Source organism: Ixodes scapularis, unplaced genomic scaffold (assembly GCF_016920785.2).
Source record: "Ixodes scapularis isolate PalLabHiFi unplaced genomic scaffold, ASM1692078v2 PGA_scaffold0__279_contigs__length_252992795, whole genome shotgun sequence".
Classification (NCBI taxonomy): domain Eukaryota; kingdom Metazoa; phylum Arthropoda; class Arachnida; order Ixodida; family Ixodidae; genus Ixodes; species Ixodes scapularis.
Window position 1 is genome coordinate 29254137 of NW_024609835.1, and position 116707 is coordinate 29370843.

The window sequence follows — 116707 nt, forward strand, 5'->3', positions numbered from 1 at the left end:
ACAGCCCGTGCTCTGAGTCTCTGACCTTTCGTTCCTCACCTGTGGGGTTGTATTTATATTTATTTATTTATTTATTTACTCTCAGGGCCGTTAGCCGTTACAGGGAGGAGTGGTGGGAGACAAAAACATGTAGAGCGAAGAATACTTATGATGTCAAGTGATGAAACACGGCAGACTTGAAGGTAATGTGGTCGCTGATGGAGACGACGGAGGCAGGAAGGTGGTTCCAGTCCACGCTTGTCTTGAGCACAAAGGAGTTGAAGTACAGGTTAGTCCTACAACTGGGTACGCCAACTTTAAATCAATGATCGGAATGGGATGACACATAAAAGGGGGCTAACATAATTAGCGGTACGTCTTGGCTAGGCGTACTGATAATTTTCAGGCTAAGAAAGTTAAATGCACACAACACGCTCCTAATTGTGACTTCTTTATTCATATGGTAGTGCCGCGCGCCAAGTAGGCAGCGCGGCCGTAGCCTAACGGTTATCGCGCTTGCCTCCCACGCGAAGGGCTAGGGTTCGATTCCTGGCCGCGGCTACGCATTTTGTTGACACTGTAATATGATGTTCTGGTGAATTCGAGAACCGTCTATACTCGGCGACAACTTTTCTTGGCAATACAGTGGAAGGTAGTCCCGCGTCCCCTCTCCCATTTGGAGTGTACGCAGGCTCTCCTCCTCCCCCATTTCCGGAGAGAGGAGGAGAGCCCGCGCACACTCAGGATGGGAGAGGGGACGCGGGACGTACCTTCCACTGCATTGCCAAGAAAAGTTGTCGCGGAGTATAGTTGATTCGAGTTGAGAATGTTCTACGCGTCGAACCTTCTACGTCGAATGCTCCAGAAGCCAACGCGTGTACAAAAGCTTCTCCGCGTGGCAAGCCGGAGTCAGTTTCGCCCCAGCGTTCGACTCTGCTGGTATACGCCGACCTCGGCGCCCGCGACGCTCTGTTATTATCTTTTGTACCCTTTTATTTTGGCACAAGTTCGCCACATTAAACGTTTATTTCTTCCTGTTCCTTTCTTGTTTATTGGTCACCACCCGTGACAATACCATAAAAAGTTTACCCAGTAGAAACAAATAATAATCTGAAACTGATTTCCACATTGTCCGGCAGCGTTTTCTTGCCGCTGTTCTAGCGCTGCAGATGCTGAAGTGTCAATACTATTTCAGCTGAAATACGAGTGACGCCTATTTTGCTTTATCACTAAGGTGTTATAACCTCGCTCTTTTCATTGGGTTTGACGGAACGAGAGAGAGAAAGAGAGACAAATATTTATCAGGATTACGACAACAACAAATCTGTAAATTTGAAGTTCAACAAACATAATCAGGAATGATAAAGTTTTCATCAGGTTGACGAAAAGTTGACGAAACTCCAAACCCTCCATCCTATTAAAAATCTTGCTTAGAACCTACGAGATGTAGTGCTCCATGGTTTAACAGTAGTTTTACAAACGCCGACAAATATACTCGAAGTCGAGCTTTCTCTTCCTCTTTAAAGATGTTTCAATTTGCTTCAGTATAAATCTTCATCATTACTCCAGCTAAATAAGGATCAGTCATAAACACACGGAAATATCATTTTAAGATGCGAAGGTGGTCACATCGCAGTTTAATTAAGAAAAAAAAAAAAAAGAAAGTCCAGCGTAACCCTTAATATTTTCCGATGAAACATGGGATCTTTGAAAACGCCATACATACTGATGAAGCTGGGTTTCGCCAATTTCTTCGGTTTTTGGACCGATTCAACGATTACTACAACCACACCTTGGGCAGTGTAAGTAAGATATAAAAACAGCAGATGCCTGTATTTTGTCTAAACAAAATTAGCTTGGCGTGTAACAAGCTTACAACTAGGGCTGGGCGTCATTTAAAAAATTTTACCCGATGAAGTGCCACCATTTAATTGATTAATTAATTAATTAATCGGTTTTGTTCAGTCTAATTTATAATAGATTAACAAATTAAAAATTGCATGCGTTTTATGAATATAAAATAAACAGCACAATGTATGTAAAATTTTGGATTTTAAATCATCCTTAAAATGTACTTGAGAAAAGCCAAAAGACACCCACACTCATAAATCCTTACTTAAGCCAGAAAAGCATACAGGTTCGTTGATATTCTACGGCAATAACGAACTTCCTTGATATTCGCAATATTTGCTGCTGCACTAAACGGACATTCGCATGGCGTTAAAATGACTGGAAAGCGAATAACCTTACCAACGTATTTGTAGTTACAAATTTCGCCCCTAAGTTCGCTTTAGGTCAAAAATTCACCCAAAGTTTACCTTCGTAGAGGTGTACTCGTCAACGTTTCTATTGTTAAAGAGTTGAACATAAGCTGTTCGTTTGTTAGCTAAGGTTTATCCGATTAACCGGTAAAACATACATCGCGGTACAATTAATCCATTATATCCACAGCCCTTCTTTCAAAGGGAAAAAACGGTATACCTCAAAGTGACCGCAAACGTTTAGCTAAGTCACCTTCAGTGTTCAATTGAATACCTTGGGGAAAGGTCAGCTATCGCCCTGGGGACCTAAGAAAAATCTTTTTTTTATATTCTCTCCCCCAACTGCGACATCATTTTTGCTTTGTTTGAAAGAACTAACATGAACGGTGTCCACTGATTTTGTAAATAATTTTTCTTGTACTTTCAGGACAACATTGGACTCTACTTCAGAGACAACGAGTCGCCAGTACCTATTAAATGAGACCAGACATTCTAGCACAAACCTCTTAACCAACAGATTCATTCCTCTCGTTGAAAACCGGAACAAATGGAAGGTATTCTTTACAATAAACGGTAGAAGTCAAAGCCTTTATACTCAAAAGCATCTGTATGCACTGCACTGCAAGGCACTCGGTACTTCGTACCTTGATCATAATTAATTCGTGTTAACTAATGAGGACGAGGTGCACGGTACCACACCTAATTGCGCAACGATCTCAGTGGCAAAGGCACATAATCATTTTGCCTCTGAGACCACATGGTCGTTAAAGCATGATACCAACCTCTCTTCTCACCAAATAAACGGATTAATGGAAGTTCCATAACTGATTCTTCGAATGAATTCTGAAACATTCGGTCAATTTGAAGAGTTTTCAAACTGCATTGCTGGATGGAGCGCACGGCTCAGGGTCGATATCCGTGACATTTCGGGCTAGTTGCCCATTCTTCCCAAGTAGAGTGCAATTCTTAAACGTAAATTTTCTAAATGCTAGAAGACGTGCTCGAGAACCAAACCGAAAGTTGCAGAAAATTTGGAGCGTGAAAAAATTTATTACAGCTGTTTCCAAATAAAGACGTCTGAAAAGGCGAATGATATTAATATCATCTGCGTTTTCGAATCCCCAGCCTTGTGCCTGCTGCAAGAGTGGAAACTTTTGTAAACCATTATGCTTGACGCCTGATATAAGTCTCCCCGAAAATTGACTGATATCGGACTTTTCAATAATGCTTAGTGCGAGTTTCCACTGGGATAATAAATGTTTATTCTTGGCTAATTTTAAAACGTGAAGAATATTAGTTATATTTATCAGCTGATTCACATGCAATGTTTTCAATCCCTGATGTCCGCCGTGGCTGGCACGTTGTTCCAGAAAACATTTTTTTTTAGAGCTCAGCACTTAGGCTTTCGTTTCCGGTCGCCGTCGGTGTAACCGCGCGTTGCATTATGGGACGTTCCCGATAATGACGTCACACGTGACGTCAGCGGCGTAGACTTTCCATTTTCCCGGGGGAGGGGGGGGGGGGGTGCTGCTCGTTATTTTTTCGACAGAACTGGAGATTGAAGCTAACAAAAACACTCTGGTATTCCATTTCCCACGTATTTTGTCAATAAAGGCAACGTGGGCGTTATTTTGTTTACATGCCGCTACTAGAAGCTCGTTACGTGGCACGTAAACAGCGTCTTGGGAAGGATCATGGCCCGGGCCCAGGGGGGGCACGAGCCCCGATGCCCTCCCATAGTGTACGCCCATGCATGACCTCATGTTTGACGTCACATGCAGGGTCACGAGTGACGTCGCGAGAGTACCGCGCGTTGCATTATGGAAAACGTCCAATAATGCATCACGCCGGTCACACTTGTGACCCGCGCGTTGCATTATAGAACATTTTCGATAATGACCCGTAACGTCTTGTGTGACGTCACGAGTGACGTCACGAGGGTCCCGCGCGTTGCATTATGAGAAACGTCCCGTGATGCAACGCGCGGGTTACTCGTGACCGGCCCGTTGCATGATGGAACGTTTTCCATAATGGCGTCACATGTGACATCACGAGGGTCCTAAGTGACTTCACGACGGTCACAAGGGTTACGAGTGATGTCACCGAAGACACTCGTGAAGGTCACGACAAGGTCACGACCTTCACTCGTGACGTCACGAGGGTCAGAAGGGTCACGAGTGACGTCATGAGGGGACAATGAGTGAGGGAAAGGAGAAGAGGAAGGAGAAGGGGAGGAGAATGAGAGGAAAAGAGGGAGGAGGAGGATGGAGGATGAGGGGCAGGAGGAGGACGAGGAGGAGGAGGGCAAAAGGAGAGGCTACGGAAGAGGAGGGGCATACACTCCTCTCCGTACCCTCCGCTCCTCCTCCTCCTCAAGGTCTGCGCTCTAATTCGACATTACAGGGAGTTGTAAACGTCTTTTATTCTTCTTCTTAATAACCCTATTTGTAGAAATGTTTGAAAGACTTCGCTGAAACACCCGGTATTTCAGCTTGTCAAGGGGGCACTGGAGGAACTGAACTTTACCTTCCTACTTCCAACTGGAAGGTACGCCGAGAAACCTTGGCAGGTTGTTCGTTTTATAGCCACTTACAGCAAAAAAGAAACGGAGGGCGTGGCTAGTTCCAAAGATATCATTAACGCTCCGTAGACAATGATATAGCACTATGAGCCGGTAATATTGCTCCGTAAAACGAGGCGAGAAGCACGACCGTATTAGGACACGCCCTGCGTTTCTTGGGCCTATTAGCGACTATAGAATTCTATTTTCCAACTGCATTATGTCACCACCAGAAAAAAAAAATTAACTCAATCATTTTAGCTATTGAGCTACAGGATTAAAATATTGCAAACGTTTTAGTGATGTCATGACCACCGACCTAGCAACAGGTTTAAGTTAACTCTAACGCAAGTTTCCTTCATTTTAATTTTAAGTCCTGGTCCTTCTAAACTCTGTACAGAATTCACTACGCACTTTTTTTGCACGTGCTTCCGAAATGTTTCAGATTACATTTTTTTTTTATATTTAAGCAAATATTATCAGAATGTGTGCTGAATCGGGCAAACTTCTGCCTGCCATTACGCACGTAAGCGTAAGGAAGGGCGACTGATTAAGTGCAACAGTACATTGCTTCGTCTTGCACAGATCACATCGTTGAAAACATAGCAAGCAAGACCACGCGATAAGGTTCGCAATTTTGTTGAAACGTTGAAGGGCAACAAAAAATAAATTGAAAGACGACGGGGTTCCAACTTCGTGTCTCTGTGTTGCAGCCGGACGCTCCGCCAACTCGAACACTCGCGGTGTAATTCGGTCAATATTCTAAACTATACTCATGGCTGCGTAATAATAGGTAAATAAAGAAAGGAACCATTGGTGGATTCTTAGGAAATGCGACAACATGACTCTTGGGAACGTCACACTCATCCCCCTTAGAAAAGCGCTAACACTGGCCCCTTAGCTTTTCTCTTTTGGCTTTTTCATGTGGTTTGATCTTTTGATTTCTCTATTTTTACGGCCTCTTTTTCGTCTCATTACAGGGTCAGTGTTAGCGTTTCCCAAAGGGGTGCGTGGGTGACGTTTCCCGTGGGTCATGCTAACGAATTCCCTAAAAATCCACCAATGGATCTCCCTGTGATTTTTTTCACATTTTTTATGTACTCCGCTCGTCAGAGCACGTGAACGCCTTTGGATGCGTTCATCCATATCACTCGTGAAAAGAGCCACATCCGTACCACTCCTGGAAGGAACCGCGTCCATGTAACTCGTGGAAGGAACGGCACCCATCATTTTAACTACGCACACATCCCAGCCCACGCACCGTGGGTGGTCCATAAGGCTGAGGGTCTGTCTTATCTCTTATCTAGAAAAATTTATGGTCTGATGTTTTAATAGTGTGATGGTTTGATCGTTTAATGGAGTAATGATTTGATGGTTTGATGATTAGTCGTATTTTAGGACATATGAGGGCCTAATGGTTTGATGTTATGCTGGTCTAATGGTCGGTACAAATTTCATTTGCACGCATATGTACCGGCAGAAGAAAAAATTGCAGTGGCTTAGCCCGGCTATGCCAGGATATGCGTAGCGTGAGCTTATGCGCACAAAATGAGAGGCGCTATCAAGCGGCTCCGGTGCAGCGTCAGACTTGGCTACTGCGCAACGGAGGCGCACAGGTGGGCACGCGGCGCCGCCAGTGCGTCTGCCGAGGCTATGACGTCACTCCTCTGGAATGCGCAGACCGGCGAGGCGGGCGCGGCGGCGGCGGCGGCTCCGGCGCGCCAGCTCTGCGCCATGTGACGTCACTGCTCCTCGTGGATGCGCAGCACGGAGCACGGCTCATTATGCGAGCCAGGCGAAACTGCTCAACCTCGGCCAGTGTAGCTCACGCTACAAAAGATTGCATTACAGACAAATATGAACTTTACTTTGTGCCCATCTTTATTACAAAAAGAAACATCCGAAGGGTTAGAATACGTTTCGAGATCCCTGTGTAAACCTGAAATCCAAGTTTGTATATTGGTCATGGCGTGTTATTATTTTTATTTATAAATTATTTTACGTTGAAATATTAAACTGCAAAAAAATGGAAGAGAAAATTCGCTTAATCCACTCGCTACTTTCAAGACTGCACAACATGCAACTCTAGCGGTGTTTGTTGCTTGGAATTCTACACTCTGTCCCCATCGTGAATGCTGGGAATGACGGTGTCGTGCGACAGCGTGCCATACACTAAGCCTCGTCGGGCCGAGAATGCGGTAAACCTTCAATTATCGCATTCGCGGCTTTGTAAACGTTTTTTTCTCTGAAACATTTAGTTCACTATAGACTTCCACTTAGTAAATTAGTTTCTGAACAAGCAAAGTGCGTTTTTCGGCACATTTTCTGCCACTAAGATCGTGAACATGGTGTACTGGACACACAAAGCCGATCAACAAATTGCTGATCCGCTTGGTATGTAACACAGATTAAAACAAAACTACGCTTGCCAAAACATACTTGGGTGTATAAGAATGTATCTTTGCGACCTTTCGAGTATCCTAGGGCAATTATTAAGGCAAATATTACGGATCGAACACTCCGTTATCTAGTCACGCCGTTGTCAACCTTCTACGCAAAAATGTATTCATGCATGCCAGGCGACGTGAGTACCTTGACGACCCCTCTTGACCACTGCTGGAACGTCTCGAAGATGGTCAGGTTCTTCGCACCACGGCAAGATGCGATGAGAAGCACCATAAGTCTTTTTGACGTGCTGATGATCTACCTAGATATTCTGATGGTCTCAACCGGGAAACATGAAAACGTTTCGACGGTCCGTCAGCCACCACCAGAAACGTTTTGACGGTCTATGAGCTACAAACAGATGCATTTAATGGTCCATCAGCCACAATAATGAAATGTGTGATGCTCCACCATACACCATCAAGTAAGCCTGTCTGACAATCACAAAAGTGGGATGGGCCATTAAGAAGGTTGGTTGGGTCATCAGGAAGGGCCTGTTGGACTGTCAAAAAGGTGTGATGGTTCGTCAACAAGGTTTGATGGGCCGACAAGATGATGTGATGTGCCAACAAGGACTTGTGGGCCATCAAAGCAATTTTATCGACCGTCAAAAATTTTCAATGGCCTTTGTGATATCGAATGCTTTCTAGAAATACGTTTTCTGGTAAATAAAAGCTTAAAGGTGTTGATCTAAAGTTAGTGCTTGCTTGAGTTAACCTTTCTCAGGAAAACCGTTCTATATAGTGCCCGTCAGTGCACCTAAAACATTGCCAAGCGGTTTTATTTTAAGCACCTGCGCCAGAGCGCGGTGGAAGGCAACGAGCCCGTGATGGAGGCCTGGCGACCCTGCTTCAAGATTTGTCAAATCTACAAAGACTACATTCTCACATGATGTCACAATTCTTCCGCCAAATCGAGCGGTAAAATTGTGACAATATGTAACAGTGTAATGTTACGTGAGACCGTGGCGTCACATAACATCACAATTTCTCCGTTAAATATGGCGGGGAAATTGTGTAAAGACAAGGTTGCCGTTCAGCAAGTTTTGTAAAGAATGAATGCCGTTTGTTGTTGTTTATTCAAAAAGGTACAATATTACTTTTTCCGGTTTGTTATAACTAACACTACTGTAATTTCTGGTAAACAAAAAATAGAAAGCAGCGGGGAGAAGTGAAGGCACTGCTTACAAACCTTTACGCACATTTCTGATAAAGCCTCGTCTACGAAGATCATTGACATATTTTCAGCTTTTTTATTTAGCAACGAACTAAAAGGTGTATTAGTTTGTCAAATGAGTAGGTTGAAATTAATGTCAGTGAAAAAAAGGTTATACGCGCGCTGGATGTAGAACAGGAAGATATTGATTTTATATAGTGGTACAGTACCTGGAACGTGTTTCCGAGTCTTGTGTACAGCGTTCTATTCTGCCCATGCATCGAAAGCGGTCAAGAAAGGGCGACAAATGACGTCATAAAAGCCGCAGTGTAACGCTGTCGGATGTCACGATCCTGGCGGTGGGTCGGTGAAATGCTGGCGGAAAGCACGAGCGAACGCGAGTGTCGCTGTCGTCACGGCGTCCCAAATTCTCTCTGCCGAAGCTTCCGTGCACTGTCAAGCTGGAGAGCGATTGCAGCAGAACAGGCGTCTGCCACACGCACCACCGCTGGATCGCGGCCGGAGACATCATAAGATTTTCTATGACGTCATTGGGTGGAAATCGAGAGAGCCCTCTTTTGGACGCGGTAAACACACAAGTCAAAGACGCGTTCCAGGCACCTTAATTTGTACTGAAGAAGGGGGGGGGGGGGGGGGGGGACAAAGGGCAAATATAAATCTTCAGAAACAGCTAGGTGACGGGTGCGTGACTGAAAGAAATCCGCGTAATCCTGGTATTGAACCAGGGACCTCTCCGTTTCGAGCGGAGAGGAGTACCAGTCACCTAGATGTGTTTGGAGATTTCTGTTTGTACTTTGTCCCCCTTCCCCAGGGATCATTATCGTTATTCTTGTCCAGCTTGTTTGCACCTTTGCATTACTTGATTTTTCATCATAACCATAACTGTGCTGCAGCGGAAACGCAACGGGCGTTTCGGGGCAACACAGGTTACGGCTGGAACACACGTGCGCAGAACCTTCCATAAACAGGACGGGAGTAGTGACATACAAAACTCGTTCAACAGTATTTACAGGAAACGGTTCTGACTTCACGTGAAATGCAAGTAAGGGTTCGAGTAAAACCGCACTTTTGATTTTTGCAAGTTAAATACTCACGTGTGGTTAATTTCGCTTTTTTTTTTCGTTTCCATTTACATAGTATTTGTGATTTTCTTTTGGTTTATTTCACAACTATGTTCCAGCCTCTGCAGTTCTTCTCGAGATAAAAAAATAAAATAAAAATAACATATTTTGTAATTTGTCTTTTACCGACTACGTACCAAAAGCAATGCTTTGTTTCAGTATAAGTCCAGACGCTGACGAAGCTACGAGGTAAAGGGATCCATCAAGCAGCGTCAAAAGCGCAAGCCACTATCCCGAACACCCGTGGACCCAACAGAAGACGCTATTGGTGGCGGGCAAGGGTCATCTTACCGTTCATTCCCAGTGGAAGCGGATCCGCGTTCAAAAAGCGGTTGCGAACGCGGTTGTATAAAGGTCCAGTACAATAGACTACTTCCATAAAGCCCTACATGCAACACGGCGCGCGTTGCACTCTGGGAACTAGTTGGCCAGCCAGGGAGGAGGGTGGCTTGGTTTCGGTTTCGATTGACACGTCGACAAAAGATTATACGCAGAGCGTGGACTATTAACGGCCGTTATCTCATGTTTTCTGGTCCCGAGAGCGTCATTTGTGGTCTCTAAACTAACCTAAATGGCCAGACCTTGAAGCTTTAGACAAGCCCGCGACGTATAGTTTGTCTTAACTCATGCTTGTTGTATTTTTGTACTTGAGCCTTTCTGTTAGCGTTCCAATCGAGGTATGTGGACGAGCCAGTGCAGGGAATCTCGACGCTGCGAAGCTCGGGGATCTTGCCTATGTACGAACCAACAAGCTGTAGCAACCAATAAGTATGCATACATCGAGCTCGCGCCTTTACATTAGTGTTGTTGATCAGGAAGTTTGTTTGTTTCGTGCGTCCATAGACGAAAAATCACTTTTTGCAATTACTGTTTTTCTTAATACGCCTGAGTACGCGAGGTAAAACTCGGAGGCGCCATTGAAAAGCTCAATATTAACACACTTCTAATCTCTTATCTGTACTGACCCGCAGCACTGCACGAAGTGAGGTCCCCACCCGCTTGCATTCCACTAATTGTTCAACATGGCGTATGCGCATAAAGTTATCCTGCAATCATATAGGCACAATCGCACATACAGACCATTTTTAGAAAGCAAAGGTCGAGCACTTGTGTGAAGAATGTCGCACCGTTCGCCGGGAGTGCGCCGGACGGGCAAGCGAAATTATTCAAAGCGTGTTTGACAGTTGCTAATGGCCATAATATTTGTTATGTGTTTGCTTTCTTCCTGCCTGAGTATGTCGAGATAATTTCAGACACACCGTTCAGGCAGAGATCTTGGGCGTCAGTAAAAGCTCGTCCAAAAAGGCTTAGCGAGGAGTAGGGGACGCTTGTTACGGCCTCCGTCGTAGCTAGCCGATCTCAGCGTTTGCAAAAACTTAATCTTCTATCAGCATAAAATTTGAGTGGGAGATATATGATGACACGAGGAAGACACCATAGTAACTTTTGTGCAGTGGCGAGGTCGAATATATTGCGTTTCCTTAAAAGTTCATGCGTCAACGCTGGGCTCAACTTTGATACTCCTGTGAGAATGCGGCTTGCTTTTTGCCCAATGAAGTAACAAGAAGCGGACGTTTGGCAAACAAAATAGGTGAAAGGCTCCAGGTGAACAAATTTCAGTTCTAGTTCACTGGTACTAGACGGGATTATTGAAATTGAACTCAAAGATGCACTCGTTGGGTGAGGTGACTAAGCCACGTCTTACTACGTTTGCATACGCACTCATAATATCCGCTGTTTCGGGAACCAAGAAACGTGCCCCGGTCTTCGTTTTGTATCGCTCGAGAATGATGTATTGTACGTTCGTGAAAAGTCAGATAATCGAAAACGCAAGCAGCGCGTTTGGTAGCGGCGTGATAGCATGAGATGAAGCTGCTCAATCGAAACCGAAATTGAGCGGCCAACTAGTTCCTAGAGTGCACTGCGTGGTATTTCGCCGCGATGGGGCGCGTCGGTTTTGGAAGAAGTCCATTGCAAGCGCATTTGATGTCATCGAGTGCGGGTGCAATTGATTGATTTATTTATTTATTTCAATACCCTCAGGGCCCATAGGGCATTACAGAGGGGGTGGGGCATATAAGAATTCACTCAAAAGAAAATACAAACGTAAAAGGCAGTGATTAAAACACAATCAATTCGACAAAATATTAACAAAAGTGATTAGTAAGCGCTTCTTTAAATAAATCAAGTGATGGGATAGCTGCTAAAGATGCTTGAACGTGGTTCCACTCAGACGACGTTCTTGGTATGAAGGAGTGATTGTATGCTGATGTCTCACAGTGAGGAATGCCGACCTTGAAACGATGATCAATGCGTGAAGAGATATATGCGGGGTTAAGGAATAACTTATCCTTTAGCGAAGCGTTGAAGTGATACATTTTGTAGAAAAGGCATAGACGAGATATTTTTCTCCGCAAGGAAAGAAGAGGCAGGGGCAATGAGGTTTTCATAGATGATACACTAGCGGTGCGATGATAGAATAGATAAAACTTACTCCACGATTTTGAACAGCTTCAACGTTAGTCACAAGCATTGTGTGACCGGGGTCCCAGATTGATGAGGCGTACTCTAATTTTGAACGAACTAGAGTTCTGTACAGAAGCAATTTTAATGATATTGGGGCTAAAGAGAAGTTTCTTTTCAGATATCCAAGCATAGAGTTAGCGTTAGCGATAATATGATCAGTATGTAATTTCCATGAAACGTTAGAAGTAATGTGAACACCGAGATATTTGTAAGACGTTACGGATTCCAGTGCGTTGTTAGAAATTGAGTATGGTGATGGGGACGTGTTCCGACGGGAAACCCTCATGGATTTGCATTTGTTAGTGTTAAGAGTCATTTTCCATAAGTTACACCATTCGGATACAGCACACACGTCACATTGAAGTAGTGTTGCGTCAGAATCGTTAGTTATTTCACGATAAATTACACAGTCATCGGCAAATAAACTTATTGAGGATGATACACACAGTGGTAAGTCATTTATATAAATAAGGAGCAAAAGACGTCCTAAAACGGAACCTTGTAAGACACCAGAGGTTACAGGACTAAGGAAAGAATTAGTTTCATTCGCACAAACATATTGAGATCGATTAGTTAGGAAACATGTGATCCACGACAAAACATTAGGATCAATATTAAGTTTGCTAAGTTTAAAAAGTAATAATTTATGAGAAACTTTATCAAAAGCTTTGGCGAAATCAAGAAACACAAGTCAACCTGGGACCCACTGTCAAGAATGGAAAGTAGGTCATTAGTGAAGGACAAAAGCTGAGTCTCACAAGAAAGAGATTTGCGAAAACCATGTTGTGAGGGTGAAAAGAAATTGCACTGGATCTTTATACAACCGCGTTCGCAACCGCTTTGCGAACGCGGATCCGCTTCCAGTGTGAAGGAGCGGTTATTCCACCGATGACGTCACTTTTCCTGTCTTTCTCTCCGCTCTCGCTCTCTCTTGCGATGAACGCGCCGCATAAGGCTGCGTCTACGTCGACATTTTAATTTGCCATTGCGACGCTGCTACTATAATAAGACCGAAATAAATCTTTTGGCCTATAATTTCTAAGGTGCGTACATTACTTTCACATTTCTGTATAATTCAAGGGCCTCTTCAACTACCCTTTAAAGGTATATAAAACACACAAACCCACATGCTCATTATATGAAAAATAAAAAAAAATTACTCTCGACGGGAAATGGACTTGGCACCAAGTGATTACCATCCAAATACTATACCGACTGAGCTAAGTAGAGCAGGTACGTGGATGTGGGGGCTAAGAGTTGGTTTATAAAGCGAAGCACTTACACTAGTTTGATCATGCTCACGAAGACCAGGGGGCACATATTGTGTTGAGCTACCATACACAAGACGTGTGCAGTTGCGCTAGCTCCGCACACATCAACGTTTTGAGGCTGTTAGAAAAGCTTTTGAAACATTTGGAGTTATAAAATTTCAGAGTGAGTGAGGCGTGAATTATATTTTTTGTTAGAATTGTTACGCTTCTATCTGAGCTCCACCTATGCTGTTTTTAAAGGGGTGAAGCTCGTACAGAAGATGTGTATGTGTATTGGGTCGAGCGTGGCGCCCATGCTGAGCGACTTGTTTTCAGCAAAGTGTGACAGGGATATTGAAATCCAATCCATGAAGGATTCATTCGTGTTTTGAGGTGTGCAGACGATTACTTGGTGTTGTTTCGTTCGCATAAAAGTTCTGAAAGAGAAGGCATTATTTAAAGAATGTTAGAAATGTTTAGGGACGGTGCTTCAAGTCTCAATTTCACCAATGAAATTCCCGCAGGTGGTACTTTACAGCTCTTAAAAATATTTTACTTCGGCATTCACATGTGTGGGTTTTATTCGCCTAGAGAGCACGAAGACTTACCGAAGTCTTACTCACATAGAAAAAAGGGCAGCTTTAGGTTACAGGCAGTAAAACTGGAAGGAGGTTACCCACCTACGCGTCTTGGGGGGGGGGGGGGGGGGGGTGGAACAAGGCCTGCTGAGGAAACATCGGGGAGGGTGTAGTGGTGTGAGAAGCCAATGCGCAGACCTGTGGTGATACCTTATTTCATTTCATTTCATTTATTAATCCTTAAGGGTCCTCTGTCGAGGACATTACATAAGGAGGGGGCAACACAAGAAATTATACAAGAAATGAAAAAAACAACAACATAAAAATTACATAACAACGCACACTCATGCAACGTAGCTAAAATTGCATATCAACGCACTCTCATGCAACGTAGCTAAAATTGCATATCAACGCACTCTCATGCAACGTAGCTAAAAAAAAAAAAAAAACTTAACTTGGTGTGGAAAAATACGACATGATTGAGCTTTTGAAAACCACAGGGTCAGTTATTGTAATGAGCGATTCTGGAAGACTGTTCCAGTCCACAATTGTTAGTGGGAGAAATGATTTGTTAAAGGCATTACTGGAACCCGATATACGTTGAAAATTGTAAGAGTTATTGAGCCGACGAGATGACCGTGCGGGAGTGCGCAGGAATGAGCTTCGAACAGTGGGATGGTAGTGGTAAAGTTTATGGAGTAAGCAAAGACGTGCAACCTTGCGGCGTACCTCCAGAGTTAGTAAATTTCGGCTCGTTTTCATGGCAGAGACACTGTTTTTATAGTCATAGTTTGATAAAATGTAGCGAGTTGCTCGGTTTTGAATTGCTTCCAGTCGGGTGATTAAGTAATTTTGGTGCGGATTCCATATTGTAGATGCATATTCCAATTTTGGTCGAATGAAGGTTTCGTATGCAAGTTTCCTAAGCTTTGGAGGAGCAGCATTCAAGCAACGCCGGATGTAACCAAGGGTCCTTGCTGTGTCCGAAGAAATTGTGTTAATGTGATTAATCCATGTCATATCGGAAGTTAGTACGACACCGAGATATTTATACCTATCGACTTCTTCAATGATCTCGTCGCCCAGCACATATCGGAAGGAGGAAGGAACTATTTTACGAGAAAAGTGGATTAATTTGCATTTAGATTTATTTAGTGGCATCAACCAGGTGTTACACCACTGAGATATATTATCTAGGTCCTTTTGGATGTGTTTGCGGTCATTAGGTGAAGTGATCTCGCGATATAGAACACAGTCGTCTGCAAAAATACGTATGTGAGAAGAAATAGAATTTGGAAGGTCATTAATAAATATTAGAAAAAGAAGAGGCCCAAGGACTGTGCCCTGGGGCACGCCAGATGTGACATTAATTAAATCAGATTCGTACCCATTTAAGACTGTGTACTGCATTCGCGAGTCAAGAAAATTACGTATCCACATTAAGACGTGGGGATCTAGATGAAGGCGAGAAAGTTTAGAGATTAAACGAATATGTGGGACACGATCAAATGCCTTGGAGAAGTCTAAAAATATTGCGTCTGTTTCGTTGCGAGATTGAAGGCTGCAATGAAGGTCATGTGTAAATTCAAAGAGTTGCGTCTCACAAGAGTAACCTTTGCGAAAGCCATGTTGGTGATGGTAGAAGAAGTCATTGTAATCTAAATGCGACATTATATGCGAATAAATGATATGTTCAAGTAGTTTACATGGAACGAAAGTTAGTGAAATGGGACGATAGTTAGAAGGCAAGGAACGATCATCACTTTTGTGGACTGGAACAATCCTACCTACTTTCCAATCGGATGGGAGGCAACCTTCGGATAGTGACTGATTAAATATCAGTTGCAAAATAGCACTAGATACAATCTTAGTATTTTTCAGAATCTTCGATGATATGTTATCTGACCCTGAGGATGATGAAAGCTTGAGCCCATCGATAAGAGTGGCAATACCGGCCGATGAAACGTTGATAGGGGCCATGGGATCGTAGTGAACAGTGGGTAGCTCAGGCACATTTAAAGGACACTCGTCCGTGAAGATGGATGAGAAAAAGGTATTCATTACCTCTGAGCACATTTTTTCCTCAACTGGGTTGCCACCCTCATCGACAAGTTGAATGATATCATTGTTGTTTTTTGACGTGATTATATTCCAAAACTTTTTGGGGTTGTCCTTAAGGATAGTTGGAAGGTCCTGATTGAAATATTTTCTCTTTGAAGCTTTTATTAGATGAATATAATCCTTAAGGCAATTATAATACTTGTCCCAAATATTTGAACAGCTGGTCAGTCTTGCTTCGCGAAAGAGGCGTTTTTTCTTATTGCCAAGTGATTTAAGTCTTTTGTTATACCAGGGCTGGCAACCATCACTTCGGATCCGCAGAGTAGGTACAAATGCCTGAATAAGGTCATTCAATTCATTTTTATATAAAATCCAGTTGTCATTCACACTCCTTAGATTAAAATGGATTTGGTACGACTGCAAAAAAGTGGTCAAATTTCTGTTCATTGACACGAAATCTGCTCTACCGTAGTCCCGTATCACCTTTTTGACAGGCATCTTCACCAAAATGGGAAGGGACAGCGAGATGTGCAAAAGTTTATGGTCACTGAATCCATTGCTGTAGGTAACGGATCGAACAAGATCAGGGGAGGACGTGAGTACAAGGTCAAGGATGTTATCCCCACGGGTTGGGCTCAAAACGACCTGGGTTAGATTAAAAAGCAAACATAGTTCCAGAAACTCGCGAGAATCACGTGATGCATCGGCTGTTAGACTTGACCAGCTTATGTGTGGAAAGTTTAAATCTCCGAATAACAGAAGGTTCGCTTTTGGAAAACGTTCAGTTATCTCCAATAGGCCTTTATGCAATTCACTTGTGAATGCAGAGTCACTTTTCGGGGGTCTGTAGCAGACAACAAGCACAGTTTTAATTATAGCCGAACAAAGACTGACACAATTAATTTCCAAACTGCATTGTAACTGAATGCAAAACGAAGTGATATGCCTTTTGACTCCGATAAGAACACCACCACCGCGTTGGAGTGGCCTGTCCTTTCGGTAGATACAGAGATTAAGGTGATCGGGAAATAGCTCGTCATCGCGAACATCTGGCTTCAACCATGTCTCGGTCAGCACAGCAATATCAGAATTACTATCTTCCAAAACACTGCACAGTTCCTCTCTTTTATGCATGAGGCTGCAAATATTAGTGAAAGAAACGTGATATGACAAACTTTTTGTTACCGTACGTGTTAATGAACTGGGAGCATTACGAGATGGGCTTATTACAGAGCGTAGTTATGCAGAAAATTCTTTTACACGGTCTGATGCAGCGTCATATACAAAGCATTTGTTTAGCATACGGAGTTTATCGAAACGAATTTTGAATGGGACGTTTTGTGGCGTTGCGAATTGAAACAGCTTACTCCGTGCTAATCGAACAGAGGGTGATAAGTCTTCTCGGACAGCAAATTGGGAGCCCTTCAGTTTAGATCCCGATGCCAAGACTGCGGTTTTATCTTTGAACCTCAGAAACTTTACAATAATCGGTCTGTTTTTCTCAGGGCAAAAACGACCTAAACGATGAGATCGTTCAAGATTGTTGGCATCTAGCGTTAGTCCAAGCCTCTCCCTACAGAACTCGAGTATCTTCTCTTCTGATTGAAACCAAGATTCAGAATGCGAATCTGGGATGCCAAGAAACAAAAGATTTGACCGCCGAAGCCTGTTCTCTGCGTCGTCACACCTGGTCCTAATTTCCAAGAGCTCAGAGTTTACTGTGTTATCGTTGTCAATGGGGGGGTTCTGGGGTGCTTGTAACGGGACCGCCGCGAGATTGCGTTCGACCGCAGCGACCCTCTCCAACAGTTCATTGACCAGTGTGTCGGTCGTTTTTTGATTGTTTTGAAGCGACGTGATTGACGCTAGCATTGCGGACTGTCTAGCCTCTATTCGCTGCACAGCTGCTAGAATAGACTCTAGTTTATCGGTTTCTATGGGGCCGGGGTTTAGTTCTACATCACCCGATAGAATGAGAAGCTGCGATAGAAACGCCACGTAACTATAGTTCAGAACGAGACACAGTAGCTTTTTTTTACACAAATCAACCAGGTCGTTGGGGCACGACATCGCAAGCAGGCAAGGGTCATCATCGTGAAAACATGCGGTATTTTTAAAGTAACTAACCTGCACCAAAAACAAGGTCATCGTAGTTTCCGTGACGATGCCGCGCCCCGACTGGTAGAGCTGCGTTGAGTGCTTTTGAAGACATGCATCGGATATGGTTCCAGGTTGCCAGGCGAAGAAGTTTTCGTCGTTCAGTTTTGGCGGGATGTAAGCCGGGTCGTCGGGCGTATCCACCATGCAGAAGGTGCTCGCGTCCAAGAAGAAAGGGGCGTTGACGGTGAGTGTGCATCCAGGAGGGGCAGTTGGCTGCGCCGCTGACAGGGCAGCGGATAGCAGCATCTGCACCAAAAACAAGGTCATCGTAGTTTCCGTGACGATGCCGCGCCCCTCCTTATGTCTATAAGGTAAGCTACAAAATAAAAAAGTGGGGCAAAAACATGGGGTTCCTGTACTACTCTTAGCTCCTCAGAAATTGGACAGACTATCTGGAAAAGTAGGATGAGGGGCGCTAAGCGTCGGAGTATGTCAGCTAGAAGAAACATAAGACCAGTTAGGTGGAGTGCAGCGTAGGTGTGGTATACAAGATTCATTTATCATGTGACAGAGTATACATAGGCCAATCGGGTCATTGTATAAATGACAGGCTCAGGGAACATGCACTGTAAGTAAGACCGACACCCTCGGGAAATCTGGCAGTACACAGTGACACATGTGCGCGTACCCTGAAGTGTGACAACACCATTACCTTAGCCAGAAACATAAGCGAAGCTACAAGGAAGATATCTTAAGCTTTCTTCATAACGAAGTGCACTCTAGACACCTTAGTCGGCGCTCTTTGGCTCTCTTTGGCTCTGAGGTGGTGTTCTTTTTTTTTATATTTCGAAAAGTAAATAGTAGATAAATAAGCGCTGGTGTGATGATGTTGCATCTCTTTGATTTCATGTCTTGATTTCACGGTGTGTATATATGTTTTCGTGAGTAAACTTCAGTTGCAAGTAGTACTCTCTTGTATTGGTCTCTTTCACTTGTATGTTGTATTTTTAGCGCTTTTACACTCTAAACAAAAGCTACCCACTTTACTTTCTTAAAAAGATCAGCGTGTTATAATACTGAGATTGTATTTTCTCGCGAAAACGCCGTCGTCGCTGTGACGCAGTGCAAGAGGTTTCCTTTCTGCAGAAGCCAATACAGACTGAATATTTTGAGGGGATGTCACGTACTTCGGGCCTGATCATCTGCTAGATTAAATTTATAGATAGCAGCGATTGCACGCGTGCCTCAGTAAATGCGCTAACTTCATTCCAATAACTGCTACATCCAGAAGGTCTTCGATCAAGAATACCGCACTTAATTGCCCGACAGCCTTCGTATCCGCCGAAGGCATAGTAAGTGATCCGCCAATGTCGAATGCAGAATCTAGAGAACGAAAAAGTGTATAGTACATCTTTGTTGCTATCTTATTTGCTAGGGTAACTCTAAAGGGTGTTGATTGGCTTGTTGCACGAGCGTCCCACAATGTTTCATGTTCTGAGTGCATTTAGAAGCGCGGAATGAACTCAACGTCTTAATACTCTTGGTAACTTAAACGCAGACACTTCGTTTCCTGATGAAGAAGTTGGATGCCTACAACGCCACCACGGTTCCATCACTATTCCAGCCCGAGGACCCCAGGGCATACCCCGAGTACCACGGCTAGATTGATTATTTCTATTACTCGATTACTCCGTGGCTAGATTGATTATTTCTATTACTCGAAATCTATAACTAGCTGACTAGCGAACTAATAACATAGTGATCATTATCTGAGTAGTATAGATAAAAAGACATAATTCACACGTGTTATCTATACAGGGTGCTTTTTACAACAGGGACCATATTTTTTTCTTTTTTTTCAAAAGGAACTTGCCTGAGGGTTTCTGATTTCTCTGGGGTCACGTTGGAGGCCCTGAGAACCGGTAGAGAGGGGTGAACGGGTTATTAAGTTGGCTAACTAAGTAATATTTTTTTTCAAATAAATTATCTGGATTATGACAGTTAGAGAATTGACTTTCAACCTTCCCAGCTACTAGCCTTGACGTGAAATTTTTAATAAAACTTTTATAGTGAGCGCTACTGCGTGAAAATATTTAATGCTTGCACACGGCACCAATCCGAGACTAACCGGTGAAGCCCGCCCCTGGCGTCACCCCTTCTTCCTAACGTCACCTGCGCCGCGGACACGTGGCAGACTGAACGGCCGCTCGATGGAGAGATTAACATAACGGGTGTGCATTGCCGGTTGATTTCGCTATGGGACCGTGTTGACATTTTGTCACCCCACGGCTACCCCTACGAATCTTCTAGCCGAAAATATAAATTATGGCTAGAATATAATAAGGTCGAGCGTCTATTCTCTAACTAAATTATATGCCCCAACCCCCCCCCCCCCCAAAAAAAAAAGTTATTTAAATCGTCTTAGCTAATGAGCTACCTAAGTAATCAATATTGCCTCCTTTTTAATGATATTATGGTCACCTACCTAGCCGCAGGTTTAAATGAACCTTAACGCAGGTTTACTTCCTTTTAATTTTAAGTCCTGGTCCTTCTAAAAAACACTACGAAATTCACCATGCACCATTTTGCACGTGGTTCCAAAATGTTCCAGATCGCTTTTTTTATATTTAGACAATTATTATCGACAATATGCGCTGAATCAGGCAAACTTCTAACTGAAATTAAAACAAAATGGGCGTAGTGGATTCTGCTAGGGAAGGGCGACTAATTCTGTGCTGCGGTTTATGGTTTTTTTTGCACAGATTACACTCTTGAGAACATAGCAAGCATGACCACTCGATAAGATTCGCCATTTTGTTTAAACGTTGAAGGGCTACAAAAGGTAAATTGAAAGACGACGGGGTTCCAACCTCGTATCTCCGTGTTGCAGCCGGATAGACGCCAACTCGAACGCTCATGGTGTAATTTGCTCGATATTCAAGAAATATACGCAGAGGAGATTATGGCTAAGCAATAATTGGGTAAATAAAGATGGTACATTGGTCGACTTTTGAAAAAATTCGTAAGCATAACCCTTGGAGACGCCACGCACGTTCCTCTTCAAGAAACGCTAACACTGGCCCCTTGGCTTTTCTCTTTTGCTTCCTCTATTTTGATGTCTCTTTTCGGCCTTATTACAAGGTCAGTGTTAGCGTTTCTCAAACGGGGACGTGTGTGGCGTTTCCCAAGGCTCTTGCTAACGGATTCCCTAAGAAAACGCCAGTGAATCTTCCTGTAATTCGTTTCACCTCCTTTCTGCCAGAACACGTGAACGCCTCTGGATACGGTCATCCCTATCACCCGTGGAAAGAGCCACATCCGTGCCACTCGTGGAAGGAACCACATCCATATCACTAGTGGAGGGAACGGCATCCATCGTTTTAACTATGCACACACATCCCAGACCACGCACCGCTACTACAAAAGCCAAGAGCGAAGAACAACCGGTGACGGCAGAGCGGCAACTGAGCACGCCCGCATTCCACCGCACCGCGGCGCAAAATCTATTAGCTAACAAAGCCGCCACTGCTGAAAGAGATGGCTTCAATAGAATAGGCCAACGCCCGACACAGATTGGACGCGACGACTGCGTCGACATTTGGCTCAAACTTGACTGGAAGCCGCGCGTCGGCGCAGCACTTGTTTCCAATTTGTGCCCAGCGTTGGCCCTTTCTGATGACGCCATCCCATTCAGCACTGCGGCTTTGTTATCTATAGGAGGAGTTGCGCGGCGCGGCTTCTTCTCTGGCTCCGTGCTGGCTGTGTGCGTGGCTGAGGAAAACGGAAGGGCTCCTTTTGGTGAAAACCCGGCGGTGTCTGTCAGTTTGTCAGCACCGGAGACAGACGGAGAGGTTGACGCGTGTTGACGTCAGCACTTTGAATCAGTGGGAGCGTCGCACGCGTCACGCTCTCCCCCTGCTTGTCCCTCTCTCCTCGGCGATGACAAACGAAACACACCGCCGTATTTTCGTCAAAACGAGCGCTCTAATGCAAACGCATTAAAACCGGATATCTTTCATACTGGTACTACTAGCTGAAACTTCCATATTATATAATATAAAAGTTTCCATATGCGTGTTTTTATTAGTACTTAAAATTATAGGTTGTATTTTTTTTTGTTTTTTATGACTTTGTACGCGTTTTCTGTTTCTTATGCATGGTTGGTTTGCTTCAACTGTTGAAGACCCCTCCCCCCTTTTCATCTCCGTCATTTGACGTGTTTCTGAGGTACGAATAAATAAAATGAAATAGACTATATGTAGGTAAAATAAACTAAACGCATTTTGAAAACCTATCTGAAAAAAAAAGGGCACAGCGAAAAAAAAAATGTTTCAGTCTTATTTTAGTGTGTTTCTAAAAAGAGTATGTGATTTCCCTTTCACCGCGTAATACGGAGACAGGTGATCACGGCGAAGAATAGAAAAATTGCCGGCAAAAAACAAAACTAAAGATATGATTATATTTAAAAAAAAAATACTTTTTCGGGCTGAAACGATGAGCATGATTTTTCACTTGTTGCGAACCTTCCATTGTTCCCGGTGATTGGCTGCCTCCGTGTTCTGTCCGAAATTAAACATACAACCTATCTTTACGTGTGAAGCGCATATTGGGAAGATCGGAACTTCCTTTTGCTCAACGCAATCAAGTGCCCTTATGTGTTTAGTTTATTGGTAGTTACGTTACCCGGAAGGCCGCATTGTGAGGAAACCAACTGAAGCACAAGGTTGTAATTCACGTATATCGGTCGAGCTTATAATGTCCTAAAAGATACGGTACACAAAAGTGGCGTTAATGCCAGGTGAGGGGTCCATATCACACGAGCGAATCACGTTTTAACGGAAAGCGGTCATTGGAACGAATCGACGTTTAAGGAAATGACGAGGGCGCAAATTGACCCCCCCCCCCCCCCGGCTGTGTTCAGGCCGCCACGCGGCGGCAGTCTAGGGCGGCTCATTCTGAAAATGTTAACCCACCCGTAAATGCTGCTTCTCGGAGGCCGACAATTTGCTAAAAAATTATGTGATATTTCCTTTTGGTGATTCCTGGGTGTCCCTCATGCAGGAGATCCAGCACACTTCTTGTTAGAATTTTCGGAACTACTACTCTCGTACCCCATAGCACGCAATTGTCTTGCACGCTGAGCTCCTGCGTTTTGGTAGCGTAGGGTTGCCACTCTGGTGTAGCGGGAAAAGTTGAACCGGCCCATAGCACCTCACGTATTTTCGACAACACCGGATCCCGTTCCGTAGCTGTCGGAATAACTTCTGGGGAGAGAATTTTGTAGTCACGTTCCAACATGAAAACATCTGCGGGCTTTGGCACTGTGAATTTCCTAGTCACCAGTGGTAGGCGACTCAGCGCATCAGCATGACCAAGAGTTTTTCCAGGACGATAGACCAAGGCGTAGCTGTAGCTAGCTAGTTTCAAGGCCCACCTTTGGATTCTTGGTGAACACTGTGGGGGAAGGGTCCATATCACAAGAGCGAATGACATTTTAGCGAACGGCGACATTTGAGCGAATGGTCGTTTTAGCGAATAACGGGGGCGCGCGTTAACCCATCCGTCGCGCTGCGCTTTACGCCGCTTCGCGGCGACAGTCTGCGGCAACTCATTACAAAAATATGAACTCATTTGGCCCACCCGAAAACGCCGCTTCGCGGCGTCCGACTATTCGCTAAAGTGTCGTTCGATGAAACGTGGGCGTTCGCTAAAACGTCGTTCGATCAAGTGAGTGCCTCCCGTGGGGGAATGCCTTTGCCAGTGCCTAATAGTCCCAGTAGGGGCTTGTGGTCAGTGATTGCCTGAAAAGGACGACCCCAGAGGTATTGGTGAAATTTTGTTATTCCAAACATAAGTGCAAGAGCCTCTTTGTCCAGGTGGCTGTAGTTCTGTTCTGCTGCCATCAGACGACGTGATGCGAACGCAATAGGCTTCTCCTCGCCCATGGAACTCCTGTGCGCCAGTACAGCTGCAATTCCGTAGGGTGAAGCGTCGCAGCTTAGCACAAGGTTCTTCGTGGGGTCGTAATGTGCAAGGACACCAGCAGAAGTTACCAGCTCTTTGCTTCGCTCGAACGCGCATTCTTGCTCTCCTGACCACTCCCAGCGTGCTCCTTTTCCCAGCAGCCGATGTAACGGCTCCAGGACACTTGACAAAGTGGGTAGAAATCTTCTGTAAAAATTTAGCAGGCCCCAAAAACTTTGTAGTTGATTTGTGTCTTTTGGAGTTGGTGCCTTTACAATTGCTTCCACTTTACTTGGCGAAGGGTGAAGACCTGTGTGGTCGATCAGGTGTCCCAAATACTCCACCTTTGATGCAATAAACTCGCACTTCTCAAACTTCAGCTTCAATCCCGCATTTGTTAGCCGCTGAAGTGCTTTTTCCAGATTTCTCATGTGATCCGAGTCATCCATTCCAGTTACTAAGATGCCATCAAAGTAGACGACAACGTGCCTGAGGTCACCAAGCAGGTTTTCTATTTCTCGCTGGAAAATTGCTGGCGCTAATGAAACACCAAAAGGTAGCCTTGTGTACTCAAACAATCCTTTGTGGGTATTTATAGTGACGTACTTCCTTGAGGCCGGAGAGAGTACCACCTGCTGGTAAGCATCTTTGAGGTCCAACTTGGAGAACTTGATGCCTCCGGAGAGCTTTGTCCAAAGCTCTTCGACTCTCGGTATCGGGTACGTTTCCACCTGGGCTGCTGCGTTTATGGTGACCTTAAAGTCTTCACATATTCGCACTCGACCATCTCTTTTTAGTACCGGGACAATCGGTGCTGCCCAGTCAGAAGTCCTGACTTGCTTCAATATTCCTTCCCGCTCTAGTCGTTGACGTTCTTGAGTGACCAGATCTTGCAATGAAAAGGGGACTGGTCGTGGCTTGAAAAACCGGGGTCTTGATCCATCTGGCACGTAAATCTTGGCTTCTACGTTCTTCAGCGGACCCGGCCCACCAAAAAACACCTCTGGAAATTTGCTGAAAAGACCCTCTGTTGATGCATTATGTAAATTTACGACGTCAGCAACAGGTAGACCCAGAGCTTGTATCCAGTTTCTTCCCAGCAGAGTTGGGGAAGTTCCGCCAACGACGAGCAGAGGAAGAAGAACTTCTCGATCGTTGTACTTCACCAGGATCTCAGCGTAACCTTAAACCGGTGTCAACTCTCCTGAGTACCCTCTAAGAACGACATTGGAGAAACAACCTTCACATCCGGCAACAATTCTCGTAAACGTCTCTCTTCCGTTAAGGTGCAACCCCACCCTGCAGGACGTTTTGGTTCTTTTTTGACGGCTTATAACTTTCGTTCTATGTAACATACAGTTATAAAGTTAATGTCGATGCCAGGCGCTCCAAGTATATTCGCCTGGTTCTTTCGGAGCGCTCTCGAAGCTCCGACTCTCGCCGGCCTCCGAATCGGAGCAGTTTGAGGCGCTCTGACTTGGAAGTGGGAGCGCGCGAGAGATCTGGCTGCCGACCGGTCACGTGACTCCAGCCATTCCGCCATTTTGCTTTTGTGTCGGAAGTGGACGGCGAGAACGCAGCTACTCCGCAAAACGAGGGCTGCGAAAAACAGCCGTCAGTCTCGGCGCCGTCACCGTTGTGTTGTGCTCCCCGAATTGAGGTGAAATGTCGTTGAAACGAAGACGTTTAATGTTAGTGGTGGCACCGCCAGTGCCTCTGGCGAAGCTAGCAGACAGCGACAACACCAGCAGCTCGGACTACGACGACGAGGACCGTGTTTGCGAAGCGAAGTTAGCCGAGTTGTTTGACGCACCTTGTACCTAACGTTGCCTTGTACCAACGTTGCCTTGTACGGTGCCCAAGGTCAAGACCTATCTTTTTATAGTGCGAACCTACTCGGACAAAGCGGTAAGTACAAAAGTACGAGAGTTTTCAAGCTGTAATGTTGTCTTTTTTTTATAGTTTCGCAGGAACTTCCGCTTGGCACGGCTGGCTTGCGATGGCCTTATCAGCGTCCGCGTTGACGGTTGCCAGTTTTCAAGGATTTACGGATGGATGGATCACTGAATACTGCTGAACCCTTTGAATCCAAAGAGCAAAAGTTCCGCTAGAGGGCGGCTCGCGCCGTCCTCTAGTGGCGCACGCCACCCTTTATCCGCTCGGCTTGCCGCTCTGAAAAGTTGACGAGCGTTCGGCTGGGCGCGCCGATCCTCTCGCTCCGATGCGGAGGCGCTCCGGGATCTGGTAGCTACGACTCGGATGATTGGAGTGCTCGAAAGTGACCGCCGAATATACCATAAACAATGTAGGGACATAGTCCGGGTGTGTCTTGTCTAACTCCGGCTTCCCTGCAATCGAAGAGATGTGATCATCGCCGCACTTCGCATACCTGTAATAAAATGGGCGCTACATAGTCTGGACAGCTGACTCGGCTTCCAGTTCTTTGAGGGGTCGGACTTGTCAACTCACCTGACGGCACGAATCCAGGCTGCCCGCTTAACGGGTTGAAGCTTAGCACACGGGAAGCGAAAAAAGCTAGTTCCACAACCCGGACGATAATAGTTCCGACAGCCGAAGGCTACACAGTTCACCGGCATGAATGCGGTGCACGTCGTAATCTAGAACGGGCGTCGTCAGTACGATGACTCGTGTTCACCTTGTTCGCAACATCAAAACTTGAGTCTCGATGGTCTCCAAGGCGCGCAAAGGCGAGAAAAGCAAGATGGCGGATTGTTTAGAACTAGATACTCTCGAACCCAGGCGCATCAAATACTCCGCGCATGCGCACCGCGTATTTCTACAAAAGGTCCATTAAGAGACCGAACGCGAAGTGATGTATGGCTGGCTATCAGCCTCGGCTCGGACTGCCCGAGCGCTGTCGTCGTCGTCTTTATTCACACCGTTCTCAGCACCTCGGTACGTGACATATTTGACATATTTCAAAAAAATTGACGTTCGGTAAAACGTCGTTCGACCAGCGGAGTGCCACCGGTTGCTTGGTTAGTACTTAGAAAACAGATGGCGGTGCTCTGCTGTTGCGCCTGTGCGCGTGCGTTGCTAGGTGTCGATGCCCAGCCTGGTCTCTCGGGTAGCATGGCCATCTCGCTGGCGTCCAACCTTTCTCATGAGCAACAAACGAGCCAGTTATTCGAGGAAACAGTTCGGGCAAACCGGTTTATTTCATAGCAAAATATGATATATCTGATCGAAGACGACCGTCCCTCGAACGGTCGAGGTTTTTGTGGATACCTGAGGGAGAGGAGGATTCCGTGAGCGGTGCTTATCCTGAAGCGATCGACGGCAATCGGACCAGCGGAGCTCTCCCCCAAGGGGAGCTTAACGTTTGGGAATGGCAAGACGACGATTATTTCCACACTCGAATCATATTATGGGATGGGGAACAGTTCCAAAGTCTGCAAATTGACTGCTGGACGATACCTGGATTATTTCCGAGCATACAGCCGGCGCCATTCAATCCACCTCCCGCCACCGTGACGGATAAACACCCGGAAGGCCAGAAACACAGATTGTCACGTTCCGCCGCCACGGCCCCAGCCGCAGGTAGAGGTTAGAAGGTTGAGACGTGAGGGAGAGGAGTCATTGGGTGACGCATCCCTGAAGCGACTGACGCCAGAAGACTGGCCAGGTCCCGAGCGTTCGGTGTCCCCGAAATGGCCCTAACGACTGGGAAAATGGTTCAACGAACTTCCCAAGCACTCACAAACACAGGGAGATGGGGACGGGTCATAACAGCGTGCATGTGTGGCTGGTCCTCAATGTCCAAGTTGGGTTTATTAAAGGGGCCCAGCAGTCCTATTTAAGCGTCTACCTTTTTAGCGGTTTCCACATCTCTTGTGGTTTGGGTAACCCAGTGGGCGTGGGGAGATTCACTAAATATCAGTGCGCCTGATTCTAACCGGACTATGCGAAAACCTCCTCTCTTATGGGGACGCCGCGTGGTGCCGAACGCGCGCGGCATGTGACGAATTCGTGACGTCGTCGGTCCCGGTGATCTCCTGCCTTACTACTGGTCAGAGCAGCTAAACGTTTCTTTTAGTCGAAATACAAAATATAATTGGCGCGAATGGTTTGAATTATTTATGAAAGTAGCTTGTGTTTAGTATTTTAGATCAAAAAACAAATAAACGCCGATTAGAAGGTAGGGAAACAAGAAACAACGCGCGGTGACCCGTCGATGTAACCGTCACCAAGCCGTGCAAGAAGCGGCACAGGCGCCCCGGCGCATGATTCCGAAGCGCACTCGCTTCGGGATCGCGGAGCCCATGCCTCACGGATCCTAGCAGACGGCGCACCACGCCAGCGGCACATTTTCGAAGGAGCGAAAGTACGAATTTGACTCCTCGCGAAACCACAAGTGACCCGCCCGAGCTTGCTCGCAACTTGAGCGTCGTCGAGTTGGGGCCGAGAGGCTTCACCAGCGCGATCCGGATGCTCAGTGTCCTCGTACGGTGCTACGCCAAGCTCCCACTTTTATCGAGGATTCGGAGCTCCAACTCTGACAAACTCGGCAAATTCGTGCCGGCAAGCGCGGTGGAGGGCTGAAGCAAGCAACGAGCAGTTGACGCGCATGCGGCTGCGTGGGATATGGCCATCAACGTAAGCCGCAGCTGACTGGCCAGTCGCTTCGCTCTTACAATCGGCCACTCAAGCCGGGACCAGGGACATCATGAAAGAGGTTATATTTTGCTTGTGTTTCTCATTTTACTTAGTCTATAGCTATAAAATGACGTGACTTTTGAGAAAATAAAATGTTCACTGCATTACTACATTAAGTGCGCTCAGGCTCGGTGCAAATTAAAAACCAGTCAAAAAGTCGCTGCAGGGCCCCTTTAAAGGAGCTGTGCAACGATATTCAATTGGAATGTATCTCTCTATACACGAGCTTACTGGCACACCTGGGACTCAAGGATACTCACACGCAACGCCATTGGCCAAGAAACTCCTTTGTTGCGGTGTAATTTCAAGGACAAAAGCGATCCTTTTCATTCAATCTCTCCTTTGCAAAATTTGATGACGTAACTCGGGGGTCCCAGTACACCCAAGTGACGATATTTGAATGCGGTTCATAGATTGGACCCGAGCATTGCGTGGGCACTCGACTTGGGCTCGTGACAATTGCTAGCTCGAGAAGCATTCGGGTTTTGACCCGTGTCCAATCGCTGCAACGACGACAACAGCCGAGCCATAACAATGCCTGGAACTCAGCGCGTGTCCTGCGCTTTGCCAACCCCAGCGCGTGGCTATGATCAACACTGGCGGCATATAATCGGCTCCAGATCACGTGGCCGCTTGTTCTGGCTGCGAGTTGAGGGGGTGAACGCTGCTCGTTTTTCTTAAATTTTTTTCTGGAACTTCTATTGCGTGGGGTTGTTTCATAGGTCATTAACGTTAGGGATCCGTTTTAAGCGGTATTTGCGCAAAATACAAATATTGTTGCATTGGTCCTTTAAAGGGATACTGAACCAAGAAATTTAGTGTCCATAATAAGTGGCGCACGTTTTTTCCACGAGCCAGCATGTCGCCGGTGTGCGCGAGCACACGCAAAAAAAATGACGTCAAAGGCCTTCATTCGCGGTTAAGATGACAGTGAAATTTATGGGCTTCGGGCCAAAGGAGAATAAAGACAAGTTTTAGAGCGCAGCTCTTAGGGGCCCGTTCCCGGCTTGAGCGGCGTCGGCGTCGGCGTAACCAAGGTCATCCCAAGGTCACGTGACCCCCAAGGTCACGTGACCCCTCCCAAGGTCATCTCAAGGTCACGTGACCCCCTGAAGGTCACGTGACCTTGGGGGTCACGTGGGGTCATCTTGGGATCACGTGACCCCTCCCAAGGTCATCTCAAGGTCACGTGACCCTAAGATGACCCCACGTGACCCTTTGAAGGTCACGTGACCCCAAGACGACCCCACGTGACCCTTTGAAGGTCACGTGACCCCTCTGAGGTCACGTGACCCCCGAGGTCACGTGGTCTCCTCCCCAAGGTCACGTGACCCCCGAGGTCACGTGACCCCCAAGGTCACGTGACCCCTCCCAAGGTCATCTCGTCACGTGACCCCCAGGTGACCCCCCAGGTCACGCGACCCCACTGAGGTCACGTGACCCCCTGAGGTCACGTGGGGGTCACCTTGGGGGTCACGTGACCTTGAGGTGACCCCCATGTGACACCCAAGGTCACGTGACTCCCAGGTCACGCCTCCCCGAGGTCACGTGACCCCCCCCTCCCCGAAGTCACGTGACACCCCCCCCCCCCCGAGGTCACGTGACCCCCCCCCCGGAGCGTATTAAAGAATGAGGGGAGGAGGAGGAGGAGGGGTCTACCCTCCCCTCAGTACCCTTCACTCCTCCTCCTCAAGAGCTGCGCTCCAATTCGGCGTTACAGGGATTTGTAAACGGCTTTCATTTTTCATCTACACAGTCGTCTCGGGTGTAAAAGGTAAGCGATTAATTGGTCTAACAAGCACGTAGCTTTCACTTGTAGAGATGAAAAGCCTGCCTTTATTCTCCTTTGGCCCGAAGCCCATGCATTTCACTGTGCTCTTAAAGGCCGCTGTACAAACGGGACGTTCTGCAGGGAAGAACCTTCTCTCCCGAAGCTGGAGACGGGGAGGGAAAGGGCCAGCGTTGGGTGGAAAGGGCGTCTAGAGAATGGGATTAGCCTCGGGGCGAGGCCATCCTCTCTAGAGGGAGTGGGGACGGAACATAGCTGCCGTGGGGGTTCTGGCTACCAGGCGGAAGATAAGCTTGTCAAACGGTGACCTCGGATGCGAGGACGGGCAAGTCAGAGAATTTGAAAAAAGCTGCTTGATTAGCCGGACGACCCAGTGCGGTCTACTGGCTCTAGAAGGTGACTCGGATGAAGAAAACTCGTTTTGCTCCAAAACTCTGAAAGCATTCTGGAACGTGAACTCTTCCACAAATAAAAAATAACACATACATGAAAAACTACGAAGGCACCCAAGCTTTCTCCGATGATGTGAGAATGCGTGAGCATTACAGGCGGAGTTATGTTGGCGCAACTTGCAATAAAGAAAGAAAAAAAAAAAGTTATGTTGGCGCAACTAGGCGCAACGAATAGCGCGCTAGTTTCACGATCAAGAGGGCCTAGCTTCGAAACCGGGCAGGGGATGCATGGTTTTCTTTTCGTGTTCTTTTTTTATTTCGTTTATTTTTTTTTGTTCGGTCACGTGACAATAAAAGTCACATGAACAGAATTTTTTTTTGGCCACGTCACCAGACATTTTTTTTTTATTATTATTTCTCCTTTTCTTCTGTCCTTTTTCCCCCTTTTTTCGGTTTGCGCTTCCTTTTGAAAAACTCTCTGCACTTATTTCGCGTTACTTTGGCGTTAGCCAAATCATTTTATTTATGGCAGGGAATTTTGCCGTACGTATCTTATGTTACTATTACCAATCCTGGCTTGGAATACGCATACAGAATTTCGTCCGGCAACCAGTTTGGGAATGACGAGGCCAAATTTGTGTTATATTTTTTTTGAGGTATAAGCATAATTTCGGCCTCGTTATCCGTCGGTCTCTATGATTGGCTCTTCAAGTATCTTTTGGGAAGGCAGACGACTGGCATTTTTAGAGTGCACGTGTGTCGACCAGAGTGAACATTGCTGAAGCGCCTCCAGTGTGATTTTGGCCGTAAATAACTGGAGGCCACGGGCAAACCCACTAAATGTAGAAAAGAATCTACCTTTCTGGTTTCATAGAAAGCTATGAAAGGGACGAATCCCAGTCGAGTCAAACTACCGGCTTGCAAACGCAATCGTGTTGAAAATAGCTCCAAGGAGTTTGTATGACTCTCTCTGGCGGTGTGCAGAGGGTAAAGGCACGGAGGTAATATATGTAGCGTTCGGAGTTTTCGGTTTAAACCGATAAAAACCGATAAAAGTACGCCGAATACATTTTCAAAAATTCGGTTTTAACCGAAAAAGGTCGGTTTTTAGGTTCGGCACTTCCGATTTAAACCAATAAAAACCGATGAAAGTATGTCGATTCCATTCTCCGGTTTCGAAAAGGTCAAAGTGACCTTTTCGAACCGGAAAAGGTCACTTTGACCTTCATTCGTACCGCAGAGCCGTGGCGAAAAAGTGGAACGAGAGTGTCTATCGAAACGAGTCCGAATGTATGGGATACACGGATGCCATCACTACGTTTTGGTTTAATGCACGCATCATCAATCGAACCGCGATGTGCGAAATGCCCCATGACTCCGCCATGGATGCAGGAATTTCCTGAAGGGAAGGGGGGGGGGGGGGGGGGGGGGGTCAGGTGTTGGTCAGCGTAGCATATGTTTAGGAACCCCCCCCCCCCTCTTCTTCGTTTTACGCCCTAAATTTTACACATGCAGATATCTAGAGGGGGGTCAGGACATCCGGACCCCCCCCCCCCCCCCTCCAAATCCGCACCTGTGTACGAGCATGTTTTCAAACTCGTTTTAAGGAAGACTGCCTTGATGCAAGCTCTAGCTGCATGTGGTGTTTTGCTTTAAAACGTCGCACCGTGTCTCTTTTGGTGGTCACAATTGGTTGATTAATCGGCCGATCTTGGCTCAGGCAGCGCTCCATCTCATCAGCCTGCCCGTGTCCAGTGTTAGCGTTGAGAGAGCATTTTCGAAGCTCAGGGTCATATTAACAGTAAATAAAGAGTGCGAATCAACGAGAACATGCGAAAGTACGTGTGTGTGTACTATAATAAGATCACGTAATACGGATGTGCAGAAGGTAAAGTTCCATGTTTTTTGGGCATAGGCTTCATATATAACTTGTCCCTACTTCTGTGTTTTGTTTGTTTCTTTTACAGTTGCACACATTTGCCAAAGAAAGTGTCAATTTCTTTTTCAATGCATCTGTGCCGCTATTCTTTGAGTGATCACAAATATCAGAGCTACAAGGATCATCATATCCGGTGTACGTTGGTGTTTATTTCATATTCACCAAAAAAAGCCGATGAAGCTTTGTGGAAATAAATATACGCCGAAAAAAAACGAAAATATGATTTTAAAATAAACACCGAAAAAAGTACGCCGAATTTTGAAAGAATAGAAACCGAAAACGCGGAACCCTAAATATATGCTTTCGCCTAGTCACCTCGCAAACGGTTGGGTATTGGCTGCAGAGATCTATTTCGCTTTGTTTTTTTTTTACCGGGATTATATCTTGATTTCTGTGTTCCTAACTTCACAGACAGAACGAAATCGCTTTTCTCGTGTGGCGTCACGGCGGTGAGACAGAAATCAATCAGTGTACCGGAATTCGACGCTTGTGCTCGTTCTAGAGCGCTTCTAAAAACTGTGCCATCACGGCTGTGCAACGTCAACAATGCATAAATTGCAGTTACTTGTACTCGTATAGCATCGTGAGGGAACGACTATAACTGGGTAAACAGGAATAGGGAGAATGCGTGCGCGTGATTTGTTGAAGTTCGAATCAACAAATCAAGCTTCAACGAATGCGATAGTATTACATTCACTGAACCAGCTATATGAGTTTTCAGACGGTATATACCTTCCAACTATGCGATTCGTGTTCTGCCAGTGGTACCTCAGCTAAATTAAAAAGCAAAATCCACGTTGAAAAAAAAAAAAAAAAAAACGTTTACGGTGACTCTAGCCGTTCCCGCGCCGAATCATGTTTCACGTAAGCGTAATCTTGGGGTCGATGCACGACGAGTTGTCTTCAATCATAAAAATAGTTTGATTACGATTATTGGCAACGCTAAAAATTTGAAAGCCAAGCAGTGAAGGCAACGGTGTTCTTATAAATATTATATACATTTTATTTTACACTGTTTGAATACGCTGCCGTCGTTATGTTCTTGAATTATTGGCTAGCTTGTGGCGGACAGGGAAGTCTTGCAGGACCATATGATAGGACCTACACTAAACCTGCCGCGCTTCGAAAAATGTTAGTCCAATGCATGCAAGCTTGTTCAAAGCGGACGGAGCTTTGCGCATCCGGCAAAGCGCATTCAATCGCTGCCCGCGGCGTTTTTTTTTTTTTTTTTTTTTTTCCTTTTTTTTTTTTTTAGCAGCAAAATAATTTTTAGTCAAGCTGCAGGCCCCCCTTCAGCGGGTTAGGCCGGATTAACAGAGGCGTCTCCTAATCCATTCTCCGTGTTGTCCCCTCGGGGGAGGGCGGTAAACAGGTGGGGGAGGGCGGTGAAGGAAGGAAAGGAGGGCAGGAGAGGAGGAAACGCAGAAAAAGTGGAAAGCGCGAACTGTACGGCGGCCGCGCCAATGGAGGTCTGTGACGTCATTTTCGTTGCGTGTGCGCGCGCACACCGGCGGCTGCTGGCTCGTGGAAAGAACGTGCGCCACTTATTATGGGCACTAAATTCTTTGGTTCAGTATCCCTTTAAGCCTAGTCTTTTCTTTCACCTATGAGGCATATTACATCTCCCATTGAGAGACGTAGTAGCTCTTCGACCACGCCCAGAAGCTTATTGTACGAGTTGTGTCCAATAATTTATCTACCTTGTTATTAGAGAAAGTAGCGAGCATCTTGACACAAGTCTGGGCATGACGAGACATGTCTCCAGGCTACTCATGCACCGTTGCGGTTTAGTACGAGTAAATCAGTCCAAGAGATAGTATGTCAGGAGAGTCGTTGGTCAAGTAGAAAAATGCTATATTCGGATCAACCTTGGGTAAAAACATAAAAAGTACACAAAGCAAAAGAAGGCTTATGAATGCATGACGGCAGTTTTGCCGGAGTCTGCCCCATCGTCCTACGAAGTAAAATGTTGCAGCAAGCATTTTAAGTGTGGTAGATTGTTCATTTAAGATGACCCTAACACTGGATAGCCTCAAAAATTAACTTTCACAGAAACGTAAAAGAAACTGAAAAAGTTAATTTTGCCATGCAGAAAAGTTTAGGTCTCCCGAACACGTCAAAAATTGGCATATCGTACGTTTATTTTGGAAAACCATTCATGAAGCATTGGACATGTCCAAAATTAGTGCAAGGTAGATTCCAAGAATGCCAGGATGTCCCAAGGGTGCGGTGCTGTCAGCAGAACTAGGAGATGCTCCGTGAAGGCCAATTCAATTTTATATCTCACCTGGGGACTGGAGATATAAGGCTTGGATGCAGCAAGCCGTCCCCAAGTTCAAAATGTAGTCAGTGCAACACAAACAAAAGTCATCTTCCACCCCAAAACGTTCAAGACAAAAAAAAAAAAAATGTCAGGTAAAGCTATGCCAATAGACCGATCTCACCAGCCAGTTTGACTACGCCACCGCTGCCGCAATGCATCGAGGGAACTTTAGTCTTTCTGCACGCGCGACAACGTCACTGGAGCTCTGCGCGTGTAGAGCACGGGACGGCACGCGCCCTCGCATGCACGGCCGTCTGCCTCCCGTGAAGTAAAGTTATGGCGGCGTCACGCATGCGCTGAACGCTTAGTGAGATCGGTCTATTGGTTTCGGGGATGTTGTAGGACTTCCTCTGCTGGAGTTCCGTAGCACGCAAACGAATTAAAACAGCGCGGAAAAGACGAAAGACGAAAAGAAACGTAGACAGACAGAGCGCTGACTCTCAACTGAACTTTATTAGAAAGCAACTCATAAAAATAAAAAAGCGCCGTGAATAAATAGGACGCAATCCTTATCACCTTGTCATGCACTATGTCAGTCCTACATGTGTTGGCAGGAACGCCTGTTCTTTATCAAAACAGAGCAATCGAGCGCGCACTCGCATGCACGTAATTTCCACGTCGAGACATGTGGTACTCCTCGGCAATCTCCCTCGTTGTTAGCTGTCTATATTCCCCAGGATGACTGTGTTCTAACATCGGTTCACAACCACATCTGTTACAATGTATGGCGAGAATGCCCGAGGGCGATGACCTCATGAAGAGCGCGTGCTCTCTTGGCCTATTATTTATACATCGGCCTGTCAGGCCGATATACACTTTATTGCGTGAAAGGGGTATCTGATAAGCGAGAGCCTCCCTTCACTGTACGAACTGTTTTTTGTGTTTCTTTGTACATGCATGAGTTCCCTGTTTACCACGATCTACTCTCGCACATAACCTTCTCTACTTTGATGTGGCTGAAAACATTACCGGGACGTAATATCTCTGTGCCACTTTCTTCAGCCTATAAGTCACCTTGTATATGTAGATCATTTCCCTGGTGGCGTTCCGACATAGTTCCGACAGGCAGAGACGCGAGGTCATAAATAAAACCTTAGAGGTGTTCAGGTCATGCTCAGGGGGGTTAAAATTTACAAAAAAAAAACCTGGGAGTCTACAGTTCCTAGACTTAAAGCTTACTTCTACAGACGACCATTTGTGCTAGTCATACCGTCCCAGGAGTAAGAGGGGTGTGCTCGTTTTCGATTCTAGTTGTTCCAAGGTGGTGAAGAGGGACATTACCATAATCTGCCTGAAAACGGCATTATTTAAATCATAGCCACATGAGATGAGGTGTAGTTTTTCAATCCAACCAAAAAGTCTAACTAAGGGAATATCCGCACGGCCTTCTTGTGGAAGTGGCAGAGAATCTCATTAAGGCACTGAAACATCCGGACAAGTATGATAGTAAAAAACCTGAAGTAAGCGTAGTGGATCTACCGCACAAACACAACGTGATTTATAGGCTGAAGAAAGTGTCGCAGGAACATAACGTCCCGGTGGTGTTTTCAGCACCATCGAAGTTGGGAAGGTTATGTGCGAGAGTAGATCGTTATAAACAGATGAGTCTTGCATGTTCAAAAAAACACAGGAATTAGTTTGTACAGTTCAGGGAGGGTGTCGTTTATCAGATGCAAAAGAGTGTACATCGGCAAGACAGGGCGATGTATAAATGGTGGGCTGAGAACACGCACTCTGGACGAGGTTATCGCCCTCGAGCAATCTTGCCATTCATTGTGACAGGTGTGGGTGTGAACCGATGTTAGAAGTCACAGTCATTTGGGGGGGGGGGGGGGGGGGGGGGGGGGGGGGGTATACACCAACTCATGTTTACAAACAAACCGGAGCGCCCGGAGCGCCCCTAGCGGACGCCACCGGTGCCGCGCATGCGCGATGGGGGTGTGGGCAAGACGCTCGCCGTCGCCCATAAACAAACCATTGAAATACGATGTGGTCGGCGTCGGTATGAGTCCCCACGCTCTTTTTCGCGTTGGAATTGTTCATTCTACGTCCTCCAAACGATGTCTGACTACTTGAGCGGCGTCAGCGAAATTAACGAGGCTCGTTGCACCGCAAAACTTCGCGTGAATAATCTGACATGCGGCGATTCATTCCGCGTGGACGCCGCAGAATGTACGCTAAAGCCTGATTCACATGATGAGATTTCGCTCGCAATTTTCAGTAGCGACGTCGCTCGGACTGCAAAAGCGTGAACCGTAGCTGAGATGATCGACGTCGATACTGAAAACCGCAAGCAGAATCTAACCAAGTGAATCAGGCATAACAATTCGGTGATGGCCACTGGTAACAATGATCAACATCTCCTGGTATCTACTGTTTACGTCGAGCCTGCTTACCAACCTTCAAACTTAAGTCTTCTGAGGCCTGCACTTACTTCTTGTCGAAACGTTTGGTCTACGGCCGGTGTCCTCTAAAAGAGCAGACGACAAGCAGAAACGTTTGAAAGAGCAGACGACAGTTCGAACGATCAGGCGACCGTTTGAACTTGAAGACGCACTGAACGTAGTCCGCAGGTGGTCCGTACAACTTGACGGTTTTCCGGCGTTCATTTTGGATTAAGACAAATAAATCTGTTGGCCAGAAGTATCCATGAATTCAACCCAAAATGCTTCCCGTCCGACGGCGTCTGGTTTTCCCTTTTCATGGAACATATTCACGTTCATGGGACATATTCACAGCCCCAGTCGCAGCATTTTGACAAGAAGGCAGGTTTTTTGTCTGGTTCCTTTCAAAACAACGCAGGAATACACGTCTCAGATGGGCACTTCCGCCCACAGCCCCGGACCGGAAGTGCGTCCGACGCGCCACCACCGCGCCGTGACGTAACAGAGATGAGTTCGTGTATAGACAGCAAACAACGAGTGAGATTGCCTAGGCGTACCCTGTATCTCGACGTGGAATTTACGTGCGTGTAAGTGTGACCTCGATCGCTTTGTTCGATAAACAAAACTGGCGTTCCTGGAGGCGTGTGTATGACTGCCATAGCGCATGACCAAATGATAAAATTGCGTCCTATTTATTCACGGCGATTTTTATTTGATGTTTTGCTTTCCAATAAAGTCCAATAATAAAGTTGGAAGTCAGCGCTCTATCTGTCTATGTCTCTTCTTGTCCATCTTGTTCGCGCTGTTTTTAATTATTGAACATGAAAACCAAACGCGCCAAAGTCTTCACACCACGTGAGGGCCATAGCCGGAGAGAAGTACGTCAACACACCATTCGCTTTACAAGACTGGCTCAATCACTCCAATCACTGACTACCATTCGAGAATGTGGGTTTGAGTCGCTGAAGCATCCACCCTACTGTCCTCGCCTGGGTCGTTCAAGTTCTTTCCTGTTTCGAGTTTGAAAAAAAAAATCGTGAACAGTGCTTTTCGAGTGTCGAAGACGTCAAGGCACTTGTGACGTCTTATCTGAAGGTCAAACATCAACTTTCTTTACTAATTGCGTAAAAGTAATTGCATGAAATTTTTACGAAGTCTATGGACCATTCCATTTAGCGCTCTCTGGGTGGCACCATTTTGTTCGACCGCAGCGCCCTCTCCACACATCCGGGTAGTTCAGCGGGTTTGGCGGGGTAAAACAAGGGAGAGGGCACGCGCCCGACTCCGCTAGCGGACGACAAACCGGGAGGTTGCCGTTCTCCACCTTTGGCTTTCGGCTGTATCGGCGGGCTCTACCGAACATTGAACTCTCGCTCGTGGCTGACGTTGTGAAGTGGTTCGCGTCCTTAGAATACTTCTGGCTACTCCGAAATCAGCCTATAGCTCTCTGTTGTTCTATTTTGCTAAATAATCAACTAGCATATCTTTTTTCCGTTACTTAAATAGCAGTTGAGTCAGCCGGCAGTACTACCCTCAACTACTGCCTGTATTACGGCAGGAGAGCACGTTTTATTTATTATTCAGACTTCCACTCATGGTCGCTAAAGGCCTACATCAGTACGAACTTTTGTATAGTAAAAAAAGTACAGCAACCGTAGTTTCTTTTCGCCAAAGAGACCGCCAAATCTGACACAGTTCTCCCCTATTTTTGTTTTTTATTTGCACGCAGGTAACAGCGCAATTGGACCCTGTGAGTCTTTTAATCTAGCATAGTATTACACGATAACTGGCATACCAAAATCTGCGCATCTGCGCTTGAAAGTTCCAAAATGACGCGATTTTAAACAGAGTTTGCACGCCAGCCGGACGCTAGCTACAGCCCACTCGGCGGAGCGGACGACATACGGGTTGAGAGGGGGAGTGCTTATTTTTCTCTTTTACCCTCGCTGCTATGACCCTAATGGAAAAACTTGCCTGCACCAGGTGTGGCACTCCGCGTGTGCAGAAACGAGATTCGCTTGAAGTGCGCACGGATGCTCCGTGCCGACAGCAGCGCCACCGCAGTGGGGTGACGTCAGAATCGAGTGTTGGTATATAGACCATTTAATTAAAAATAAAACACAAATTGCGTGAAAACCTTTTTTCCTTTTTTTTTTTACTTACTCAGAAATATTTTTTTTATCGCAACTCGTGAGATTGCAATTTTTGCGTACCTACAGGTAAACCGAAGCGGTTCTGTATTTAAGTAAAAACACATAAATCGTCTTCACCTAACCTCCAAGATCACAAATTTTGAGTTTTTTTTTTTTTTTTTTCAATTTGTGACGGAGGTTTTAGAGTATCATGTTCAAAGTACCGCTGAAGCCCCTCCTTCCCGGAGCGTGATGTCATCAAAGGAGTTTTCGGAATCTCCGTTCTCGCGCATTTTCAGCGCCTATCAAAGCTATCCACGAGCACTTTTTCTATTTTCAAAAAGGTCAAATGAAGACCTCACAACAGCACAGGTGTCAGTGCGGGGGAACATACCTGGCAAGCTTGCAATTGCATGCGCTGCCCACGCGAGTGACACGGGCTTGGCGGTCGAAAGATCATTTTATGACGTAACAACTGTCGGAGTTTTTTCGTGTTTTCTCGTGTTTAGTTGTATCTTCGGGTAAAACGAGTGTGATATTCATGTTCACGGGATAAGAGTACTCTAGAATTCACCTCTAACATGTTTGTTTCAGGAACCTCTTAAGCTTCTCTTTAAAACTACACAATCGAGAGGAAGTACGGGAGCCCGTAAGGCATTATTGTAACAGGTGCGGCTGTTGAGTTACACGTCCTCTTTCTCCTCGTCCCGTGCGTCAAAATGAGTTTATGAACGATCGAACGACGCCCCCGTTCTTTCATCGCACACATGTGCTCAGCCGAGAACACGCAGAGTCATCTCCCTCCTGCATTATAATTCCTCATAACACCGGATGCTGTAAATCGACTGTCACCGAAATTAAAAAAAAAAAAAAAAAGTAAGAAAGTGACACTTTCACTTTAGTGCGAATGATTGATTTTGTTATTTGTTTGCTCCGATTGGTTTCGAGATGAATATCAGAGTCTTGTTTCAAAAGTCCTGAGTGGAAACAGTACCCTAGTTCGTTTCTGCATGATGAGTGATACCTGATTGATGGTTGATGCCAACTTAAAGGCCAACTCCTTTCGAAGTGCCAAACAGAACAAAATACTGATATCGTTTCTGTGGGACATACAACGTGCAGCCCTGTGGACCAACACAATTGGCACGCCTTTCAAGATATTAATTTCAAACGTACATACCTGAAACTAGGCACGCGAACGTAGTTTTGCCAGAAGTTGTATAACTTGTTTTCACGCTCAAGTCAGAGGTGGTGAAATATTTAAAATAGAGCAAAAACGGCTGCCCTGCACTTCCTACTATAACCTATGCTTGGTGCTCATCGGCTGTGCACTAGTTTGGGAGCTTGCTTTCCGCTGGTCATTCTTCAAATATTTCGTTAAAATTGTTAATTATCGCGATTAGCTTGCACATCGCGAGTCCCTACTCTTAGTTCTGACTTTTCTTTTTTTCGTTCAATAAGCCATTTGGGAGCGAACTGATAAACCAGAGTGCAGTCGACAAAGAGGCTGATATAGGACATAGAAAATGCAGGGCCTCCAATTTTTGCTTTATTTTTAATATCTCACTACCTCCAAGTTTAGCCCTAAAAAAATTGACGCGGAACTGTTTTTTGAACAACGCTCACGTGCTCAAGTTCAGATATGCACTTTGAGAATAAGAATTTTTCCAGGCGTGCCAAATGTGTTGGTTCCTACGGCCGGACCCTGTACTATGATCATAACAATAAAATGAAATCAAAATGATGGACAAGATAAAATGCCACGACACAAAGGTTTAATTTGTTACTCTCCCTTTTTTCGCCCGTCGTTTTCGATTTAAGTCACGTGGGACTTAAACCAACTAGCATATTTGCTACCTTTGTCCTCAAAATAATGCCTGAATTTTGATTAAAAAAACGGTCCTCATGGAGAGAGCGGTTGCTGATGGCACGCCGTGCAACAGTCTGTTGTTTCCTTGCATAGCGTACACTGTCCCAGCGCTGTGTTCTGGAGGATAGAATTCTGGCTCGAGCATTCGATTACTCGCGCATAAGAATCAAACGGCCATGAGCAGCGCGGTAACGATTTCATCGCCATCACAGCAGCAAATAAAAAAATTAAACCGGATGTCTACAAAGCTATAGTTACCATCGACGAAAAAATCAATCCCAAATTTCAGGGACTGGCTGCGCAGAAACCTCGCATAACTGCAAACTTAAACCATGTTGAATTGACCTGAGACTGGGGTAGAGAAGAAGGGCGGCGGAGAAAAGCTTACCGGAGAAAAGCTCACCGGAGAAAAGCTCACCGGAGAAAAGCTCACCGCAATACCGGCAGATGCGGAGAAAAGCTCACCGGCCTTTGAACGGATGCGGAAAAAAGCTCATCAATTTTTTTTTTTTTAAGTTAGCGGATTTTGCGTCAAACGTGGCAATTTAACACAATTCACATTCATCACTTCATTAAAAATAAATAATCTTTTTGTAATATTCTTGAAGTTCGTTGTGCATACTTACTAATTCCTCAGAAATCAGTAATCTCCCATTCTGTATATTGATGAAACCGCAAATATAAAATCAGAACATCGTACACCGGTAAAAGAGACAACAATTTATTGACAGCTGACAGTGCGACGTCAGTAGCTCTGTCAGATAAAGAGGTTCGTTTTTTGCGAGCTCATATGAATAGCGGAGTGCGAACCGTTTCAGCTCCAAATATTGTGTAGCGCCTAATATATAAGTAGGTTTTTGTTGATGTAATCAGTGACGGCTACGCTGTTCTCTTTCTGCTAATTTGACTAACAAACCTTTAGTTTCGAGAACACCTTCGTCCTGTCGTGTTTGTTGTCTTCACTCTGTCGCCGAAGTTTGAGCGGTTTTCATCATGTATCACGCTTACCAACTCATTCGCTGCCTCACAGAAGACTACTTCTTATATAGGTCACGAGTAACAACGGTGCCAGTGTACAGCTCGGATGGTCATGAGTGGTTCGCTGTAGAAGGGCACTATCACACAAAGGCAACGTGTGGAAACACCAGCACGAACGGCTAGAAAACGTGCATGTCCGTGGAAGAAAGAAGCCTCGATATCCTACTGACTGTTTTATCCTGTTTTCAAAGGTCGACAAAAGCTTCAAAGAGAATTTCAGGCACAGCGTTGTTGCGCATGCACTTTCGAATTTTGGGAATTTATAGTTTTGATTTTTAGGTCTTAGGCAGCGATTATGAAGTTTTCGCACTTTTTCCTGTTCTTCTGGTTTATGAAGTTTTCAGTTAGGCTTCAGATGCCAAGAAAGTAAGCCACAGAAAACACTCACCCGGGATTATTAATTTGGGTGCAGTATACCCAAAAAGTTTAACAAATATTATAGAAAATAATAATTTCTTTTTTACAAAGCTGACGAATTTTAATGACAATAAATTGATATATGTTACGCATAATCACGCATCCATCATATAAAAGAAGAAAAAATATCGGTGAGCTTTCCTCCGCATACGCTCAATGGCCGGTGAGCTTTTCTCCGCATCGGCCGGTTTTGCGGTGAGCTTTTCTCCGGTGAGCTTATCTCCGGTGAGCTTTTCTCCGGTGAGCTTTTCTCCGGTGAGCTTTTCTCCGGGATTCGAGAAGAACGTCACGCTGCATAAATGATAGATTAAATGAACATAAAAGAAATTTAAAGAAGAATGCACAAAACTCGCAAATAGCAAAACATATTCATGAATGTAACAACCGCACGGCGCTCTGGTCGGAGACGGAAATAATACACAAAGAGAGGAACGATGTAAAGAGGGTAGTAAAGGAGACTGCGCGGATAAAGTTTCTAGGCTACTGCATAAGTCAGGCTCCACTACAGTTTGGAAGCAATTCAAAAGGCTTTCTAAAAATGTAATCTTTTTTTATTTTTTTTATTTAGGTTGTTTGAAGTGCGACTGCTTGTGATTTTTTTTTTTTTTTTTTTTGCAGTGTGTGGTTCTTACGTGTATTGGCCCAACTATCGTATCAGTGTGTGCGTGTTTTTGTTTTTGTTTTATGTGGAGAGGGCGAGTTATGATTCAGAAGTATGAACTGTCCTTTTGTTCAAGCTTGAAGGTCAATGGATGTCGCCTTATCGCGTCGACATGTAAAGGTTGTCAACGTTCTTGCAGTGTGGGGTGAAGACTGTGGCGCTTGAACTGTATAGACTACGTGCTTTTGTGTTTTCTGTTGGTGGAGATGACCTTGAGTTTAAGACTATATAAGGAAGTGGACTAAATAAACCAGTTAGCTGAGTTTGAGACGTCGTCCTGTCTATTTTCTGTCTCTTCCACGTTTTCATGTTTCTTCTCTACTCCAGTCTCAGGTTAATTCAACATGGTTAATATTCACCAGCTCGCCTGCACCCTTACAATTTTTTCTGCAAACTTAAGAAACTTGAGAGGAGTAACCATCTAAATAAAGCGGTATCCCAATGCTGAACAAAAGGTAAGGGCGCAAACGAGCTGGTGGTGGTTAAACATTTCGACAAAAACCCCGAGACTGGGTCAAAAAGGGACGGAAAAACACAAAATCCCAATGCTGCCTCTTTACTTCTCTTTGTAAATATTGAATAAAAATATTTAAGAAGCATTTCTAGATCTTAAGAACTGGTGAAAAAAAAAACGCTTCAATCTTTGTTGGTATTTTTGTTCTGACGATATAGGTTTTTGCACGTGCTTGATAGCTTTAGACAAAAAAAAACATTTTCAGTCGAAATAAATGATGTCGAAATGCATTTGCTATTTCAGGATTTTGGTTTGTTACTTACTGAGTCTATGTTTAAAACTTTAAATAATTTGTAACTACGTAATTTTTTCTCACTGTCGCTATTAAATCCTGACCTTCTTTCATAATTGTATGTATTAATTTACACCTCAGCAGACATAATTGGTCTAGCATGTAAAATTTCGATGAAAATTTTTATAATTGACATATAAGCGAATTTCCAAGTCAAAAAGTATTTTTTTGCGCTATGTATTATTTACTTTGGATAGTTATTATTGAATATTCTTTTATACTTGTATGTGAATTTGTTGCTGCAAATATGAATAAACCTCTTTTTTATTTCAAAGTGACTTTTCTTTTTGATGTACTTTTTTGTTTACTTCTGCTTAAGCCAACCACAGGCAGTATAGTTCTAAAACAAAAATGTGCGTTGTAAAACAGCAAACTTTGTTGAGGAATAAAATACCTTTTAGTCCGCTTTACGCATAATTTTGCTTATTTTTAAGGTACCAGGTTAATTAAAGGATTAATATTAGGTAGTTATTTATTCCACGTTACAATAATGGCAAGAATGGCACGTATGCGAAGTTCAAATCAAAACGAACAACTGACAAGGTACAAGCTTTTATCGTGGTCGTACAAGCAAAATACTATATTTTCTTTTTATATATGCTGAAAAACCAGAATCTTGCTTTGCTACCAATAAAACACGGAGCAAATAAAATCATTTCCTTAGCAAATCGGTTTTAAATTTGCTGCATTTTGGAAACGTTTTTTTTTTCTTCTTTATATGCATGTAACATATTTTATTTTTATAAATATCAAATCAAATTTGTATTCGTTGAAAAAAGCGAGATTTGATTTTCTTGCCGATGTCAAGGTCATTAAAATATTTTATATACGTTGTACGTAAAAACTTGCCAAACTTTGATGGAGATCTATAAAGGAACACAGTTCAACTATGAAAAAAAAAACACATTCTAAAATATATGATTTTTTAAACTCTTTAAGCTTAATTAAATCTTTTTCGGTAACGTCCCAAGATAGTCTTACTGCTCAATATAAAAAAGATTTTAAAAAAGTTTTAAAAAATAACGACCCATTATGCACATCATTCCATACCGGTGAGAGAAACGTTAGTTTTCTCCTTAATCACATCAATAGCCAGTAAGATAAAAAAAAAAAGACCCGCCGAGGTTTCTTTTTTTTTTTTGCATTGTTTTTTATTTTAAAAATACGCCGAAACATTTTTTTTAACCTAGATTGCAAGACCGGGCCTGATTTGAGATGAAAACATTCACATAAATTGTGCAGATCAGTGAGTCAAACGTATTTAAAGGCTGCTTGCGGAAAAGTCTGCTATTTTCTTTGTAGCGCTTACAAACGAGGACGATGGCAAGGACTTACGGAGTGACAGCGATGTTTTGTTGACAAATGTTACACACTTCCCTATGTCGTGTAAATATTTTGGCATACGCTCAATTGACATGGACCTGTCACGCCGTATTCTAGCAATGTATATAGTAAAACAATGCCAAGCTACATCGTTCGAACCTAAATAGGGATACAAACTTGTTCCCTTTCGTAAACTAATCGAACGTTGCGCTGGGTTACTCTGATGTGAATTTCGCGCCTTACCAATCATTGTCGCTTTTCAGCACCTTTTCACCTTTTCAGCACCTAGAGGTGCTGAAAAGGTGAGAAAACAAACTCAAAATTTCCAGGTAAGCATTGGGCCTAGGGTGCCTTCATGTGCGCATGAAGGCTCCCTAATTGGGCCCCATTACAACCTCCAGGCTGATTGCTTGAAGCCTCCGGAGTGCAGATGCTGCGTTAGGAATGCGCGTTTGTATTTGACTCGCCATTTTCTTCAAAAACTGAAAGCATCGTTCTCGACTGCAAAGTTGCTCCTGGGCGGGCAGTCCGCTCGTAGCAAGCCGTTCTGAAAATGCTGCTACGATTTCAGCTTGTGCAGGGTCCAGGTAAATGCTCTCCGTGTTGCCTTATTCTTTTCAGCTAGCCTACCCGTTTCCAGTATTTCAACATACATGACACAGCTTGCAGAACGAGCACGCTTAGGCCCGGAAAGGTGCCTGCGCGATACTGCTGATATCCACAACGGGCCGCCCAAAGTAGCCAAAAATTCGCCAAATCGCCAAACGTAATGTTCGTTAGCCAAGCGGACTCAAAAATAGACAATTCGGCGAAAAGTAGCCACCGGTGGCAACCCTGTCAGTGAGGCTGCCCGGGACGCACGCGGCTCAGTGGAGGATGCGGTAGACGAGAACCCAATAGAAGACGCTGTTGGTGGCGAGCAAGGGTCATCTGACTCCGCCCATGAAGTCACTCGTTCGAGTTTTTCTTTCCGCTCTCGCGCTCTCCTGCGCTCGGCGCGCCGCAAAGGGCGGGTCTACGTCGATATTTTACTTGGCCATTACGACGCTCCTGCTAATAAGACCGACCTAAAACTTTTGACACATCTTTAAGGTGCCTACAATAAAACTTTCCCATTTCTGTATAATTCATGGACCTCATCGACTTCCCTTTAAATTTATATAAAGTATACAAGTCCACAATGGACATTATTAAAAAAAAAAGGATTGAAAAAATACTCCTGACGGGGATTGGGCTTGGAAGTTGGGACCAAGTGATTCCCATCCGGTTACTATACCGACTGAGCTAAGTAGAGCAGGAACTTGGAGGGAGCTAACACTTGGTTTATAAATCGAAGCAATTAAACTAGCTTGATTCTGCTCACGAAGACCACAGGGCACATATTGTGTTGAACTACCAAACACAAGAAGTGTGCAGTTGCACTAGACCCGCACACTTCAGCACACACCCCTAGAACACAGAAAGCATGGTCCCCTCTCCCCACTTCATGTGTGCTGTAGCTCAACACATTCTGTGTGCCCCGGTCCTTGTCATCATGATCAGGCTATTGTAATTTTTTAATCTATAACGCATAATCGATTTCCCAGGGAGAGAGATCGAATAACTCGGTGGATCCAGAACCATAATTTGCGCGCCATAAATATATCGCACTCAAAGCACACACTCGAACTAATGTACCGTGACACATTATTCTAAACGGAGCGGCTGTTTACTTACATTCCCCCTTTCCTCTCAACTCGTGCGTCAAAACGAGTTAATTACAAATAAAATAACGCTCCCGTTTCCTTATCGCACATGTGCCCTGCCGAGTACATGTGACGTCGTCTCATTACAACGCCAGATGCAGTAAACAGAATTCGTGACTGAATACAATAAAAAAGCTGCCGACATTGCCAAGTTACTACGAACGGAGGAATAAGTTTCTGGTACAAAACGCAGAACTTCTGATTCGTTTCGAAGGAAATACCCCAGTCTACCCTGGACATGCTTGGAAATGGGTGAGTGAAAAGAGCGTCAGCTTCGGTACTATGCAGGATACTTGAGCGATGAGCGATGTTACCTTGCAGGGCAACCCCGCTTGAAGTTCGAATCACCAAAAACAACCGGTATAGTTTTAGTGAGACACGACAGGATCATAGCCAAACAAAGACGTCAAAACGATGCGCAAAAAATAAGCGGACCACAAACAAGACCTCTCAAATGCTGTCGTCTATTTTTCTCTTTCGTTGTCTCTGTTTTCGATTATATGTGACCAGCTTGCCTGTTTGTTATTTTTGTCGTAAAACTTATGCTGGGACATTCACTTTAACCCAGGCCATGGACGAGACAGCGGTTGCAGAGGGCGTACCATGCAAACGTTTCTAATTTTGTTACATGCAGTGCAATTTCACAGCGTCCCGAACTTCAGGTTTTGAGAGGCCTCTTGGGCATTCGATTTCTCATGTATAAAAATGAGGCGACCATCAGCTGCACTCAAGTGCCACTTCGGCAATATTTCTGCGGCTGATTGTGATTTGCTGTTACGCTGTAAATTCCTGAAAAAAGAATCTTGAAACAAGATATTTTTAAAGCTAAACATTGCATCGAAAAACAAATCAACCTCATACTTCTGTGACTGACTGTTCAAAAACCTTGTTTACTAAAAAAAAAAAACTATAAAACAGCTAATTTTTTTTTTTTACAAACGGTGAAGAGGATCGGTTTTAATTTACGCTGTTAGTTTCGTCGGTTTCAACCAATCCTTTATGTTTTTATTGCCTCTTGTCAAACAGCTGTTAGGCATAAATAAAAAGACGCTCACTACAAAAAAAAATACAAAAAATGGTCACATATGTCCACATGAGTAAGACATTTTGCTTTGGACATTAAAAAGGAGCAGATATTCCAAGGTATACATTGTCGGACTTAATAAAGGTGTGCTGAATCCTAGACAAAAAAATGTTACAGTGCTCATTAAGGAGATAAACAATGCCTTGAACTTGGTTTAACATTGAGGAACATTGACTAAAACCTTAATAAGCAGAAAAAGAGAGTCAATTGCAGCATAAATCAATTTGTAACAATAAAATACCCCCTCACAAACTAGTGGCCTTGCGTAAAAGAAGACTGAAAGTTTCCGAAAGACGTGAATAATCACAATAAAAGTGTCGTGCGATATGGCGATCATACGCGAGCCGGCCATTGTTTACGCGATTTATAGAATTCAAATAATCAAACCTCAATTGAAGTAATTAAACTCGAAATATAGTTGACATTTCTGGACCTTGCAATATATGACCTCCTTGAATCTTGATTTTAACTTTAATTGATAGTAATGAAAGAAACTTTCTCGTGCAAGTGTAGGTATTATATTCTGACCTTCGTTTTGTAATTTTGTGTATGCCTTTAAATTTACAAAAATACATCTGCGCTAGCGTGTAACATTTCGGTGGAAAATAGTTCAACCACACATGAAATACCCAATGTCATACTAAGCATGACTTTGCAGATCATGACGTCATGTTCAGTGGCATATCACAGACTTTATATTCCAATTAAAACATAATTCATACTCTGCCATTTGCGGAATGTCTACCGCAAATTGCAGTGTTATGGCAAAATGCAGTCGCACCTGTATTTCTAGAGATTATGCAAAGCAAGCACACCATTAAAACTCCGGTTCACGGTGACGACTCAGCTTATTATGTGGGAAGAAGTATTCATACTTATAAGTTAAATATAAAAGGTACAGGCATCAGCATCCCTGAGAAAAACACAATGAACTACGCTAGAGTCATGGCGCAATGTACCATAGCTTCCACGTAAATAATAAAGTAGATTAAAGACTCATTTCTTCGCGCGCAGTTATTTCAACCAGTTTCAGAAAATTATTTTAATATTGAGAAAGCAGCCGGGTACGTTTTAGAGTAGGCAGCTTGTTTAATGTGATTATGTACTAAAGTTTTTATCTCGACTAGTATTAAATTTTTGGCTCATAACATTTTACCAAACTTAGTCAACATGCGTATACAGTCTTGTACATTTTGGAAAAAGCCCTCGAATGTATACTGTCCAGGGACTGACGCGGAACACAATCTTTAGTCTTCCTTCAATCGTTTTAGCCAATAAACAGCTCCAGCGGAATAGCGCCCCAATCATTGTGCAATTACAGTAGGAAAAAAGCGACACACTTTCTTTTTTTTTTTTTGCTAATGTGTCTGCGCAATTATTGAAACTTCTTTGAGATGAGAAAAAAAAAAAAGAAAGATACGATGGAGATAATGGACATAAAATCTATAGTTGTTCTTGCTGATTTAACTGATTAAATGAATAATAATGATGATCGTTCCGAGTGGCTCATGCATCAGTAAACGGGCAGTACATGTGAGAGTGTGATACGTGGCACAAAACTTAACCGTCTGACTTCTGTCTTGACTTCATTGCAACTGAATGCAACATCGTCTTCGGCTCTCCTCCTGCATACAATTTACCATGATTCCATGTTGCGAGCTACTGAACACAAGATGCCAAGTTGAAAAAGTTTCTTTCGTATTCTGCCTGTACAGTAGAGAGGATACTGTTAACCACAATTTAAAACAGCAGTGCTGAACATGAAAGGACTTGTCTCTGTGCTGTGGTCGGTTTATTCCTTGCAGAATACTTCTGGACGCTGTATTGCTTTTGGGCAGCATCCTACAATGCCACGCAAAGCGTCCCAACATAGTCTTCATTTTGGGTGATGATTTGGTGAGACTGCATTTTTAAAGTCATTTTTGCACACTACAGGATGTCCCCACCAAAAAGAAAAAAAAACTTCTTTTTTGTTTAGAAATTAAGCCACGCATTGCCGAATGCTTATTCTCCACCCAAATGTAGTGCAAGAGGTCCAAACGAGGTGCCAAAGTTTCAGTAGTAACTGTCATCTTATTCAAAAGTTATTTGATGTTTGAAATTTTAAATGGGAAAATGGCGGCCTGCGGAGATCTAATGGCGGCGTGCGCGACCAGAAGCGTCGCTGTGATCGGTGTTGCGCGATCGGCCAAAAGGTCACTATGACGTCTTGAGTAAGATTATTTCTGCTCTCATCGGCGGAAATAAGAGCAAACTGAGACTCCCGTCTATGAAGGTGTTGATTTAGGAATGTGATCATCAGGCTTCGTCTGCGCTTTTTGTGAACCTTCGAGCTTATTACTCGCTACGAATACTTTTGGTCGTGACGTCAGGGATAGGAACCATAAGAGGGCGCCACCGAAGCATCTCGTCGCCAATTGCACGAGAAACCGAAAGCGGGCAAAAATAAGCCCCATTCTCCCAATAACCTTTTTTTAGAAAATAAACAAACTTTTTTAATTAGATATCGGTTTGTGCTGAAATTTCGGCAGCTGGTTCGGAACCCTAGTATTATATTTGGGAGGAACAGAAAGCGTTCGGGGATGCATAAATTATTTTTGCGATAAGAAAAAGCACATGGTACTTTTCTTTTTGTCTGGGGGGAGATGCACCGTGTATATTTTTCTTTTATTTACACGATTTATTAAACCGAGTGCTGATCTTATTATTAGTGCAGCACGGGTTTGCAGTTTTAGTGTGAAACGAATATTCCGCAAGTTTAATTCGTTTTTTCGGCGGGTGGTTTTCGGCATTTGTATTGATGTACAAAATGTAGAGTGAGTGAACGCTTAGGAAACGCGGGGCGTGTCTTATTATTGACCACTGCTGCAATATCTCTGGCTGATACCCGATAATGGTGTTCTAGGGTGCTACCTTTCTTTAGCTCTCGGCAAGAAGTTCTTATTATGTATGCTTGAGGTTGAAATAGTTATGGTGTCTATGCGACTTCCGGAATACAACCTGAAGCAAACTGCAGTCAGTCTAGTTTTGCGGTGCTCCTGTGCATTCCTATGCGAAAACGCGCGTGTATTTTGATACTTCGTCGGAAGATAACATGAATCACTTTTGTTGTTTGGGCGGTACCGAATAATATGCGCCTTTGTTATCCTCGTTAAAGTGCAATTGCTTTAGTTACATTATTATTCTTCAGCAGTGAATGATGTTAAACTTCGCTATATTTAAGTCTCAAACATATGTTCCATTGTTTAGCAAGACTTGTTGTTGGGCTAGATGTTTCATGGTACTGACAAAAACTTGTATGTGCAAACAGAGAAGACGAACATGAAGGAGTGAGAAATGCTTTGTTCAAAGTCAAGAGCCTTTTTTGCCTGTTTGTCCTCAGTGTCCCTCTCTCGTTATCGTAAATTAACATGCTCAATCATATACAAGCACAAGCGCAACGCAACTTTATCGCAGCCAGCCAGAACATGTAGATAGTCAGTCAAACTTGACGCCGCAGGTCTGCACTCAAAAATCTTGCTGATGCGTTTGGTGTGACCTCAAGCTTGTTTCAAGTTCCCAAGGAGTGCACTGATCTCTGCAGGTGCAAGGCCCTTTCTTGGGCAAAGGGCGATGCATCTTGCCTGACAGGTAGAAAAAACAATCTGGCTCACCAGTGGGTTCACTTGTGAAGTAGAGAAAGGAACGTTCAAGAAAGGGCCCGTCATAGAAGAAACATAGTTTAGCAAGACTTGTTGTTGGGCTAGTTTGTTCATGCTACTGAGTAAACTTGTATGCACAACCACCGAAGACGAACACAAAGGAGTGGACAAGAACAAGCGCAACGCATCATAGCAGGTGTGTAAAGACGAGATAGGGTCCTAAGCACAATGAGAGTAATATAGAGTGCATTCAAGGTTCGCCATAATTCCGGTGGCGCTTATAGTATATTGCGTATATGCCGGCCCTACCCCTATATAACAATGACCTCGTCGTGCATATTTGAGGCATGGTCACACAATTTATACATCATACAAAAGTCAGTGTACAATCTTTACATAGATTCGAACGGGAGTCATCGCGAGGTCCGTGCTTCGGACGCCGCATGTCAATGATTTCAAGGAGAAAACTCGACACTCGGCATTCGAACCACAAATATTGCGGTGATTCGTGTTTGCAGGCAGTCTTTTGTATGAAGTATGAGCAGGGTTACTCCGTCTTTACGATCAACTAATAACCAACTAATATATTGAAAAGATAAATACTAAGGTATGTGGGCTATGAGAGGAGTTTCTTTTTATTATTTCCTACGCCGGGCAGGTTTTTTCGAGCACCTGCTTACTGGCTTCCGCATATTTTTAAAGATTTTCAGTGTGCGGATAATTTTTCAATCACAGAACAAGCACCTTCGCACGTATGCATGAGCAGAAAGAAGAAAGTGGTAGTTAATATTGAAAATTGAACCATATTACTTGGCCTTCACTTTATTTTGATCGTCCACATCCACAGGAACTTACTGATGTAGTGTTGCTGCGTAGTTCTTGCCGTGTCTCATGGTTTCCAAATGTCGGTCGTTCGTTTGGCACGTAAAAAGCGCCAGTTGAACCTCCAGCGTACATTATATGACTCTCGGTGTCTATAGGCGCAGTTCCTCCCTCATATTTCAGTGACGTGACAATCTGACAATTGCTCGGCATCTATATATGGCGAAAGCTGTTTTGCAGAGTAAAAGCAAAAATAAATTGCCCCGCATTTTTATAACATCATTGATCTCGGCATAATTTGAAACCCTACTTTGACCTCACCTATGCGCAACCGAGAGATGAAGAACGCCGGGATATGTTCAACACTCTAATACCTACATTGCTCAGGTCACTTGGGAAAACCAATCGCTGCAACCTATGAAGGAAGCTCGGCGGATGTCGACGCTGCAGACATGTTTGGAGATTAAATAAAACAGCGTACACTTTGACACTGAGCATGACTAAGTCGAGAGGAACGTCATGCTCAGTATCACAACTCAGGCTGTTTTCTTTTATGCCTAAACATATTTTCAGCCTTGCCATTCCCCGAGCTCCCTCCGTACATTGCAACGATTGGATCTTCGGGCGATTTGCTGTAAGGAAGAAGTGAGACGTACCTTAGAGTGGATTATCACCATGATTAGTGATGTGTAATAATTGCTCTTCGGCATCGTCATCCGCTGATGTCGCAGTCCGATTGACTTCAGAGCGATAATGAGATGCCAGGGACTCGATGCTCCCATAGCGATCACGCCTCTACATGCTTCACCATTGTGAAGCATGTAGAGGCGTGATGTAGAGGCTTTAGCTCGCTTCTGATAGAAAGTATTGTTCACAGGCACTATTGGGCTAGCCAATTTAAAACCCCGTACATTCCGTCGCGTTATCTTAGACCCAAATATCCTTAGTGTATACCTCGATGCTAAATAAAATTTGGAAAACGAATTCGTAAATATTACGTGCCAGCCATCTTCAACAAACGTCCTTCTGAAATTCATAATATAAAAACAAAATATAAGCTTAAAAAAAGCCTTGAGAAGTATAAGTTTTAATATTGTTTCATTAACGTTATGTCTTGTTTGTGTTTCATTTTTTTTGCTGACTATATATGTGGGGTTTCGCTTCACTGACTGCCAGGCGCTGCCAGACAAGCCCGATGTAGCTTTGGCAGGCCTAATTCCGTACCTTTTTTCTTTTCAAGTAATGAAATTATTATTATTATTATTACCATTATTATTGTCGCTGACAGTTAACTAACGCAGGGGGTGGCCTATGCGGAGCGCAAGTTTGTCTGCTTCCTACGCAGGGGTTACCGTGATGTCAGAACGCCGAGCTTTGATGCGCTCCAATTAGAAGGACAATGGGTGGACCTCAATGTTAGCTGCCTTGAGGTCTACCCATTATCCTTCCGATCGGAGCCATTTAGAGCTCGCGACATTCTGACGTCACTGCAACGCCTACGATAGAAGCAGACGAACCTGCGCTCGTCATAATGTTAACGCGTCTTGTTTTGTGGTTCGTTCTTTTGCGTTTTTATCGGGTGAAGCCTCAATGCTATTAGCGGCGAGAAGTTTTGGTGGCGCCCCCCTACGGTTCCCCCTTATGACGTCATTACCTTGCAAACAACAAGTTCGATGGTATTTGTAAATAGCATGGTGGAAGCTTGAAATCATTGCGCTCTCAAAGGAACACTGCCAACACCGTCAAAATTAAAGTTCTTTAATTCCTCTTATTTTGTCAATGATAAATCCCCTTTCCGACGTCATAGTCAGCGTTTGGCCAATCGTGGAAGGCCGACTACAGCGACGCTTTCGGTCGCGCTCGTCGCCAATTGATAGCGGAGCGATGATACGACTGAAAGGAACTTGCCACGCCTTTGCGTTTCTTAGGTGCTCAGTCACTATAGGCCTTTCCAGTGCTTATCACCCAGACGAAAACAAAAGAGAGCTACTGCGCACGCTCAGAACGTCTTCCGCAGCACAGTAGAGGAAGATGGTAGCGTGCGGAAGGCGATTTTTGGAAAAAAAAGTTTATATTGAATACACCTCACTCCGCGAACATCAAGCGGAGTTGGAGCCGACTGCTTTCGCACAGTTAGAACGACTGCACGCGGGCAGCCTCGCGGATTCCCCCTTTAAATTTGGTGGGTTGGCTGCCACTATCTATCTTCGACGATAACCCGCGAGGCAGCGGAGGCAGCCGTTTCTGCTGCCTTGGCGAGTCCGGTTTCTTGTTTGGTCGAGGACAGGCCTTTCCCTCAGCGCAGGACGAAAGTGCGAAAGCGTGGACAACGCGATCCGCGTGCGCTCTTTCGGGCACGGTCTGCTTACGTCGGTGGGGGAGGATTTTGTTCTGTATAGGCGTGCTATCTAATCCAAATGAGTGGAGTAGGATTTATTTTCTGAGCTAAAGAGTTAGCCGTCTGAGTGAGAACAACACGCCTACCACCTTTTTTCACTAGAAATACATTGTCGAAAATGCATATGTCAGGTCCCTTTCATTACTGGTTGTACTGATAGCAACAAACCTTATCATCCGTGTGCTGCGCGGAACATTATACTCAGGTAAAAAAAAAAAAAAAGATACGCAAACAACAAAGTATACGCACTAGTGCGAGAAAGTGATCTTTCAAGGGTAGGTCTGACTGAATAAAATATGCGAAAGTCTGAGAGCTGTGTTTCGTTTTAGTTTTATATCGTAAATGCCCGCGATGAGCAGTTAAAAACGACACCTGTGTCGTTATGAAACAAGTTTGCTATCTGCCATCTGCCAAAGTAGGAAATATTTTTGTATAAAAACGATGGTTGGAAACGAAAGCAGCTACATGTATGGGATGAACTAAAAGCAGCGCGTGCGTGGCCCGAGTAGACGCGCTGTGGTGACGTAGGCTCGTGGCTTGAAAACACATGCTAATAAGAATGCAACGTTTCCGCCCATATAAGGTACCAAAAGCTAGTTCAAACCAAACGTTCTCAAAATAAACATTAATTGACCTCCCATATTCTTCACGGCTAATTCCTGATATTTATGTTACTTTACAAGGGCGTCACGTTTCCGTCTTCGTCACTAGCTCTACAATAAAAAACATTAATGTTAAGAGAACTCCATCTCAACTACAGTGACTATGTTACAAACAGAATAAAATAATTATGATGCGTATATCGGTATAAAAATACATAATCAGGTAAAAAGTGTAAACTGAGAAGACACCGAATTCCCAAAGCCAGATTTTAAAAAGAAATGTGGATTTTTTCGCCATTTTTAATGCGACATTATCGTTATATGCCTACCTCACCGGACGACTCGTGCTCGTTGACGGCAATTGCTGATCACTAACTATGCCCAGAGTACGGCGCGTACTTTGAGTCACTGAACTTTCGTTCCTCACCTGCGGAGTTGTAATGAACATTCGCGGTACGTCTTGTCTAGGCAGTGACCTGACAAGTTGTGCTGAAAACAGGTTGAGAAAGTTAAATGGACGCAAAACGCCCGTTAGTGTTAGTTCGTAAACCATTTGATACCATAAAAATTGTACGCAGTAAAAAGAGATCTGAAACCGATCTCCACATCGTCCGGCAGCGGTTTCTTGCCGTTGTTCTAGCGCAGCACATGCTCCAGTGGCAATAGCATTTCAGTTGCAAAATTGGAGAGATGTTTTGCTTTATTACTGGGCATAGCCTCCTCTATGCTGACAAAGCCCGGCAGATTAGTCACGTGACGCGGTCGCCGAAAGTGAACAGGTAGAGCGGTAAGCAACGGAAAAGAGGAGAGTCATGTAACGGGTACCCCGCCGCGGCGAGACGCCGAATCGCACTATATTTTTTTCCTCTCCTATTGACGAGGGGAAATGGAACGCCACCCCTTCCCCGTTCCTCCGTTTCGGTTTCGTCTGTTTCGTTTGCGCTCAAAACTTTACGGCAAACAGCCGGGGCTGATTTATTACAGATTATAGATATTGATACAAGGGAACAACGTCCTACGGTCAGTGTGCTAGATGACGAAGACGACGTTGACAGAAGGACACACCGGGCGACGGCGGTGCCTCAATCTGAGCCCTGGGCCTCGGTTCCTCGGAGGCGGCAGTTCCTACTTTGGCTGGGCTACCTCCTTGAAGCTTGATGCTTCGACCCCAGTGGACCCTGCAGTGAACAACAGCGCCATCATGTTCCTGGGGCTCCTTCATTCAACAATCGACCGGCATGCCAAATCCCCATGCCTCGCTGCTCACCCACCCAACCCGCCTCCAAGAAGTCTGGACTTCTGTGAATCGGACTGCCATTTTCCCCAGTACCAACAGCCCATGTCGTCTTCATCTTGCATGTATATACTCATCACATTATCATGTTCACTAGACGCGGCACCGCGAGCCTCCATGGTACGGGCTGCTGCCCTCCGCGGTGCCGTGGCTCTCCAGAACCAAAAAATAAAGACAAAAGACTATCCCCTGCTTGCATTTTTCGGCGATCCATGCGCCATAGGGCACACAACTGCCCAGAGAACGCAGATGGTCCTGAGGACGTCCTCAGCTGGTCGAGACGTCTTCGTCCCGGCGAAGACCTCGTCGGGACGTCCGGAACTAGTCGGGACCAGGGCCGTACCCAGGAAAAAATTTCGGGGGGGGGTTTTCGGGGACAACGGCGGCCATTTTGAAAGTGCCTATTGTCTTATTTTCGCCTATGAATCATGTGCATCAGTGGCATAGTTGCAGCAAACCGGAGAACCGGTCCCGGTTTGGTACCCGGTAGCCGACTGGCGCCACTGCGCGTGCGCAGAGGTGGAGATTAAAATCGGCTGGCTGCAAGTGCACCGACCAGGGCCGTACCCAGAAAAAAATTTCGGGGGGGGTCAGAACCCCTTAACCCCCCCCCTGGTTACGGCCCTGGTCGGGACATTCCGGTCCTTTCAAAGACGTCTCGAGGAGGTTTTGAGGGTCCCTTATTTAGGAAGACATAAACAGTCTTCTCTCGAATGATTTTCAATAGTACAAAATGTTTTTATGCAGGGAAGTGAAAACGAAACCAGAATGAGTACGACTCATAAGAATTCATTAGAGGATACTTTTACTGAACATTCTAATTGCGGCCGCCAAGGCCACAAGCCTCGGCGGCCGCAATCGTTATAGCCTCGACATCAGCAGCCAGTCGCATCGGTTTCTCCCGAGCGAACTGTGTGTTGTGTTTTGGGTCCTCGGCGCTCAAAACATATGCGCTGACTACCAGACTCCCCAAGAAATGTTCTGTGCTACCAGATCCTCGCGCTCTAAATCTGCGACCAGGCGCTCTATGGCTCCGTCATCGAACTGCCAGGCTTTGTGAGTATAGAGGAGGCTACGCACTGGGACGTGATAATCTCGCGCTTGTCATTGGGCACCGAGTCATTGGGTAAGCTAACTAGAGGGAGATTGATAACTTTTTTGTTTCAAATGAATCGCTGTATTAAATACATTAAAGAGTTTCCGAGAGCGTACAATAACGGCCTCTGTTATGCCACGCTAGGTTAAGTCATTATATTTTATTCTGGTTTATTCAGGGATGGGGAGACGTCAGTTTCCATGGATCCACCCAAATACCGACACCGAATATCGACGTCCTGGCGGGAGACGGTGTCATTCTCAACAACTATTACGTTCTGCCTACCTGCACCCCATCCAGAGCAGCACTGATGACGGGGCTATATCCAATCCACACAGGTATAATAAACATATCCATTTTTAAATAATTCAGAAAAAAACTATTTTCTGTCACTTTAGCGCTGCCGGCTATTATTTCGAACTTCAGGATAGTTAGTGTTCATTCATTGGAGATATCGCAGTTCTTACCGAAACTGAGCACCACGCAGAAAGCCCCGCGAAACACTTCCAAACTAAAAACTGCATTATTCATATCAGAGCTCAATAACGTGGTATGTATTTACATACAATATTTTCTTGACTCAAAAATATAGAAGTGCGCAATAAACATTAAAAGGGTAACAATAAACACTATACTGTAAACGACTTATATTTCGAGGGCTCAATATTTCGCGATTTAGGTCAATGCCGAAGTTTTAGAATAATTCGCGGGTTCTAACTTTCGATACGCGGTGGGATCTGAACATAGATTCCAATGTGTTCATATTTTACCAGAATTGTTCGCGGGACCTATTTTCCAAGTATTGTGGGCTTTTCGCGAAAATCGCAAAAATTTGGTCTTTGCGAAATATAAGTGGTTTACAGTATATTATACGCATAATTTTCACATTAGAAACATATGTTAACTCTACATTATAAAACCACGATATACACTATACATAGCGTGGCATTTTGTCAGTTGAACTTAGAAGACTTCGATTTCTGTAGAAACCAATTATGTCAATATTTGCTTGGGGAAAACAAGCCGAATGTTAACACAGATTTCATTACAGGCCATCTAATTTTTGAAGTATCACCTTCAGAGTTCAATGTCATGTGAGGTGTTCGAAACTGTTTTCTGCTTTGTAAATGTCCTTTTACAGTTATAGTCTAGCCAATCAGCGTAAGGGTGTGAATAGTGGTGCTTGTGTTTCGATTTTAGCTTTTTTTATTTTCTTGTTTGTTAATGATCTGTCCGAGTGCATAGCAGAGAGGTGCATATGCAGGAAGTAGTGTCGATGCATGCCTTCCTTGTTCCGTTGTGCTCAACGACTACCCAGAAATTCTAGCCGTAGCACCTATTTTTGACTAATTTGCTCAAGCTCATTCGCTTGCCTTGTCTCCTGAAAGGACAGTGTTAGTGCAGTTTTGAATTATATTGATTTTTCCTGTTCTTTAGGTAGAAAACAAAAGTCGGTTGAGATCTTTAAGCCATGAAACACGTCCTTTTTCCTAATTTTTTCAGGCATGCAGTCGGACATTATCGAGCCTGCAGCACCGTGGGGTCTTCCGCTGGAAAATAAGATTTTACCGCAGCACTTCAGAGACTTGGGCTACGACGTGAACATGATCGGGAAAGTAATGCGCAGTGAAAATTATTATTTTATATTGGCTTCTTAGTCCCGAGAGCGTAAACACTCGGAAGCTCCTGCAGCTTAGATTACAAAAGCGCCAGAAAACAAGGACAACAGAAAGAATAGACGAAACGATGCGCTACTGTCAACTGAATTTTTATTCGGAAAAACAAACATATATATACACCCAAGCAACCATTTGCTTGTAATCAAACTTCTCGTGAGATTAATTGAAATTCCTTATCTGATAAAAGGACTGAAGAAGTGCCGATACATGCAACGCCCTTAACCCTGATTTTAAAAGCCTCGAAGATTTCTCTTTCTGTTCTTGTTTTATATCTTCCCAAAATCGGGGTTAATCTTCGAGGATTTTAAAATCAGGCTGAAGGGCGATGCATGTATCAGCACTTTCTCAGTCCTTTTATCAGATAAGGAATTTCAATTCATCTCACAAGAAGTTTGATTACAAGCAAATGGTTGCTTGGGTGTGTATATATATGTTTGCTTTTGCGAATAAAAAATCAGTTGACAGTAGCGCATTGTTTCGTCTATTCTTTCTGTTGTCCTTGTTTTCTGGCGCTTTTCTAATCTAAGATGTACCAACTTGCCCAACTCCAGATTCTTCTACAATTTAGCTCCTGCAGGTTTACTGCTTCATGATGCGCTCAAAGCACCAATCAAACGTCTTCCCTTAATCAGATTAGCAAATGAATTGGTGACTGGCATCTTTCTTGCTAGGTAATTTGGTCTAAGAGGCCAACGAGCATTGGCTACTGAGACCGAACAACCAGCGGAGTCCGATACCGTGTGAACTTCCCAGTGGGTAAACTGGTCAAGCCAGGACGACCGATGAGTTTTTCTGAACGGATCGCTATGTAAAATATAATTAGGACCCGCTAAAAGAGTCGAAAGCCGACACTCTCAGAAATGCGCGCACGCATACTGTCCCGACATCCACTCTAAGCGCCAATCACAGGTCCAGCATTTATCAGCTGATCAATCCGGCGGTATGAGAGCAATCTTGCTTCAAATGCCATGGAGTCTCAGCGTGCGAGATGAACGGATGTAATTTTGTCATTTAAGTGCGCTGTCATCTAAGCCCAATAGAGCCAGCCAGCCATCCACGCCGGGTATATTTATAATAAAGCGCAAAGACAAAACCAAAGAGCCCGACAGCGCATTTTGACACGCCAGGTAATGCGACTAAAAGGCCGCAATAAATAATTGGTGATTGAAATGTGGTCTGTTCTGATGTCGATGAAGTCAGTTATCAGCGTATTCACAAATCATTTTTGCCCGTCCTAGACGGGCAGAGATGACAATAAAACAAACGACAAGGACAAATCTGTAAATTTGAATTTCAACAAACATAATCAGTAATAAGATTGTTTTCATCACATATTATTTTATATGACGAAAATCTTGCTTAGAACATCCGAGATGTAGGGCCCCATGGTACTGATTCACAATTCGTCCACACTGGGCCAGAGTTTGATAGGTTTAACAATAGCTTTACCAATCTGGATAAATTTACTCGAAGTGAAGCGTTTTCTTCCTCCTTAAGGATGTTCAAATTTGCTTCAGCAAAAATCTGCATCACGTGGTCATATCGCAGTTTAATGAGCAGAGAATGTCGTGTGTAACTTCTTTATACTTTTTCAGTGGCACTTGGGATTCTTTAAAACGCCATACGTGCCCATCAAGCGGGGTTTCGACACAAATTTCTTTGGTTTTTACACCGGTTCCAACGATTACTACAACCACACCTCGGGCAGCGAAAACAACGAACAGGTGCAGTATTCTATCTAAAAAATGAAAGCCGTTTACAACTCCCTGTAACACCGAATGGGAGCGCAGCTTTTGAGGAGGAGGATGGAAGGGTACTGAGGGGAGGGTATATCCCTCCTCCCTCCTCCTCACCTCGTAATCCTGACTGCTATTCCGCCACGGGGGCCACGTGACACCCGTGAGGTCACGTGACCCCCCTGAGGTCCCGTGACTCCCCCTGATGTCACGTAACTCCCGTGACGTCACGGGGGTCATATGACTTCGGGGGGTCATGTGATCTCACGGGGGGGGGGGGGGTCACGTGACCTCGAGGGGGGGGACGTCACGTGACCTCACGGTTACGCCGACGCCGAACCTTGAAGTGTAGTTGAAAAAGTCAAAAATCATACTTCAGCCTCAGAAGCATAGAGGTTCGTTGATATTCTCCGGCAATAGCAAACTCCTTTAATGTTCACAATAGTCTCTGTAGCACTAAATGGACACTCGCACGTCGTTGAATTGCCTGGGACACGTATAACCTCAGGATTATGAACAACTTATCTGGTGTTACGAAAACTTCGGGTCAGCAACTGTAGAGTGCGACACGAGAGCGCCGACGGTAGAGAGCCGTAACGTTAGCGTCCACGACCCAGCTTTGAAATTCCTTATCAGTTAACCTGAGGGGACCGATCTCGCCCTAAAGTTCAAACTTCCAATTTTCTAGCGATAACGCCCTGGATTCTTTACGTGGTAGGTTAACCTTTGTTAGGGATAGCTAAAGACCGGCGAACCCCATAAAACCCATTTCCCCCGCGACTTGCGTGCAGAAATTATCAATGCAGAAAATAAAATAAACGTACGCGGTGAAAGATGGCGCCAATTTCACTATCTTGAAGTCCTCCGCAAATTAGCATTGTGTTTAGTTTGGCGTCTTGTCGGTCATGAGGTCGCTGAACGCGGGGTTTTCTCAACCTCGAATCTCGGACAAAACCTCACCCATTTTCATGTTGACCTGGACAAATGCTCATCGATTTTGCCATCGACCCGGACAAAGGCTCGTCGTTTTATTAATGTGCCGGGAGAAAATTTTACGAAGCTAAAAGTTGTTTCTTTGCAGCGGTCTTGATTAAACTCCAATTTTATGCGTGTTGAAACTCGAAAATGGAAGGAGAAGAATTCGTAAAGTTACACTTTCCGTCTGATAGCCATTATGAAACATAACTGTGGCACGGCAACAGTGACTGATACCACAAGAGTGCTTCGCTGGTGGCCACACTGACAGCCGCGTGGGGACGTAGTATACACTATTAACTTTATCAGGGAATGCCGCTCCTACAAATATCAGACATCTAGAACGGCATGAAAGTGCATAGTACACCAAAACCCCGAGACTGGGGAGAACAAAGAGCGTCTCATCTTATATGCGAGCGAAGCCAGAGCTAGACGCGCGAGGCCAACGCTTTTTGGGTTACGGCCCCGCTGGCGCGCTCAAGCAAAGCAGGAACGCACAGAGCTTTTGAGCTGGCGCTTCTAGCTTTGCTCTTGTTCGCATGTGAGGTGACACGGAGTATTCGCGACTCCAACTAACACTAGGTGGCGCCACTCATTTTCCAAAATGGCGGTTATAGTGAGGGTCGGAGATGCGTGCCGCTATTGAGCCTGTAGTGTGTGCTGGCTTTACTGAGCGACACAAATTATTTCTGGGGATACGAGGAAGCTAGGCTGTTATGGGCGCAGGTCACCTCTTTATCCTGAAAACAAGAACGGTGTTTAGCGTAATATTTACGCAAGGATGTGCGTTTTAATTCTTGAGCGAAACCGAAACTAATCTCTATTTTGGATTTAATTTCTCGGTATAGATTTTAATTTCGGATTCTTTCATACCTCAAGTCTCACATCGTAATTATTTAGTTAAAGAAGTTTTTCGCCGAGACTTTATTTTGTGACATACATGTTTTAATCCAGGCTGATATTTGTAGTTGTTGAAAAAATCAGTGCTGATATTTGTGCGTTGTAGCTGCCTTTTCTTGCTCAGACCATGGGAAGTAATGAACTCTGGGCCTTTTAATAAGTTTTTGGGTATTGAGATGATTAATAGGTTTAACATAATTCCCAGCACAAGAATAAGAGAATAATTCCAATTTTTACAATATGTCCACAAACCGTATAAATTAATAAACGCTGTTCTCACTGCAACAACTCAAAGACGGACTCCGAGTCAGAGAGCTGAAGTGTGTGTGTGTGTTTTATAGGCAGCGCGTGACGCATAGGACTTTATATTACATCCAGTGTTTGACTGTTTGTCTATTTTAAAAACGAGGTCAGAGTTTGTCATATGCTAAAAAGAAAACAAAATTATACCTTTCTGGAAAGACTTTTATGGTTAAATGGCGTATTTTCGTGATCTTAGCGTTAATTGGGGGCATACATTGCCGCGATTGGTATTAATAATAATATTATAATTCAGATATCTTAACACGTAATTTTTTCAAGCGTTGCTTATGATCTGATTTCGAACGCGCGAACAAATATGGCAACCAAAAGTGTGCTAATTATCATCACTGGTGCCAATCGCAGCATGTTTAATTACCAAGTAATAAAATAAAAATAGTCCAAAGTCAATGAAAACATTTTAGCTAATGTGAGAAATTCAGGTAAAATTACATTAATTGTGGTTAAAGTATATTTTTCTATCAAAGTTGCGACTTTTGACAATCGGCACGACGTAAGTCGCCGCCAATATCCTTCCAGACCAAATGGCCAAAAAATATTTTTTTAATTACTATTTTTTATAACATTTAGTTACTTTCATTTTTACGCTCCGTCGTTTTGCCAATCTCAGCCTTCCCAGTTCAAAGGAACGCCTAACTGCTTGCAGGTCTGCTCACTGCAGCACGTTTCGTTGGCGTTGGAAGCCGGTGAAACAGTAGTGAGTTTTAGTATTGCGTATAGGAGCGAACGCAAGCACTGTGCAAAAGCGTTAGCTTTGCATGTTCCACACTGCGCGTGCGCGGAGCCCGAAATCGCGGTCTTGAATTGGCCTATGGCGATGAGGCGCACGCAGAACGTGGGGCACGCAACTTTAACGCAAACGCACACCGCTTGCGTTTGCTTCTATGCGCAATACTAAAACTTTTCCAGTAAGTACATACCGGCTGCAGCACTACGTTGGGACTGTGAACGAGTGTTGTTTGCATTCGGAAATGACATTTCGCGAGCCATGATCGCGAGCAGTTCCGCCGTGCCCGCTGAGCAGGAGAATCGGGGGACCCTCGCTAGAGCGCTTCCCGTTTCCGCCGCGGGAGGGCGAGCGTCAAGCTGGAGACGCGAATAGGCACCCTATTGTGCCTGATAGTTTAAAGTCGAGTGGGCTCTTTGTAACAGTTGTGGCTTGGTATTTTATGGGGAATAATTTGGGCATTATTCCTTGGTCAAAGAAAATCACGGTCGAGTGCCATCGACCACTCAATCGTCAAGATGTTAGTCACTGCCGTCCCATGGCTTCGGACTGATTGGATGCCGTCTTAGATTTGCACTGTGCGTCATGTTATTACGCAATTCCCCGTATATGTGCGGAATAACACACCGATGAGTTCACAGCTCACGTAGACAATCAAGTTTGGCGACGCTCAAAGACACAAGCTAGAACGAGACCGGTCAGAATTTGACTTTATATATCCGATTTCAAACACCGCTGTCACACTGTTGCTGCGTGGGCTGAATGATCAAAGAAATCGCTGACAAATGAAAAGTACGTGCAACATTGGCAAGGGCGGAACGCTTATTAGCCTGCCACAATAATTCGTCCGGTGAGCTTTATTCCGGGTCTGCGCAAGAAATTGGGGAGCTTTTGTCCGATGAGTTTTTGTCTGGTTACCTTTTGAAACGCAGGGCTAATGACACGGACATTTCGCGACAGGATCCGTCCCGCGGGGCGATCGTGCTGTACCCGAAATAATCCTCGAAAAAAGATAAAAGCGGAAAACGAAGGAACCTTTGGTATACGTAATAAAAACACTTATTTGACATGCAGAGTGAGTATATGTGTACGGTACTTGCATTTGTTTTCGTGTAAGCTAAAACGGTCTCTAACCAGCCTCTGTTATGAGATCTAATCGCCAAAATGCACACGACAGCACTGTCGAAAATGTGTTACCTAACTCAGCTGCTGTGTTTTTTATTCGTAAAGGCTATTTGTAGAATACCGGGGAAAAGCACACCGGAGATGGGCTCTCCAGAAAACACCTCACCCACGTTTTAGCGAATTCGGAGCAGAGGAAAGCTCACCACACTTTAGACAGACCCAGAGAAAAGGTCAACATAAATTTAATTTCTTTCTATATATTGGTGCGGAGACGACGAACGTATCGGATCCCTGGTTTGAAAAGTTTGGTCGTTATTATCTTAGAACGGGAGTGAAACCAGGGCAACAGGCATCTCCAGCGCGTGCGGGAGGTAAGCAATGAGCACTGCTGTAATCCTCGCTCCGCTAATGTGACTATTTTTACAGGACAGCGGCCTTGTTTAATTATGACGAGGCCGGAATCGGGGAACATTTCTTTATACGCCGATAGAACGGTGCTGGAATTTAAAGCGTTATTTCCTGAATAAAGTGTAAGCTATGGAGATTTCCGCACAGCCGAGGCAGTTCCCACTACTGCGCAACGATTTACAAAATGTTTGTTGTCACAAAGTCTAAGATAGTCCATCTCAAAGCGGCATTTTATTTTTAGAGATGGTCTACTACTTATTGTAGATTTGTTTTATCATCATTGCAGATATGTTTTTCCAAAGAATCAGTCAGCGAATCTTGGTAAGATTTAGGCCCTGGTTCAAATACTGAGTAATAACAGTGTATGGTATAACTTCAAGTTTATTTTATAGTCTTACGACTAATACGTCTTATGCAGACTGGCAGCCTCAAATTATCTGTTATTCGAATTGGCCTTCTGCACATTGCCGAATTCGACTAATTGTCCTTTTACTGTTGCTGCGCGTTGACGAATAGACGTTTGACGAATTTTCAAATCTAAGTCAGAGATCTGCAGGGGAGCCTTCTTCCGTATCCGTCAAAAGGCTGGTGACCTTTCCTCCGCATCCGATAGAAATGCGCTTGGGCCTGTGTCTGGTGCCGCCGGTATTTCAAAGATTACGCGAATCTACAAACCATCCATTGACCCTGATAGCTCAACTGATCGCGCGCTCTCGTGTCGCGCGCTCTAACGTCAGCGCTCTAGTGTCGTGCGCTCAAAAGGGCCTCTTTCCAAATTTTGTTCCTAAGTTTACTTTAGGTAACAATTCCACCTTAAGATAACCTTCATAGAGGTGTGCTAGTTCATATCTTTGTGGTGAAAGCGTTGAACAATAACTTTTTTTTTTGTTAGCCTAGAGTTAACCGAATAACCGCTAAAAACGTAATCGGGATTAAAGCATTATTCGATTGATCGCTAGGTTATTCAATTAAGTGTCAGCCCTTTTTTCAACGTGAAAAAAGCTGTATACCTTAAAGTGACCGCGAAAGTTTAGCTAAAACAGTTTCAGTGGTCAAATGAATACCTTGTGGGAAGGTCGGCTATCACTATGGATAACGCAAACAATTGTATTTGTGTTCTCTCACGGTGACATCATTTCTGCTCCGTTTAAAACGACTGACATTGATGGTATGCCTTGACTTCGAAAATAGATTTTATTCTATTTTCAGCACCACATTGGACTCGACTTCAGAGAAAACGAGACGCCAGTATTCAATAAGACCGGGCATTACAGCACAAATCTCTTCACCGACAGATTCATTACCCTCGTTGAAAACCGGAACAAATCGAAGGTAATGTTCACAATAAATGGTAGAAGCTAAAACCTTCATACTTAAACGCGTGTGTATGTACTGCACTGTAAGGTACTCGACACGCCGTACCGTGATTATCATTAATTTTGGTTAACTATTGAGGCAGAATCGCGGTATCACGCCCAATTGCTATGCTATCTCAGTGGCAAAGGCACCTAATCCTTATGCATCTGAGACCAGATGTTAGTTAAAGCATGACACCAATCTCTCTTCTCACCAAATAAACTCATTAATAGAAGTTCAACAATTGCTGTTTCAAATGCATTCCCATGCATTAGAGCAATTTGGAAAGTTTTCAAACTGCATTTCCTGGGTAGAGCGGACGGCTCAGGGGCGATCGGAGTGTAATTTCGGGTTTAGTTGCCCATTGTTCTCAAGCAGACAACTATTTTGAAACGAAACATTTCAAAAGACTAGAAGACATGCTCCAGAAACGAAACGAAAGTTGCAGAAAATTTGGAGAGTGAAAAAATCGATTACAGCTGTTTTTAAAGAGAACGTCCAAAAACGCGAATGATATTCATATCATCTGCATTTTCGCATCTCCAGCTTTGTGCTTGCTGCACTAGTGGAAATTTCAGTTCACCATTATGCTTCTCGCGTGATTTAGGCCTCCCCGAAAATTGACTGATTTAGGGCCTTTCGATGACGCTATATGCAAGTTTCCACTTGAAAAAAAAAATGTTTATTTTCTCCAATTTATTAAGGTAGTAAATTTATGTTCTATTGCTCAGCTAATCCGTATGATTTTTTTTTTTACAATTCCTGATGTCCACCGTGGCTGGCAAGTAACATTTTTTCCTGAATCACCCTATCTGTAGAAATGATTGAAAGTCTCTGCTGAAACACCCGTTATTTTAACTTGTCAGGGGGAACTGAACTTTACCTTCCACGACAGGTTTGTGCCTAAGCGTCTCCCGAAACTGGAAGTAACGCCGAGAAACTTTGGCAGGCTGTTCGTGTTAAGGCCCGTTCACACATATGCAACCGAGTAAGACCGAGAGAGACCAGACAGGTTTTTGAGCTCCTTGCGACGTTTTAGGATCGGATGCGCTGCAGCGGAGCTGGTCCTAAGACTTCGCTAGAGGGTTAAAAACCGGTCTGGTCTCTTTCAGTCTTACTCGGTTGCACATGTGTGAACGGCGCTTTACAGCCACTGACACTACAAGAAACAGAGGGCGTGGCTATAGTTCCAAAGACCTCATTAACACTCCGTACACAATGAGATAGCGGTATTATCCGATAATAATGATATAAAACGAGGCAAGAAGCATGAACATATAGGACACGCACTGCGTTTCTTAGTGCTATTGGCGACTACAGAACTGTCCGCGATAGCTCCTTTAAGTTAGAAACAACTTGCATATTCACAACAGGTAACTAAAGGCGCTTACACAGTGTTTGCTATGGTCGAATAGAAGTTAAGCGTGCTTCAAGCAGACACACTACTTCGTAGCTCTCGAGTCATGGAATCGTTCTGCGGACTAACCAGAGAAGACCATAGCCATGAAGAATAACGTGACGTGTGTGCTTATGGAAGAGAAAAAAAAACACCTTAGCGCCAGCTTAGGATGCGTGAGAGGGGGGGGGGGGGGGGAGGGGAGGAATGGAGTTATTACAATGCACCTAGCTAGATGTTCAACTGTAACTAGTGTCTATGGGACTTGCGGTTTCCCATTGAAACTGACAGCAACCCGTCCACTTTTGCGGTTCTCCTGTACATTCCTAGAAGAAAACGCGGGTGCAGTTTGTCATTTAGGCGGAGAACACCAGAAATTACCTTTGCTACATAGGTCGTATTGAATAGAGGTAACTTTATTAGCATCATAAAAGTGAAATCGCTTTAGTCACCGTATGTTTGCGATCAGTGAGCGATGTTTAACTTCCGACTATTCCGGGTCCAATCCCATGTTCCACGGCAAGTGTGTAGAGATGAGCGGAGAATCCAAGTGAGAATAACAGCCGAAGAGAACGTGGGGCTTGTTCAAGGAGCGCCAGCATCCCTATGACGCTAAAATTTATACGCTGAGATATTTTTATGAAATAAAATCACCCCCATTTACGAGCGGTTTAAAAGCGTGAAACAGTATGATTACGCGCACTATAAAATGCATTATTTTATTATTCTGCCGACCTTCACGGGCGGTAGGGGTTTTCCGACTTTTCTTCATTTTAAAAGTTTCCGAGCATGCATAGATGAGTTTAGAACGCTAGAACAAACTTAGCTTTGTAATCATACATGAGCAGCAGCAGGAATAAAGCGAATGGTATATTTATTGAAAAACGCACTCATTACTTGGCTTTACTTCATCATTGATCGTTTACATGCGCAGGTAAGTACTGACCCAGTATTTGTGCGTAATTCTAGATAGACGTTTCTCTTTATTTTCGCTGTTCTCTTCATTGCTTTACACGTAAACGTCCTTGTAGAAAAGCGCCGAAGCCTTGTTCGCGCTAACAGTGTCGGACAGTATATACATAAATACGTGAACGAAGCCATTTTAGCACCGTTTTAATGCCATGATTTTAAAGGAAAAACGCCATAACCGACCAATATTTTCGTCTGCGCGACTGAAACGTCACAAGCTATCTAGTACGTACAAATTATTTGTGACATTTGTTCTTATAACCAAGCGCAGGAAGAAATTGCACTCGCTTTTACCCATAGAAATGCATTCGAAGTCAATTTTTGACTGGTTTCTGTCTTCCTGAATTTGAAACAGCAGACTAGCGCCAGTTATACCTCTAGCGTAGTTTAAAATAACTGGGGGGGGGGGGGGGGGGGGGCACTCAATTGCTGGGCCGGTGGGGGGGGGGGGGGGGGGGGCGAGCCCTATTGCTGTGCTTATAGGGGCGGGGAGGGGGGAACTTAATTGCTGGGCCTGTTCGTATAAAAGAGGGTTTTTCTCTGTCCAGCCCGCCTTGCCCTTCTAGGGAGTATAGTAAATTAACCGACCCCACGGACGTCCGTGCGGCGTGCAGTTTGGTAGATAACTCTTTACGGATTGAAGATGAACACCGAATAGCATTAGAAAAAATATGTGGGAGGAGATTCTCGTGAATTTTTACCTTGTGGTTGACTGCAGGAGGAATTGCTCAAGGTGTGGAACCGTTGCTGACAGATTCCCCTCTCAACGTTTATCCACAGCCCTTTTTTTGCTACTTCAGTCATCATGCAGTGCACAGTGCGTTGATGGCAGAGCCGTTCCAAGCTCCCGCACGCAACGTTCTGAAGTTTCCCTACATTGGAGAGTCAAACAGGACCATTTACGCAGGTGAAATATGAAATACTTTCTTTGCCTCTAGATTCGCTGGTCTATGCATGCATACAGTCATTTACCCACTTTTCTAACTCACATTTGTATGAATTTTAACGATTATTTAACTGCCGTCTCTTCTAGTTTGGTTTAGCGTGTAGGTGCCGTCCTGGGGTCTCCTAATGGACCTGTCAGGAAAGTAGCGCGCGCCTCAAGTGGAAAGTAGCGCGCTCACGTCTGTTAGCTCGCCTGGATGTATGAATGTATTGAAATGAAGCGGCAGTTTGGGCGGTAACGTGCGCTACTCAGCGTGCAAAACCTCGAGTGTGCTCGACGTAGCTTGGCTAAAGGGTGCGACACCCTCACAGTTCCCATAATGCGCCGGAGCGCTCACCAGTGGCACTGGTGTTTCCAGAAAGGTTCACTGTATTATTTGGAACCACTATGCTTAGTTTTATGAACGCGAAATTATTAACTGTCCCATGGAGCGAACTGACGTTATCAGCTTTGAAACCACGCCAAACGTTGGCTAAACGGCACCTAAAACCCCCTTTTCCAAGTGAAGACGATTTCTGATGGAGTATGCTTTCATTGGCTGGCCCGCGACATCAAGGAAAGAGGCTCCCACTAGCTCTCATGCGGCGTGATTAAAAAAACAACACAAAAAAAACAAAAAAAAAAACAACAGAGAAGTCTTTTACTTGGCGGCGTAGCGCAAGCGGTGGCGGCAGAGCCAGAGCCAGTCCGGGCAGACTTCGGAGCGGTAGCACGGCCGAGCTCGGCGGGGCCCCTTCACGAAAGCGCGCGCTCGGCCGTCCGCCGGCGAAACGTGGCTGTCCACGCCACTACGCCGCAGACGAACTAAGGAAGCGGAAGAACGACATTCATGCTTTCAGATTCACAACTCATCAGAAGTGTTTAGGTGATCCTCGGACATTTTAATTGTAAATTAGTTTTGCGATTTGCGTGTTTGAATTGAGGGCTGAAATATAATATTTGTGGTTATACGATGAAGTCGGAGCAATCATAGTACCCGAAAATTTGAGAAACGCAATGCTTCTCGGGCGTCTTGTTATATTTCCGCAGCCAAAGAGATCGACCTATTGGCTACTCCATTTCACTATAGGTGGCGCCACTCGTTTTCCAAAATGGCGGGTATATAGTGAGGGTCGGAGATGCTTGCCCCCGCTGAGCCTGTTTAGTGTGCTGGCCTCACTGAGCGACGAAAGTTATGTCAGTTAATACGAGGAAGCTAGGATGTTCTGAGCGCAGGTCACCTCTCAATGCTGACAAGCGATGTTTAGCTTAATATTAGCGCCAATAGGCACTTTTTAATTCTGGAGCCAAATCGAAACTAACCTCTATTTTCGATTTGATTTGTTTGTATAAGTCTTAATTTCGGATTCTTTCATAACTCAAGATGTGTCTCACATCATAATTATTTAGTAAAAGAAGTTGTTCACGGAAACGTTCTTTTGTGACATACGTGTTCGGTCCAGGCACTTTAAAATCTTTTAGAGATTTCAGTGTCCCTTTAAAGACAGGGTCTTTCATACACCTTAGAAGTAATAAAATATTGTTGTTTTTTTTTAGAAAAAAAAAAAATCAGCGTTGATATTTGTGAGTTTTCGATGCCTTTCCTCGCAGAGATAGTTGACATCTGAAATAACAAACTCCGGGCGTTTTAATGGGTTATTGAATATCTAGAAGATTAATTGTTTAACATGGCGTAAAATGTATTTTTGGACTGCCACTGGATTTTTAAAGTAACGTTGCAATACCTTTTGTACCTGCACTAAAAACCGCGTAAAATTATTCCAAGGCTGCGACTCATAACCTCTCAAGCAAGCGTCATTAGCTTTGTTGGCATGCGTTGAAAGTCGCAGAAACATGTTGAGAAAAACGAGCGGCGTTCACCCCATCAACTCGCAGGTAGAACAAGCGGCCACGTGATTTAGAACCGTTTATCTAATGTTCATAATAACAAAGGCTGGCGTTTGCAAAGCACAGGACACGCACTCCGTTCCTCAAATAGTTAATGTTTGACTATTCCCGGCATCCCAGCGGTTGGACACGAGCCACTATCGGAATGCATTTCGAGGCATTGATCATCCCGAGCCCAAATATAATGCTCCCACAGTGCACGTGTTTACTGCATTTAAATATGCGCTCATGCAATGGACACGGGGATCCCAAAGCTTGATGAGAAAAATCCTGGGGATCGCGTTGTTGACAATGCCAGTAAGGCAATCCTCACAACTTCATGTAACTTTGATATTGAGAGACTGAAAAAACCTTCCCTTTGATTTTCAAAATTACGGTTTTCAAACTTACATTCTTTTCATGTTAAAAAGTACGGTTCACCATGAAGCTTCCTGACCAGTGGCCTGTGTACCAGTTTTCTGGGGTCCTACTAGTGCTAGTAAGCGTGTGTAAAGTGAGAAACATTCCTACACCATATATTGCCAAGCGCGCAGCTGGCCAAAGAGGCAGCGCGGCGTGGCCTGACGGTTATCGCGCTTACCTCCCACGCGAAGGACCAGGGTTCAATTCCTGAGAGCGACGCGTCTTTTGTTTATCTTTGCAATTTAGTGTTCTGGTGAGTTCGAGAATCCGGTTGCTTGTTCGAGGTCCGAATGTTGTACGCGCCGAACCTTCTACGCAGATTGTTCTAGGTGCCCACGCGTGTACATGGGGCTCCGCGTGCCGAGCCGCAAGCTGCCTCGCCCCAACGCTTGACTGTTTCGACGCCTACAACGCTACCCTTTCTCTATTTAGTTTCGGGCACAAGTTCGCACCATTAAACGTTTAGTTCCTTCAGATATTCGCCGCCTCATCATTTGTCAATCGTGACAATATAGTTTACAGCCCCTTTAGTGCACCCATTTACCTCTGAAAATGTGGTTCCCAACGCTGCTTTGCCACAACGCGTTTGTGATTCAAAGAAAAAATATAAATCAAATGAACAGCCAGACACACGCCTTTGTACAGGTATGCTAGACGCCCTCGACGAGTCCGTCGGGAGGGTTGTGGAGGCCCTAGACAACGCCGGCATGCTTGAGGACACCATCATTGTCTTCAGTTCTGACAACGGCGGAGCTCCATGCGGAGAAGCATCCAATAAGGGCTACAACTGGCCGCTGTGGGGAGCTAAGTTCACTCTTCGGGAAGGCAGTGTCCGAGTTCCGGCCTTCGTTTGGAGTCCAAAGTTCCTGAAGCAGTCCCGTGTCTCCAACCAGCTCATGCACATCAGCGACTGGCTTCCGACGCTGTACACGGCAGCAGGTAAGGAAGTTGGAGATATTCGGTAGAAAAATTATTTTCAGCACCGCCATAGCCTTTTTTTTGTTTGCAAGATTGTGTACGTCGTCATTTTCATCAACACTCAAGGTATTTCTCAATCAAGCAAAGAAACAGAGGTCTAACGGGATATTTTGCAAAAAAAAAAAAAAAATCGCGACTTGAGTGTACTTGACTTTCTATTTTTTTATTGTACACTAACAATTCACTTTGCTTACAAATAATTAAGAAATAAAAGAAAGAAACTTTAACTCTTATAATGTAAACAGATTCAGACTTCAGTTGACGTTGTCAATGTGGGACACAGGATGAGTGCCGAAAAACGAATTTTCCACCGACGGTCCGAAACTATTTCGAAACTAGGCATCTTTAAAAGGAGAAGCTGAGGCTAATACATTTGGCGAACAACAAGTTGAATAGCTGTTTGAAAAAAAAAATGAATGCCTTCCTTGAGAGCTAAAGTAAGCTAGGTGTTAAGAATATTGTAGATTTCTCGATCGTTCATGGTACAAAGTATTATAAGTATGCCTTCATCTAAAACATAAGTCTCAAAATCTAGACTTTGCAGTTTACTGAAAGTGAAATTTAAAGTCGTAGGTTAGAAGCAAGAAAGGCTTGCCAAAGCAGGGATGAACTCGGGAACATTCTTTGACGTTATGAATAGCATTCCGAGTGCACATGAACTTGATGGTGTCTTTTGAAAAGTAGAAGCTAAAGGAGGAAAGCATCTAGCTCAAAAATGTCACCAAAACAAACTCCTGGAACAAAAAAAAAAACTTTCAGCCTTTCCACTCTGGTGGAGAAGGAAGACCAGCGAAGCTGTTATCGTTACGATGTCTAGGACGATGCCTAGAGGACGACGTCTAGCACGACCTCAAGGATGACTTCTGGGCGTCCTCAAGGACGACGTCTAGAATAATCTCAAAGACTACGTCTAGGACGACCTCAAGAACAACTTCTTGGACGACCTCAAGGACGACGCCTAGAGGACGATGTCTAGAACGTCCTCCAGGACTACGTCTAGGACAACCTCAAGGACAACTTCTAGTACTACCTCGAGGACGACGACTAGCGGATGACGCCTAAGACGACCTCAGGGACGTCTAGGACGACCTTAAGGACAACGTCTTGGACGACCTCTAAAATAACTTCTACAACGGCCTCGAGAAAAACGTGTGGGACGACATCAAGGACGACTTCTAGGATGCCCCAGAGAACGACGTCTGGGACGACCTCAAGGATTACTTTTCGGACGAAGTCGAAGACAACCTATCGAACGACCTCAAGGAAGACGTCTAGGACAACCTCAAGGACCACGTCTAGTGTAATTGTAAGTGTAATCATACTGAAACAGTATGATTACGCGCACTATAAAATGCATTTTTTTATTATTCTGCCGAACTTCACGGGCGGTAGGGGTTTTCCGACTTTTCTTCATTTTAAAAGTTTCCGGGCATGCATAGATGAGTTTAGAACGCTAGAACAAACTTACCTTTGTAATCATACATGAGCAGCAGCAGGAATAAAGCAAATGGTATATTTATTGAAAAACGCACTCATTACTTGGCTTTACTTCATATTGATCGTTTACATGCGCAGGTAAGTACTGACCCAGTATTTGTGCGTAATTCTAGACGTTTCTGTTTATTTTCGCTATTCTCTTCATTGCTTTACACGTAAACATCCTTGTAGAAAAGCGCCGAAGCCTTGTTCGCGCGAACAGTGTCGGACAGTATATACATAAATACGTGAACGAAGCCATTTTAGCACCGTTTTAATGCCATGAATTTAAAGGAAAAACGCCATAACCGACCAATATTTTCGTCTGCGCGACTGAAACGTCACAAGCTATCTAGTACGTACGAATTATTTGTGACATTTGTTCTTATAACCAAGCGCAGGAAGAAATTGCACTCGCTTTTACCCATAGAAATGCATTCGAAGTCAATTTTTGACTGGGTTCTGTCTTCCTCAATTTGAAACAGCAGACTAGCGCCAGTTATACCTCTAGCGTAGTTTAAAATAACTGGGGGGGGGGGGGGGGGGGGGCACTCAATTGCTGGGCCGGTGGGGGGGGGGGGGGGGGGGGGGGGCGAGCCCTATTGCTGTGCTTATAGGGGCGGGGAGGGGGGGAACTTAATTGCTGGGCCTGTTCGTATAAAAGAGGGTTTTTCTCTGTCCAGCCCGCCTTGCCCTTCTAAAGAGTATAGTAAATTAACCGACCCCACGGACGTCCGTGCGGCGTGCAGTTTGGTAGATAACTCTTTACGGATTGAAGATGAACACCGAATAGCATTAGAAAAAATATGTGGGAGGAGATTCTCGTGAATTTTTACCTTGTGGTTGACTGCAGGAGGAATTGCTCAAGGTGTGGAACCGTTGCTGACAGATTCCCCTCTCAACGTTTATCCACAGCCCTTTTTTTGCTACTTCAGTCATCATGCAGTGCACAGTGCGTTGATGGCAGAGCCGTTCCAAGCTCCCGCACGCAACGTTCTGAAGTTTCCCTACATTGGAGAGTCAAACAGGACCATTTACGCAGGTGAAATATGAAATACTTTCTTTGCCTCTAGATTCGCTGGTCTATGCATGCATACAGTCATTTACCCACTTTTCTAACTCACATTTGTATGAATTTTAACGATTATTTAACTGCCGTCTCTTCTAGTTTGGTTTAGCGTGTAGGTGCCGTCCTGGGGTCTCCTAATGGACCTGTCAGGAAAGTAGCGCGCGCCTCAAGTGGAAAGTAGCGCGCTCACGTCTGTTAGCTCGCCTGGATGTATGAATGTATTGAAATGAAGCGGCAGTTTGGGCGGTAACGTGCGCTACTCAGCGTGCAAAACCTCGAGTGTGCTCGACGTAGCTTGGCTAAAGGGTGCGACACCCTCACAGTTCCCATAATGCGCCGGAGCGCTCACCAGTGGCACTGGTGTTTCCAGAAAGGTTCACTGTATTATTTGGAACCACTATGCTTAGTTTTATGAACGCGAAATTATTAACTGTCCCATGGAGCGAACTGACGTTATCAGCTTTGAAACCACGCCAAACGTTGGCTAAACGGCACCTAAAACCCCCTTTTCCAAGTGAAGACGATTTCTGATGGAGTATGCTTTCATTGGCTGGCCCGCGACATCAAGGAAAGAGGCTCCCACTAGCTCTCATGCGGCGTGATTAAAAAAACAACACAAAAAAAACAAAAAAAAAAACAACAGAGAAGTCTTTTACTTGGCGGCGTAGCGCAAGCGGTGGCGGCAGAGCCAGAGCCAGTCCGGGCAGACTTCGGAGCGGTAGCACGGCCGAGCTCGGCGGGGCCCCTTCACGAAAGCGCGCGCTCGGCCGTCCGCCGGCGAAACGTGGCTGTCCACGCCACTACGCCGCAGACGAACTAAGGAAGCGGAAGAACGACATTCATGCTTTCAGATTCACAACTCATCAGAAGTGTTTAGGTGATCCTCGGACATTTTAATTGTAAATTAGTTTTGCGATTTGCGTGTTTGAATTGAGGGCTGAAATATAATATTTGTGGTTATACGATGAAGTCGGAGCAATCATAGTACCCGAAAATTTGAGAAACGCAATGCTTCTCGGGCGTCTTGTTATATTTCCGCAGCCAAAGAGATCGACCTATTGGCTACTCCATTTCACTATAGGTGGCGCCACTCGTTTTCCAAAATGGCGGGTATATAGTGAGGGTCGGAGATGCTTGCCCCCGCTGAGCCTGTTTAGTGTGCTGGCCTCACTGAGCGACGAAAGTTATGTCAGTTAATACGAGGAAGCTAGGATGTTCTGAGCGCAGGTCACCTCTCAATGCTGACAAGCGATGTTTAGCTTAATATTAGCGCCAATAGGCACTTTTTAATTCTGGAGCCAAATCGAAACTAACCTCTATTTTCGATTTGATTTGTTTGTATAAGTCTTAATTTCGGATTCTTTCATAACTCAAGATGTGTCTCACATCATAATTATTTAGTAAAAGAAGTTGTTCACGGAAACGTTCTTTTGTGACATACGTGTTCGGTCCAGGCACTTTAAAATCTTTTAGAGATTTCAGTGTCCCTTTAAAGACAGGGTCTTTCATACACCTTAGAAGTAATAAAATATTGTTGTTTTTTTTTAGAAAAAAAAAAATCAGCGTTGATATTTGTGAGTTTTCGATGCCTTTCCTCGCAGAGATAGTTGACATCTGAAATAACAAACTCCGGGCGTTTTAATGGGTTATTGAATATCTAGAAGATTAATTGTTTAACATGGCGTAAAATGTATTTTTGGACTGCCACTGGATTTTTAAAGTAACGTTGCAATACCTTTTGTACCTGCACTAAAAACCGCGTAAAATTATTCCAAGGCTGCGACTCATAACCTCTCAAGCAAGCGTCATTAGCTTTGTTGGCATGCGTTGAAAGTCGCAGAAACATGTTGAGAAAAACGAGCGGCGTTCACCCCATCAACTCGCAGGTAGAACAAGCGGCCACGTGATTTAGAACCGTTTATCTAATGTTCATAATAACAAAGGCTGGCGTTTGCAAAGCACAGGACACGCACTCCGTTCCTCAAATAGTTAATGTTTGACTATTCCCGGCATCCCAGCGGTTGGACACGAGCCACTATCGGAATGCATTTCGAGGCATTGATCATCCCGAGCCCAAATATAATGCTCCCACAGTGCACGTGTTTACTGCATTTAAATATGCGCTCATGCAATGGACACGGGGATCCCAAAGCTTGATGAGAAAAATCCTGGGGATCGCGTTGTTGACAATGCCAGTAAGGCAATCCTCACAACTTCATGTAACTTTGATATTGAGAGACTGAAAAAACCTTCCCTTTGATTTTCAAAATTACGGTTTTCAAACTTACATTCTTTTCATGTTAAAAAGTACGGTTCACCATGAAGCTTCCTGACCAGTGGCCTGTGTACCAGTTTTCTGGGGTCCTACTAGTGCTAGTAAGCGTGTGTAAAGTGAGAAACATTCCTACACCATATATTGCCAAGCGCGCAGCTGGCCAAAGAGGCAGCGCGGCGTGGCCTGACGGTTATCGCGCTTACCTCCCACGCGAAGGACCAGGGTTCAATTCCTGAGAGCGACGCGTCTTTTGTTTATCTTTGCAATTTAGTGTTCTGGTGAGTTCGAGAATCCGGTTGCTTGTTCGAGGTCCGAATGTTGTACGCGCCGAACCTTCTACGCAGATTGTTCTAGGTGCCCACGCGTGTACATGGGGCTCCGCGTGCCGAGCCGCAAGCTGTCTCGCCCCAACGCTTGACTGTTTCGACTCCTGCAACGCCACCCTTTCTCTATTTAGTTTCGGACACAAGTTCGCACCATTAAACGTTTAGTTTCTTCAGATATTCGCCGCCTCATCATTTGTCAATCCTGACAATATAGTTTACGGCCCCTTTCGTGCACCCATTTACCTCTGAAAATGTGGTTCCCAACGCTGCTTTGCCACAACGCCTTTGTGATTCAAAGAAAAAATATCAATCAAATGAACAGCCAGACACACGCCTTTGTACAGGTATGCTAGACGCCCTCGACGAGTCCGTCGGGAGGGTTGTGGAGGCCCTAGACAACGCCGGCATGCTTGAGGACACCATCATTGTCTTCAGTTCTGACAACGGCGGAGCTCCATGCGGAGAAGCATCCAATCGGGGCTTCAACTGGCCGCTGCGGGGAGCTAAGTTCACTCTTTGGGAAGGCAGTGTCCGAGTTCCGGCCTTCGTTTGGAGTCCAAAGTTCCTGAAGCAGTCCCGTGTCTCCAACCAGCTCATGCACATCAGCGACTGGCTTCCGACGCTGTACACGGCAGCAGGTAAGGAAGTTGGAGATATTCGGTAGAAAAATTATTTTCAGCACCGCCATAGCCTTTTTTTGTTCGCAAGATTGTGTACGTCGTCATTTTCATCAACACTCAAGGTATTTCTCAATCAAGCGAAGAAACAGAGGTCTAACGGGATATTTTGCAAAGAAAAATAAGTCGCGACTGGAGTGTACTCGACTTTCTATTTTTTTTATTATACACTAACAATTCACTTTGCTTACAAATAATTAAGAAATAAAAGAAAGAAACTTTAACTCTTATAATGTAAACAGATTCAGACTTCAGTTGACGTTGTCAATGTGGGACACAGGATGAGTGCCGAAAAACGAATTTTCCACCGACGGTCCGAAACTATTTCGAAACTAGGCATCTTTAAAAGGAGAAGCCGAGGCTAATACATTTGGCGTACAACAAGTTGAATAGCTGTTTGAAAAAAAAAATGAATGCCTTCCTTGAGAGCTAAAGTAAGCTAGATGTTCAGAATATTGTAGATTTCTCGATCGTTCATGGTACAAAATATTATAAGTATGCCTTCATCTAAAACGTAAGTCTCAAAATCTAGACTTTGCAGTTTACTGAAAGTGAAATTTAAAGTCGTAGGTTAGAAGCTAGAAAGGCTTGCCAAAGCAGGGATGAACTCGGGAACATTCTTTGACGTTAAGAATAGCATTCCGAGTGCACATGGACTTGATGGTGTCTTTTGAAAAGTAGAAGCTAAAGGAGGAAAGCATCTAGCTCAAAAATGTCACCAAAACAAACTCCTGGAACAAAAAAAAACTTTCAGCCTTTCCACTCTGGTGGAGAAGGAAGACCAGCGAAGCTGTTATCGTTACGATGTCTAGGACGATGCCTAGAGGACGACGTCTAGCACGACCTCAAGGACGACTTCTGGGCGACCTCAAGGAAGACGTCTAGAACAATCTCAAAGACTACGTCTAGGACGACCTCAAGAACAACTTCTTGGACGACCTCAAGGACGACGCCTAGAAAACGATGTCTAGAACGTCCTCCAGGACTACGTCTAGGACAATCTCAAGGACGACTTCTAGTACTACCTCGAGGACGACGACTAGCGGATGACGCCTAAGACGACCTCAGGGACGTCTAGGACGACCTTAAGGACAACGTCTTGGACGACCTCTAAAATAACTTCTACAACGGCCTCGAGAAAAACGTGTGGGACAACATCAAGGACGACTTCTAAGATGCCCCAGAGAACGACGTCTAGGACGACCTCAAGGATTACTTTTCGGACGAACTCGAAGAGAACCTATCGAACGACCTCAAGGAAGACGTCTAGGACAACCTCAAGGACTACGTCTAGGACGACCTCAAGAACGACGTCTAGGACGACCTTAAGGACGACGTCTACGACGACCTTAAAGGGTAACTGCAAAGAAAAAATTGTTGTTTCTTAAACAGCCTAATGGGGACAAGCATGTCACAAATCTTCCGCGAAAAAACAATTTTTTTTTTCTAGCAATATTTACGCCACAGGACCTAATTTAGTTGGGGACAGAACTTCTCCACATTTAAAACTTCCGCTCTTTCGACGCGCGCGGAGTGGCTCGGAAGATTATTCCGATAAAACCAGGCTGGCGCGACAAAAACTGTGGTAGTACGCTTCTGTGTACAGAGACGAAGGAACAAGTTAGAAAATTAAGTTTGATAAGCTATACATAAACAACCAGATCTATGTGTACTCCCATGCCAGCCAAACCGTCTTTCAGCTCGGAGGGCGTTCTCCAGTTAGCGTTTCCAACGAATGACTTGCCCAAAGTTCTAGTACTGACATTGCACACTTACCCCGATTATCATTTTTAGTAGCCAACTTTCGAAGCATCATTTCAAAACAAGTAGAATTTGAAAACATCACCGTAAGCAGTCAACCAGATATCATATTTGGAACGGAGACTTGGTTATGCCCCGATATCAACAGTGCCGAACTTATCTAATACTTATAATATTTATAGAAAAGACCGAACGACACAAAGAGGAGGCGGCGTTCTTATCGCTGTTAGAAAGGATATTACTTCCTCGGTCATTGAAAATATTTCGCCTTTAGAAATGTTGTGGGTACGCTTGCAACTGGACTTCCGAATTCTGCTCCTCGGTGTTTGTTATCGTCCTCCGAATTCGCAGAATGATGACTTCAATGAATGTTTCTATAATTCCGTAGGCACCATAACTAAATCATTTCCTAATCACCCACTTGTCGCCGCTGGGGATTTTAATTTTCCCGGTATCAACTGGTCGAGTCTTCAACTCCATGACAACTGTCTTAACCCACTTCAGTCCAGTGCTTTTCTTCAAACTCTACGTATCAACGGTCTTCACCATATGATTTCTGAACCCACAAGAAATAACGCCATCTTAGACCCATTTCTAACTACACATCCGCAGTGCGTGCTGGGCGTCAATATTATTGACCAGATTAGTGACCACAAGATTATTTCTGTCAATGCAGCCTTCCCTGTTCAACGCTCCACCAAGGCTCGGAAAAAAATTCACGACTATTCACGTGCAAACACTGTAGAAATAAATACAACTATGGCTCAATTCCTTATAGACTACACGCGCAACCACGCATCACGCTCTGTCGATGAAAACTGGAACTTGATCAGAAGCAAACTTCAAGAAGTGTTGTCACATCACATTCCTACTTTTTCAATAGCATCAAATCCGGCCTCTCCATGATTTACCCGATCTATAAAGACATTCCTGAATAAAAAGAAACGGCTCTTTCAGAATGCTACGGGGTTTAATACATCCCTACATTGGACAAATTACCACACTGTTTCAAATACGTGCAAGAATGAAGTGAAAGACGCCAAGAGGAAATTTTATGGCCAGACACTACCATATACTTTGCGATCCGACCCCAAAAAGTTTTGGCGTGTCGTTAATCCGAAGGAAAGGGACGCCCACCCAGATCTAACCGAAGAGCATGGTGTACCACTATCGGACGGCCACGCAGCCAACGCGTTCAATAACTTTTTTTCAGCGTTTTTACAGATGAACGCTTTCCGTTGCCTTCTTTCGTCTTGCTTTCAGACAGCATTGAGCCTATGCTTCCTATAATGTTTACACCTCAAGGTATTTCCCAGCTCATTGAAAACCTTCGAATCAGTATCTCTCCCGGTGAAAATCAAATTTCCTCAAAACTCTTAAAAGTAACAAGGGACTTGATATCTTCCGCTCTTTCACTATTTTTTCAGCAAAGCCTCGAGTCTATCATCGTTCCTGCCGATTGGAGTCATGCTCAAATAACACCTATCCTTAAAGCTGGTCCATCATCAAATCCTACCAACTATAGACCAATATCCCTCACTAGTGCGCTTTGTAAACTCATGGAACACGTCATATCAACGCACCTTCTCGCTCACCTCAATCGATTCAACTTTTTGTTTCCAAACCAACATGGCTTTAGGAAAGATCATTATTTATTTATTTATTTATTACATACTGCAGGCCTTTTGATAGGCCCTTGCAGGTGTGGAGTACAAAGGACTTGTAAAGCATCATTACACATGGCTTTCATAATGTTTAGTAATTAACACTCTCATAACTAACAATCAACGGGGAAAAAAGTTTGTACAACATATGATTAAAAAAGGCTCACGACACAAGAGCACAATGGCAATACCTAAAAAGGATGATCATCAAGTGCTTTATTAAAACTAGGGGCTATGAATATATTGTAAGGGAGGGCGTTCCAATCTGATATGGTGCGTGGAAAATATGAAAACTTAAAAATGTTGGTTCGAGCAAATATTGGTTGAAGAGAAAACTGATGGTGGTTCCTAGTGGCTCTGGAAGATAAAGAGGTTATATACACTCATGTGTCACCCAGCTATTCGAGTTCATTCCTGACCTTCATGTCAACACTCATGACAATCACTAGATCGATATCATCTTCATCTACTTTGCCAAAGCTTTTGATACTGTCCCACATAGTCGCCTCCTTCTAAAGCTATCACGACTCAGCATCGAACCGTGCATTCTTAACTGGATCGCTTCCTTCCTTTCTAATAGAACTCAGTCCGTAAAAATAAATGCTTCTGTTTCTTATCAATGTTTAGTATCGTCTCGTTTACCGCAGGGAAGCGTCCTCGGGCCTCTTTTGTTTTTAATATGTGTAAATGACCTTCCTTCTTCATTAACGTCCATCATTAAGCTTTTCGCTGATGATTGTGTCATATACAGAAAGATATCCGATACATCCGATCATTTAATATTGCAAAATGACCTTGACAGGATTGGAACTTGGTGCACCGACTGGCTCATGAATATTGATGTTTCAAAAAGTAAACACATGAACATTTCCACATCGCCAAATAGATCGTCTACCCAGTGTTCCCTCCAAGGGCGCAACATTGACAGGGTGTCCGTTTACAAGTACATTGGTGTCCACGTTTCAGAAACGTTCAACTGGTCTCATCAGGTAGATTGCATAGTAGCAAGTGCTCATAAAACCCTCGGCTTCTTGAAAATAAATATATCTCTCGCACCTCCGTCCACTAAATCGCTAGCTTAAAATTCGCTGATGCTTTCAAAACTAGAATACGCTAGCGCTGTCTGGAGTCCTCATCAGGCATACCTTGTAGATAGACTGGAGTCCGTCCAGAATAAGGCAGCCCGATTTATTAACTCTGACTATTCTCCATTCACTAGCGTCACGTCACTAAAAAACAATCTCGGTCTGCATTCTCTTGAGAAACGTCGACAGCTGTCACGACTATGTTTGTTTTATACCATTTCAATCATATAAATTAAAATGTGAACAGTACCTTGGAATGAGCAGTCAGTAATCAGTCTCTACCTTGACATTTATTTGCCTTGCACGCTGTTGTATATTTGTGCATTTTCATCTAGATCTTTTTTGCGTGAAATTTTTTTTTTTGCAACCATTCAATTATGTCGCAATATATGAAATTGCAATGTTATATCATGTATGTGTTCGTTTTCCTGCCCTTTTGTGAGCACGCTTGCCCCAATGCATTTTCGTGCATGTTATTCCAAGATGTAAACAGTATATACGCGAAAATACTGTTTTGAAGTTGTAAATGTATATTATGAATTTCCACCCTCTTGTAGTGCGCTCGCAAGTCGAGTGCCTTTGACGTAATAAACTGAAATGAAATGAAATACGTCACTCCGTGAAGTAGAACAGTTACTACGTGACGTATAATACCAACTTCATGGCGCGCTATTTAAAAGGGACGAAATAGCAGCAAACTAAAATCAGTCTCGCGCAATAAATATTGCTGTAAAAAATTTTGTTTTGGGCGGAAAATTTGTTTTGTGACATGCTTGTCCCAATTAAACTGTTTAAAAATATTTTTTTTTTTGCAGTTACCCTTTAAGGACGACATCTGGGACGACCTCGAGGACAACGCCGAGAGGACGTCGTCCTCTAGGCGTCGTTCTTGAAGACGACTTCTAGAACGACGCCTCAAGAAATTCAGCCTTTCCACTCTGGTGAAAACCAGAGTGGAAAGGCTGGAAAGGTTGCCGCCATCTATGAGCGACGGCGTCAACCAGACAACCGGCAAGCCGGTTGTCTGGCTTGCTGGCGTCGTTCATAGATGGCGGTAGCTTTCCGGAGTTTTGTGTCGACATTTCTTTGCACGCGGACACGATACTGGGGAAACTAGCCGTTAAGGAGCAACCCCATCGTGAATGACGTTTTGGTGATTTGTTGACGGCTTATAACTTTATTTCTTTGTATCCTACAATTAGAAAGTTTATTTCAAATTAAATAGCTGTATTTCCACGATACTTTAATGTCTCGATATTACAATTATGTTTAGTGGTTAGTTAATTAATCAGCTTTTAGTAGACCACAGTCTCTAATATAGAAAAAAAATTATTTCTCGAGTCATAACGTCCCATCGTGCACGATATTTTACGTGAGCGTTCGGTTGTAGATAATGAATTAGAAAAGTAAGCAATGAATTGTACAAATAATTTGCATTTTACAATAAAGAATAAAGTTTAAAATGGTATTATTTTATGGTGCTATAAAAACGGAATCGTGTCAACTAATCGAAATTAAGACATTAAATTACGAAGCCATTCTTCGATATTACATTTTCTAGAACTTCCATATTGATATATTACACGTTAAGAATGTTATTAGACCTCAACCTTTTCCCAATTTGAGTGGCACGAGCGGGTGCTCCACTCGTGCCACGAGCGGAGCACCCGCTCGTGGCACGTGTCTTGCGCGTTTTGACAACAATGGTTGGCGGTGCTTGTAAAAAAACGCTTTCATCAAGGGGCCTTTGCAGGAACCCAGGGTTCAGTCGCTTATTTGCATCGTACCGTCGTGCGATCGTGTATCACATATACTGCGTAATGCACGTTAAAGACCCCGAGCTAACAGTTGTACTGCACTTTTTATAATTTACAACGGGTAACAATGTCGCCCTTCGAAACTCCTGCTCTCTAAAAAAACTAACAATTCATTTTGAATGCGCCGTCACATTGCATTTTTGACGTGTGTTCGCGTGGTCGCGTTCTTTTTTTATATTTGATTATGCGGCTTTTATTAATGATGAAACAGACTATAGTTGTCGAACTTCTGAGGAGATATTATATAGCTAAGAAAATGGCACGTGAACGCAAAATACAAAAAGAAGAAGTCATAGACGCACCTAATTAAAATAAATTAAATAATAGAATTGATTATAATTGTGTTTTAAAGGGTTTGAAAGCACCAAAAGCTATAAAAGCGAGCTCCATGTTTTGAACGGTGCGCTTGTCCACTGGAAGAGTAGTTCAGCAGCATGCTCGCGCTTGTATGTTCCGCTTCGCTCGCACGATAAAACCAAATACTTGACTGGTAATGTATTTAGTGAAACAAAGGTTAACTTCTGCATATGTGCATAGCCCTCAGTTTTTACGTGATTACGCAATGGTTTATCATTATTTTTTTCGTTTCCCACTACGATTCAGCTCGTGCTCTTTTGTGTGATACATGCATTAGAGACCAAGGTAACCCGGACCATTCATTTTCGCGGGTTGTAATAAAAAAGAAACTATGCTACTTGCCATGTGTGCCACAATCAATACAATATATTCTAACCTTCACATGATGTGGCCACTTACGTGAGTAAACAATGTTGATTGTCAAGAACAATTGTGATTGTATGAAATCACGTGGGAAAAACTCGTTCTAAGCACGCGACCATTGGCATGCAGTGAATACTCATAACCGGCGCCAAGATGATTGGTAGCTGTCAACAGGGGGAGATTTTCTATCAACCCAGAGTTGGAATGTTACCGTCTTTCTATTGTAAGCAATCCGGAGACAACTTACACCAAATCTGAGGATGAGAAACTACTACGAACATTCAGACTTAACGGCCTGAGCAGTATATGTCTAGAAGCTTTAGCTTTCGATGCACCGTTAACTTTTGATACGCTCAACGCTAGTGTAAAATGTAGCGCGGTTTCAGTCTTAATTGCCGTACCATGTGCGTCACTATATTTTATACAACGTCAAACTCTACCCGTTTGCATCTTTTTTTTTTCCATTTTGCACACCCCTACTTGCGCGCATCACCAACTTAAGACTGGTAGTGAATGGGGCCAGCTGAACATGAAAAACACACAGAGAAAAAAATATAACATTCGCACCGCCGAACTAGCAACATTTAATGATGCCTCTTTTTCCTTTTCTGCTAATCCTTGATTCCAGTTTCCTTTTTCTTTACACTTAGATTTTTTAATTCTTTACACTTGATTTACGTTTTCTTTTTCTTTACACTTAATTCGGAATTTCTCTTCCTTAAACGCATTGTCCTTTCTGCCTTCGGAATGTTATCATCCCTTTTCTTCTGTCTCCCTTAAACGGTCTTCCTCTTCTTCTACCTTTGCCTGGACCTCATGTCACTCCGCAGGAAAATCTTCTCGGAGTTGTGTAGTGCGACGGAAGGGGCACTAACACAGTCCTCGCCTTTTTCTTCGATGGCTAGGGCTTCCAGTAGTTCACGGGCGAGTTGATTTTTATGTCGCCCCACGATGCTTACGTTGCACAAGGTTGCCCCGCATTGGCATGCGCGACAATGGGCTGCAAGGTGTCCTGCTGCTGTCACGTCTCGTAGAGATGTGGCATGTTCTCTGGTTCTATCATTGATACAACGCCCTGTCTGCGCAATATAACACCTTCCACATGTTAAGGGAATATTATAAATGACCTCTTTTTGACATTGGGCAAACCTTGTTTTGTGTGCGATGTTGCATGCCTCTTGGTGCCTACGTTGCTTTTCGTTTACCCTGACGCACATTGAATACCCTTTGTTGGGCGCGGAGCTTATCATTTGGACCCCTTGCCGGCCTGCAATCTTTTTTAGCTGGTGAGTGATGCCATGGAGATATGGTGCTACCACTATGGGACTTGCATTCTTCTTCTTTGTTGTTCGCTCGATGCCTTCCTGTCCGCGCTTCAACTTCTGGGAGATCTTTTCACCTATTGATACCACTAGCGTTCCCGGATACCCAGCATCAAGTAGCCTGGATATCTCAAAACTCTTCTGGATCTGGTGTTCGCAAGACTTCTTTAAGGCAGATGTTAGTGCCGTGGTGGCGACCCCACGTTTCACGTTTTTTGAGTGTCCGGATTCGAATGGAAGGAACGCTTTGCAGGATCGAGCTTGGTATCGCCAGCAGACGTGGTCTTTAAAGTCTAAGGCTAGATCGAGGAATCTGATAGATTTGTTTACGGGTAGTTCATGAGTGAACTCAAGTCCTGAGCAGCTCTGTTCAAAGCACCTCATGACATGCTCGCGGCAACCGTTGTCTTGTTCTTCTACCTCCGTTTTACAAAGTATTAAAAAATCATCAACGTAGCGGAAGATGACTTCAACCCGGGGATCTTTCATGCTTCGTTGGATCGCAAGTCCGCATGATGCAAGAAACACATCGCTGAGGTATGGAGCCACGCGAGACCAAATGCAAACGCCCCTTTTCTGCACATACTGCTGATCTTGATAGGATACCACCGTCGCCTTCAGGTAAGTACTAAGCAATTCCAAAAAGCTGTCGAGGGACATGCCAGCCACACTTTGGAATGATGCGAGACCTTGCTGTTCAATTGTTTCTCGAAGTATGTTTAGGAGGCCTGCATGGGGAATGGAGTAATACATATATTTTATGTCAAGGGAAAATCCAGAGGCGATGTTAGACCCATTTTTTTGCAGAAAGGAAATCACACTTTCTGAGTTTGGAACCTTGAAAGGGTCTTGTACCTGCACTTGGGACAGTTGTTTGGCCAGAAATGTTGACACTTGTGCTTGCCATGTATTTCTCTCTGATATAATTGCCCGGAACGGAATCCCCTCTTTATGTCTTGGCTGAAAAAAAAACCGACAGTTGGTTGTTCTTCGATCCTTTAACTTTTGTGACGAGACTGCCTAGCTGGTTATTTTCTAGTATTTTCAGGATGGCTTTTTTTTTTTTTGTTGATGTAGTTCTTTTTTGATCCACTGGAATGAAATTCACAATTCATTTTGAAATATGTGTAACTGGGCTTCAAAATCCCCGCGGCGTGCTAACGGCGCACAGGCAATTTTATATTTTTCAACGCGTCGGTTGTTTTGTTGTGCATGTGTCTCGCCATTCGGCTAACGACGATTTTTGCATTTTGTTCTGACCACTTATGCTGGAGACGTGAGCTCGGAGCAACGCTCGGGGCGTAGGCAACTGACCCCTTTGCGCGAGAGCCGGCGCAGCCGTGCGCGTTCCAAAGAAAGCTCGTGCAGAGAAAAAAAAGCAAAGAACCAGGGGGGCTATGTTGCACGTTTTGGACTCTCAGCTGAGACTAGGGAGAAGGAAGTGACATCAAAAACGCTCTTTGGATGTTGATTGGTGGAGTCGCTGATGACGCGTTGCGTAGTGCTGCTAAGATACGTTCATTCACGCCTACGTCACTTCCTTCTCCCTAGTCGCCTGGGAGTCCAAAACGTGCAACATAGCCCCCCAGGGATGTCAAATTCAGGATATAGAAAAATACCCCAATATATCTAAGCGCCACCACAAACGATTTCTCGCGTTGATGTACAGGCGTGGAAGGCTATCCCACAGGCATCTGTTGGTTCAGAATCGCACTAACCAAGGGTGGGGTTGCACATTATCAGCTCCGCCGTAAAAACTTGTTCCTGAATTAAATAAAAAAAACATCAAAACTACACTGTGATACCTATTGATATATTGTTAGAAAGATAAAGACGACGACGGGGCAGTGTCGCGCACGACCATCTCGCGACATAAACCTTTCTATGCTCTGTCATCACCTGTCCTGTCCTTTATGCTGCTGACAGCATCATCCTAACAATATTTTGATAACACTTTTAAATCTATTATCAAAGGTCATTGGGGTCAATAAAATTATTACCGGAATTAAAGTCCCTGGCCAGAAGCCAGGTAATAATCACTCCCTAAAGTACACAACAGTATAATGAACCAGAGTGTCGAACCGATATTTTTATTGGTTCGGTTCGGGTTCGGGTTCTCGGCTTTCGGTTCAGTTCCGGTTCAGTTCCGGGGCGCAAAAAATAACGGTTCAAACCGGTTCGAACCGGTTCGAACCGGATTGAACCGTTAAATTGAGAATATATTTTCCGCGTTGTTCTGTCAATAGGCGCTATTTAGGCCGTGAAACTAACTGCTGTAAACGATCTGATTTTTGCGAGGACCTATTTTTGAGAATTTCGCGAATCGCCTACAATTCGCGAAAAATGGGTCCCGCGAACAATATCGGTAAAATGTAAACAAATTGAAATTTATATTGAGATTCCACCGCGTCGAGAAAATTACAACCCGCGAATTATTCCAAAACTTCAGCTTTGACCTAAATCGCGAAATATTGAGCCCACGAAAAATAAGTCGTTTACAGTATATAGTTTTCTTCTTTTTTTTTATCGTTTGTTCAATTCAGTTTTATTTTCAGGTACAAAAATTATAAAATTCTGTTATTTATTCCTACACAACAAGAAAGGAAAATCTACATAAACATACAAAACGTCGTGTTTATACGACTCAACATCCCTTCGTTTACCAGAGTCACATATATTGTACCTGAATCTAAATGTTTTCGCGAAGTGAAGTAGGTTGCCTAAAATACCCGTGATTGGTACAACTTTGTATCGTAGTATTAGATGTTGAATCGTGGTTTTGCCCTTGAACTAAGGAATTAATTATAGTGAATACAATCATGAAATGGGCACCTCGTCGCCATATATACCATAAAATGTGTTTTACGGAATACGTTTCACAATATATATATGATGACGAGACGACTGAGCTTAAGCGAATATAATTTTCAAAATGTCACGAAAGTCACGGGACAAGTCCTTCCAGTCTATATTTTATAGAAACACTCAGCGACAATCGCAATGCTTGTTTTTCTAACTAGCATTGTTTGCTCTCAGCACCATGATGCGGGCCACGAATCACGCGAAAAGGAGTGGCTGAAATTGTTCACTCTAACCTATGAGCACCTTAGTACTGAGATCGAATCTGACCTAAAACAGTGCTTACCCATGTGAACATTTTCTTATATTGGATAAACTGGCATAGCCTGGATGTTGAGGTTTGCTCTTGACAAAATGCAGGTCAATTTAATTTGCAAATAAGCATCACCCTCGCTAATTGATGATTTTTGTTAAATAGAACAAAGTGGTATTTCATGCTCTACTCAATTCGGAAGCTACTTAATTGGACACTTTCTGAGAGTTTAAGTGTGCAATCGTCATAGTTCCACCGTTCCAGTAAAAAAAGGCGATAATAAAAACACATAAAAAACGCGATAATAAACTTCTATATATTTTAGAAGTTATATATGCGTGAGGAACACTTATAGTTACTTAAATTAGCTTAAAAAACATTATTTAAAGCTTTTCAAAATCACCTATAACGTGTCTATAGAGGATAAAAGCGCCGAAAAATATTTGCAGAAAATCTTTCAGATAATTTAAAGGCGCATTTCCTTATATATCTTTGAGGTGAGGATCTTCTATTTATGCTGCCAAATCTTCAGACAGGAATTAAGTATATTTTTATTATCATTCATAAATTTGACTTTATGAAGTTCACATAACCGCCTGAGACCGACACGGAAGGACGATACTCGAAAATACGGCAGCTGTTGTGTCTTCGGCAACGTGCTTTTGTTAGCTGTTTTGCAGTGTAAAATAGTGGGTTGCAGGGTATGCCAAAAAACACTGTGGTCACATGATATATCGGAAGGCAAATACACGAAATGTGCAGAAATAAGGAGATGACACGCAATTTTTTCTAAATAATTCCTTACACAACGCTTTACTGCAAAAAGAAATGCATAGAAATGCATAAAATGATATTCCTAATTAAACATAGATTCCGCGCAGGGCAAACGAAGATTTTTTAGAATCCTAATATAAATCACTTTTGGACACCAGCTTGCCTCAGCTGAAAACGTCGCGAGATACTGCCTCGGGAGGCTACTGTTATCTTAGGTTTTACGTGCACTTGTTTTGAGACCTTACTTCACGACTCTGTTCTTTATCAGTCATGTGCTCCAACATTTCATTAGGCTGCCGTATATCATCGCGAGACTGCTATAAATACTAAACAACTTTACACATTGGACGTCTACTGCTGGTGTTGCGAACGTCGCACTTCACCAGAAAGCTGAAGTATTTAACATGGTTTGCACGTGACGTAATCGCACTAGATACTGGTTGTCATTGCGAGTTGTTCTTGCTGAGAAAATCAAATCCGGTTTGGCAAAATGCACGCTGCAAACGTTTCGCGCTCAGTGCAAGCTATGTATTTTAGAGGCACACATTTTTCTTGTTGGCACATCGTCGTTAGGCACGGCGCGAGTATCTTGCACGACGAAAACGTGCTTTCTGGCAAGAGTGTTTTTACAAATAAAAGTTGTACCTACTACCCATCTGTCACTATCGTTTCCAGGCCACGCTTTCTAGTCTGCGCCGAAAATGTGGGGCAGAGGAATCTTCACGACACAGTATGCTTTAAAACTACCCCCCTCCACACTCCCTTTTTTGTTTAGTTGCTCCTCAAGATACTTTTTATTCCTCAGGGATTGCCTGCTCCGTATTGAGTGGTGTTCACTCGACAATTATATTTGTGTCACTTGTTAACAGTAATTCTTCCTTGCTTTTACTTTGCACCAAACTGTGAAGGTTAAACAAAAGTACAGGGCGGTCGAAACTTGGAGAACTTGAGAACGACTCTCCTGTGAGACTTAGAGCGGCTGCCAACGTTCGGCTATCCCCGTGAGGCCACTAGGATCTTTCTTTTCAGGTATCCCACCCGTACACACTAATAGTTCCATGTAACGTCGGACTAATACGTCACATTTAGACCCTTTAACACTTCTATTCTCGGGACAACTTTCTGAGGCAGTTTTGCAATAACGTAAACATGTTTGGGAGCCTCAATGGTGTGCATACATGTAAAATGGGTCGTGCAGCATTTTTTTTTTTACCTTAAGTTCAATAAATACCGCTAAGTTGTAATCCCTGACGTTGATAACTTGCAAAAGCATCCATTAGTTTGCCCCTCCGCGAAATGGCAGACAGTCGAAAGAAAGAAATGAAACAGCTTTCCCCTCCTCAACTCACAATTAGAACTATCAGCCACGTGATCTGATCCTAATATATACACCGTCAGTGTTTATCATAGTCATACGCAGGGTTGGCAAAGCAGAGAGCATGGGCTGATCTTCAGATATAATCTTAGTTGGGCTATAATGCCCGAGCCCCACTAAAGCGACAAACAGAAACAAACGACAGCGGCTAGCCTTAAACCAGAGTATTTCGCGATTTGACAGGCTTTGTAGAATAAAGAAGGCTATGCTCAAACACGAGTATCATGCACACGATGGTACCATTTGCAGGCTTGTAGACACTCGTGCTAACTTCGCGAGCACCGAACAACTCAAAGCCGTATAAAGGTACCATCGCGAACATGCTGCATCTGTCTGAGGCTTGTCGCTTTCGTTTGTTTCTGTTTCTAGCTCTAGTGGGACTCGGGCCCATCATAATCTTTGAGTTGAACACGAGCCGTTACCCGAATGTTTGGCGATACTGGTTGTCATGAAGCAGAGCATTTGACTCGGGATCATGACAATCGGGTACATCATGGTGTCACGTGACTCTCAGTGCGAAGTTGTGATGTCATGTGACGTCACGGTATGAACAACGTTAATAAATCTAGCGACGTCCTCAATTCGAATCGACTTAACGCGGTGAGTCACGTGACGTCACGGGGTCACGTGATGTGACGTTACTTGACAGCATGTCTTGACATCATGACGTCAAGTGACAATGTGACACATGGCTAATCATAGTGCTAATAAGAAAGCGCCGCAAAAAAAACAGGATTTATTATACATTGCAATTCTGTATGTGACGATTTGATCAATACGTAGAGGAATACACGTGCCAATTTTTTATTCCCAAATAATAAATTTGTAATACTAACAAAAAAAAAGTGAAAGCCGTTTACAACTTCCTGTAACGCCGAATTGGAGCGCAGCTCTTGAGGAGGGGGAGTGGAGGGTATATTCCTCCTCCTCCCTCGTGATCATGCCTGCTAGTCCTCCTCCCCTCCTGCTCCCCCTCCCTCTCCTTTACCCCTCCCCCCGAGGTCACGTGACCCCCCGGACCATACTAGACAATGAGGGGAGGGGGAGGAGGAGGGCAGAGGTCCGGGGGGGTCACGTGACCTCGAGGGGACGGGATCACATGACCTTGGGCGGGCCGTCACGTGACTTCGGCGGGGGGAGGGGAGTCACCCCCCGGGGTCACGTGACCTTGGCGGAGGAGGAGGGGGAGGAGGAGGAGCGGAGGGGGAGGAAGAGGGGGAGGGGCGACGCCGACGCCAACGCCGCACAGGCTGGAAACGGGTCATGTGACCCCCTCCCCCCGAGGTCACGTGACCCGCCCGGACCGTACTACACAATGAGGGAGGAGGAGGAGAAGTAGGGGGAGGAGGGGGAGGGGAGGAGGAGAGGGAGGGGCGCGGTTACGCCGACGGCGACGGCGACGCCAACGGCGACGCCGCTCAGGCTGGAAACGGGCCCTAAGAGCTGCGCTCTAAAAAATACCGTGAACCGTTTTGAACCGGTTACCGTTATATTTTTTTCCGGTTCAGTTCCGGTTCAGTTCCAAGATGGCGGTGAAGATTTCGGTTCGGTTCAGCTCCGGTTCGGCTAAAAATAACGGTTCTGTTCCGGTTTTCGGTTCGGTTCGGTTCCGGTTCGACACCCTGTAATGAACTAAAATAACTTGCATTCAGAACAGGGGAGGTCTTCCAATCGCATAATATTGGATGTATTTAAGTTTGAATTTCTATGCGACAACTCGATCTAACCTTGCATACTTGGCCTGCTTCGAATTTCTTGTAATCGATATCGTGGAGTGGACTAGAGTGACCCAATCAGACACGCTTAGTGTATCGCCCTTCCGCTCTGGGATTACCTTTATCACTAGGCACCATTTTCGTTGTTATTGTAGCTCAGGCGCAATCGGCAATAGTAATGAGGAGCGCAAGTTCGTCTGCTTTTTTTTTTTTTTGCAGGTGTTGTGGTGACGTGAGAACGCCAAGCTCTGATTGGTTCTGAATGAAAGATAATGTGTAAACCTCAAGGAAGCTTGCTTTGAGGTCTACCCATTATCATTCAAGTAGAGCCAATCAGCGCTCGGCGACTTTTTGACGTCACCGCAACTACTGCAGAGAAAGCAGACGACTTGTTCTCTGCATACGGTTCAGACATGCGGCTTCATAAGCTTCAGATACGCTGTCTACAAGCTCAAGCGATATCGTTTTGCTTTTTGACGCACAGTTTTTTTATCTTTCTGGAGGACGGAAATAAGTTCCCTCCAATTTCAAATAAACCCTTAGAAAACTGGCAACCATGATCTTAGGCACGGAAATGTCTGAAGTGTTGATATACAGGGTGTCACAAAAGAAAATTTACACGGTCTTTTTTACCGCAAAAATAAACTAGGCATCGCCGAACGCTCATTCTCCGCCCGAATGTAGAGCTAGAGGTCACAACCAGATGCCAAAGTTTCAGCCCGATCCGATAACTCAATCAAAAGTTATAAGTTATTTTCTGAAAATTTCAATGGGAAAATGGCGGCCGACGGAGTTTTCAAACACATGGGGCTCTATGGCACCAGAAACCGAAAACGGGCAAAAATGGACTCCATTTTCCCATTGAAATTTTCAGATAATGACTTATAACTTTTGATTAAGTTATCGGATCGGGCTGAAACTTTGGCATCTGGTTGTGACCTCTAGCTCTACCTTTGGGCGGAGAATGAGCGTTCGGAGATGCCTAGTTTATTTTTGCGGTGAAAAATACCGTGTAAATTTTCTTTTGTGACACCCTGTACTCTGAAGCGTGACTCATGCGGTGGCTCGAGGGTGGACAATAAACTCTCAGGGATTTCCGCAGGGATGCTCTCCTGCGATGCACTCAAAACACCAATCACTGTCGTCCTTTAATTTCTAACTCACTAACACGAAACTTGGATTGAGCGCGTTGGTAATAGATTAAAAAATACGAACAAGTTAGATAAAGATGTTTGTCCTGTCCGTCCTCTTTGTCTAACTCTTTCGTATTTTTGGACCAACGCGCTTCTCGAACTTTCTCACAGGTGGGGACGTGTCTGCTCTTGGCGTGATCGACGGGGTCGACATGTGGCATTCGCTGACCCACAGCTCAGCGTCGAAACGAAAGGAAATCCTCCTCAAGATTGATGCATCGTTCAACATTTCTGGACTGCGATACAAACAGTATAAACTCGTGGTGGGCGGAGGTTTCGATGGCGAATTGAACGACCACTACTATTTTACCGGCGGTACGCGCCTCACCAATAACATCGACGAGCTGAGGAACGAATCAACGATGGTACGGGTGCTCAAGAAGTTCTACGAGAAACAACGTCGGTCTTGGTCGCCTCTGACCTGGAGCGAAAACGTGGCCGTGGACTGTCGCAGAGATAGGCTGACTGAGAACTTCGTACCGATGCAGCCGCCGTACCTGTTCAACATCGAGCAGGACCCCTGCGAGCTCAACAATTTGGCCAAAACTAAAGTTCATGTAAGCTCGCCTTTTCAAAGTTATACTTAATCTAAACAATGCCTTAATATCAATACATTACCACCTAGAATACAAGGCGGGCCCATTACGTCACGTTAGTGGATCTTCGACTCGGCCCAAGCAATTATAGCGGCGCTGCGTGGTTCCACTACACTCTAAAAATACCTGTCAGTCTGCTGACCAGCAAGATACTCAAGGAGCCAATCTCTGCGACCTACGATATCAGTGCAGCGAATGATGATGCGGAACATACGTTTACAGCTAAAAATGAAGTCTGCGTTGTGGCACTGCGCATTGCAAAGCGTCATGCTTGCATTGCGTAATGCAACAGCGCAGACTTAATTTTGAGGTCTAAACAGATGTTCCGCGTCATTATTTGCTCAGCTGATTGCGTAGATCGTAGAGTTTGGCTTTTCGAGTGCTTTGGGGGTAAGTAGACGCGCAGTCATTTTTAAGAAAGCAGTGGTGACATTTTGGGGACAAGGCGCAAACCTTGTGTTTTATATGGTACTGCCTTACATCCAAGCTACGCACGTAGTGCGCTAGTTACTGCCATCCACGTAGCGCGTGCCTCTGATATATGGACCCGAAATAAACAGAAACAAACAAACAATAGGTCTCAAAGTTGCAATTTGAGCAGGGACGATGAGCACAAACAACCGCCTATATGTGTGTTGTCTTTGCGCACATTTTGTTAATGAGTTTCGGACTCCTTTTTCGCTCGGCCTATTCTGTACATCGCAGTGATCGATAGACCGCGGACACGGCGTAATATATAAGGTAAGCAGTATATCACGGAGCCTCTGCTCCTTTCAACCGAAACACCACTCTTTGGTCTTCCTTATTCATATATTAGCCACTGAGAATCTAGATTTGTTTCAGGCTCCTCTAGCCGTGTAGCGTCCAATGCGGCCTCAATTGGACGCGTTTTTGCAAGCGATACTACGTTACCAATGCGGAATAATTACGATTGAAATTTTATTTGGTTGAACCAGGAAATAAGAATTACGAAGACGAGTAGCATTTGTTCGATAGGTATCGCAAGATAAGACAGCTCGTCTACTCTTCAATAGAAAACGTCCCTATACTTCGTTTCATCATATGTCCGAGAGCAGTCGAAGGCACGGGCACGTATAGATGCACGGACGTACAGTCGGGGACAAAAGTCCCCAGGACGTGCGAGCTGCAACTGAAACGCATTGCTCTGCCATCTGCCGGCGGGCCGCCTGGTTTCGAGATCACGGAAAAGCGCATGCGCGTCCTACTGTGCCTGCCAACATGTGCGCTTTCCCGCTCTTCTGTGGCGCGGCGCCTAACTCGGAATCGGGCGCGTGGTACCGCCTCGGAGATAGCGCTTACTGACATGGCACCTATAAAACAAAGTGTCACGGCAGCTCAACTGAGCGATAAGCTAAACTGGTTATAAAGCAAGGTGCGCTGACACGGCGAAATGCGGCGCAACGCCGCAGGCGGTATCTCCAGTTTCGGAATGTGTAGCAGACGCTCATCAGCCGCCAACGCTATCTCCGAGGCGGTACCATGCGTCCGATTCCGAGTTAGGTGCTGTGCTGCAGATGAGCGGGAAAATACACATGTTTGCAGGCAGAGTAGGACGCGCACGCGCTTTTGTGTGATCTCGAAACCAGGCGACCCGCCGGCAGATGGCAGAGCAACGCGTTTCAGCCTAGAGTTCCTGTATAGGCTCCCTACGGGAGCCTATACAGGAACTGTATAGGCTTCCGTAGGGAGCAGTTCCTGTATATGCTACCGTAGGTAGCATATACAGGAACTCTATTTCAGCCACAGCTCGCGCGTCCTGGGGACTTTTGTCCCCGATACTAAACGTATAAATATTCCCTGTATGTATCTGGTTTAGCGATAATAAAACAGGTACAGAAACATGACGACCACCGTGACGTTGCGTAATATACAACTCTGATTGGAACCATCGGCTTGTAGCGTCGGCTTCGCCCGGACTTGATATGAAATGAAGTATAGCTAACCACTTTAATTTATGAAAGAGAACGGAGAGTTATAATACAGGTATTACATTTTCGCGAAAACGACACTGTCACTGCGACGCCAAAGCTAGCGGTTTCTTTTCTGCAGAAGCCAATGCGGATTGAATATTTTTGGGCTATGTCACGTACTCCGGGCCTCATCATCTGCTAGATTCAAGTTATAGGTAGAAATGATTGTGCATGCATCAGTAAATGCGCTAACTTCCTTCCAATCACTGCTACATCCAGAAAGTATTCGATCAAGAATACCGCACACGACTACCCGACAGCCTCCGTATCCATCGAACACATAGTGAGTGAACCGCCAATGTAGAATCTAGAGAACGAAGAGAGTGTAGTACATCTTTGTTGCTATCTTATTCGTCAAGGTCGCTCTAAAGGGTGTTGATTGGCTTGTTGCACGAGCACTCCACAGCGTTTCATGCACTGCCTGCATTTGGAAACGCGGAATGAGCGCAAAATTTTGATACCCTTGGTAATTTAAACGCAGACACTTCGTTTCCTGATGAAGAAGTTGGACGCCTACAACTCTACCGTGGTTCCATCTCTATTCCAGCCGGACGACCCCAGGGCGTACCCCGAGTACCACGGCGGCATCTGGTCTCCGTGGCTAGATTGATTGATACGATTACTTTAAATATCTAACTAGCTGTGTAGAAAACTAATAACATAGCAATAATGGATTGGGTAGTAGATAAAAGACTTAATACTCATGTTTTAGATGTACAGGGTGCTTCTTAGAAGAGGAACCACACTTCTATTTTTCAAAAGGTACTTCGCTGAGCGATTTTGGTCTCTGTGGGGTTAAGTTGTAGGTGATGAGGACTTGTGGAAACGGTTGAACCGAGTTATTTAGTTGGGTAACTAAATATTATATTTCAAATAAATTATGTAGATTATGACAGTAAGAGAATTAACTCTCGACCTTCCCAGCTACTGGCTGTGACGTCAAAGTTTGAATAAAACTTTTATTGTGAGCACTACAGGGCGAAAATATTTAATGCTTGTACACGGAACCAATCCGAGACTAACCAGTGAAGTGTGCCCTAGGCGTCACCCCTTCTTGCTAACGTCACCTGCGTCGCGGACACGTAGGATACTGACCGGCCGCTCAATGGAGGGATTGCCCAAACGGGTGTGCTTTGCCGGTTGGTTGCGCTATGGGACCGCGTGGACATTTTGTCGCCGCGCAGCTACTCCCACGAATGTTCTAGCCGAAAATTTAAAGCATGGAATTGAATATAATGTCGAGCGTCTGCTGCAAACACACACTGCAGGCAGACACACTGCAACAAATACTGGAATGCCAGAAATAGATGACAGTTAATTTATCATCAACAGTTGCAAGTCAAAAAAAAAATTTTGATAAAAGATTTGAAGCGATATAAGTAACTAATTCAAAGATCATTTTGTCACGACGCTTGATGCTAGACAAAGAAAGGTGGCATATTCGGAAACGAAAGTATTAAAGATACAAAAAAATTGATGACTTAGAAAACAGAAGTAGAAGGAACAATTTGGTAAACCATGGAGTGGCAGAATCAGAGAAGGAAACGGAGTTGGACTTGAAAAAAAAAAAAAAAAAGTAGTTGAAGATGTTTTCAAAACAAAAATGAGTGTTGAAGTTACGTCTGTCAAAAGGGTTCAACGTCTTGGAAGGCTACCTAGCAGAAAGCTGAGGCCAGTCATATTAAGCTTTGGAAGTAATAACGAAAAACAAAACATACTTAGAAATGCCAAAAAGCATAAAGAGACTCATATTTTTGTTAATGAGGACTTTAAAAAAAGTAAGAATTATCAGAGGGAAACCGTGGGAGAGTGCAGTTGCAAATAAACGAAATGGGGACTAGGTGTTCCTATCGTACGACGTGCTAAAAATAAATGGAGTAAGGTACCGATGGGACTCAGGTGCTGACCAGAGAGTTCGACATTTTGCACCCAATGTACCACCAAATATACCGCAATCTGAACAATGACGTAAACCTAGTTCACAAGAAGCAAAAAAAAAAAAACCTTCTACTGATTTACCTTAATGCTCGAAGTTTTGTCAATAAAACGCTTTAGCAAGAACACTTCTTAATGGATTATGAACCCAGTATGGTGGCGATTACAGAAACTAACTTGATTCATCAGTGTTAGACAATAAGATAGTACCCCCTCTTTATAATATTTTTCAAAAGGAGAGGGGAAGTAGAGGAAGAGGTGTTGCCCTAATAGTTCAGTCGTCCCTGATCGCTTTTGAAATGGAAGGTGCGATCAAGTATTGAAAACGTATGGTGTAGGATCAAATTTAAAAACAGTGAAAAAATAGTATGTGCAGTGTATCGCCCACCCCAAATGCCTATTGGATATTTTAACATTTGAATGAGTTTCTTTTTAAATCAAGAGTAAGTTCCCAGAAAGTTAATTTAATGGCAGATTTCAATCTCGGTGGGATAGACTGGGCTACGCTAGGAACTAAGGACAGCGAAGTGTCGTGTTCTGAAGAATTTCTAGATTTGGGGGCCTTCTCGCACAACTGGACACCGGTTGTTAAAGAGCATACTATAGGTAGGGTTCCGCGTTTTCGGTTTTTATTTTTTCGAAATTCGGCGTACTCTTTTCGGTGTTTATTTTAAAATTCAATTTTCTTTTTTTTTTCGGTGTATATTTATTCCCAAAAAAAGTTTACCGGTTTATTTCGGTGAATATGAAAGAAACACCATCGGACACCGGATCAGATGATCACTGTAGCTGTGATATTTGTGATCACTCAAAGAATAACGGCACTCCACATGTAATGGAGAGGTCCTGGGTTCGATACCCGGACCAGGCGGATTTTTTCGGTCGCGCACCAGTCACCTAGCTGTGTTTGGAGATTTGTGTTTGTCCTTTGTCCCTCTTGTTCCCCTTCTCCAGGGATCATTTTCGTCATTCTTGTCCAGCTTGCTTGCACCTTTGCATTTAGTTGCATTATAATCATAACCTTAAATTGCAAGCTTCACCCTTGTTGGTTTAGACTGGTGGCGGTTGATGAAACCCGTTTGCTCTACTGACGTCTAACCCCTGGTTAGCTCAGTTAGTAGAGCGCTCCACATGTAATGGAGAGGTCCCGGGTTCGATACCCGGACCAGGCGGATTTTTTCGGTCGCGCACCAGTCACCTAGCTGTGTTTGGAGATTTGTGTTTGTCCTTTGTCCCTCTTGTTCCCCTTCTCCAGGGATCATTTTCGTCATTCTTGTCCAGCTCGCTTGCACCTTTGCATTTAGTTGCATTATAATCATAACCTTAAATTGCAAGCTTCACCCTTGTTGGTTTAGACTGGTGGCGGTTGATAAAACCCGTTTGCTCTACTGACGTCTAACCCCTGGTTAGCTCAGTTAGTAGAGCGCTCCACATGTAATGGAGAGGTCCCGGGTTCGATATCCGGACCAGGCGGACTTTTTCGGTCGCGCACCAGTCAGCTAGCTGTGTTTGGAGATTTGTGTTGGTCCTTTGTCCCTCTTGTTCCCCTTCTCCAGGGATCATTTTCGTCATTCTTGTCCAGCTCGCTTGCACCTTTGCATTTAGTTGCATTATAATCATAACCTTAAATTGCAAGCTTCACCCTTGTTGGTTTAGACTGGTGGCGGTTGATGAAACCCGTTTGCTCTACTGACGTCTAACCCCTGATTAGCTCAGTTAGTAGAGCGCTCCACATGTAATGGAGAGGTCCCGGGTTCGATACCCGGACAAGGCGGATTTTTTCGGTCGCGCACCAGTCACCTAGCTGTGTTTGGAGATTTGTGTTTGTCCTTTGTCCCTCTTGTTCCCCTTCTCCAGGGATCATTTTCGTCATTCTTGTCCAGCTCGCTTGCACCTTTGCATTTAGTTGCATTATAATCTGCGGGCATCTTCTAGCTCCGATTCCCTCAGACCCTGTCTCCCGATGAATATGACACTGCAATGCTTCGCTCTCGGCAAAAGGGTTTATTCACTCACTCATTGCCTTGGGGGGTCTCGGGATCGGGGGACGGTCATCAGCGAGGCCGGGGGAGAGTCCGCTGCCACAGCAGCTTCTCCAAGTCCCAGCGGTGGTCGTCCACACCGCGTCATGGGAACATCGTCGTCCAGGGTCGCTGTCCGGTCCGCTTGTCGAGTCCGCCACTCGACGTAGTGCCCGCACTCCCTGCGCCAGCGTCCGGTGCCGTCCGAGCTCGCCTCCATGACCGGTCCCTTGTGAAGTCGGCAGCCCAAGCCCAAGCCCTTGTCCCGCCGACCGTCCAATCGGGAACCTGCCACGAGCCGATCCTCCGACGTCAGCGCTGGGTGAGGGGGGCGCTTGCCCCGTTCCTCCCGGAGAGCTCGGACATTCCGCGACCGGACGGCGACTGGAAACGGGAAGGTCACAGGGAACGAAGGAGCGCCCGACAATACGGCGGCGGGGACCGGGAAGGTCACGGAGCGCGGGGGAGCCGGGGAGAGGGTCCCCACACCTCCCCTCCCTCAAGGCTCGGACCCCGGGGGGCTTGAGGTTGCGTGGTCCCCAGGACCCTTGGCAGGGAGCTCGTTCAGCTGAGTGTCGCCGATGACGACGAGCACCCTCGATGATGATGATGGCATCAAACCAGGCAGGTCAGCGGTGAACGTTGATTCACTGGGAAGCTCGTGACCGATGGAGCACGGTCCACGAACTGGTCCGGAGCACCACAGCTCACAACACGGCCGGGCACTCGGGCACACACAACACGCCGGCTCTTAATGTTCGCTTCCGTCCCTAATGTAGCAGACAGCGAATCGCGCAAAAACGAATACCGGCACGCTAATAACGGGGGCGCGCGTTAACCCATCCGTCGCGCTGCGCTTTACGCCGCTTCGCGGCGACAGTCTGCGGCAACTCATTACAAAAATATGAACTCACTTGGCCCACCCGAAAACGCCGCTTCGCGGCGTCCGACTATTCGCTAAAGTGTCATTCGATGAAACGTGGGCGTTCGCTAAAACGTCATTCGATCAAGTGAGTGCCTCCCATATCAGACAGCGCGACGAAACCAAAATCTTTCGATCGTTGGACATGCCACGAGATAAAAACGAAACTCTTCATCTCAATACTAGCACGCAGGCAATCATCAAGAACATCACGCTGCGCGTTCATGAGGTACTTAAGTGGAAAACCATTCCTTAACTAAAAAGTATGAGCACTCATTGTATACTCAAATCGTACATACGCCCACTATACAACGTTTGCTCCTATCAAACTCAACCGCATTCTTTTAAAACAGAAAACAATCTACCAGAGCGTCAGAGCCGCACACCTCTGACAACACTATTAATCTCCAACACATTCGCGAAGAACGTACAAAACCTCAAGAGCTAACAATAACCCCCCGTAAAACAGAAACGGTAACAAATCCAGTCCCGTTCGCGAGGTGCGACTCGGAAAAAACAGGCTGCCAACAACCCATGACGGGCACTCATGCACTCGGCGTTCACGCTACCTGAGCTACAAACACGCTACAGCCAGCTACGCAGCACGCCTTCATCAGAAGGGGTAATCACCTTACTGAGAGGCCGTTGTTCCGTGGTACCGGCCACTTACACCAGTACAAAGGGAACAGTACCTGGATCGTGCGAACAGCAGATCTCATTGGACAGCCTATTTACAAAGCTATGTCCGTAACGTCTGGGCATCTACCAGACGTTACCGCTTCACTGCTCGGAGGCGACCACCCAACAGGAGCGACGAGCGCGTAACGGCGGTCCGCACCGAACCCCGCACGGGCTCGATAACCGCGACAAGCGCATCGACGCACGTTCGAGTTCTCCCCCGGCCAAACCTCGACACCGCATAACTAAACAGTCTTCCAGCTGATGAAAAGGCCGGCCGGGATCGAGCAATGAAAGTACGCCGTCAACGCGTCTCGCGACTCTTCGACGTTCTCGAATCGAGCAACGTGTCCGCATACAAACGCAGTAGGTTACGCACAAAGCTCGCCCCCAGCCAAGTCAACACGCCGCATGACTGAAAAGTCTTCTTGCGACTGTGAGGACAGGCAGGGTTCGAACAATGTAAGTATCCCACACACGCACCTCTCAACTTCCGCGCAACGAGCGCGATACCGAAATGCCAAATTATCTAACCGGCCAGTCTTGGAGATGGACGAGCTAATAAACTATATTTGCTCTGCATAAACAGTTTCCGCAGCGTCGAAGTGTCTACAGCATTTACCGCCGCATTCCAACACCCGCTACCCATTCATGCAAAGGCTGCAGTTAGTACAGCGACGGGCTGACCCAACGCACAACAGTTATAGGCCGCCGACGGCCATGCCGCTGCCATAATTTCTAGGCTTCCCGGGCACGTACCCGCCGACGTGAACCGTACGTTTTCCCGGGCCAACCGCGCATCTGTACAGGATAAAACTATGAACAACTCGTCACATCATCGCAAGACCGCCACTCCCCTCGTGCAGGTTTTGACTGCACGAGCCCAGCTCTTTCCTCACCTATCTGTCTTTTCTCCCCTAAATTTATAATTTATCTCTAATCCAGGTCTCTGCACGACCAATTACGCTCTCTACGCCCTCGCGTCCCAACGCGAACCCAACCGCGGCCGAGAGCCGTATCCGGCGGCAGCGCAAAGCGCGCGCTGGCCGCCGCTCCTCCGGAAACGGAGAAAACGAAATAAGAGTAACTCCCGCCGCGAGGCTCAACCATCGATATGGCGGTGTGAGGATCCGGAACCCACTGTGCGCACAATTAAACGGAATCAACCTCACGACTCTACAACCAGATACGCACGGGTCATGCCCATCGCGTCAGACTGGACTCCACGGAGCATTACACACGCACAGCCACTGATAAAGTGAAAACGGAAACTCGGTGGTTTTCGGGATTCCGATGTCCACGCACCAGACATCGCGTATCCGGCACAATTTAGTGGGCTCAGCCCCTAAATGTAGCCTCTGGCCACAAGGTACTCGTTCAAAGCGATCTTGGTCGGAACCACAAGAGCGTATCCGTACCTTAAAACGCTGTCAACTAACGACGCTCAAAACCGCGCTGACAGCTCAAGCAAGGCCAACTGGGAGCTAGCATGCGGTCAAACCGAGACGCTAGTCTCCTCCCGGACAAAATGCAATGCGGGAATAATTTCCAAACGCAGTTCATGCAACCGCCATCCGCAATGGGAGCGTTGTCCACCCAGAGCGATGCCTCTCTAACGCGTCCGATCCGTAACAAGCGTTCCAAACCATTACATCGATACGCGAGCAAAGGCGGTTTGGCGCATCACAGCCCCAAACCGTGAGGCGGCATCTTTCCCAGCAGACGTGAACGGCCGGAGGCGTAGGTGGGATGACGCCCGACGCTACATGCCTCGAGAGGTGCGGTAATTTCGACGCACACAGCGCTTTTGCGTAGCAGGATCAACCTGCCAGCATCCAACGGTGCACTGAACAGCAAATACTCATGGTGCTTCTCGTAACGGGGGATAAGTAAATTCCTGACAGGCTGGGCAAAAGGGTTAATCCCTTAAAACAGCGGTCAAAATCCGCGCCTCCTAGTCAGACAGGCGATAATGTCAGGGCCTCCGTGCGGCGCTCCCGCAACGAAACTTCGTGCGGCGCTCCCGCGACAAAGATGACCCCCAAAAAGAGCGCGAAACAGTGCCCCAATTCAACCGGAAACAGGTTGGGAATCGAAATGCCTGCCTGATCAAAAATCAGGCCCCACGTTGCGGCGCCAGTTTATGCGGGCATCTTCCAGCTCCGATTCCCTCAGACCCTGTCTCCGGATGAATATGACACTGCAATGCTTCGCTCTCGGCAAAAGGGTTTATTCACTCACTCATTGCCTTGGGGGGTCTCGGGATCGGGGGACGGTCATCAGCGAGGCCGGGGGAGAGTCCGCTGCCACAGCAGCTTCTCCAAGTCCCAGCGGTGGTCGTCCACACCGCGTCATGGGAACATCGTCGTCCAGGGTCGCTGTCCGGTCCGCTTGTCGAGTCCGCCACTCGACGTAGTGCCCGCACTCCCTGCGCCAGCGTCCGGTGCCGTCCGAGCTCGCCTCCATGACCGGTCCCTTGTGAAGTCGGCAGCCCAAGCCCAAGCCCTTGTCCCGCCGACCGTCCAATCGGGAACCTGCCACGAGCCGATCCTCCGACGTCAGCGCTGGGTGAGGGGGGCGCTTGCCCCGTTCCTCCCGGAGAGCTCGGACATTCCGCGACCGGACGGCGACTGGAAACGGGAAGGTCACAGGGAACGAAGGAGCGCCCGACAATACGGCGGCGGGGACCGGGAAGGTCACGGAGCGCGGGGGAGCCGGGGAGAGGGTCCCCACAAATCATAACCTTAAATTGCAAGCTTCACCCTTGTTGGTTTATACCCCTGTCAGACGGCAGCTAAAATGGCATTTACGCCAAATGACATTCAGGTTTTCAAATGACATTAACTGGTGGCGGTTGATGAAACCCGTTTGCTCTACTGACGTCTAACCCCTGATTAGCTCAGTTAGTAGAGCGCTCCACATGTAATGGAGAGGTCCCGGGTTCGATATCCGGACCAGGCGGACTTTTTCGGTCGCGCACCAGTCAGCTAGCTGTGTTTGGAGATTTGTGTTTGTCCTTTGTCCCTCTTGTTCCCTTTCTCCAGGACAGGAATTATTTTCGTCATCTTGTCCTGCTCGCTTGCACATTTGCATTTAGTTGCATTATAATCATAACCTTAAATTGCAAGCTTCACCCTTGTTGGTTTAGACTGGTGGCGGTTGATGAAACCCGTTTGCTCTACTGACGTCTAACCCCTGATTAGCTCAGTTAGTAGAGCGCTCCACATGTAATGGAGAGGTCCCGGGTTCGATATCCGGACCAGGCGGACTTTTTCGGTCGCGCACCAGTCAGCTAGCTGTGTTTGGAGATTTGTGTTTGTCCTTTGTCCCTCTTGTTCCCCTTCTCCAGGGATCATTTTCGTCATTCTTGTCCAGCTCGCTTGCACCTTTGCATTTAGTTGCATTCTAATCATAACCTTAAATTGCAAGCTTCACCCTTGTTGGTTTAGACTGGTGGCGGTTGATGAAACCCGTTTGCTCTACTGACGTCTAACCCCTGGTTAGCTCAGTTAGTAGAGCGCTCCACATGTAATGGAGAGGTCCCGGGTTCGATACCCGGACAAGGCGGATTTTTTCGGTCGCGCACCAGTCACCTAGCTGTGTTTGGAGATTTGTGTTTGTCCTTTGTCCCTCTTGTTCCCCTTCTCCAGGGATCATTTTCGTCATTCTTGTCCAGCTCGCTTGCACCTTTGCATTTAGTTGCATTATAATCATAACCTTAAATTGCAAGCTTCACCCTTGTTGGTTTAGACTGGTGGCGGTTGATGAAACCCGTTTGCTCTACTGATGTCTAACCCCTGATTAGCTCAGTTAGTAGAGCGCTCCACATGTAATGGAGAGGTCCCGGGTTCGATATCCGGACCAGGCGGACTTTTTCGGTCGCGCACCAGTCAGCTAGCTGTGTTTGGAGATTTGTGTTTGTCCTTTGTCCGTCTTGTTCCCTTTCTCCAGGACAGGAATTATTTTCGTCATCTTGTCCAGCTCGCTTGCACATTTGCATTTAGTTGCATTATAATCATAACCTTAAATTGCAAGCTTCACCCTTGTTGGTTTAGACTGGTGGCGGTTGATGAAACCCGTTTGCTCTACTGACGTCTAACCCCTGATTAGCTCAGTTAGTAGAGCGCTCCACATGTAATGGAGAGGTCCCGGGTTCGATATCCGGACCAGGCGGACTTTTTCGGTCGCGCACCAGTCAGCTAGCTGTGTTTGGAGATTTGTGTTTGTCCTTTGTCCCTCTTGTTCCCCTTCTCCAGGGATCATTTTCGTCATTCTTGTCCAGCTCGCTTGCACCTTTGCATTTAGTTGCATTCTAATCATAACCTTAAATTGCAAGCTTCACCCTTGTTGGTTTAGACTGGTGGCGGTTGATGAAACCCGTTTGCTCTACTGACGTCTAACCCCTGGTTAGCTCAGTTAGTAGAGCGCTCCACATGTAATGGAGAGGTCCCGGGTTCGATACCCGGACAAGGCGGATTTTTTCGGTCGCGCACCAGTCACCTAGCTGTGTTTGGAGATTTGTGTTTGTCCTTTGTCCCTCTTGTTCCCCTTCTCCAGGGATCATTTTCGTCATTCTTGTCCAGCTCGCTTGCACCTTTGCATTTAGTTGCATTATAATCATAACCTTAAATTGCAAGCTTCACCCTTGTTGGTTTAGACTGGTGGCGGTTGATGAAACCCGTTTGCTCTACTGATGTCTAACCCCTGATTAGCTCAGTTAGTAGAGCGCTCCACATGTAATGGAGAGGTCCCGGGTTCGATATCCGGACCAGGCGGACTTTTTCGGTCGCGCACCAGTCAGCTAGCTGTGTTTGGAGATTTGTGTTTGTCCTTTGTCCGTCTTGTTCCCTTTCTCCAGGACAGGAATTATTTTCGTCATCTTGTCCAGCTCGCTTGCACATTTGCATTTAGTTGCATTATAATCATAACCTTAAATTGCAAGCTTCACCCTTGTTGGTTTAGACTGGTGGCGGTTGATGAAACCCGTTTGCTCTACTGACGTCTAACCCCTGATTAGCTCAGTTAGTAGAGCGCTCCACATGTAATGGAGAGGTCCCGGGTTCGATATCCGGACCAGGCGGACTTTTTCGGTCGCGCACCAGTCAGCTAGCTGTGTTTGGAGATTTGTGTTTGTCCTTTGTCCCTCTTGTTCCCCTTCTCCAGGGATCATTTTCGTCATTCTTGTCCAGCTCGCTTGCACCTTTGCATTTAGTTGCATTATAATCATAACCTTAAATTGCAAGCTTCACCCTTGTTGGTTTAGACTGGTGGCGGTTGATGAAACCCGTTTGCTCTACTGACGTCTAACCCCTGGTTAGCTCAGTTAGTAGAGCGCTCCACATGTAATGGAGAGGTCCCGGGTTCGATACCCGGACAAGGCGGATTTTTTCGGTCGCGCACCAGTCACCTAGCTGTGTTTGGAGATTTGTGTTTGTCCTTTGTCCCTCTTGTTCCCCTTCTCCAGGGATCATTTTCGTCATTCTTGTCCAGCTCGCTTGCACCTTTGCATTTAGTTGCATTATAATCATAACCTTAAATTGAAAGCTTCACCCTTGTTGGTTTAGACTGGTGGCGGTTGATGAAACCCGTTTGCTCTACTGATGTCTAACCCCTGATTAGCTCAGTTAGTAGAGCGCTCCACATGTAATGGAGAGGTCCCGGGTTCGATATCCGGACCAGGCGGACTTTTTCGGTCGCGCACCAGTCAGCTAGCTGTGTTTGGAGATTTGTGTTTGTCCTTTGTCCGTCTTGTTCCCTTTCTCCAGGACAGGAATTATTTTCGTCATCTTGTCCAGCTCGCTTGCACATTTGCATTTAGTTGCATTATAATCATAACCTTAAATTGCAAGCTTCACCCTTGTTGGTTTAGACTGGTGGCGGTTGATGAAACCCGTTTGCTCTACTGACGTCTAACCCCTGATTAGCTCAGTTAGTAGAGCGCTCCACATGTAATGGAGAGGTCCCGGGTTCGATATCCGGACCAGGCGGACTTTTTCGGTCGCGCACCAGTCAGCTAGCTGTGTTTGGAGATTTGTGTTTGTCCTTTGTCCCTCTTGTTCCCCTTCTCCAGGGATCATTTTCGTCATTCTTGTCCAGCTCGCTTGCACCTTTGCATTTAGTTGCATTATAATCATAACCTTAAATTGCAAGCTTCACCCTTGTTGGTTTAGACTGGTGGCGGTTGATGAAACCCGTTTGCTCTACTGACGTCTAACCCCTGGTTAGCTCAGTTAGTAGAGCGCTCCACATGTAATGGAAAGGTGCCGGGTTCGATACCCGGACCAGGCGGATTTTTTCGGTCGCGCACCAGTCACCTAGCTGTGTTTGGAGATTTGTGTTTGTCCTTTGTCCCTCTTGTTCCCCTTCTCCAGGGATCATTTTCGTCATTCTTGTCCAGCTCGCTTGCACCTTTGCATTTAGTTGCATTATAATCATAACCTTAAATTGCAAGCTTCACCCTTGTTGGTTTAGACTGGTGGCGGTTGATGAAACCCGTTTGCTCTACTGACGTCTAACCCCTGGTTAGCTCAGTTAGTAGAGCGCTCCACATGTAATGGAGAGGTCCCGGGTTCGATACCCGGACCAGGCGGATTTTTTCGGTCGCGCACCAGTCACCTAGCTGTGTTTGGAGATTTGTGTTTGTCCTTTGTCCCTCTTGTTCCCCTTCTCCAGGGATCATTTTCGTCATTCTTGTCCAGCTCGCTTGCACCTTTGCATTTAGTTGCATTATAATCATAACCTTAAATTGCAAGCTTCACCCTTGTTGGTTTAGACTGGTGGCGGTTGATGAAACCCGTTTGCTCTACTGACGTCTAACCCCTGGTTAGCTCAGTTAGTAGAGCGCTCCACATGTAATGGAGCGGTCCCGGGTTCGATACCCGGACCAGGCGGACTTTTTCGGTCGCGCACCAGTCACCTAGGTGTGTTTGGAGATTTGTGTTTGTCCTTTGTCCCTCTTGTTCCCCCTCTCCAGGGATCATTTTCGTCATTTTTGACATATACATACGTGGTCTTCGCTACAACTTCCGTCAGGACACCTCACAATCGCGGAATTCGCGGGCATAATCTTCAGCGCGCTCCTTTTTCCTTCCCATTCTGACGACGTGACCGTCTGATGTGATGACCGTACAAGAAAAAAAGTAATGGAAAAAAAAAAATCCATTGTATTTATGTTCTTAACTACACGGAAGTTTGCGAGAGGGTGTCAAGAAAGGTATTAAAGGCTTTCCTGGATATCCTTTGAAGTGCATGAAGCAAAAAACCTTATACTAGCCCACATCCGAACTTCTTTTTAGGACCGCGAACTTGACACACGAAGCCCGACAACAGAAACGACACATATGTTTGGCTAAGACCGATCCAAGAGCTCTTGTAGCATGCTGAACCTTGGAAGACGGCAATCACGAAGACGTCACACAATGTCGAACTTTGCGAAGCCCTCTCTTTCTCCCCCTTCCTCCACCCACCTCGACGAGGCCCTAAAAAACTGACCTCTTTCGGATAAAACCTAACTTTAGAAAACGGATTAGACATATTTTTATCGGTTCAAACCGAAAATGCCGAAACTACAAACTGACCTTTTTCGGTTAAAACCGAATTTCCGAAAATGGATTCGGAGTACTTTTATCGGTTTTTATCGGTTTAAACCGAAAACTCCGAACCCTAACTATAGGGTACAAGGGGTATCACGATCCCTAATAGATTTGATATTTGTCGGTGAAATCCTTTCAAGTCACACATATGATTGCAAGATTCACCCGGGAATTTCAAATCACAGTATATATGGTAACTATTGTTGGAGGCTCCACTTAAGAAAACGGAAATATCTTCATGTAGAAGTTTTAAGGAAGCTGATGAAGAATCAAGTATTCATCAACTAGGTTTTAACTACGATACATTTGAGGACCTTGCTAGGAACCCCTTGATTGGAGTGGACAAGCTATGGTTTAATAATAAAAGGATTGTAGTTCGTTCCGATGCGCGTAAAGAAGCGAAATCCAGAGTCCTTGGATTAAAAGAGATATAATCCACCACAAAAGATGTTTAACCAGGTGTAGAACAAAAACGCGTGGGAAAAAGGATGGGCTCCTACAGGCTAAAAGACTAATGCTAATTAAGGAACTTAAAGCAAAAAGTAAGGACATCAAAATTCTCCTCCATGTATGATAAGAGGCAAAACGTCATAAAATATTGACCACGGAGGTTTCTGCGACAACATCAAGTAAAAAAGGAGTTACCACGGTGATAGTAGGAAATAGGGTTATTGAAAACAAGGAACAAATCACAAATTGTGTTAATGAACATTTTGTCAGTGTTTTTCTTTCAACTGATAATCATGCCCTACCGGAGTTTTCTTTATTTGAATATGTTCCCCCAATAAATGACGTGGAAATATCAGAAGGCATTTTCTCCTTACTACTTTGTAACGATTTATAAAAAGCAGCTGGTCCTGATAATATTCCCATCAAATACTTTTCGTTACAGTGAATGGTGTTCGAAGTATATTGGTATCACCTTTAAGAGATCGTTGCCAGATGGATTTGTCCCTGATGATTGGGAAATGGCCAAAATAATACCTGTTCATAAAAGTGGTAATGCAAGCAGTTACAAATCATAGACATATTTTCTTAACATCTACCTGTTCTAAATTGTTAGAGCACATCATTTCAAAGCATATAAGAACGTTTTTAGATACTTATCGTATACTTGATAGCGAGTAACACAAGTTTCGGAAAGGTTTAACTACCACTACGGAGTTAACAGAAATAATTCATGATTTTTCTTCGACTGTTCATAATAGAGGCCAGGTCGACATAATATTTTTAGACTTCCAGAAGGCCTTCGACAAGGTGAACCAAAATAAGGCGTTATTTAAGCAAGAGCCTTTGCTAAAGAATTCAAAACTCCGGCGGTTGATTGAAGCGTTCTTGACTTTTAGAAAACAGTTTGTTAGTATTGATGCACATAATTTAATGCTACAAGAAGTTTACTCGGGAGTCCCAGAGGGATCTGTACTCGGACCCTCGTTATTTTTAATTTTTTTTCAATGACGTCCTTCGTGACATTACTGTAAAATCAAGACTTTTCGCTGATGATTGCATTTTGTATAATTATATAAACGATGAAAGTGACTACAGAATTGAACGGTTGTTTACGAAAAATGAGCAAGTTGCGTGAAAGCCTGGCATATGTCTCTAAACCTGCAAAAAGACCGTTTGCATGTCAATGACACATAAGAAAACTCCTGCGGTGCATAACTACCACTTAAACGGAAAGCCTTTGTCAAGAGTACCCGAATTTAAATACGTAGAAGTAACAATAACCAGCGATCTACGAGAAGACAAGCACGTCAATAATATAATTAAGAAACCTACAGGTAAATTTTGATCATTAAGAAGGTCGTTAAAAATGGCCACTCCGGACACTAAACTGTTAGCTTTTAAAATGCTGATAAGACCCAGTCTACAATATGCCAGTGAAGTGTGGGGCCCGACCACGAAGAAGTTAGCATTGAAATTAGACAGGATTCAGACATTACGTCTTATTTTTTCGAAGTATAGGAGGCTAGATACACCCACGGAGCTATATTCCAGGGCAGGAATCAATCTTCTGGGAGAGAGGCAGAGGAACAAACGCTTGAAAATGCTTTACATGATTTTAAACGGGACACTTCTGATAGACAAATATAGATTGATAGGACCCCATACTTCTAGAATTACGCGAAATAATCACAACAGAACACTGAAAGAATATCGTTACGCCAAAAATTTCTCTAAAAATTGATATTTCCCCCAACGATAAAGAAGTGGAAAGCGCTGGCAGAAAGCACGGTTGCAGCCAACACCGCCCCTCTAAATTTAGCGGGAAATTGATTGTTTTTGCGGTCATGTGACGTCAAATTCACGGCTAAATCTAGCAGAGAAATTGAATATGTTCATGGGTGACGTGACACAAACTCATGTGACGTCATTTTCCAGCTAAATTAGAGGGGGAAACTGAATTGGTGTTGAGGTCACGTGGCATCAATTTTTCAGCTAAACGTAGTTAGGAAATTGTGGGTCAAGGGGGGCTGTGGAGGAGGAGGAGGGGAAGAAGAGGAGGAGAGAAGAGCAAAAGGGGAGGAGGTGGAAAGGAGAGGAGTAGGGGAGGAGGACAGGTGGAGGGGAGGAGGAAAGGTGGAGGAAATGAGGAGGGGAGGAGGAGGACTGGAGGAGAAAGGTAGGGTATGGAGGAGGAGGGCCATACCCTCCGCTTTGTACCCTCCCCTCCTCCTCCTAAATAGCTGCGCTTGAATTTCGCATTATAAAGATTCATAAATGTCTAATTTTTTGACGTTCTGATGATTTATCGAGATATCTTTATGGTCTCAACCGGGCAACATGAAAACGTTTCAATGGTTCGTCTGTCACCACCAGAAATGTTGTGACGGTCTTTAAGCTACATAGAGCAACATCTCATTTTCCATCAGCCACCATCATAAAATGTTTGATGGTCCACCATTCACCATCAAGTACGCCTGTTGGAAAATGAAAAAAAAAGTATGATGAGTCACTAAGAATGTCTGTCGGATTATCCAAAAGGTTTGATGGGCCGACAAGAAGGTGTGCTGTGCCAGCGAGGTCTCCAGTGGGCCATCAAAAAAAGTTTAATGGATCTTCAAATTTTTTTTTGTTTTTTGTGATCGGGAATGCTTTCTAGAAATAGATTTTCTAGGAAATAAAACGTAAAGGTCTTAATCTAAAGTTTGTGTGTTTGTCTGAGTTCACCTCTCTCGTGGGCTCCTTTGTATATAGTGCCCGGTAGTGCGCCTGAAACACCACCCAGCGGTTTTATTTTAATCAGCCGCACCAGTAAGAAATTCGAGCGATATCAAGTCAAGCGGTATCAGTGCAAAAATGCGCCAACATTGTTTTTTTTCTTGTTTTTTTTTCTTTTACATTAAAACTGCATTACCATTCTATTGCTTTACCTATCACATTTCTGACTGGCTGAGCCAGTTAAAGAAGTCCAATGACATCGCAGTGGATCCAATGCATTTCCGAGTCTAGCAATAATCACTGACGTGATGAGAAAGGTAGGGGGTATTTCAGTTTTACCGCTTACAGCGTGAACTTCCTGTCTCCGACAACACTTGGGCGTCTCGTAGACTTTGAGCCGGCACGCGTAGAGAAAGCATGGTGGAAGGCAACGAGCGCATGATGGAGGCCTCGTGTCCGAAACAAACACCCTGCCGTTCTCATTCTATCAGCGACAATAGCTCAAAAAAGTTTGAACATGAGAAGCCTGTCTTAATAAGTGATCAGTGCTCTGCAGAAATTGAAGTGAAACACTACGGGCCTCGCAGACCATTTTATATGACTGTGACCATGTTATATCTTGGTCTGGAGAGATTGCGTGAAATAAGATATTTACGCCTTACTACAAGTGCTTCATGCTCTTTCCAATAAAAAAAAAAGACCGTTGTTTTCTTTTTGTTTAAAAATATTAACTGAGGCGATAGCGCTGCTCTCTATGATTTCATAGACCATTCCAAGTCATTCCTCACCATGCTTCAAGATTTGTCAAATCTGCAGACTACATGCTCACATGCTGTCACAATTGTTCTGCCATATCGAGCGGGAAAATAGTGACGTTATGTAACAGTGTATCGTTACGTTAGACCGTGATGTCACAAGGTCATATGTCACGATTTCTCCGTTAAATGTATCGGGGAAATTGTGCAAAGACTAGGTTGCCGTTCCGCAAGTTTTATAAAGAATCAATGTCGTTTGTTGTTGTTTCTTCAAAAAGGTAGAATGTTACTCTTTCCGTCTTCTTATAACTAACACTGTTTAAAATTCTGGCACAAAAAAAATGAAAGCCGTTTACAACTCCCTGTAACGCCGGATTAGAGTGCAGCTCTTGAGGAGGAGAAGGGGAAAGGTACTGAGGGGAGGGTATACCC

The 116707-nt window shown here is 44.8% G+C and overlaps 1 protein-coding gene across 1 annotated transcript; it reads left to right on the forward strand.

Moving 5' to 3' along the window:
- Positions 1 to 48927: 48927 nt before the first annotated feature.
- LOC8035409 (arylsulfatase B) lies at positions 48928 to 99817 on the forward strand. The gene is made up of 10 exons (XM_042291614.1): positions 48928 to 48998; positions 50407 to 50497; positions 58633 to 58792; positions 59958 to 60070; positions 61729 to 61857; positions 67535 to 67657; positions 70827 to 70953; positions 79750 to 80043; positions 96732 to 97177; positions 99689 to 99817. Exons 1-10 carry the CDS (start codon positions 48928 to 48930, stop codon positions 99815 to 99817), a joined length of 1683 nt encoding a protein of 560 aa, XP_042147548.1.
- The last annotated feature ends 16890 nt before the right edge of the window (positions 99818 to 116707 follow it).

Excerpts from the sequence above, each read along its gene's own strand:
- LOC8035409 (XM_042291614.1), top strand. The coding sequence starts at position 48,928 with ATGGCGATCATACGCGAGCCGGCCATTGTTTACGCGATTTATAGAATT. Across the intron at positions 50,498-58,632 it reads TCATTTTGGGTGATGATTTG|GGATGGGGAGACGTCAGTTT; the intron begins GTGAGACTGCAT and ends TGGTTTATTCAG. Across the intron at positions 70,954-79,749 it reads AAACAGGACCATTTACGCAG|GTATGCTAGACGCCCTCGAC; the intron begins GTGAAATATGAA and ends GCCTTTGTACAG.